General features: G+C 42.0%; 1 protein-coding gene across 2 annotated transcripts; it reads right to left on the minus strand.

Moving 5' to 3' along the window:
• Positions 1-44,595: 44,595 nt before the first annotated feature.
• GOSR1 (golgi SNAP receptor complex member 1) lies at positions 44,596-121,171 on the minus strand. 2 transcript variants are annotated; one of them, XM_077294275.1, is made up of 9 exons: positions 121,017-121,171; positions 111,450-111,570; positions 108,155-108,242; positions 106,334-106,441; positions 99,096-99,187; positions 94,353-94,427; positions 54,846-54,875; positions 50,752-50,834; positions 44,596-45,588 (listed from the first exon to the last, which is right to left on the minus strand). In XM_077294275.1, the coding sequence occupies exons 1-9, from the start codon at positions 121,045-121,047 to the stop codon at positions 45,464-45,466; spliced, it is 753 nt and encodes a 250-aa protein (XP_077150390.1). In that variant the 5' UTR covers positions 121,048-121,171; the 3' UTR covers positions 44,596-45,463. The 2 variants fall into 2 exon arrangements, with proteins under 2 accessions (XP_077150390.1, XP_077150392.1); XM_077294277.1 differs by having other exon boundaries at positions 44,844-45,588; positions 111,456-111,570.
• Positions 121,172-121,896: the final 725 nt, after the last annotated feature.

Genomic DNA, 121,896 nt, shown 5'->3' on the forward strand with positions numbered 1-121,896 from the left:
CGGCCTAAGAGAGCGCAACAGGTATTATTACGTCACTACATCACGACAGCTTTGCCTCAGTACACAGCTCAGATAGAAGCAGCAGTGGCGTGGGGTTAGGTGAGTATTTTTTTTTTTTAAATCAACAGTAAATTGTAGGAACTTTGGGGACATAATTGTGTGCAAGGGGGCTGTGTAGGGCCATCATGCTGCATGGGGGCTGTGTGAGAATATAATAATATATAAAGGGTCTGTGTAAGGACAGAATACTGTGCAAGGGGCTGTGTGGGGACATAAAACTATAAAAAGGGGCTGTGTGGGGACATAATTCTGTGCAAACGGGAATGGATGGGGACAAAATACTGTGCAAGGGGGCTGTAAGGAGACAAGAAACTGCAAGATGGCTGTTTGGCGATGTAATACTATGTAAGGGGACTGTGTAGGAACATCACACTGCTCTGCTTGGGGGGCTCTGTGGGGACATGCTGTGTGAGGGGCTTTGTGGGAACATCATACTGTCTGTGGGGACTTTGCAGGCCACCATTCTGTGGGAGGCCTTGTGGGTACAACATATTGTGTGAGGAGCTTTGTGGAGACATCATGAGGCTATGAGGCTATGTGCGCACGTTGCGGATTTGCCTGCGGATCCGTAGAGGAATGGTCGCTGTGGATTCGCAGCAGTTTTCCATCAGGTTTACAGTACCATGTAAACCTATGGAAAAGCAAATCCGCAGTGCCCATGGTGCTGAAAATACCGCGCAGAAACGCTGCGTTGTATTTTCCGCATCATGTCAATTCTTTGCGCAGATTTCGCAGCGTTTTACACCTGCTCCTGTATAGGAATCCACAGGTGGTAAAACGCAGGTGAAATCCGCAGGAAAAAAAAATGCTGGAAATCCGCAGTAAATCCGCAGGTAAAAGCTTGTGCATTTTACCTGCGGATTTTTCAAAAACGGTGTGGAAAAATCCGTACATGAATCCACAACGTGTGCACATAGCCTGAGGGAGCTTTTTCAGGACATACTGTGCAGGGAGGCTTTGTGGAGACATCATACTGTTAAAGGGGGCAGTGTGGGGACATCATACTGAATGGGTGCTCTTTCTTGACATACTCTGTGAGGAGGAGACATCATAGTGCTTGAGTGATAAAAACTTATAGAAAACAATAAAAATGAGCAGAATTAAGTTTCGCTCGCTGGTTCCACCCTCCACAACAGTCACAGTCTCTTATGTAGCCCGTAGGGAAAATTGATTGCCCATATTTATATCATACTATACACACAGGTTATGACTTTGACATATATAACATAGCAAACTGAACTCCATATTCAAAGCGGTTGTCCATAGGGATGAGCGAACGTGCTCAGTGATACTCGGATATCACTCACTCGATTTCAAACTCAAATCCCCATCCCACATGGTTGACGCCTTTTACAAAGTCAATAAGCATGTGAGGATTGCTTGCACATCATTGTAATGCCGTAGCCATCTTTGTAGTGGCATCACTGTGATTGGCTGGCCTTGTGACATCATCAGATGTTATAAAAGAACAGATAGCGCCTGGCACGGCAAACTGACACCATAAAGCAGGGGTGGGGAATCTTTTTTCTGCCAAAGGCCATTTGGATACGTATACCATCCTTCGGGGGCCATACAATCTCTGCCCACAAAGTGCATCCTGACTCTGGCACTGGTTTCAGGACGTTATCTTTCATTGCATGCCCTTCAGTGTTCAGTAGTGAACACTGTGTATGTGTGCTAACAGAACGAGAAGAAATTAATGAGCTGGTTGTAATCAAAATACACCTCCCTGCCTAAGAATGCGGTCCTTGAGAATCTGCTCGGGGGCCTGATAAAAAGTCACAAAAGGTAACATAAGGTAACACAAGAACCATTTCCATTGAAATGTCCATGCTGGTTTATTGGTCCATTATAAACCGAGACACAAGCAAAGTAAAATGAAATGGTCTTTCAGTGCAGGCAAAACAAGGTAAACAGTTCTCAAAGTCACGTGAGAAACAGGCTGGATAGCATCCAGCATACCTGCTCAGTCTGGAGTCATCACACATTAGGTCTTCTCCCCTCCAGATACAGAGCATGTGTCAAACAAACAGACTCCATTTTACCCTGCAAACCACATCCAGGGGTAGGGTATGTAGTCAGCCAGATCGACCCATCTCTCAGGCTGCACATGAAACCTGGTCTAGATTCACCAAACTTCTTAGTACAATGTGCACTAGGGCAGTACTCCACGTTTATATCACAGATGATGATCACCTCTGTGATATATACATGCCATCAACTATATGTCCGGTAGCAACCTTACATACTTCCCTCTTTGCCTAAATCCGTGGGACTTGGAACATCCTACTACTAGACACAGGAATACCGAGAGGGCATCAGCATGGTAACACAAACCCCATTCAAACCCCAATAAATACACATGACACCAAAATTTGTTGGAAGAAAATGGCCGAGGCGTTTTATTTTGAGTTACGTATAAAATTATAATTTAATCCAATAACCAACAATAAACCAATTTTAATAAATAAATTAATGTTACTCCAATTCATTACCAAATCCACCCGCATTCAACGGGCGATTCTCCCAAACGCCTCTCCTTGAAAAGGTGAGGCCCCCCCAAAACGCCAGAGCCATTTTTCAATCATAGACTGAAAATCCAAGTTCAAAATGTCCAGGCCCACTTCTGACAAGTGAACCATATCCCCTCTGTACATGCCTGGAATTACTTCTTCTAGCTCTACGTGCCTTAAAGAAAAACTGTCGGTTAAAGACATAAATTTCTCCATGCTTCTGTTGAGTCTTTTACGAATTTTTTCAAGAAAAACCATGTTATTGGTAAACCATAAAAATCTCGGTACTATTTCTGAAAAAACGAGTAGAATTAAAAAATTCAGTTCTTAAAATGGAGATATCCCTCCTCATTGAAGCAATTAAATTAAGTGTACTAATTCTACCCAGATCATTACCGCCCAAGTGTAATATTATCAAATCAGGATTAGGCCAAATCTTCTTCAATCTTCTCATTTCATCTATCAGTTCCCTCCATTGCATTCCACGCCTGCTAAACCAGAAAACTTGAAGAAAAGAAGCATTAAAAGAAAGATTTTTCGAATATGATCTCACACTCGCCCTTTTTTCGGCCCAAAAGACAAACGAATGTCCGATAATCCAAACTGATAATAAACCTGAAAAGGAACCAAACATTAAGAAACATATAAATCAGGGCGAATATAAAGCTTAAACCTATTAGACTCCCATCTGCCTATACTCTTTATCTTGCTATCCTGAAGACCAACTCTGGCGGCTTCTGTTGCCGCCCCGATCCGAAAAGAATGAGAAGAAATTTTTTGGTCTGATAAATTCAACGCTTTCAGACATTTTTTGAGGATGAAATTGAATTGAAAAATAGTTGCAGGTTCTCCATTGAAGTGAATAAAAAATGGTCCATTGACTTTAGGACGTAATATAGCCCATCTCCTTACGTTGGAAACGGGGCATATGATTCTGTCTGATATAGCATTTAAACGAATAGAGGAGCCTCTGCCCATCTGGTCTGTCTTTGATTTTCTAATAGATAACATGACATGCGAATGAAATATCTTCACATCATCAAAGGACAAACCAGAAGGAAGAGACTTCTTTTGGGATACTATTTCGCTCACCCGTAGGGCCGCAAAAAAGGCTAGAGAGAAGGCTGTAGAGAAAAGACATGCTTCGAATTCATTAATACAAACCGAGGGGAGGGATGAGCAAAGGTCTTTTAATAATTGAAAAGAAATAGGGCGACGATCGTCTGGTTTAAAATGAGTCTTTTTAAACCCCTTTAAAAATTGCCGAACATGAAATATATCAGACATTGGCCTTACACCTAGCAATTTGAGAAAAAATGATATTCCTGCAACATTTTTTGATAAAGCCGAAAAGGATAAGCCTTTCCGGACCAAATGTTCTAAGAAACTAAGCGCTATTTCCACGCTACAATTACCATGGGGGTGATTTTTAGCCAAACAGAAATCCGTCCAAAGCTTCCATGCTGCCGAATAATCGGCCCATGTTCTATCAGCCAAGGATTTGGCAATGAAGTGTGAAACTAATCCTGAATCACATTCCATATCCATTGCGGGCAGAAAGTTTTGTTCTCCTTCAATTTCAGGGATTCCTTCTTGAAAAGAAACAGCTGGCGGTGACAAACAGATGCTGTATTACTATTATAGTCATTAGAGGAAAAAGAGGCTTTAATCCAAATATTAAATTCCAAGCAAAGAAAAACAATATGTCTAATAATCTTAGCAGCCCATTTATTTTTGGATCAAAGAGTATTCAAAGCAAAAACTACGGCTTGGTTATTAGAAGAAAACAAGATTCTATTGTCCTTTAGAAAAGCTCCCCATAGCTTCAAACATAAGAATATCGAGAATAAATCCAAGACTGTCTGGTTATTCAAAACCCGAAGTTCCCGCCAAAAGGATGGCCAAGACTCTGATGCCCAACGTGAGGCTAGTGATATGACAAATCCAAACTCGCTGTCAGAATAGTAATGTAAACTGATATCTTCAGCTGATACGAAAGAATTCTGCCACATGGTCCTACCATTAAAACTAGATAAAAACTTTAACCATACTTTAACCCCTTCCCGACATGTGACGGTATAGTACGTCACATGTCGGGACCCCCGCTTTGATGTGCGCTCCGGCGGTGAGCGCACATCAAAGTCGCGACATGTCAGCTGTTTTTTACAGCTGACATGTGCGCGCAATAGCGGCGGGTGAAATCGCGATCACCCGCCGCTATTAACTAGTTAAATGCCGCTGTCAAACGCAGACAGCGGCATTTAACTACCGCATCCGGCCGTGCGGCCGGATATGAGCGCATCGCCGACCCCTGTCACATGATCGGGGGTCGGCGATGCTCCTCCATTGTAACCATAGAGGTCCTTGAGACCTCTATGGTTACTGATTGCCGGTGGCTGTGAGCGCCCCCCTGTGGTCGGCGCTCACAGCACACCTGCATTTTAGCTACATAACAGCGATCTGATGATCGCTGTTATGTAGCAGAGCCGATCGGGCTGTGCCTGCTTCTAGCCTCCCATGGAGGCTATAGAAGCATGGCAAAAGTAAAAAAAAAAAGTTTTTAAAAATGTGAAAAAAATAAAAAAAACATAAAAGTTTAAATCACCCCCCTTTCGCCCCAATCAAAATAAATCAATAAAAAAAAACAAAAACCTACACATATTTGGTATCGCCGCGTTCAGAATCGCCCGATCTATCAATTAAAAAAAAGCATTAACCTGATCGCTAAATGGCGTAATGAGAAAAAAATTCGAAACGCCAGATTTACGTTTTTTTGGTCGCCACGACATTGCATTAAAATGCAATAACGGGCGATCAAAAGAACGTATCTACACCAAAATGCTATCATTAAAAACGCCAGCTCGGCACGCAAAAAATAAGCCCTCACCCGACCCCAGATCACGAAAAATGGAGACGCTACGAGTATCGGAAAATGGCGCAATTTTGTTTTGTTTTGTTTTTTGCAAAGTTTGGAATTTTTTTTCACCACTTAGGTGAAAAATAACCTAGTCATGTTAGGTGTCTATGAACTCGTAGTGACCTGGAGAATCATAATGGCAGGTCAGTTTTAGCATTTAGTGAACCTAGCAAAATAGGCAAGCAAAAAACAAGTGTGGGATTGCACTTTTTTTGCAATTTCACTGCACTTGGAATTTTTTTCCCGTTTTCTAGTACACGACATGCTAAAACCAATGATGTCGTTCAAAAGTACAACTCGTCCCGCAAAAAATAAGCCCTCACATGGCCAAATTGACGGAAAAATAAAAAAGTTATGGCTCTGGGAAGGAGGGGAGCGAAAAACGAAAACGGAAAAACGGAAAAAGCTCCGGGGGTGAAGGGGTTAAGATCATCTTTCAAATCCTTCCCCAGGCGTATATGAGACTTAGAGGAAGAATGACCGGCTGTGGCATCGTATAGCCCCCTAGAAAACACCCTGCCAATGGGGATGATTCTTAATGCAAAATTTAAAAGTCCTAACAGAGACTGTAATTCTTTCAACGTCACTTTCTCTAGCATCAAACAGCGGGATATTGCAGATTGTAACTTAGACAATTTTTCAGGAGGCAAAGAGCAAGACATACTATGAGAATCAATTACAATACCTAAAAACTCAAGTGACGTACAAGGAAGTACCGTTTTTTCATTAGCAATGGGGACGCCAAACCGGTCACATACCTCCAAAAACCTATCCAACAAAGACTGGCATTCAACCGAATCTAACGGGCCAACAAACAAAAAATCATCAAGATAGTGTAACATGCCGCCTCCTGAAAAATCAAACTCCACTACCCATTGAATAAGCGTAGAAAAAGATTCAAAATAGAAACATGAAAGAGAAAATCCCATCGGGAGACATTTATCGAAAAAGAATTTATTTTTAAAAGAAAAACCCAGGGAGTTGAACCCTTCCGGGTTAACTGGTAGGATCCTAAAAGCAGATTTTATGTCCGATTTTGCCATAAGGGCATCGCGACCAAATTTCCGTAATAAGTCTAATGCTACATCAAAAGATGTGTATTGAACTGAACAATTATAACCACTCACTTCATCATTTAGCGATTCACCCTTAGGGTACGATAAATGATGAATAAGCCTAAAAGACCCGCTGTCTTTTTTAGGGACTACACCTAACGGTGAGATCCTGAAATTCTCAAAAGGGGGGGTATTAAACGGACCAGCCACCCTACCCGATTTTAATTCTGCTACAATTTTTTCCTCTACTACATGTGGAAATTCAAGCGCAGATGGAAGGTTAGAAACATTCTTGCAACCTGTGCCTGAAAATGGGGGTACGAAAAATCCTTTTAAAAATCCGTTAAAAAGAAGCGAACTACTCTCCTGATCTGGGTATATTTTTAACCATGGAACCATGCTTTCCAGGTTCACTGGCGTCGTTGCTTTTAGAAAAGGCTTCTCTATTGCCAGCATGCTGAATACCTTGCATCTGTTTTTTATAGCATTTGGACATTGGGTGAACGCCCCCGCAAAATGAGCATTCATGTCGAAACCTGCAATTCTGGGCCCATTTACATGCTGACTCATTAAATGCGAAACACGCGCCCTTTTTTATCGTGGGGTTAACGTTTTGTCTATGGGCTGGAAACCTCTGGGGTATCATTAGGTTAATCCATAGCCCTACATCCTTAGTACCCCAAGATAAGTTAGGGAACATTGATAATTTCTGCCTGAATGCCTCATCATATAGAAGCCAGGCCATACCTCCGAAATTACGGTATGCTTCTAAAATCGCATCTAAATGCTGAAATAGCCCAGAGCATAAATTTGGAAATTTTTCACCTAGGACAGCAGAATAGATTGAGAAAGCTTGGATCCGGTTATTAAATGATTTAACTGGACTAGATTTCCGTTTATCTTCTGGATCCTCCTTCCTCTCAAATCTACCCTGCTGTTCCCTACCAGAAGGCAAAAGGGAAAATATATCCACGAATGCCTTGCTCCATATCAATTCTTTCACTGCAGGGGTTAAATGAAAACCCAGCGGTGATATGTCACATGTAAGAGATTCCTTCACAAGAATCTCTGGCATACCTGGTTTAAGCACAGGGTTACAGCTACCAGGATTGCTATCATTGAAAGAGCATCTGGGGGGAAAGGCATTGGTGCCACCGCCCAGATATTCTTCCAACGCTTCCCTCACTAAATTCTTTACATTGAGAGGGTTCACAGAGAAGGGGACATTTAGGCTCTCACCACATCCGTGAAGCCTCCGATCCTGTGCGGTGCGGGTGTCAGCTCTCAAGCCTGCTCCAGCAGGCGAATGCGCTTGATGAGGAGGGTACATCATCTCCCTGCTGGGCACTGCAGGCTGATTGGTCCAGGACATGGCAGCTGAAGATGCGGCAGCCGGGGAGCTTGTGATGATGATTTCATCTCTAGGTGGCTCAGCGTCGCGCCTCGTTCCCTGGACCGCTGAGGCGCTTGTACGGCCAAAGCGGTTAGATGAGGGATCGAGTGGATAAACCGGCACCGGAGGTTCTTCCGGCTCTTCCATTCTTGACGCGCCGGGTACAGCTGCAGCATCCGGCGCTTGAAGATGTGACGACATCCGGCTCCCCTGAAGCTCTCGCGGCGGACTCCGGGACTTCCGCCGCGACGACTTCCTCTTACTGCTGCGCGCTGACAGGGCGGCTTCCGGCCTCTGGGAAGATGGTGGCAACGGGGAATAAGCCACTCTAGCCCTGCGGCTCCTCCCGGTACTCCTGCTTGACCTCGTCGGAGTTGAGGGATCTTCATCTTGCTGAGGGGAGGGCGACAGCCTAGGCGCTGGAGAAGCTGGCACCTCTATATCAGAGGTAGGTTTTACAGCTGGGCTGGCAGCCAAGCAACTCCGTAACCAGTCAGCTCCACCCTCAGCCTCCGCTCTCTGGATCAGCTGCTGCAGGAGGGAATCCATCAGCTGTCTTCTGTCTTCATCAGGTGACTGAGCGACAGCTGATGGAACAGCTGATTTTATAGGAAATATTCTTCCCGCACTTTTCCCGCAGACCAATCAAAATTCATAAAAAGTGCGGGAATAATACTAGATAAAACCGGTTAGAACCTGCTCACGCATAGCGCAGCTTACTTTGTAATTTAACCCTTTCTCATAAAAAACTCAAAGCCCATAAGGCCTATTGAATCTCAATGCCAGGCATTATATGAAAGAACCCCATTAGGGGAGAGGGGAATGAGATAAAGTAGGGGCTGTGTTATCATGCGACCCCCCATGTATTCTTCAATGGGGGGGGTGTCCATTACCATATAGCTTCCTGGCTATATGTTCCACATGGAAGCTTAAATCCTGCAGGGCTACAAACCAGTGGGTAACTAGAGCATTTTTCCTCTTTTTCTCTCTCATCCACCTGAATGGGGTATGGTCTGATACTAATTTAAATTTTCGCCCTAAGAAATAGTATCGCAATGTGTCCACCACCCACTTTATGGCCAAGCATTCCTTTTCTACGATTGAATAATTCTTCTCACATGCTGACAGCTTCTTACTCAGGTAGACCATGTAACTCCTGACAAAGGACTGCTCTGATACCGACTTCTGATACATCAGTCTGGAGTACAAATTCCTTCTTAAAGTAATGGGCAACAAGGACTGGCTGCTTACACAGAGCCACTTTCAGTTCCTGAAAGGCTGTCTCCACTTATGCAGTCCATTTGACCATAGATAATTTTGTCCCCATAAGGAGGTCAGTCAGGGGTGCAGCCATCATGGCAAAGTTTGGGATGAATATCCTGTAGTACCCCACAATTCACAGAAATAGAAAGCCTCTAACTTATTAGATAGTGGTCTCAGCCAGTTTTGAATTGCATCCACTTTACAGATATGGGGTTTGATCTCACCTCCACCTGCTACATATTCTAGGTATTTGGCCTCTTCTTTCCCCATGGCACATTTTTTGGGATTTATTGAAAACCCCATCTTCCTAAGAGCATCAAACACCACCTGGAACTTTCGCAGATGACTTCCCAAATCCGGGCTGAAGAGGATGCGAGGATCCAGTCCATGGCCCTCTGGAAGTTGGCAGAGGCTCCTTGCAGTTCAAACTCCAACCGGACGTATTGGAAGCATCAATCAGATGTATCAGGTCTTCTCCTTGGCTTCTGGTGACATGGGGATTTGTCATTAACCCTCCATTAAATCTAAGGTGGATAAGTAACTATTGATCAGCTCATTGACACACGGCTTCGAATATTCGTCAAATTTGGAGACTTCATCTTCCTATAATCGTTGCAGAATCTCCATTCACCATTTGTTTTAGAACCAGGACAATCGAGCTCGACAACCCGCTCTTGGATTCATCAATCACTCCAAGATTCAACATACTTCTTGCTTCTTGTAGATCAGCTCTTGCCAGGCCTCAGGAATTCGATAGGACTTCAAGTTCTTCCGCACATGGGGTTCCGTCAGAACCTCATGTTCTATGACCTTTGTACACCCTGACAAATCTGAGAACAGGTCCCAAGTACATGGCAAATCATTCAAACGGAACTTCTATGATGGATAATGGCACAAGAGGACTTTGAAAGTGAGAGAAGGGGGCGGTTATCTGCCAAGTGGGACAGGACTTGCAATACCTTAAGATTTCCAGGTTACCTCTGGGCCAGTAGAAACTCCACATAACTCATTCTTGAGTTTTGTTCACGTCCAGATGGCCGCCCATGACATGTGAATGGGGTCACGTCCAACACCCTCCGCCTATAGGGTCCAAGTACCAACAATTGCTCCAATTGCGGCAGACGCTAACATTATTCTCAGAGATCAGCTGGAGAGGAAGTGTGGCCCTCAAGAGGGTCAACAAACTCCTTGAGTCTAGCAGTCCAATTACTTGCTGACCATTCAGCTTTATGGGACAGACTTGTGGCCACTTGCTGGGTGGACAGTACACTTTATGAGTTGTCCCAGGCCGAGTGTATAGATTGAGAAGAGTAAGGGTCCTAGGACAGAGCCTTGGGGGACTCCAACAGAGAGGGGGCGAGATGAAGAGGTAGTATGGGAGTAGGAAACGCTAAATGTGCGGTTGGCAAGGTATGAGGAGATCCAAGATAGGGCAAGGTCTTTGACCCCCAAAGGAAGAGAGGATCTGTAATAGGAGGCAGTGGTCAACTGTGTTAACGGTGGTCAACTCCCTAACAAAAAAAAAATTTGGGTTCCAAAATTGTGCTGATGTAAAGTAGACATGTGGGAAATGATACCTATTAAGTATTTTGTGTGACATATTTCTGTGATTTAAGGGCATAAAAATTCAAAGTTGGAAAATTGCAACATTTTCACAATTTTTGCCAAATTTCCGTATTTTTTTCACAAATAAACACAGGTAATATCAAAGAAATTTTACCACTATCATGAAGTACAATATGTCACGAGAATCAGTGGGATACGTTGAAGCGTTCCAGAGTTATATCCTCATAAAGGGACAGTGGTCAGAATTGTAAAAATTGTCCCGGTCATTAACGTGCAAACCACCCTTGGGGGTTAAGGTATTGATCAGTTTCCTCTAGTGTCATTTTTATGATTGTTAGGGGAGTGTTAGGAAAATTAGTAATTGAATGATTGTACTTAGAGGGTGCCTGTACAGCATAAAGAATTCCTAATAGTGTGGCGTACACATTATAGTCGCTTCAGCCTCTGAGGAAGTCACACAATGTGATGAAACATGTTGGGGGGCTATTTGTCTAAATTACCATATTTATATCAGAGACCATACAGCTTCTGGCACACTACAGACAACATTTGTCTCCATCCCGGAGTGCTGCTATCTGTGGGGTACATCACACTTACTTCGGGCCTCACTTCGGGCCTCCATTGGCTTCAGCTTTTCATCTTGTGGAACTTCAACATCACTCAATTCTAGGGACACAAGATTTGTAAAAACAGTCCAACTCTTACTTAATGGTTTACAGGATAAGACCCAATGGGTTGTTGTCTTTCTCACAGGTCCCGGAGACAACTTTGGCCCTGATTCTCGATGCGAGTGGAGTGTCCCTCTTGCTATCTTCTCTAGCAGAAGAAATTCTTCTCAACCACTAGTAGTGCACCTGGATTGCAATACTTTCTGCCCAATGTAGTCTGAGTCCATCTTTTCCTGTAGCTTCACAAGCCCCCAACGTCCATCTCAAGGTTTCCCCAGGCTGGTAGACAGAATCACACAATCCACTGCCCCGAGTATTAGGCCTACTTTCTCCCTAGCAACCCAGTGCTGGAGACTGCTGCTGCCACTTCACACTATTGTCCCTCAACTGTCTAACACTAACACTCAGATCCCCCTCCCAAACTGGGCCGGCCATTACAGTTAACCCTGCCTAGGCTAGACTGCAGCCTCAGTGAGTGTTACTCTTTTATAATATGCATGCATATAAAACACATTTAACCCTTTAGAGTGTCAAGGAGCAAACCATCATCTCCACCACTCCCATACTTGCAGGCATTGCCCGTTGCGTACATAAATAGCCAAACTCCTGGGACTCGCAATCATGTATATTTACATATAACCGTGCCTGGCACTGTAGATCAGCCCCATGTACAACCCCAATTTCAAAAAAGGTTCAGACGTTGTGTAAAATATTCAGGTAAAAAGTTTGGAAATCTATTACACTCATATTTTATTCACAAGATGACATAGAACACATATCAGAAGAGACAAATTAGACATTTTTCTGTTTCATTTTAAAAATGTTCATTTAGAAATTGATAGCAGCAACACATCTCTAAAATGTTAGAGCAAGGTTAGCAAAAGGCCGGAAAAGTACTAATGAAAAAGGCTCAATTTTCAACCAAGTAACATGACCGTGTATAAAAGAGCATGTTAGAGACACAGGGTCTCTCAGAAGCAAAGATGGTCAAAGATGAACCAATCTGTGAACAGCGGTGTCTAAAATTGTGAAACAATTTCAGAAAAATGTTCTTCACCATAAAATTGCAAAGACTTTAAATATCTCATTATTTACAGTACATAAAATCAAAAGATTCAGAGATTGTGGAAAATCCATATGCAAAAGGGACAAAGTTAATGGACAATATTGAATGCTCAAGATCTGTGGGTCTTCAGGCAGTAATGCATTAATAACAGGAATGATTCTGTCATGCAAATCACTACATGGGCTTGCGAAACCTTCCTTTGTTTGCGATGCAATCCACAAATGCAAGTGAAAGCTCTATCATGCCAAGAAGGAGCCATAAATCAACACAATCCAAAAATGCTGCCATCATCTCTGGTCCAAAACTAATTAAAAATGGACTGAAGCAAAATGGAAATTGTTCTGAAGTCAGATGAATCAAAATTTTTACTTCTTTTTGGAAACCACTGACGCCATATTCTGCGGACTCAAGAGGAAAGGAACCGTTTGGTTTGTTATCAGTGAACAGTTCCTGCATCTATGATGGTATGGGGTTGCATTAGTGCCTATTTTATGGGCAACTTACACATCTTGAATGGCACTGTAAAGGCTTAGCATTACATAGAGATTTTAGAAGAACATTTGACCCAGTTAGACAAAGTCTATTTCAGGGAAAGTGTTGCATATTTCATCAAGACAACGCTAGACCACATACTGCATCCATCACAACAGCATAGCTTTACAGAAGAAGAGTTTGGGTGATGAACTGGCAGCCTGCAGTCCAGACCTTTGACCAATAAAAAACATTTGACGCATTTTAAAATTCAGCAAAGAAGATCCAGGACTGTTGAGTAAGAATCCCAGGCAAGAATGGGACAACATTCCTCTCCCAAAACTCAGCAATTGTCTCCTCACTTCTCAATTGTTTACAGACTGTTCTAAAAAGAAGATTGGATGCTACCCAATGGTAGACACGGCACTGTTCAATCTTTTTTAGATGTCTTACTGCCATCAATTTCTAAATTAACTTTTTTTTTTTTTATTAAATTGAAAAATGTCCAACGTTCACCTGCTGATCTGATCTACAGTTGAAACTAGAAGTTTACATACACTATATAAAAAGACAAATATGCATGTTTTTTCTTACTCTCTGACATGAAATCAGAATAAACCTTTTCCATTTTAGGTCAATTAGGATTACCATAATCATTAAAAACGTCATCTCGGCACGCGAAAAATAAGCCTTCACCCAACCCGAGATTACAAAAAATGGAGACGCTACAGGTATCAGAAAATGCCACTTTTTTTTTTTGTACAAAGTTTGGAATGTTTGGTGTCTATGAACTCGTAATGACCTGGAGAATCATAATGGCAGGTCAGTTTTAGCATTTAGTGAATCTAGTAAAAAAGCCAAACACAAAAAACAAGTGTGGGATTGCACTTTTTTTTTTGCAATTTCACCGCACTTGGATTTTTTTCCCCATTTTCTAGTACACGACATGGTAAAACCAATGGTGTTGTTGTTCAAAAGTACAACTCGTCCCGCAAAAAAAAAAAGCCCTCACATGGCCCTATTGATGGAAAGATATATAGAAAAGTTATGGTTCTGGGAAGGAGGGGAGCGAAAAAAACAAAAAAACTAAAAAAGCTCCGGGGGTTAAGGGGTTAAAGGCATAGTAATCTTAGTGTATGTAAACTTTTGATTTTGCAGTAAGTAATAGAAATGCTTAAAACATTCACTCTCTCATTATACTGGCACTTGGCAAATATTAATAATTATGGAAATCCTAATTGACCTAAAATGGGTTTATTCTGATTTCATTTCAGATGTTGAGAAAAAACAGCATGTGTCTTTTTATATGGTGTATGGAAACTTCTAGTTTCAACTTTTCTTCAACATGCTGTTGTGAATAAAATATGGATGTAACAGATTTCCAAATGATTGCATTCTTGTTTTTTTAACATTTTCTACAGCATCCCATCACTATTTGGAATTGGGATTGTACTTTACAGCAAATCACCCTGATCCTCGCTATAAATAAAGAGTAGCAACAATTTACACATAGATTAATCATTTTTAATTCAGATGGATTACAATCTAAATTATAGTCCAGAAGTGCATTCATATCTGCAATTCTCACAGCTGAAATATCCCAGTGTTTCGCTATATCATCATCTACTCAGGAGATTTGCATTCCGGGAAGTAGCCTTTACACCAGGCACATATCTCTCAGATATTCATGCTATGGTTGATTTAAAGGAATTTTCTAAATGTTAATCTTAAGGAACGCACTACTCCCATCTCCATGTATGCTCCTGAGTGATGGATAGATTGAACTAGCCGCATAATGATGCCACTAACCCAATCTGTGTCCAATTGCCAAAAGCAGAGGCAGTGTTGGGGCACTGAATTAGGCCGGACCATTGATCTAGCCAACTTCAGAGCTGTCCTAGTCTAAGGGTGTGGACTGTTGCTCTGTTCCTGTCTCTGAAGACAACAATCGCGTAATGTGAATTGTGTCACGTATCTCTAAGCGTCTAGATTGTAATATGATATTGTGCAGACAGTATAAGTATTGTTAATATGGTAATGTGAAGTCAGGTACAGACTGGAGCTGAAATTCGGCCCTGGTATTTGAAATCACACAGGCCCACGCTGTTCCCGTCCCCAAGCACCAGATTGGAATATATTACTAATATTATTCTGGATGGAGGAAAGCAAGATTTACTACAAGACCAATATTTCTAATGATACCCGTGGCATGGTGGGGTAAGTGACAGAGTTAGCAACTTTGTGCTCCGTCACAACTCTTAACAGTATGGGCGTCTTGAGAACACAGATTCTGCTAACAACATAGCAGACAAAGCAGTCCACAACCAGACAGGCCCTTCTGACTTTTGCCAGAATTGCCAGTCTGGCCCTGTGTGAAATAATAATATGCATGATGTGTAGCAATGTATAATGTTGGTAGTGTACAGCATAGGGTAAGACATATATTAGGACCTGGCAAAAAACATAAGGATGATAAGTTTAGTATGTACTGGTACAGGATCAGATACAGTTAATGTTTGGGGCTAGCTCACAGTGGGAGGAGGATAATGCTAGTTCAAAGAGTGCACTACATGGTAGTAACTCAGATAGGGAGGTACAGTGATAAGGTTAAGTTGAGTTGCAGTGGGCTGCTAGGGCCAGCATGTACCGGTCATCAAGGGAGTGGAAAGCCGTAATAATATCCCTTGCGGACATTTCGGCACTGTCAGGAGTCCAAAGCTCAGGGTGGGAGCTGATGGGCACCTCATGTCCTCTGGCACACAGGGGAAGATTGACACGGAACCATGTGAAGGACAGGTGGCTGATCCCGGGTGCACTACGCAACTGGACGGGAAATCCCTGGGGATAACAGAGTCAGTGGTTTTAGAGATAGTCCAGGAAGAACAAATGGTAGGGCTGACGATGTATTGTGCTAAGGAAGTAAAGAATACAAAGTGTAGTGTCCTATCCCACATGTTACAACTTAACGAACTTGAACTGACAAGTAAACGTTTGTTTGTTGCAATGAACTTGGTGTCCCATGAGTTGTGTGTGGCAGCTTGAGAGTGGAGGCCTGGAGACAATGGAGGCCCGCGGCCTACACGTGAGTGTGATGTTCTCCACACCTGACAGCACTCTGGGACTGGGACACTGATTAAAGCCTTGGAGACCAGCCACATCTGATATGCTGCAGTAGTAACCAGCAAACTAGGTTATCAGCAGTAAACAATAAAACTAAAAATCCCTCCCTTCTTGAATGAGGAGAATATATTTAAGAACAAGTAAGCTGCAAAAATGTTTGACCCCGAAGTGAAGCTGGGGCTGTCACATGCACATTACAGGACTTTGCTCTGCTTTCAGCAGGGCAGAGTAAAGCAAGATGGGTTTTAAGGCTCGCTCACACTGGTGAGTGGCATCCGATGAATCACTTATACTAGAGAATCGGATGCTATATGCAAATGCCCTTGGCTGAAACTCTACTGCGACCGTGAGCCAAGTGTCATTATACTGTGATCGGATTCTCTCACGAGACAATGCCATGGGATAATTATAAGGTATTTTCTTTGATCTGCGGGGGAGCTGGGGGTTTATGCACATGTTGGTAGACCGCTATGCAAGAAGGCTTAAAGGTGGTACTTTTAGTTTACATTGGGAAAATCTGGTGACAGACTACCTGTCTTTGGCTAGAGTTGAGCAAAAACACTCCTAGGACACTGGTCCGACATCCATATTAGTACCTCCATGGCAGCTGGAAAAGGTCAGTGCACCTTTCTACGGCAGGCTCTTAAATGCCGGAATCCGGAGCACCTCTTATGATGACTAGGCTCCTGCTATGTCAATTCGCAATCTTCTTCCTCAAGTCTACCACTAACCCAATTTTTACTTGGTTCATACCCAGACATCCTGAGAGCTTAGTCCAATTTTTTTTCAAACAGCCAATGAGTGGTCCCTAACCAGACACCTCTGTAATTTATAAGAACTGACGTTACAGTATATAGTATATCGTATCTTCTAGCCTGGAATGTAAAATAAAAGAACACAAAATGCCCAATGGGTAAATGACTTAGATAGCAGTAGCTAGTAAAGGTTCAGGATCAGATGAGCTGAGGCTTAAAAGCTCCAGAAGTCTTTCTTTGGGACAAGGCTTGGCATAACTCATCACATTTAATTGTACAGTGAACCTGCAGCTGCTGGTAATATCCCCATTAGAATTATTGATATTGACTGTTTTTAAGTACAGTCATTTGACAGAGTTGCTAAAAGATAAGCTGATTTTTATCCTAATTGTCTTTACAATGCAACAATCAGATCAGGTTAGCCGAGAGAAAGCTCTGATACAATCTCTGGAGAGCAAGCAGCTGTGTCCAGTCATTTTATGAGAAGATGTAAACTCTCTTCTACACACTTAAAGGGACAATTGCTAAATCATACAGAATAGCACACAGGTCTCCACCAGTTCAATAACATGTGTGATAGAATATTGATGATCCTTTGAAAGTCTCACAATGAAAAACAGTATCACGATAACACAGTGTCAATCATAACTGTAATTACCGTAATTAAAAATTGCGCAATTACGTTTCTTCTGCATCTAACCCAGTTCAAATTAATGAGGCAATTATGTCTCTACTAGATGGTGGCCCGATTCTAATGCATCAGGTAATCTAGAATATGTATAGTAGTATATAGCACAGCCCACGCAGTATATAACACAGCCCACGTAGTATATAGCACAGCCACGTAGTATATTGCACAGCTCATGCAGTATATAGCAGAGATGTAGTATATAACACAGGAAACGCAGTATATAACACAGCCCACGTAGTATCTAACACAGCCCACGTAGTATATAGCAATGTGGGCACCACATCCCCGTTAAAAAAAGAATTATAATAAAAAATAGTTATATACTCACCTTCCGGCGGCACCCCCAAATCCAGCCCAGGCATTTAGTGATGCTCCTCGCGACGCTCCGGTCCCAAGAATGCATTGCGGCAATAACACGTGATGATGTAGCGGTCTCACGAGACCGCTACGTCTTGTCCGGTCATTGCCGCAATGCATTCTTGGGACCGGAGCGTCGTGAGGAGCGGGAAAGGCACCGGTAGGTGAGAATATATTGATTTTTTATTATTTTTAACATTAGTTAACACAGGGTTAATAGCAGCATTAACGGACTGCATTACACCGCGTTATGCTGCGTTGTAATGCAGTCCGTTTAATCTCTCTCTCACTTCACTTGCCTCAATTAGTTTTTTCCCTTCCTAAGTTATAATTAGTTTTCTCTCTTTTCCATATGTGTAATCTGAGGGGGACATGCACTCTCTCCCTGGAGATGTCTGTATGGATTTTAATTTTTCTCTATGACAATCCGTAAAATCAGATGCTGTACTGTTGATTCGATTTTCTTTTGCATACCTATAGACATGAATGGGTTAGTCTCATCTGAAATACAGAAGAGAATAGTGTGTCCTATGATTTGTTCACGCAGACATTCAGTTTGTCATCTGAATTACATTGGTCCAGTTGCTGTTCGTTTTTTTTCACACAGTGTTCACACGATCATGTGAACTTAGCATAAGGCTTATCTCGCTGGAGAACAAAAGGATTGGACATCTGAATTAAATTGGACATTTGTGGCGCAGATTCCACAGTGCAAAACACCAGCAATTCAGTCTTGGACAAAAGATCTTTAGATCTTTTAGCCAGATATTTCAATGGTTCCTGATGTACAATTAGAAACATTTCATAAGTTTTTAAACTTTTATTTACAAATACATCAAGTTTATGTAAAGACTCAATATTTACAGTGTTGTCCCTTATTTTTCAAGACTTTTGCAATTCTCTCTGGCAGCTGGATATCAGCATCTGGGCCAAATCCTAACTGAAGGGCAACCTATTCTTGCTGTATCATTGCTTGGAGTTTATCACCATTTTTGTGTGCCCACCCCCTTTTTGAAGATTGACCACAGGTTATCAATGAGATTGAAATCTCATGTTAATGTTTCGTTCACCAAGCCACTTAGTTATCACTTTTGCCTTATGACATGGTTTTGATAATTTTGTTTTACTCATTTATTTAGCGCCATTAATTCCACAACGCTTTACAGACACTATCATCACTGTCCCATTGGGGTTTACAATCTAGATTCTCTATCGATAAGTCTTTGGAGTGTGGCAGGAAAAAGGAGTACCTAGAGGAAACCCATGCAAATACAGGGAGAACATACAAACTCCTTACAGATGTTTTCCTTGGTGGGATTTGAACCCAGTACCCCAGCAATGCAAAACAACAGTGCTAACCACTGAGCCACAGTGCTGCCCCATTATGCTGGAAAAAGCATTTTCATCACAAAATTACTCCTGGATCGTTGGGAGAAGTTGGTCTTGGAGCATATTTAGATCCCATTATTTATTCATGGCCATGTTATGTGAGTGAGCCCATTCTCTTGTTCTTAGAATGCTTTCCTGTTGGCATGACTCAGGACTCATGGGAGTGGTCACCATTTCTTCTTCAGAAAATCATTCTTCCAGATGTCTTAGACAGTCTGAAGGGGGCTTCATCAGAGATAACATCTTTAACCCAAGTCCTCTGCAGTCCAATTCCTGTACTTCACGCCAAATTATTTTCACTGATGAAGTCTCCTTCAGACTGTCTGGAAGAATGATTATTCAGAGAAGAATAGGTGAGCACTACTGTGAGTCTTGTGTCTACTGACCCAGAATCCCATTAACTTCCAGCATCCTCAAGACCATATAAATAAGTCAAAGCAATTTTGGGATTCTGTTCTGTAGGGCGATAAAAACAAAATTGGAACTTTTCAGATCTATGCATCATCGCTAAATTAATGAAAAAGAATGGAGAAAATGCTGAAAAATATTCCCTGCCTACCATAAAGCATGGTGGTGGCTCAGGGATGCTCTATGGTGTCTATGCTTTCTCTTAGGGCACAGTCATACGGACATATAATGTGTCCGACGATCGCATTGCAGTGCAAAGAGTTGCTGGCACCTCTCCTGACCTGAGTGTGACAGCATCATATACAGTGGGGAAAATAAGTATTTGATACACTGCCCATTTTGCAAATTTTCCCACTACAAAAAAATGGAGAGGTCTGTAATTTTTATTATAGGTACATTTCAACTGTGAGAGACAGAATCTAAAAAATAATAACCAGAATTAAAAGATTGTATGATCTTTAAGTAATTAAATTGCATTTTATTGCATGAACTAAGTATTTGATCACCTACCAACCAGCAAGAAATCTGGCTCTCACAGACCTGTTAGTTTTTCTTTAAGAAGCCCTTCTACTCTGCATTCATTACCTGTATTAATTGCACCTGTCTGAACTCATTACCTGTATAAAATACATCTGTGCACACACTCAATCACACTCCAACCTCTCCACCGTGGCCAAGACCAAAGAGCTGTCTAAGGACACCAGAGAAAAAAATTGTAGACCTGCACATGGCTGGGATGGGCTACAGGACAAGCAGTTTGGTGAGAAGACAACTGTTGGCACAATTATTAGGAAATGGAAGAAACACAAGATGACTGTAAATCTTCCTCGGTCTGGGGCTTCAAGGAGGTTCTTGCCTCGTGCAGTAAAGATGATTCTGAGAAAGATCAGGAATCAGCCTGGAACCACATGGGATAACCTGGTAACCTGAAGAGAGCTGAGACCACAGTCTCAAACATTACCATTAGTAACACACTACGCCATCATGGATTAAAATCCTGCAGGGAACGCAAGGTCCCCTGCTCATGCCAGCACATGTCCAGACCTGACTGTAGTTCGCAATGGCTATCTGGATGATCCATAGGAGGCATGAGAGAAGGTCATGTGGTCAGATGAGACCAAAATAGAACTTTTTGGAATCAACTACAGTCGTCATGTTTGGAGGAAAAAGAAGGATTAGTACAAGCCCAAGAACACTGTCGCAACCGTGAAGCATGGTGAAGGAACCATCATACACTTTTTGGCCAACAACCTCCTTACCTCAGTGAGAGCATTTAAGATGGGTCATGGCTGGGTTTTCTAACTTGACAATGACTCGAAACACACAGCCAGGGCAACCTGGAGTGGCCTAGCCAGTCTCCAGACCTGAACCCAATAGAAAATCTTTGGCAGGAGATGAAGCTCAATGTTGTCCAGTGACAGCCCCGAAACCTGAAAGATCTGGAGAAGATATGTATGGAGGAGTGGGTCAAAATCCCTGCTGCATTGTGTGCAAACTTGGTCAAGAACTACAGGAAATGTCTGACCTCTGTAATTGCAAACAAAGGTTTCTGTAGTAAATATTAAGTTTTGTTTTTCTATTGTATCAAATACTTATTTCATGCAATAAAATGCTAATTATGTAAAAATCAAGCCATATGATTTTCTGGAATTTTTTTTAGATTCTGTCTCTCATAGTTGAAGTGTGTCTCCCATAAAAATTACAGACCTCTCTATTCTTTGTAGATGGAAAAACTTGCAATATCAGCAGTGTATGAAATACTTATTTTCCCCACTGTATTTCTATGCAGCTGTCACACTTGAGTCCGTCTGACTGCGCCCTGACACTGGAAACCTGCTGTGTGGAGCTCAAGTTGATTCAATCAAATTTTTAGGAGACAACTTATTGCTTTCTGTGAGGAACCTGAAGCACCAATGGACCTTTTAAAAGGACAATGATCCAAATTATACCTCAAAGTCCACAAAGTCCTAAAAAGGCTTGACTAAAAAAGTAGTCCTGGAAGATTCTAGTGTGGCCGTCACAGTAACCTGACTTGAACCCAATAGAAAAGCTTTTGTGAAATTTTAAGAAGTTACTTCAACTACCCTGAAATAGATTGGGGAATGGAAATCTGCAGTTCCAGCAAAGGTAATCGGTTTTTGACAACTATGAGAGACAATTACCTTTCACAACTGGTTCAGGACCCAACAAGAAGGGGGGCACTGCTAGACCTAATATTATCCAACAGGCCAGACTGCATAGCAAATATAAGGGTTGGGGGTCACTTGGGGAATAGTGATCACAAAATAATAAGTTTTCATGTATCCTTTAATAAGATGTATAGTAGAGGGGTGACAAGGACACTAAACTTCAGGAGGGCAAATTGCCAATGGATAAGAGAGGATCTTGGTGCAATTAACTGGGACGATATCCTGAGACATAAAAATACACAAAGATGGGAAATGTTTATTAGCATCCTGGATAGGACCTGTGCACAGTATATACCGTATGGGAATAAACATACTAGAAATAGGAGGAAACCAATATGGCTAAATAAAGCTGTAAGGGGCGCAATAAGGGACAAAAAGAAAGCATTTAGAGAATTAAAGGAAGTAGGTAGTGAGGAGGCATTAAATAAATACAAAAAATTAAATAAATTCTGTAAAAAGCAAATCAAGGCAGCAAAGATTGAGACAGAGGGACTCATTGCCAGAGAGATTAAAAATAATCCCAAAATATTCTTTAACTAAGTAAATAGTAAGAAACTAAAAAATTATACTATTAGCCCCCTTAAAAATAGTCTGGGTGAAATGGTGGAAGAGGATCAGGAAAAAGCCAATATGCTAAATGACTTTTTTTCATCAGTATTTACACAAGAATATCCCATTGCAGACAATATGATCAGTGATAACAAAAATTCCCCATTAAGTGTCACCTGCTTAACCCAGCAGGAAGTACGGCGGAGTCTAAAAATCACTAAAATTGACAAATCTCCGGGCCCAGATGAGATACACCTCCGAGTACTGCAGGAATTAAGTACAGTCATTGATAGACCATTATTTTTAATCTTTAAAGAGTCCATAATAACAGGGTTTGTACCACAGGACTGGCGTATAGCAAATGTGGTGCCAATATTCAAAAAAGGGGCAAAAACTGAACTCGGTAATTATAGGCCAGTAAGTTTAACCTCTACTGTGGGTAAAATCCTGGAGGGCATTCTAAAGGTACCTTCACACGAAGCGACGCTGCAGCGATAGCGACAACGATGCCGATCGCTGCAGCGTCGCTGTTTGATCGCTGGGGAGCTGTCACACAGTCAGCTCTCCAGCGACCAACGATGCCGAGGTCCCCGGGTAACCAGGGTAAACATCGGGTTGCTAAGCGCAGGGCCGCGCTTAGTAACCCGATGTTTACCCTGGTTACCAGCGTAAAAGTAAAAAAAACAAACAGTACATACTCACCTGCGCGTCCCCCAGCGTCTGCTTCCTGACACTGACTGAGCTCCGGCCCTAACAGCACAACGGTGACGTCACTGCTGTGCTTTCACTTTCACTTTAGGGCCGGCGCTCAGTAAGTGTCAGGAAGCAGACGCTGGGGGACGCGCAGGTGAGTATGTACTGTTTGTTTTTTTTACTTTTACGCTGGTAACCAGGGTAAACATCGGGTTACTAAGCGCGGCCCTGCGCTTGGTAACCCGATGTTTACCCTGGTTACCAGTGTAAAATATCGCTGGTATCGTTGCTTTTGCTTTCAAACACAACGATACACGGCGATCGGACGACCAAATAAAGTTCTGGACTTTATTCAGCGACATCACAGCAGGATCCTGATCGCTGCTGCGTGTCAAACGAAACGATATCGCTAGCGAGGACGCTGCAACGTCACGGATCGCTAGCGATATCGTTACAAAGTCGTTTCGTGTGAAGGTACCTTAAGGGATGCTATACTGGAGTATCTGAAGAGGAATAACCTCATGACCCAGTATCAGCACGGGTTTACTAGGGACCGTTCCTGTCTGACTAATCTCATCAATTTCTATGAAGAGGTAAGTTCCAGACTGGACCAAGGGAACCCAGTAGATGTAGTGTATATGGACTTTTCAAAAGCTTTTGATACGGTGCCACACAAAAAGGTTGATACATAAAATGAGAATAATGGGGATAGGGGAAAATATGTGTAAGTGGGTTAAGAGCTGGCTCAGGGATAGGAAACAAAGGGTGGTTATTAATGGAGCACACTCGGACTGGGTCGCGGTTAGCAGTGGGGTACCACAGGGGTCACTATTGGGCCCTCTTCTTTTTAACATATTTATTAACGACCTTGTAGGGGGCATACAGAGTGGAATTTCAATATTTGCAGATGACACTAAACTATGCAGGGTAATCAATACAGAGGAGGACAATTTCATATTACAGGATGATTTATGTAAACTAGAAGCTTGGGCTGATAAATGACAAATGAGCTTTAATGGGGATAAATGTAAGGTCATGCACTTGGTTAGACGTAATAAGATGCATAACTATGCGCTTAATTCTAAATCTCTGGGCAAAACCGTCAATGAAAAAGACCTGGGAGTATGGGTGGATTACAAACTCATATTCAGTGGCCAGTGTCAGGCAGCTGCTACAAAGGCAAATAAAATAATGGGATGCATTAAAAGAGGCATAGATGCTCATGAGGAGAACATAATTTTACCTCTATACAAGTCACTAGTTCGACCACACTTAGAATACTGTGCACAGGTCTGGTCTCTGGTGTATAAGAAAGATGTAGCTGAACTGGAGCGGGTGCAGAGAAGAGCGACCAAGGTTATCAGAGGACTGGGGGGTCTGCAATACCAAGATAGGTTATTACACTTGGGGCTATTTAGTTTGGAAAAACGAAGACTAAGGGGTGATCTTATTTTAATGTATAAATATATGAGGGGACAGTACAAAGACCTTTCTGATGATCTTTTTAATCATAGACCGGTGACAGGGACAAGGGGGCATCCTCTACGTATGGAGGAAAGAAGGTTTAACCCTAGAACGCATACCCATAGAAATCTACACATTCACGCACCTGGGGCCTTTTAGGCCTGTTTACAATTATCATGGAATAACTCAAATAAAAATACTTTTCAAAGTTTATTGCAAAGTAAGGATGCATTCCCACTAGCGCTGGGGTCCGCCAGGACGGGATTCCGTAATGGATCTGACCTCCTGGTGACCCCAGCTAAGGCTGGCGGATGCATACCTGGGGCCTCGCAGGCCTGCCAGGTTACTTGTTTTCTATTTTCTGTAAAATTACTTTAGTTAGAATTTTGAAACTCTAGGTATTCCTCAGGTATATAGTTGTTAGTAATTTCCAGTTGTTCATATATTTTTATGTTATAGGCATTTCGGTATAACAACCTTTTTTTGGGACTACCCCATATTCACGCACCTGGGGCCTTTTAGGCCTGTGTGCAAATAACACGGAATAACTCAAATAAAAATACTTTTCAAAATTTATTTTACAATTGCAAGGTAAGGATGCCTTCCAACTAGCGCTGGGGTCCGCCAGGAGGGGATCCGTAATGAATCTGACCTCCTGGTGACCCAGCTAAGGCTGGCGGAATCCCGCCATTCCGGTAGCCTTAGCTGGAGTTACCAGGAGGTCAGATCCATTATGGATCCCCTTCTGGCGAACCCCAGCGCTACTGGGAACACAGCCTAAGATGTGTATATTTCAAAACATAATTATGTGCATAAAACAACAAAAAAGTAAGTAAACGGGCACGCCAAATATAGGCATTCTATATGCAATTTTTTTATGAAAACATTTTTTGGTTGTAGCAAATTTGGTGCAGGAATATTTCTTTGTAACTTTACATATTCCCCCGACAATTCTCGCATATTATTTTTTTCGGCTGAATGTGCCTTGCATACATTTTGTCCGCAAGTAGAACAGAAACGCTCCGATTTTCTTTCCTTCTTTGCTGGACAAATATAGCAGCGCTTTCTTTTTTTTTCTCTTTGCTCTGGATGTTCCAGAAAGCGTATTCCACATCGGATCATTGCCTCCGTAATTTGCCTTGATAAGCATATCATGCTGCTTCTCTCCATCATAGTAGGCATCAAAAGTTCATATAGTTCTGTCAAAAATAGACGTCTCTTGTCTTTCCTGTTGCCATGGAATTCTGGATTAGTTTGACAATAAACAATGTAGCTATTGAGGGCTGACACATCAAGGATATTGGAAAAAAGGGCAGCAGGCCAACGTTTAGTCTGCCTTTTACACGAATACTCTGCAATCATTTCGTCCATCTTTTCGACACCTCCTTTTGTCTTATTATAATGCAGTATGATTTCAGTTTTTTTTTTCCTGTCATTGGTGTCAATACTTCCATCATGATGCATTGTACTCAGTAATATCACGGATTTTTCTTTCTTGGCTTTATAAGACACCATTGTTGCTTGATTGCAGAAACCGAATACACTCTCGTAGATTGTTCGCTGTGCATTGTGCTTCATGATTGGAGGAATTTCGTGGCGGTTTGGCCTCATAGTACTAACAAGTGTAAGTTGCTTTTGAAGCAAAAGGTTGGCCATTTCAAAATTGGTAAAGTAATTATCCATTGTAATATATTTTTTTTTTCTTATTTTTATTATTTTTATGTTGTCATGCAGAATCCACACTCTTCCCAGCAATAGCAGAGTCATAAAAGTTCTTCCCCAGCAACAATACAGACAAAAAGACTGAGTATCACATGTAAACCTAGTACAGGCCTAAAAGGCCCCAGGTGCCTGAATATGGGGTAGTCCCAAAAAAAGGTTGTTATACTGAAATGTCTGTAACATAAAAATATATGAATGACTGGAAATTACTAACAACTATATACCTGAGGATTACCTAGATTTTCAAAATTCTATCTAAAGTACTTTTACAGAAAATACAAAACAAGTAACCTGGCAGGCCTGCGAGGCCCCAGGTATGCGTTCTAGGGTTAAGCATAATAACAGACGCGGATTCTTTACTGTAAGAGCAGTGAGACTATGGAACTCTCTGCGGTATGAGGTTGTAATGAGTGATTCATTACTTAAATTTAAGAGGGGACTGGATGCCTTTCTGGAAAAGTATAATGTTACAGATTATATATACTAGATTCCTTGTTAGGGTGTTGATCCAGGGAACTAGTCTGACTGCCGTATGTGGAGTCGGGAAGGAATTTTTTTCCCCAAGGTGGAGCTTACTCTTTGCCACATGGGTTTTTTTTGCCTTCCTCTGTATCAACATGTTAGGGCATGTTAGGTTAGGCTATGGGTTGAACTAGATGGACTTAAAGTCTTCCTTCAACCCTAATAACTATGTTACCATGTTACTATTTGTTGTACAAAAACCCAAGATTAGTGACCTGGAGGCCATTGTTGCCAGCAGCTTACCAAAGAGGCTCTTCTGAGAAATAAAGCCGCTCATCGTGAAGGGTTTAAATAATTCAGTAGCCATTAAAAGTGACATTTTGAGGCACTTGCTATATTAATTTTGTTGAGCTATTTAAAGTGGTTATGTGGGACTATTTCATTTTTTTGTACTATGGCCCTAAGTACTAACAGACAGGTGGTTGCCAACTGCCCGGCGCCGACATCTTCCAGCACAGAGCAGTACAGACTGCTCCTGCCGGCGATTCTTCAGCTTCCGCTGACATCACGCCGACAGAGCACCAGCTTCTCTTCCACTCTGTTGACAGGATGGGACTACCGACGTCATGCTGATTCAGAGCTGGCTCCCCACTGCCTAATTGTGGGGAGTCGGCTGTCAATCAGCATGACGTTGGCAGTACCACCGCATTGACAGAGCAGCCCTGAAGAAGAGCTGCTCTGTTGACGTGCAGCAGCTGAATCACCAGGTAGAATAGGCAGGTGGTTGGCTCTGTTAGCTGCCTGTCAGTTTTTAGGCCCATAGTAAAACAAAAAAAAAAGTCCTGAACAACTCCTTCAATTGTTCTACTTTCTTTGACTTATTTCAAGTTTGTAAATTCTGTTAACCTAATTTACAGTGGAGATTGAATGATTTTGATTGTAACAATATATCCTGCCCCTTGACGTATGCTATTGTGATGAGATAATCAATGTTATTCATTAAACTACTCTTAACTATGGCTGGATAAAGTCCACACTACAAAACAATACAAGCCTGCGGCACAACAATCGTTTTGGATGAAGCATTATGTAGCAAGCATGAAACATAAGATGACGATTGCAAAGATTTCAGTGCGAATAATATTTTTTACTATGTAATAAACTAGGGAAAGTTTGGTGTCATTATATAAATTCTAAATATATTCTAAAAATATTTATTGATGTGTAACTATTTACAATTTTTACTCAGGAAATAATTATGTTCACAACTGGACTGTAAAATACTGACGTCACCCATTATTCTGCTGAATCCTGATTTTATATTGCAAAATCAGCAGCAGAAAATGTAAAATATAACAATATAACAACATAGGAAAAGGCAGAAAAAAACTAAAAAAAATAAAGGTTTCCCCTCCGCATTTCACATTCACAAGTGCTTTAGTCCCTTTATTTCAGGAGGAGGAGGATACTGATGAGAATACAAACTCCAGGCTTCCTTGTCACCCCTCTGCAATCACATGATGACTACAAATATACAGTACTTAAGTTGCAGCTGATAGTTTTCCTAAACGAAAACTGACACACTGTGCAAAAAAAAGGAGATAACATGTTCTTTGACTTTTTCCATCAGCTGCTGGCTGGGATGAATTAATTTTAAAGAGATTTGATCACATTATTGTAAAAGACAACATGTTAAACATAAAAGCTCTCAAATCATCACAGTATTAAAGGTAATTTGTCACCAGGTTTTTGCTACCTATCCTAGAAGCAGCATAATGTGTAGAGAAAGACATCCTGATTCCAGTGATGTGTCGCTTACTGGGCTGCTTGCTGTAGTTTTGATACAATCAGTGTTTTATCATCAGCAGATTATTACTAGAGGACTAGTAAACCTGCTGCCATGTAGTCCTCCATATTCATAAGTTCTATGTAACATTGGCCCCACCCCTAATTGGAAGCTTTCTGCCTATGCACAGTGTAAACAGAAAGCTGCCAATCAGTGGTGTGGGCGGGGTTATACAGACATCAGCATTTAGAGAACTGCTAGCTCTGCAGCAGAGAAAACTGTGATTTTATCAAAACTGCAGCAAGAGCCAAGCAAGTCTGTGCCCCTACACCAGGATGCTCTCAGATGGGGTGGAAAAATCCTGGTGACATATTTTCCATTAATAATGATTGTAGTTCTGGAAAATATCAGAATTTAAATATTACAGGAGACTGAAATAGTTCATCACTATTGCCCTAAATGTTTTATTTTTCTACACTGTCCATTTTCCAACTTAAATGGTTATTTAGTTAATAAAATTGTATTAGGAGTGCAGCAGATACTCAAAGGCATCTTGAAAGGCTGCAATGGGTATAGATCAGACCCGGGCATACTGCGGCCCTCGGGCCACATCCGCCCTTGTAGCTGTTCCGGTCAGACCTGCAGGCTGAGACAGCCAAAGGGCTGAAGCAGTGGCCCACGGGTCACACCCATGCCCTCTAGGGTTGTGGAGTCAGGGTCAGTGTCCATTTTGGTGGAGTTGGTATAAAATGGACCAACTCCTAAAATATATAATAAATTAGGTACACTAGTTCAGTGCAGGATGTGCTGCAATTTTTGTCATAATTTATGAAAGTTATGAAATGTCCTATAAATGTATACTCTGTTCCTGATCTAAGCATCTCGACTTTTAGTTGTTTTTTTTTTTTTTTTCATGTGCATGGGATAGTTGTATGTACATAGAAGCCTGGGTGGGGCTTATGCTGTGTATATGGGTTATGTGGGGCTCACACTTTATATATGGAGGCTATATGGGGCTCACACTCTATATGGAGGCTATGTGAGGCTCACACTATATATCGATGTTATGTGGGAGGAAGATAATGTATTTTGGAGTCTATGTAGGAGCTCATACTGCTACTACATAGTGAGACTATCTAGGGCACATGCTGTATGTCAGAGGCTATGTGGGGCACACGCTGTATGTCAGAGGCTATGTGGGGCACACGCTGTATGTCAGAGGCTATGTGGGGCACACGCTGTATGTCAGAGGCTATGTGGGGCGCACACGGTATTTAGTGAGACTATGTGAAGGGTTCAGGCTGTATGTATGGAGGCTAAGTGGTGCTCATGCTGTATATAGCAGTTTGTGTGGGCTCACGCTGTATATAGGAGGCTATGTGGAGGTTCACGCTGTGTATAGAAGGCTGTGTGGTGCTAACGCTGTATATAGCAGTTTATGTGTGGGCTCACGCTGTATATAGGAGGCTATGTGGGGCACATGCTGTATATCAGAGGTTTCATAGGGCACACACTGTATGTAAGAGGAAATGTGGGTCTCACTATATATATATATATATGTAAATAGACTCCTATGTGGGGGCTCATACTGAATTTATGAGGCTCACGCTACACAGGAGGCTCACACTGTATATAGTGCGGCTATGTGGGGGCTCATGCTGCATATAAAGAGGCTATGTTGGGGTTCACACTGTATATATGGAGGCCATGTGGGGCGGACTCTGCATATAGGAGGGTATGTGGGGGCTCACACTGTATATAGGAGGCTATGTGGGGGCTCATACTGCATGTTGAAGGTTATGTCGGGGCTCATAATATATATAAAAGGCTATGTGAGGGCTCATATTGTAAATAGAGAGGCTGTGTGTGTGGTCATACTGTATATAGGGGGCTATGTGTGTGCTCATATGGTGTATATGATGTATGTCAGCATACTTAATTCTGCTGAATATTAAGTGATACCATTAAGATTAATATAAATAATAATAAATATGTTAATATTAATATTAAGCAGAATTAGTTTCAGCCTATTGGTTCGGTCTCCAGAACTGCCAGGGTCTCTTATGTGGCCCCTTGGGAAAATTAATTGCCCAACCCGAATATAAACCATGGTGACGTTTTGCTTTTTCATGTGTTCCAAACAGATGATATGAAGGAACAGCTTGGCACCTTGTGCCGTCTTCGCAACTGGTGTAAGAAAATTGATGTCTTAAGTCAAAGGTCCTGAACAGGGCTCTGATAATTGTATAGCAGGAGCTCCTTACATCTATTAGATTTCCATTTTTTGTGCATCTTCTAGACGTGAATGAATAAAAATAACTTGTCCTAAGGAAATCGTTTCATGAACACTTCACTAAAGCATGGATATAGTAAGACCTCTGCAACGAGGACACCGATTGATCAACAGTGTGGTGCACTGTAGTCTGTGCCGTGTAAAATATTGCCCTGCATTGCAGTCCTAAAATGTTATTGTCGATCGAGTACTGACTCGAGCTGAACTTCCACTATTCCAGCAATGCTTTATCTTTATTCACATCTTTGCCCACTTGCATTGCTGGAGCAGCTTTAAATCAAATATTTCACAACAGCAGTGAGAAGATTTCCCTAATAAATGTATGATATTAAAGTTGCTCCATTTTCTGCCTTGAGATATTTGGGTAAAGCTGCTCTTCAGGTGTCACCAGAATTCAGCATCCAGCAGGGAAACCTCGAATAATACATGAAATCTCACCCGCCAGCCTCTAACACAGGCCACATTATGATAATGTTCTTTTATAAAATCACTAAATTGCTTTTAACGCCTTTCCGACATTGGGCGTAATAGTATGCCGATGTCCAATTCCCCGTTTGGTGTGGGCTCCGGCGCTGAGCCCGCACCTGACATATACCTGACCTGATATATACAGCTGACATGTGCCCGCAACAGCCGTGGGTGGAATCACAATCCACCTGCGGCTGTTAACTAGTTAAATGCTGCTATCAATCTCTGATAGCACTTCCAGCAAGCACGCCGGAAATCCTGCCCATCGGTGACCCAGTCATGTGATCGTGGGTCACCGATGGGATGGCATGACAACCAGAAGTCTCCAGCAGACCTCCATGGTTGTCATAGCCAAATTGCTATGTGCACGGCTCGGTGGTCAGCACTCATAGCAAGAGGGCATTTCTGCTACATACAGGCTATCTGATCATCGCCTGTATGAAGCAGAGTCGATCAGACAACTGCAGCTTCTAGTCTCCCATAGAAACTATTGAAGCATGCAAAAAGTAAAAAAAATGTTAAAAATATCTATATATATATATATAATTGTCTAAGGTCCACTTCCGTCTGTAGCTTCCATCTGTAACGGAAATCCCGCGTCGCTGATTGGTCATGCCCGGCCGGCCGCGACCAATCAGCAATATTGGGGCGGGATTTAAACACCGCTTCACTTTTTACTATTGATGCTGCCTATGCAGCATCAATAGTAAAAACACATAATATTAAAAATAATAATAAAAAAAACATTATATTCACACCGTCCAGCGTTCTCGCCAACCTTTCCCGCTTCGGTCCCAAGAATGCATTGCGGCAATGACCACAGATCATGTAGCGGTCTCGCGAGACCACTACATCATCACGGGCTATTGCCGCAAGGCATTACTGGGAACGGAGCGTCTTCCGTGTTGCTGATTGGTCATGCCCAGCCGGCTGCGACCAATCAGCGATTTCAACCACGCTTCGCTGATTGGTCGCGCCCGGCCGGCCATGACCAATCAGCGACATTGGCGCAGGATTTAAACACAGTGCGCGACAAATCAGTGAAGTGTGGTTCAAATCGCGTGCCAATTTACGGCCGGACTGCGTCTGTCTCTGATTGGTCGCGGCAGGCCCGCCACGACCAATAAGCGATATTGGGGCTGGATTTAAACACTGCTTCACTTTTTACTATTGATGATGCCTATGCATCATCAATAGTAAAAACATATAATGTTAACAAAAATTAAAAAAACCCCATTATATTCTCACCTTCCGGCGTCCGCGCCAGCCTTTCCCGCTCCTCGCGACGCTCCGGTCCCAATAATGCATTGCAGGAATGACCCAAGATGATGTAGCGGTCTCGCGAGACCGCTACATCATCACGGGTTATCGCCGCAAGGCATTACTGGGAACGGAGCGTCACGAGGAGCAGCACTAAAGGCCTGGTCTGGATTTGGGGGCTGCCGGAAGGTGAGTATATAACTAATTTTTATTTTAATTCTTTTTTTCAGAGATATGGTGCCCACATTGCTATATACTACGTGGGCTGTTATATACTGCGTGGCCTGTGTTATACACTGTGTGGCCTGTTTTTTGTTATATACTACATGGGCTGTGCTATATACTACGTGGGCTGTGTTATATACTGCGTGGCCCGTGTTATATACTGCGTGGCCCGTGTTATATACTGCGTGGCCCGTGTTATATACTGCGTGGCCTGTGTTATATACTGCGTGGCCTGTGTTATATACTGCGTGGCCTGTGTTATATACTGCGTGGCCTGTGTTATATACTGCGTGGCCTGTGTTATATACTGCGTGGCCTGTGTTATATACTGCGTGGCCTGTGTTATATACTGCGTGGCCTGTGTTATATACTGCGTGGCCTGTGTTATATACTGCGTGGCCTGTGTTATATACTACCTCGCTGTGCTATATACTACGTGGGCTGTGCTATATACTACGTGGGCTGTGCTATATACTACATGGCTGTTATATACTACGTGGCCTGTGTTATATACTGCATGGGCTGTGCTCTATACTACGTGGGCTGTGTTATATACTGTGTAGGCTGTGTTATATACTGTGTGGGCTGTGCTATATACTACGTGGGCTGTGTTATATACTGTGTGGGCTGTTATATACTATGTGGGCTGTTATATACTATGTGGGCTGTTATATACTACGTGGGCTGTGCTATATACTACGTGGCTGTGCTATATACTACGTGGCTGTGCTATATACTACGTGGCTGTGCTATATACTACGTGGCTGTGCTATATACTACATGGCTATGCTATATACTGCGTGGGCTGTGTTATATGCTACGTGGGCTATCAGACTCTTTTGCCCGGGGCACTCATAAACCTGGAGCTGGCCATGGCTTCACTAATTAGTCGCGCCTGGCCGGCCGCGAACAATCAGCCACAGACGCAGTTTGGCCGTGAATTGGCACGGGATTTGAACCACGCTTCGCTGATTGGTCACGCCCGGCCGGCCGAATCCTGTGTATTCATTGCATTAGTCTGAAATCTTCATAAATAAACTACATACATATTCTAGAATACCTGATGCGTTAGAATCGGGCCACCATCTAGTTTTATATATAAGTTCAAATTACCCCCCTTTCACTCCATTCAAAATAAAAAAAATCAAACATGAACATATTTGGTATCGCCACATTCAGAATCGTCCGATCAATATAAAAAAAAATTAACCAGAGCGTTAAACAGTTAGAATGCCAGAAATAAGGTTTTTTGGCAGCCGCAACATTGCATTAAAATGCAATAATGGGCAATAAAAAGTTCGTATTTGCACCAAAATGGTATCATTAAAAACGTCAGCTTGGCACACAAAAAAATAAGTCCTCACCCGACCCCAGATCACGAAAAATGGAGACACTACGGGTATTGCAAAATGGCACTTTATAAAAAAAAAAACAACAAACAAACATTGGAATTTTTATTCACCACTTAAATAGAAAAAAAACCTACACATGTTTGGTGTCTATGAACTCATAATGACCTGGAGAATCATAATGGCAGGTCAGTTATAGCATTTAATGAACATAAAAAACAAAAAAACAAAACAAAAGCTGTAGGATTGTACTTTTTTTGCAATTTCACCGCACTTGGAATTTGTTTCACATTTTCTAGTACAAGATATGTAAAATCAATGATGTTGTTCAAAAGTATAACTCATCCAGCAAAAAAACAAGCCCTCTCATGGCCATTTTGAACAAAAAATAAAAAAGTTATGGCTCTGGGAAAGGGAGCAAAAAATGAAAATGCAAAAACAAAAATACCTCTGATCATAAAGGGGTTAAAGAGAACCTGTCAAACTAAACCCCCAAACCATTATTGTCTGTGGAGCCCTTTAAAAGATAAGCAAGTTGATCCCTTAACACAAAAAGCAATGCTACAAAAAACGATAAATCACTTTTTGAAGTTCTGTATGTATATGAATTGTAAGTGCATTGGGGCGAGATGGCGCCCGTCTGGTTGATTGACAGGTTGTTGGCTGCAATACACAACAGGCATTGCAGTGTAAAGCTGAGGAGCTGTTAGTGCAATGTCTTATCCCACACCTGGCTGTGGGCAGGTACTATAGCAATGGTGCTATAGCAGAAGGCCATTTTGGAAAATATGTTGAAAAAATTCCCATGAGACGATGCTAGCGGAATAGGGCAAGCTTCCTTGTCCAACTGAGGAGCAGAGGCGAGGGAGACACACACCAGGTACAGCAGAAGTAAAGGTACACTGTCAAAGGCCTAGACCAATTTTCTGTCACACTCCTAGCGTCCATGCCCTGATGAACGGGTATTTTTTACAAGGAGGGAAACGTTTTTAAAGATGGTCAAGCAATACCTGGCCGACCAAACCAGCGTACTCCCTAATTCCTCTGCATCCTTCAACTATTTGGTCTCAAAGTTGGAAACCTGGCATGAGCTGTCCCTCTATGCCTTCGAGGTGTTGCGCTGCCCTGCTGCTAGTGTCTTGTCTGAGCGGGTTTTTAGTGCCATCATAACAGACAGGTGCTTTTGCCTAACTCTGATAAAAATGAACAAAGCCTAGACTAGCCTCGACTTTTCCACAGCACCAGATGACGGGAGCACAAAGTGTTTTTAATCTTCAATATTTGAATGAGGCCCTCCAATCGTTACCTTCAATGGTCTACGGATGACTGTATTACCCTCCTTATTATTATTTCATGACTTAGCACTTTGTTCAGAGCATTTATGGGTGTAGGAGCACATCAGCTACACTTTCTTAATATTTTAACGAGGCCCTCCAGTTGTTGCCAAATACTAATATCTCTGCAATGGACAGGCAAAATTAAACAAAAACATTTTATTTTGTTCTGTGTCCAGTTCATCATGAAAATGTGGTGAAAGGTTCTCTTTAAAGAGTAACCTTGCTAGACCTGGTCAGGTATGATTGCCACTGCTGCAGCCATCTGCTCCTACTTTACCTGACCATCCTTAGCCAACATCCTTGGGCATGCGCTGCCTGCCTTTAAAAATGTTTGAGAAGTTGGGACTAATGATTGATTTAAACAGCCATGGGCATTTGGCTTACTGCTCTTGGATCTACGTATGCATATATTAGTCTACAAATATAATTAGGGACTGTATACAGGGCAGTGGTATACCTTTTTTGTATAGTTTTTAGTATTTTTATCCAGTTTTTATTTGAGCCAAAGATTTTTTTATTTTTAAAAGTCTTACTTTAATTTGTTTAATTATACATGATGTTATTCTTCCAGAATTTGAGGCTCTGACAGCAATGTGAACAGTTATTTTGTTAACATTAACAGATGATTGTTTCATTGGTGGAACTCAGTTGCATTTTCATATTGCAATACTTAATTTAAAAATGTTATAAAACAATGACACAAAGCAACCAAATTATGAGCACTGAGCTAGAGAGCCAGATTCAGATCAAAAGGCCCAGGAGATGCTGCAGACTGCGCTCTTTGCAGCAGCATGGACATCACACATGCAGTAGGCATGCTACAGTTCACTGCATGGAGAAGTAAAAGGAAAAAAAAAAACGGTTGGCAATAGCTTTATGTAATCTCTGGTATTATGGGAGATTCGGTGACAATAGTAGAAAACACAAGCCTAAAATTATTTACAGTTCTCACCCAGCATTCCCAGATTTTTGTTATGTAAGATTTTTCTGCCTCATCCATAATTTAAAAACTTAGACGAGACAGCAAAGAGATCAGTCATAACTACACGAAACACCGTGTCTGCGAATTGAGATACTGATTTGGCTTTTATCCTAAGTCATATTGCACGACTCGTTAAAGGGTTGATTGTGACTTGTAGGATCGCTACTTCCAACAGGTGGCGCTATAGAGTAAAATCCTCTTTTTCTCTGATATGAAGAGGCAATTTGAATACATAACTACATGTGAGAATTCACATTGGAAGTTGGTTTTCACCAATCTTTTTCTCTAAAATCTAAGCACAAGGCTTTACATAGTAACATAGTTATTAAGGTTGAAGGAAGACTAAGTCCATCTAGTTCAAACCCATAGCCTAACCTAACATGCCCTAACATGTTGATCCAGAGGAAGGCAAAAAAAAAACAATGTTGCAAAGAGTAAGCTCCACATTCGGGAAAAAAATTCCTTCCCGACCCCACATACGGCAATCAGACTAGTTCCCTGGATCAACGCCCTATCAAGGAATCTAATATACATACCCTGTAACATTATACTTTTCTAGAAAGGCATCCAGTCCCCTTAAATTTAAGTAATGAATCATTCATTACAACATCATACGACAGAGAGTTCCATAGTCTCACTGCTCTTACAGTAAAGAATCCGCGTCTGTTATTATGCTTAAACCTTCTTTCCTCCAGACGTAGAGGATGCCCCCTTGTCCCTGTCTCAGGTCTATGATTAAAAAGATCATCAGAAAGGTCTTTGTACTGTCCCCTCATATATTTATACATTAAAATAAGATCACCCCTTAGTCTTCGTTTTTCCAAACTAAATAGCCCCAAGTGTAATAATCTATCTTGGTATTGCAGACCCCCCCAGTCCTCTAATAACCTTGGTCGCTCTTCTCTGCACTCGCTCCAGTTCAGCTACGTCTTTCTTATACACCGGAGACCAGAACTGTGCACAGTATTCTAAGTGTGGTCGAACTAGTGACTTGTATAGAGGTAAAATTATGTTCTCCTCATGAGCATCTATGCCTCTTTTAATGCATCCCATTATTTTACTTGCCTTTGTAGCATCTGCCTGACACTGGCCACTGAATATGAGTTTGTCATCCACCCATACACCCAGGTCCTTTTCATTGACAGTTTTGCCCAGAGTTTTAGAATTAAGCACATAGTTATACATCTTATTACTTCTACCCAAGTGCATGACCTTACATTTATCCCCATTAAAGCTAATTTGCCATTTATCAGGGCAAGCTTCTATTTTACATAAATCATCCTGTAATATTAAATTGTCCTCCTCTGTATTGATTACCCTGCAGAGTTTAGTGTCATCTGCAAATATTGAAATTCTACTCTGCAAGCCCCCTACAAGGTCATTAATAAATATGTTAAAAAGATGAGGGCCCAATACTGACCCCTGTGGTACCCCACTGCTAACCGCGACCCAGTCCGAGCGTGCTCCATTAATAACCACCCTTTGTTTCCTATTCCTGAGCCAGCTCTTAACCCACTTACACATATTTTCCCCTATCCCCATTATTCTCATTGTATGTATCAACCTTTTGTGTGGCACCGTATCAAAAGCCTTTGAAAAATCCATATACACTACGTCCACTGGATTCCCTTGGTCCAGTCCGGAACTTACCAAGTGTACAAAAAAAAGTGAATATTTTTTGGCAGATGTCATATAGCCATGGTATGTGGCCCATTTGCTACATGCAGTCAAAACAAAATTGCCAGTTAAGTCCCCTAAAAGAGACCAACTCTTCCAATCAATATATGATGCCTGTCCCCACCATCAGAAAGTTTGAACCTAAGTTTCCTTTTCATATCAAATGTGAATATACAATTTGACGTTTAGTCAATATAACTAAAGGCGTTCATGTTGTGCTTCTCCTTCAGTCTAAGCTCCCCATTATTCTTAGTGCCAAATTGGCCAGTGCAAAGGCATGGGGTGAAGAATAGTACTGTAAGTCTGAACTATGCCTCTCCTGCTTTTCTCTTCTCTGGATGCAACACCGTCACAATCCTCGCTGGCCCATAACTCACCAATGTAAAGGGGTGGTGGTGGTGGTGGGGGGAGACGTGGTTCAGACTTCCCGTGCATCTGCAGCGGCTATTTTAGACATGTGGGAAACAGGGCACCGATCTCCCAAATAGAAATCGCTAAATCATTGCAGAGCAAAGTCCATTAAGTGTAGTGACCATGCATTGGAAAGGGGTCCCTTTAACAACAACCACGCAATTCCAGAACTTGCATTTGCTTTTAATACTTTGTATGATGACAGAACGCCAAGATATCCGCCAAATACATTTAACGGAAAAAAAACAACATACAGAAACATGTATAACTCTAATTTATTATTAAATTACATAACAAAGCTTTTTTTTCTTTATTACAGACAGGATTTGCACATAAGGTGCAGAAATGGGAAAATAATTACAAGAGCAATAAAATATAATTAGCTTCAATGAGCAATTTGTAAAGCAAAATAAGAAAGTGCTATTAGATGGGGAAGGTTATATACAGGTGGATACTTTGGATTCAGACATCCTTCTTAATGCCAACTTTACATGAGGTTTGGAGAATAAATTAGCTGTCACAGTCTACAGGAGAGCAGGCATTCACGTGGCAGGTAGGTCAGTAAGAACAGACTTCGTACATCTGCGCCTGGCTACACCCTAAAATTTCACTTGGAACCATAGAATTATAAGTTACATTTTGTATCCATTGGCGACTTTTTTTTTTTTTTTTAGGCCAGGTTCACATCTTGTATTTCAATTGTGGTTTCCTACCAGGAAAAGTGGGAGTTATACTGCTAGAAGGGATAAAAAGTTCCTTTTACTCTTCTTAAAGACCGTTAAACAAAATTTTCAGTTATTGATAAGTGAACTGATTCACAACTTATCAAATATTTGGATGCATTTTGTAACTCTACTTGTTTTTCTTAAGCGTGAAATAATGAAAGGGGCGGTCTGGGATTAGAAAAACATTGCCTTCTGCCTTAAACAGTGCCACACCTGTCTGCAGGTTGTATGAGGTATTACATCTCTGCTCCATATAAATGAACAGGGCTGAGCTGTAACTCAATACATGTCCCACAAACTGTTATTGGCAATGGTTTTTGGAAGAAAGCAGCCATTTTTTACTACTTCTGGACACACCTTTTAACCTAAATGCTGCTTCAGGCAGCCATATTGTTGACCTCCTCTGGTTCTATGAACTTAGAGCACCCAATGAGTTCAATGGTAAGCCGAGTTTGCTTCAGAAGAACCATAAGGGTATGTGCACACGTTGCGGATTTTGCTGCGGATCCGCAGCGGATTGGAAAAAAAGCGTGGAAACGTAGCATTGTTTATTCCGCAGCATGTCAATTCTTTGTGCGGGTTCCACAGTGGTTTACGCCTGCTCCATAATAGGAATCCGTAGGTGTAAAACCGCCGGTGGAATCCGCACAAAAATCTAGGTAAACCCGCAGGAAATCCGCAGTGCGGTTTACCTGCGGATTTACCAAAATCAGTCCGGAAAAATTAGAAGAGTAATCCGCAGCGTGTGCACATAGCCTAAAATACCCTAAAAGGTCTAAACTCTGCTGGAACGTGGAAACTGGATTCATGAAAGCTTCAGAGTTTGTGGCCTTATGAGAATGTAAAGTCATCCTCCTATCTTTCCTTTTTAGGGCTTATTTGTAGTATTAAAGTCTTATCCTTCATCCCCGTGACTTGACATATTAAATAGATTTCATACACAGCAGTAATATGTTGAATATCTGAATACTTCCTTAAATTGTACTGGTGAAACATCGTATTAACAAATCGTACAAAAAAAAAAAGCATATAAACCTGCGGCTCCACCACGATAAAGTGTTCCCAATGATAATGACAATGCTAGGATGTCACCTCTTCGAGAGAATGAAATGGAAATGTATTGGTAGAATTTGCAGGTATTTGACACAATTCTGAATAAATATTTTAACATTGGTTAAATGTGGTTTCTTTCAGGAGATCAACAAAAATGGGGATGGGACCTAGTACAATGTTTCCCCCATTTCTTTACTGTAGGGCGCTTTAGCATTCTTGATGAACAGAAAACATACTGGAGAAAAGATTTACCGATCACAGAGGGAAGGAAGCGTTTCTCAGTTCTCTGGTACAATGTTCTGACCAAAAGCGAATGGAGATTAAAATTCTTGAATTGCAGCTCCATATACTTATAAACAAATGAAAAAGTTGAAAAGGTTACAGTCTTTATGCAAAAATTGTAATCCTGCAAAAATGAAAAAAAAAAACCTTGGAAAATCCATTAATCTGTAGACTACTTAAAGAGAATCTGTAAGCAGGTTTTGTTATGTAATCTGAGAGCAGCATGAGACCCTGATTCCAGCGACGTGTCACTTACCGGGCTGTGTTGTTTCAATAAAGTCAGTGTTTTATCACCAGGATTATCACTACGGGACTAGGTGTCTCATGCCTCCTAGTCAATAATTCCATGTAACTCCACCCCCAACACAGATTGGATGCTTTCTGCAGATGTGCAGTGTACACAGAGCTGCCAATCGGTAGTGTGGGCGGGTTTATACAGAGCTCAACATTCTGAGCACTGCTGGATCTGTAGCAGAGAAAAGAGTGATTGTATCAAAATGACAATACAGCCAAGTGACATCTCTGGAATCAGGGTCTCCGCTCATACATCATGCTGCTCTCGGATTACATAGCAAACCTGCTGACAGATTCCTTTCACACTAGACTAACAATATTGGTCACATGCTAACGGACATCCCTAGAAAAAGTCAAAGCAGAGTTGATGGGATGACAATTATTACGTGGCAGCAGCCGTGTTAATGCCTGAACAATCTACCACTAGAAAAAAAATATTATGGAAGCAATTGTTGCATTGAGGCTCGGGCTGCACAGAGACTTTGGCAGAGAAGCAGGTCACTTGACCAAAGATTGCTGTATGCTACATCACAGAATAATGTGTTCTGTATGGCAGCCAAAGTCACCCATAGACTTCCCATAAATTGTGTCAAGCTAAAGTTGCAGCTAACTGCAGCATCTGGTGGTAGATGTATTCCAGGGGCTTGCACACAGCCAGCGTTACCATGCAGCATAACGCATATGTACTGTAGCAGAAAATATCTGATGTCGGAGAGACAGGAGAATAGAGCGTCTTTGGCTTTTATCAGTTTCCCAAGGCCTGGATACAGGCAGTTTCCGCTCATCTAGTAAGGCTGCATGTATGCAATGGCAGTTTTGTTCTGTCCTTTTATTAATTACCAAATATATGAATTAAACCCCTCTCAGGGAAGAAGGGGAAAATAACCAGGGGAAGTTTTTAGAAATCACCTTTTTATTTCCAGGAGAAAGGTTTCACTCCCATTTCCAGATTAACGTCTCAAATCTAAGGCTGGAGATACACAGCGACCCTGAGGGTAGAAACTCAAGAAATCTAACCGCATCCTATCTTTTTGTGACTTCCTTGACGCCGTATCCTTGGGGTGGAAATGTGACCCCACTTGTATTGAGCTGCGATGTAGCATCGACACCGAGCAAACTTTGGTCGCACAACACACGTAGTCCCATCGTAAACATCACAAAAGCTTATTAACTTAATTCTAGAGAATGGAGATTACCAACATTCCAGACATTTCCTCTAACTGGAGAGAAGACGCAAGGCGTGTGCACACATTGTCTTTTCTGCTCCAAAACCTGCCTGAAAAAAAATGCTGAAAAGAATGAACATATGTAAAATGACTTGTGCATATAATCAGTATTTTTGAGCTTCTTTAACCACATTGGGCATCGGAAGCCATATAGCAGAAAAAAGAAGTGACCTTCAGGAGGTACTGTAATACATGGTGTGAGAGAAAAAGGTCAGCAGGCAATGCTACCACAAAAGGCGCCAAAAAAAAAAACACTTTTTGGGGAAAAAAAGATGCCAGTGTTTTCCTGAAGCATCTTTCTCCTGAAAAACCCAGCGGGTATGCCGGCACCTAAAGCCCTTTGTGTGTACATACCAGTTATCCGGTGAGATACAGAACCAGGCCCTTACGCAAGGGAAGTGAGCGGTGCCGATGTTATGACCCACACACCTGCTGAGCTACATGGTCGTGTCCTGTCACCAGATAACCCCTCTAGGTTTTAGCTTTCTTGATCTTTAAGGTGCACAGTCATTCCTAAAGGTTCCCCATGCATCTTAGCCAGCTGTTGGCTAAACGCTCATCTGTCAGCCATCTCTCCCAACTCCCACATAAATACTCCGATAAAGCGAGGATGCGTCTATTTTCAATAGGGAGAATGGAGTAAGCTCGGAACAATTCCCTAATGCCCAAAGAAACGGACCTCTTCAGCATTAGATTTAATTTTGTGTCGCCCTTTAAACTACCAAAAATAGTTTGTTATGTGTGCTTGGTATTTGGGTGCAATTAGCCAGCGTACACAAGACACATAGGATATGGACTCTCTGGAACGCATCTCAAGCACTACGGTTCCAGCTTGACGATCAATATAAATTTGAGGGAAAGATATAATTTAATATTGTTACGCAGCTTCTATGTATGCAGTAACAATCTTTAGGCATGCTGGAGGCGCAGGGGCTGATACATTAAATTACTTCTTATTCTAGGCCTGACAGATGGAGAATATTCCTAGTCACTGCCAATGTGGTTCTGTTTGTTTGCTTTTAGCATACGTTTTACTTTAACCAAACTTAGATAACCATAGGGTCCTATAGAGACCTAAATTAGAATGGTGGGCGGTACAAGTAGGAGGGTGACCCACACTTGTACATAAAGAAAATGCATAAAAATAAATATTCTGTAAAATACTTTAATGGGGACTTCTCATCTCATACATGTATGGTATACCCCACAGGATGTGCCATACATGTATAGTAGATGTCAACCCCACCAATGAAAATTGCATCTCCCCATAAAACGGGCCCTGATACAGCACAATATCAGTGGAGAGGTGGTCAAAATTCCCATTCATTTGGATGGGCGTTCCCATTGCCTCTCTACTGAAAGCAGCTCGCAACGAGGCCATGGTTCCATTGGTGAGACCTGAATCTACTAAACATTTCTGCATATCCAGTGAACATAACAAATGTAAGAGATGGGAATACCCCCTCTAGCTGGGGAGAGTAGAAGTCATTAGCGCATACAGATGTAGAACATCTATGTTCCCGCCAAAAACAGAAATATATCCTAGAAAGAAGAAGAAAAACCTTTCCCTTTCTGGGATCCATTCCCGGGGTTTGTTTCTCTTATTCTCTCCCCCCCACCCCCCACCCCCCCAGCGCCCCCACCCCCGAAAAAAAAAATAGAAAACCCAGATTGGACTGCGGAGTCCAAAAAATAAAACAGTCGGCCATAAATAGCACCTGAATTTGGCTGACAGTTAAGAGGAAAGTGGAAAGAAGTTTGATTTGCAACATTCCATTAAAATCTCAATGTTACCTGGTTTATGGATTGATGATGATGATTAGAATCTTTAATTAAAGGGGACCTTTCACCAGTTTTAGTAGTTTTAATAGTGGCGACAGAGCTGAATAAAATCTACTTTTTATTTTTAATTTCTCATCACATTTGCGGAGAGATTAGCTAGTAACGCTCAGATCCTAATTTCCACACAGACCAAGGGTCGTGTTAGCTCAGATTCATTTCTGGGAGTGTTGAATTTTTCCCTTGCATGAAGCTGACCAATCATAAGCAAGAGGTGTCATGAAAATAAAAAAAAAGCCCCCAGAGAGCGTCACGCCCGGCTTTCTCTAGAGTGAGACATGAAATAACAGACAGCCCTGCTCTCCTCACTGTTCTCCCTGCAACAATCTTCTACAATTACAACAAAGGGAGGGGGTAGAGTGTGTCATTACAAACACATTTTGTATCTGCAGCACTGCTCTACTCCCCCTCCCCTTACACTGACAGTGCTGTGACATGAGAGCTGCAGCTGTGTTTGTATAATGGCAAAAAACCTCTGCTTTACTCCCCTCCTTTGCTTGTAATCAAAGTAGATGCTGGCAGAGAGACCAGTAAGGGATGCAGGACTGTGCGTCATTACATAAAAAAAAAGAAGCAGAGTCTGACATTTCTAGGGGCGTGTTTTTTTGTTTTTTTTTACCCCTGTATGACATCTCCCACTTAAGATTGGTTAACATCATGCAGGGGAAAAAATCAATGCTACTACCATTCCATGATGTGACCAGTTTAACATAATAAAACTGTTGAAAATCCCCCCTATAGATTATACACTGTACATGTTTCCTCTGTAAAGTCTTGTCAAATACAGACTGTATGGTTACAGAATAAATAACTGATCCCTGCTACCTCCTGACAAAAGCCATTAAAGGAACACTAAACCAAAGCAGTGGTGCCAATACCATTATACTATGCCTCTTCCATCCCGGCAAACACTTATACATTAAGTTTTCACAAATATTATCATTTTTGATTTATAGATATTGGAAATTGCTTTATTTTGTGCAGCCTTCCTTAGCAGTTTAGAAGTACCTAGTAAGTTAGCGTTTGGTGACATATCTTTATATAACTGATTAAGAACTATATGCAGTAGTAATATTGGCGATTAATGGCTACCTACGGAGCCTTATTGATCTGCAGTGCTTGCCATACAGCACATTATAAGGCAAGTTTCCCTAGAATAACTGGCGAATGCCCACACCATAACTTTTACGTTGGATTAGTGCTCCTTTTTAAGGTGAACATTTCCTATCACAGATATCAATCAGGCTTTCAAAAATCTTAATGCAATGTGTATGTAGAAGGTTAAATGACAAAGACTATGTACAGCTACTGGTCCACAACATGGAAGCTGTCAGTACTATAGCCTGTCGATATAAAATGTTAAGTATTCCTGTAATATCCCCACTCCCGTATGTACAGTTGGTGTGTGCAGAACTGCAACTTCCACGTCTTTTTCCATTTTGATGTTGGTGCTCCTCTGGTTTGTGGCAGAGTCTGTGTCAGTTATCAATGGAAAGCATAAAGTAGCAGCAAAATAGTGCAAATGCCGATAATAGAGCCCAAGATGAGAGAATCCCGGCGCTTCCGGAGGTTAATCCTCTGGATCAGACTATTCACTGCAGGAAAACGATCTGTAGAGCTGTAGTTAAGGACAGGAACGTAAAGCATGGATCAGGAAAGAGACAATAGTGTCCACAATAGATCATAATACATACATGCACGGATACAACAAATTTCAGTGACTTGACCACTAAGGTGAGGAGACACACAGACCTGAATCTAAAGGATCTGTCTTCAAAATAAGGTACTGTTATGTCTACGTCTTTTATTGCAGGTCAGTGCTATCTAAGGGCAAGGTATTGAGCCGAGCAGAATGAAGCACAGCCATAACAGTACGTGCGGAGATGTGTCCGAGTAAAAACCGAAGAACCTCATCTTCCAGCATTTGTGCCCTATCTGGTGATGCTGCAGCAGCCTTTGATCAGCTTTAAATAGGGGTCGTGACTGCCATCACCCCACCAGGTGAGCCCACTCTGATCTGCTCTATTCTTGGTTTACCGGGTAAGGCCTCTTTCACACTTCCGTCTACTGGCGGGCGTCGTATTGCGTTGTTGTGACGTATCGACGGACGTCGTGCAAATAGTGAAAAACGTGTGTAACACATCCAGTGTTTTTACGGATGCGTTACACACGTTGTTGCTGAAATTTCGAGAGAGAGACACTTTTCCCCGGGTTGGAATATGCTTCCAGGCATGCTCAGAAGTAAAAACTGCATCCGTCACTGGATTCCTGCGTTTCACAGTGTGCGCAGGATCCAGTGTCCATAGGCTCCCATTCTGTGGAACCACGTATGCAGCAGGAGGCGTCAGGGGAATGTTTTTCCACTGCAGACAAAAATGTTTCATGGAACGTTTTTTGGAAAAGACGGCCCGTCAAATTCCGCAGGATCCAGTGCACGACGGACGAAACGTGTGGCCACCCGTCGCTAATACAAGTCTATGAGAAAATGCAGGATTCGGTTTTCTCAAAAAACGACGTATCTCGACGGGACTACAAAGACGGAAGTGTGAAAGAGGCCTAAGACCCTACTGCGCTTTTGGTCTTTCCTGTTTTCATTTATTCTTGACTAGACAGAGATGCACTTTGCTTTCTAAGTCTCAGGACTAATTTTCACACTGCATACATTTAGATATAAAGTAGTTTTCACAAAATTTGGCTACAAATACATATGATCTGTGCCAATCCCTCCACTGGGAATCCTACCAGTGGTGCTTGCTCCAGCTCAGTGAGGTTGCAATGACGTCACATCTATCAGATACCTGACCCGACAGCAAATCAGTGGCCAAGTCACTGAATAGATAAGGTCACTTTCAGTCCCAACAGAGACTACTTGAGCAATAGGCGATTAGAATCAAAACACTTGTTTCTTTATTTTATAATGCTCCCTTCTCCAGATGAGCAAGAAGATTTGTAGGACCCCGAGACCAGTGAACATGTCAATAGTCCATGGTCCAAAGACTAGAGTTGAGCGAATTTGTTCGGGTTCCCTCTTATTTGGCAAGCTATAGCACTCACCGAATAAGCTGCAGAGGGAACCCGGCTTCCTGGATCGTGCCGGACGATCAGCACTGCAGCTGCATGTGTCGCGGCTGTGTGACAGTCATGACACATGCATGGAGGGCTTGTTTGTTGGGCTTTCCATACAGCCGCAACACATGCAGCTGCAGCGCTGATCAGCTGATCGGCCGGCACGATCCAGGAAGCCGGGTTCCCTCTGCAGCTTATTCGGTGAGCGCTATAGCTTGCCGAATAAGAGGGAACCTGGACAAATTTGCTCAAGTCTACCAAGGACCAGAGCTCTGTGAACCTCCTACCAGTCACATCCCCTGCGCCCCTTCTGATCACTACACATGGCACAACATCATGTGTCAATGATAAGGCACAGTGTCTACTAATTAGAAGAGGAGCTGGCAGGTAGAAGGTTTGCAGGGCTCTAGTCCGGCGGCCACAGACTAGCAGCATGTAAGCTGCACCAGGGTCGTGCAAATCTTTTTGCTCAATTCTAGTCTCTTTTCTCTGGTAAAGCTTGAAATGCTGTGAATGTTGGTATCATTTTTTACACAATCAGTTCTTGACTGGAGGGGCTCTTTAATGTCCCCTTTTCTGGGTCACGATTGTTTTTTATGTACAATATATGTTATATTTAATTTGTTGTAGCGGACAATGCAGACTTTCCCATCTATACAGCTGCACACAAACAACAAATGGAAACAAATACATTTTTACCCCTCATTAAACACACAAATGAAAAAAATGCAACTATGCTCATGTTCTGCTCCAGCGTTGCTTATCAGCCCACTACATCCCCCTAATAGCGATGTCAGGGAACTAAAAGGGAACAACGGCGTAGTGGGAAAAAACCCTCGCTGGTTACTGTTCAGTACACTTTCCCATTACCAGCCCAGGAGAGGTGTCAGCGAGACAGCTGCTGAAACATTAAGACTTTTCCTGGATCTACTCTCATTACCATATTCTGTAGTAATTAAACCTATGACTCCTAAAGTCTCAATGGATCAGTCCGCTCATCTGTCACCAAGGAGAAAAAAAAAATAGTGACAGCACCTCTGATGGGAACATCTGAAATAATATTCTTATAATAAGCTCAAGTCCGTATTTAGCAGGGCACGGGTCTGAGGATAAATCTCTACGCTTGGACATATGTACACTAAGTTTAGTTACACATTCTTAATTGGATTAAGGTTTGGCTTGGATTCTGGACATTGGAAAGCGTTACAACCCACTGCAGTCTACTTACTTTGGCTTTATGTTTGGGGTAATGTCCTCTTTAAAAAACAAATCTCTAAATTCTCTTGTGGACTGCAGAATGTTTTTACATCCAGAAGATGTAAAGTTCCACTATAATGACACAAGCAAATATTTCTGTGGACCTCAGTACTTCTGACCTGTAGTACACTAATATCTATTGCAATATTTTTTTCCATTCTGATCCTGAAATTATATACAATATGATATACACCATTTTCTATAAAATCTATTTAAGGGTATGTGCACACGTTGCGGATTCTCTGCGGATCCACAGCGTTTTTTGAGGTGCAGAAACGCTGCAGATCCGCAATTGATTTACAGTACAATGTAAATCAATGAGAAAAAAATGCTGTGCACACTTTGCGGAAAATCCGCTGCGGAAACGCTGCGGTTTAAAAGAAGTAGCATGTCACTTCTTTTTGGTGAATCTGCAGCGTTTTTGTACCCACTCCATTAAAGAAAACCGCAGGGGTAAAAACCGCAGCAAATCCGCAGCAAAAAAACGCTGCAGAACCGCACAAAAAACCGCAGGTGTGTTTTCTGCCAGGAGAGGCAGAATCCGCACCAGAAATTCCTAAGCCTAATCCGCAACGTGTGCACATAGCCTAAGGCTATATGCACACGTTGCAGATTTGACTGTGGAATTTTCTGTGCAGATTCTGCATTTTTTGGCAGAAAACGCAGGTCAGAATCTGCGCCTTTTTTTTAAATGTGCACACGTTGCAGATTTTTTGTGCTGATTTCTTCCTTTTTTTACCCCTGCAGATTTCTATTATGGAATGGGTGCAGAAACGCAGCAGATCTGCAAAAAGAAGTGACATTGTCCTTTTTTGAATCTGCTGCGTTTTCTGCACCATTAGCACAGCATTTTTTTTTGCCATTGATTTACATTGTACTGCAAATCACTTGCGGATCTGCAGTGTTTCTGCGCGGAAAAAAAAGCTGCAGATCTGCAGGAAATCTGCAACGTGTGCACATACCCTAAAGGGTATGTGCACACGTTGCTGATTGGCCTGTGGAATTTTCTGCACAGAATCTGCATCTCTTTGCAGAAAACGCAGGCCAAAATGCTTGCGGATTTAATGCGGAATTGATGCGGCTTTCTTGCAGATTACTTGCGAATTTGTTGTGGATTGTCATGTGTTTTTTGATGTGTGGATTTGCCTTACTCAATGTATAGTCAATGGGTGCAGAAACGCTCTGTTTCCACGCAAAGAATTGACATGCTGCAGAAAAAACCGCAGCGAATCCGCGCAGATTTTTCTGCAGCATGTGCACAGCAATTCTCAAATTCCCATTGACTATCATTGTTATTGTACTACACTGTGGATTTGATGCAATTCCGCACGTTAAAAAAACGCTGTGGAAAGGCATCAAAATCTGCAACGTGTGCACATAGCCAAATTGTTACAATTTTTCTTGTTCTGCATACCCAATCATCTCTGCAATCAAAACAGCAGCATACCCGACTATAACAACACTTATAAGAAGAGAACTCTCTCATTAATGATTATTAATGTCTGCGGTTACCATTTAGTCAAAATAATTGTTATTTATATGGCAGAATATTGTAAAATTGTATACGACACCCACGGAATACGATCTAGTAGAGAAGCACAGCAAATAGTGAGAAACGGACGTGAAGTGTAACGATACATAATGTATATTACTTTCTACAGGGCGGATAACCTTTATATAGATATGTTATAGTTGTGGTCAATAACATTCCCGCTGACAATGCAATTTGTCAAACTGCTTACTAACACTTTAAAGGAAAACAACCCCCTGAGGACTGATTTTCCTTCCATCATACGGGAGGGACTAAGCGAGCAATAGAAAAGAGAAAGACTGCAGAAAGTTTTCATAGAAGAGCGTCTATATCTAAACTAGGTAAAAGTAAGATATATATTAACAGCAGGCATGAATTTTACTAAATATTTGACTTTTTTTCAGACTATAAAGTTCTCTGTCTTAAAATGAGACTAGAAATTAACATCTTCAAATTTCATGTGCCAATTTTGTAGGAAAAGTGATTCGGTCAACTGTGACCAACTAGCAGGAGAAGAGCTCGAGTGTGACCCCCGATTACACCCATGATTCAGTCAGCGGTGCTATTAAATATGGATTACATGGCAGTACTGACACAAGGGAATGAGCAGGAGTGACTGCAGTTACCTAATGCTCAGAAAATGAATGTACAATGGGAAGTGTCCCAAACAACCAAGAGCATTGAGTCCCCAAAAGCAAACCCTACCAAAACCCAAAGTGTGCGGCCTTTGGACTGTTGAGTAGACATATCATGACATGAAGCTAGAAACGAAAACCCGCAGAAGCTGTGTATCATTGCTGGTGGATAAGACACTAGTAATCAAGTATATAACTCGCACTTAGAGTTCTACTTTAACATGGTTGTTAGTCAGCTGTAAAAATCTGCATATTTATAGCTATAACCAAGCTGTTAAGGATACTCGCCAAGGTGTTCACCCGGCTTTGTATGGATTTCAGCATTCCTCTCTGAGATGTCATGTTTTCTTTCGTAGCCATTGCAATGCTGCAAAGGTTTAAAAAAAAAAAAAAAAGTTTAGATTTCATAATGGAATTATTAACACAGCAGGAAAGAGGCAATCATGTGAAAACATTTCACTTTTCAGACAGATTTTTGCAATATGTAATAGTATTATTTGAGGAGGAGTAACATATGCCAGGTTTTGCCTTTTGGCAGACATAGTCTTGCACATATATAGATGATTGGGGTTAGGGTGCTTACATTACGCCACATTTACATGTTCAATATTTGCTCAGTATTTTACATCAGTATTTGTAGCCAAAACCAGGAGTGGGTGATAAATACAGAAGTGGTGACGAGTTTCTATTATACTTTTCCTCTGATTGTTCCACTCATGATTTTGGCTTACAAATACTGATGTAAAATACTGACCAAGTACTGAACATCCCCTAACCGGTCTGCAACAGAATTGGGATAGTAGTGCACAAGCATGGAGGCCTCACAACCCTTCCCCTGGAGGTGGAAGCCTCCTCGTCCACAGACCACAAAAAAATCCATGGACACTTGAACAGTCCCATAGGCTATAATGGGTACCTACGATCTCTGAGAAAACAGAGGTCTGAAGGAGGCCCAAGTAGAATTGTGATTTTTTTTTTTTGTTGCAGGCATTTTCAGCTGGTCAGTGGCAAAGCAGTAAAGGGAAGGGCCTGTGAAAAATCTGCATTGGCACGTAGAGGAGTTGCTATAGACTAAGGATCAGACACACAAACACTAGCTATACTGCTCAGGTAAGATCAGTAGTAGTCTTACTCATTTTCTAACAATACCAGGGGATAATTGAGTTTTATTGTGCACTGTATCAATACAATAACATGAATATTACAAAATAAAAATAAACTGACATTGTGTCAAATTGTTAGTACATTTTATCACGGTTTCTACATTTGTCATTCTATTAAAGGAAATCTGTCAGTGGTTTTTCCTATGTAATATGAGAGCGGCAGGATAGAGGTGCAGAGACCCTTATTCCAGTGATGTGTCACTTGCTGTAGTTTTGATGAAAGTTTTCTCCTCTGCAGATCCAGCAGTTCTCTGAATGCTGATCTCTGTATAACCGCTGCCCACACTGCTGATTGGCAGCTTTCTGTGTACGCTGTGCATAGGCAGAAAGCTGACATGGTGAAGGCAGGGTTCCACAGAGCAGGGATGGACTACAAGGCAACTAGTCCTCTAGTGAATCTCCTGCTGTTAAAACACTGATTTTATTGAAACTGCAGCAAGTAGCCTAAAAAGCAACACATTGCTAGAATCAGGTTGACGGCCTTTACATCATGCTGCTCTCAGATTACATAGCAAAAACCTGATATCAGATTGCCTTTAACGTCTCATAAAGGAATAAGCATAAAGTTATTTAGAAAATACTTTATTTTGTACTAGTAAGCCAGCGTTTTAGTTACTTGTGCTCCTTTGCTTCAAGGTAATTACTGGGTTTAGCTCTCTTAGCATATCACAGTACAACCATGTATAACAAATGGTCTACATATAGGTATAATTTCTCTTGTACAAGCGCTGCTTAATTACCACTCCAGGGAATATTTAGTGCTATGCATGTTGCTAGCAGGCTGCATGTACTTCAATTACATGCCAGGACAAGTTGCCATGTCTAAGACTGGCCATATTTGCAGCCACGCTCTTCCAGTATAATAAATGACCTAAATCCAATGTGTTCCTGACTTCTTCCACTGGCCAGCAGTAATTCTGGCAGCGAATCTCCGCAGTGTCCCCAGACTCATTACAGCAGTTATCATTGTAGCTGCACAGGTCGGCCGGCTTGGATGCAGAGAGCTGCTGGCTGCTGTAAAGAGCACCCCAGGGACACAATTATAAAACCTCATTAGGAATATATCCTGGGAGTGAGTGCTTTTAACATCTGAAAAAGCAGAGCTCAATAAGTAAAGCAGGCAAATGCGTGAAGCTTTCAAGCCTGTACATTGTGAAGAGGATAGCTTTACGTTCTGCAAGAAAAAAAAAAGTGCAACTTTTCATCAAAAAGGAATTACTGAAGAAAGGGATGTGTTGGGAGCGGAGCAGTATTGTGCAGAATCACTAATCAGCTATCAGAATTCCTGCCCGTATGTCATGCTGCACAACGCGCACACATTTTCCCTGGCCACTTAGTCTCCTCACTGTCTACACATTGGGGAATCACATTTTTAAAGTGTATTACTCCTCAGCCTGAATGCCGCAGACTGACAGGTGTTGCCACTCAATGGTTCTTCCCAATATGCTTTTCAGGTGTATATCCGGCAACTAAAATGGGCAAATACAGCTCTGGCAAAAATTATAAGACCACTGCAAAATGTTCCGGTTGTCAGATTTTTCTCTTTATAGGAATATTTTTGAGAACAATGTAAATTGTTCTTGTATTCTATAAACTACTGACAACATGTCTCCGAAGTTCCAACCAATAAATTTTGTATTTATTTTCTGAAAATGAGAAATAGTCAAAACAACAAAAAATTACATTGCTTGCAGACCTCAAATAATGCAAAGAAAACAAGTTCATAATCATTTAGAGACAACAATACTAATGTTTTAACTCAGGAAGAGTACAGAAATCAATATTTTGTGGAATAACCATGATTATTAATCACAGCTTTGATGCGTCTTGGCATGCTTTCCACCAGTCTTTCACACTGCTTCTGGGTGACCTTATGCCACTCCTGGTACAAAAATGTAAGCAGTTCTTCTTTGTTGATGGCCTGCGACTATCCATCTTCCTCTTGATTACATTCCAGAGGTTTTCAATGGGGTTCAGGTCTGGAGATTGGGCTGGCCATGACAGGGATTTGATGTGGTGGTCCTTCATCTACACCTTGATTGACCTAGCTGTGTAGCATGGCGCATTGTCCTGTTGGAAAAACCAGTCCTCAGAGTTGAGGAACATTGCCTGAGCAGAAGGAATCAACTGTTTTTCCAGGATAACCTTGTATGCGGCTTGATTCATACGTCCTTCACAAAGAACAACCCGCCCAATTCCAGCCTTGCTGAAGCATCCTTCATTCACTTCCTTCAGACAGACCCAGGACGTCCAGGGAAGATGTGAGCCCTGCAGCCCATTAGCCATAGTCAGTAGCGCAGCTATTGAAGGGGGTCACCCCGGGCTACTGTAGACTGCAGGAGAATGCATTATCTCCCTGCGCTGCTACCCGGCTGATATGGGGCACCTGCAAGTTCAACTATATCGGCTGGAAGCCTACACAGTAGAAAGCACTGATGAGACCGGGAGAGTCACACTAGCCTTCTCCCATCATTCCCCCTGTGCGTCTGACGTCACTGACGCAGACACTAACAGCAGGTGAAGTGCTGTAGATAAGCCCTCAAAGATGGTAGCCGTAACTCGTATCGGCCAAACCTGGTGACAGATTCCCTTTAAAAAGAGTTGATACTGACTTTTAGGATTGCTACTTCTAGTAGGTGGCACTAGAGATCAAGACCTCTGTTATTTGCATATTTAATTTTCCAGAAAAGCACTGTACGGCATATAAGCCTCCTTACCCTGGCATGTCAGGCATTTCTCTCTCCATAAGGAGAAATGATTGTTAATAGATCACTGTGCACATACGCTGCCATTGTTTTCGGCAGCACATTTACTGTTTACAAAGAACAATGTGCTTCCAAGAACAATGGTTTTCAAGCAATCTTAATCATTTTACGAGAGGCACGATGCTTGTTGGGTGATTGGAAGCCTGTTTATTGCAATGGTGAATTCTTGATAATCAGCTGGTGTAAATGCAACCTTACTTTTCAGTTTATGAAGCTCATTCAGACACGATACATTTTTGGAGAATTTGTTTATGCCGATTCAGAAGCCAATTCCTATATAGTAGTTGATAGACACATCCTATTCATTTAAATGGGAGATGTACAACTTTTATGCTCTACCACTTAAAAATACGATATATGAAAGTGAAAAAGACAAGACCCTGTGGAATGTCAGTTCCATATTGAACCCTAACCCAAAAGCCACAAACAAACGCATATCATGAATCTTACCTTATAGTTTCTTCTATAAGACGATCAGAACTGCAAAATAAAACAAAAAATTATTAATCATCATTATTATTCATTTAGACAATTAGCTTGATCCCTTCCTTTAACCTCTCAGACGGGCTCCAGACAGGTCTTATTAGGGCTCGTTTACACGACAGAGCGAAGTCCGTGGAAAAAAAAACTGATCGCACTTACAACAATGTTATTCAATGGGGCTGTGCTGATCAGAGATTTTTTTTTCACTGACAATCTGATTGTGAAAAAAAATCCTAGTATGCACTAGTGTCTTCCATAACTCGCCCATTCAAGTCTATGGGTGCATGAAAAAAAAAAATCAGATGAACTACGGAGCCACAGTATACCATCCAATTTTTATGCATACAAGGCAATTCTGTAACAGGAGACTGTAAATGGTTTAAAATGATTAATAGCTGCTGTAAAAAAGAAAAACGGACTGTACGAGAACTGCACACGGATGAGTTAGGAAAAAGTGTCCCACTTTTCTGGATGAAACACAATTTTTTTTATACGCTCGTGTGAACCTACTCTCGTAGAAAGCTGTAAATGCAGCCCAAGGGAGCACGCAGAGGTATGACAGAGACAGTAATTATGTGAGACACTTGTGACACCTAAGTATGTCATATGGTAACTTAAGGGGGATAGTAATGGCAATCTAGACAGTCAGTAAAAAATGCAGAAAAGGCAAGAAGAAGAGAACTGATCAAAGGTCCAGGACCGAAGTAATATTAAAAATATTGTTTTACTACAAAAAACACTTTGTAAATATTTTTCCCAGCAATATACGCTCCTGAAGGATGATGATGGAACTCGATATTCTGATTCAAGGATGATTTTTATTTTAAACCTGAATACAACCGGTTTCGACTTCTTAGAGTCTTCCTCAGGTATAATGTCATGCATGTGAGAAAAGAATCAGGTCCTTGTATAAAAGCTAATAGGGTCGGCCATTATTACCTCTTGTGGTCGGGCATTCCAAAGTCTGACTGCTCTAACTGTAAAGAACCCTTTCCTATTTACCTGCCTGAATCGCCTCCACCACTAGTAATGAAATGGCCACTGATGCTTTGTAAGGTAATTGGGAAGAATAAGGCATGTATTTATACTGACCACACATGTACTTATACATAATAATTAGATAATAATTAGATTGCGTCTGAGACATCTTTTTCTAAGCTAAACATTTATTTATGAATGCCTTGTCAATGTGGTGTGTCCATTCACACGGACAGAATTATGTAGGGGCAGAGACAAAGGTTTCTAGGAATTGTCACTTGCTCAGCAGATCACTGTAGTTTAAATACAAACAGTGTTATATCAGCAGGAGATTATTACTACAGGACTAGGTGTTGTGTGCCACACAGTCCAGCTATTTGATGGCATGTTGACAATATACATTGCACATTGTGAGCGGGGTTATGCACAGCTCAGCATTCAGAGCACTGCTACATCTACAGCAGAGAAAACAGGGTTTTTATGAAAACTGCAGAGTAGCCCAGTAAGTGACACATCGCTGTAATCAGGCTCTCTGCCCCTACATCACGCTAGTCTCAGATTACATAGCAAAAACCTGCTGACACATTCCCTTTAATATCCATGCATATTTCAAGCAGCAGGGACAAGTCTAGATGTATTTTTGACCTTTACACGGATCCTGAGGGGGCCCTAAAGGCTGATGTCTTTTATATTGCTTGATCATCATATTGGCATTCAGATGCAGCAGTATGAACTTTGCCATTAAGTGGAAATATTGGCAGCCAGTAAAAAGGAAATATAGATTTAACTGCTTTTTACAAAGCTGAATTACACGAATGTAACAAAAATGTTTGTGCGTTATTATGAGCATCAATTACACCAGCGAACATGTGTAGTGAAGAAATGTAACTTCAGAGATATTGATGAGATTTGTTTTATGGCCTCTCCTAGCACCAAGGCTGCTGACAGCAAATAATCAAAGTGAGCAGAAACAATATGATGGCTCCCTACCGCACGAGTGTATTTAAGCCTCCTCCTTGTCAGGCCAGCAGTAGGTAAGCCTTTCCTATGTCATTTGCTATTCAGGAGCCCAGTGCAAAGCGATGAAAGTATGCAGGCAAGAGGCATTACTGAAAGTCATTACCATTAACCGCAATGGTTCCAGCCATGCCAGGAACAAATCTAATGGATTTGCTTACTCCTCTAAAGTAAAGGAATTAACATATGCAGCTGCAACAATAGGAACGCCATGCCTCTCACAACCTGCACTTAACCTTTGGGTGATGAGGAATTTTCCGAAACAATCCACCTAGGAACTAAATCATTAGATGTGTCCACAATAAATAATGCAATCTGGTAAGAAACCAAAATACACTGCTACAAGTTCTTCTCACTTTCCTAAAAATATGCTGAAGATTGCAAAAAATCTAGAAACTAAATGAATAAAGGAGACCTTTTTATGCATGCTCGTCCTGTCCAACTTTGCGTCACTCTAAGTGACTCCTTAAAGGGAACCTGTCACCCCCAAAATCGAAGGTGAGCTGCGGTTCTGGTCCGATGGGCTTCGCGGTCCGGTCTGGGGCCTCCCCTGGGTGAGTATAATATAACCTCTTTTTCTCATCGTTCAGGATACATCGGGGGCTTATCTACAGCATTACAGAATGCCTTATCTAGGTGCATATGGCCGATAATGATGCACGATAGAGCACAGTGATGCATCACTACGGTCAATGGCTCCATCAGTGCATACGTCCAAATCCATTTGGTGGGGGGTCAGACGTAAGCTCCAACTGACCCACTGAATGTAGGAGAAAATGCTATGTGAATTCACCCTAAGTTGTTGATATTTATTATTATAGAGCCATTTATTCCATGGCGCTTTAAATGTCAGGAGGGGTATACAAAATAAAATAAAAAAAAGTACAGTAATCTTAAACAATACAAGTCACGACTTTTTTTTTACAGGAGCAGAGAGGACCCTGCCTGCGAAGACACACAATCTACAAAGTTCATAATTATTTTATACCTGAGTTTTCGGCCTTGGCAAAAAGCAAATGAGCGTCCAGTGTTAACATGGGGGTCACTATTTGTGCAATTCTCGATTACTTGAAGATCATCTACAGTCATCTCTATAAAACAGTGCTCTATAACCGCTCTTGCACTACTACAACTCCCAGCATGCCCTAACAGCAGAAAGCTCAACTTTTTTATTTACATTATTGGACTAAATTGTAAGTGTAAGGAAAGTTAATAAACTTTGTCAAAGGGAATCTGTCACCAAATTAGAACTATCTAAACTATTAGGGTATGTGCACACGTTGCGGATTTTGCTGCGGATCCGCAGCGGGTTTGACGCTGTGGATTCGCAGCAGTTTTCCATGAGTTTACAGTACCATGTAAACCTATGGAAAACAAAATCCGCAGTGCACATGCTGCGGAAAAAAACGGGCGGAAACACTGCATTGTTTATTCCACAGCATGTTCATTCTTTGTGCGGATTCAGCAGCGGTTTACACCTGCTCCATAATAGGAATCCGCAGGTGTAAAACCGCAAGTGGAATCCACACAAAAACCGCATAAAATCCGCGGTAAATCCGCAGGTAAAATGCAGTGATTTTTACCTGCGGATTTCTCAAAACAGCTGCAGAAAAATCCGCAGAGATCCCATCTACATGTGCACATACCCTTAATATGGGCATACAGGTTATAGATTGCTGATAAAGTCATACCTGTATGTCTCATATCAGATACCTTGCTACTGAGAAATCATCTTTTATCCCTTTATATGACATTTTTCAGGCTCTGGTGCCAAGAAGATAACTGGTTCCAGAGCATGTTTTAAATGTAAGGGGCGTTACCAGTGTGACGTGACATGCTGCATGTCCACGATCAGAAACAGCAGCGTTTTGGAAGCAGCAAATTTTCACTGCGCCCAAAATGCTGCATTCTACATTGCAAGCACAGTGGATGGGATTTATAGCAATCTCATTGCCCAATGTGCTTCTATTTAATGCTGCGTACTCACCCAGGGTGCGGGTTTACAAGCCACCGCAGATCAATTTATGTAGCGGAAACTAGCATCTCAGCTGTGCATTTTCAACACTAGAATGTCATTACATGCGGTAAAGTTGCATGTACCTAAACATAAGTGTGGCAATTAGAAAGCAGCTTTTGGATACAGCGAAAATATGCTGCATCCAAAACTCTACTAATCCTAATCGTAGACACATAGCCTAATGGCTACCAGTGTGATGTGTAATGGTTACCAGTGTTATCTGCTCTCCTGATCCCACTGCAGAGCTGAGTGTAATTATACCCGACATGCAGGTTTCACTCAGCTTCTAGCTCACAGGCAGACAGTGTAGTAATATTGGTGCAATACAGCAGAATGTGCTTGGAAAAAGACCAATTTAATTTCTCCTGTTCTGTGTTAGTTACTTGTCTCACACTGGTAACTTCCCCTTCATGTAAACACACTCTGGAGGCAGAGTTATCCTCCAGGCAGCGTCCTCCCCATAGACTGGAAGATATATAAAGTGATAAAAGATGATTTCTCAGCAACAATCCATCTGATATGAGACACACAGGGAGAGGTTTTTTCAGCAGTCTATAACCTGTATGCCCATATTAATAGTTTAGATAGGTGAAAAGTGGTGACAGATTCTTCCCTTTAAAGCAAAATGTGTCTTCCACCATTTATCAAATGCATCACACTAGGATTTGCATTATCTGCAACTGCTCAATCTCTGCACTCACTGAAAAACAAAAGGGACAATGAAAGGAATGGTATCACACGCATCAGAAAAACTGTGGAAGGAGGAAGGGAAGTGCATGGATGCCTGTACAGACATGGATACAGAACATCTAAAGTGCTAGTAAATACTTTATTATACAATGTCGTTCTAGGGCTTGATTGAGAACAAGACTGCTCAGTTCCTTCAGTGCAAAATGTTAGTTATATTGCTCTAAATATTTTACTATGTAGAGTGAAGCTTGTATACATGATCTGAAAGGATCAGGCATGTAGACATTCAGCACATCTCACTCTCACCCCCACCTTCAAACATCTGCTGTAAAGGGATTGTTGAGAAACACCCACATTTATTAGATGGTTGTCCCAGGTCAAAGGAATGGAAAGCTACAAGATAAGCAATACTTACCCAATGAAGTTCAGCAGTTTGGTGGCAAAAGGCATCTTGTCTACATCATGTGACCTCTGCAGCGTTGTGCCATCTACCTTGGCATGACTGATGAGATCGCTGATTAGCAGCAGAGGTAAATGATGTAGACAGATCCCCTTTGCTACAGCTCTTTCAACAAAGACCTAAAAGGAGTAGTGTAAAGGTGGCATTGGGGTGGCATGGGATTCAACAAGAATACTTATTTTGTTTTTTAGAACAGTCACCATCAACCAAAGAAAAAGGAAATACAGTGGGGGAAATTAGTCTTTTATAAAGGTGACTATGCAAGACAGCTGTCTAATGCAGGTAACGAGTTAATTAGGAGCATCTAACTGGTCTGTAGGAGACAGAACTCATAATGGTTGGTAGGGGATCAAATACTTATTTCTCACTGCAAAATGCAAATAAATTTATGTAATTTATACAATGTGATTTTTTTAATTTTATTTTTGATATTCTATCTCTCAATTTTAAAATTAAGCTACACTTAAAATTATAGACTGTTCATGTCTTTGTCAGTGGGCAAACTTACAAAATAAGCAAGGCATCAAATACTTATTTCTTTCCCCCACTGTATATATGGAAGGAATACCGTAAGTATTATTCAGTTCTATTGTGATTCTATAATGAGAGGTCATTGATTCTCCAAATTTCCATGGCTAGCTAACCATGGCTGCCTCAGATTGCTACTACCAGTTACTAGGTAGGAGAAAGCTCAGGAGCAATACTGACTGACGAGAGAAAAATACAGCCCAGTGATGAAATAGCTTCTACAATAGATACGGTAAGTTTCTATTTTTGAAGAAAGATCAAAACTGAGTGATGCGCCTTTTGCATAGACATAGTCCGTCACCTGATCTTAATGAGACCGGCAAAACCATCAGTAATCATCTAATATTTATAGGCATCTAACACACTGACAGCACCATTATATAACCACTCTGTTTCTACTCACTAAAGTAGCCATCCACAGATGCAATGATTTAAAAGGCAAAATTCCTACGTGAATCCCTTCCAAGCACAATTAACACTTTATATAATCTGCAGTGACACCTCTGGAGCAAGATGATCTAACAATGTCAGACTCGCATACACTACGGCTGGGTAGTTTAATTGTACACCCCATTGCTCAAGACCGCTAAGGGTATGTGCACACGCTGCGGATTTTGCTGCAGATCTGCAGCTGTTTTCCAAGAGTTTACAGTACCATGTAAACCTATAGAAAACAAAAACCGCAGTGCACATGCTGCGGAAAAAACGCGCGGAAACGCAGCGGTTTACATTCTGCAGCATGTCAATTCTTTGTGCGGATTCCGCTGCGGTTTACACCTGCTCCTTAACAGGAATCCGCAGGTGTAAAACTGCAGCAAATCCGCAAGTAATCCGCAGTGCGGTTTACCTGCGGATTCACATAAACAGGTGCGAAAAAATCCACAGACATCCCACCTACGTGTGCACATACCCTTAATGGAACCATAACAACATGTGCATTCACTAATCCATGTATTCTCTCTGCCCAGCTGAGGACAGAGTAAAGTACTATAGTGTGCATGCGCTGGCGCTTTTTGGCCTTTCCCAGCTCATGTGCAGAACAATTTTGCTCTGTCCTCGGTAGGGCTGTACGCCCGTGAAGGAGCGCGATGGGGGACACTGCGGATAATCTAGGAAGCATCATCCACATGAAGCAGAGAAGGATGACGGCATCGCAAGAGAGGAGGCACTAAATTAAGACCAGCGCCGCTCATTGGACTGGACGGTCCCATAGGTGAGTATATTAAAACCTTTAGTTATTTTTTTTTACAGGTTCCTCGACTTGCAAGTTAGAATTACAGGTAACCTCTCAATGAAAGAAAAAAAGGAAGAATTTTATGGAAGACAGATAAATATTTTAAAAAGAAGGGCAGAATTGTAATCAAATATACAGTGGGTACAGAAAGTATTCAGACCCCTTTAAATTTTTCACTCTTTCATTGCAGCCATTAGGTACATTCAAAAAAGTTCATTTTTTTCATTAATGTACACTCTGCATCCTATCTTGACTGAAAAAAAAACAGAAAATGTAGAAATTTTTGCAAATTTAATAAAAAATATAAACTGAAATATAACCTGGTCATAAGTATTCAGACCCTTTGCTCAGTATTGAGGAGAAGCACCTTTTGAGCTAGTACAGCCATGAGTCTTCTTGGGAATGATGCAACAAGTTTTTTACACCTGGATCTGGGGATCCTCTGCCATTCTTCCTTGCAGATCCTCTCCAGTTCCGTCAGGTTGGATGGTGAACAGCCATTTTCAGTCTCTCCAGAGATGCTCAATTGGGTTTAGGTCAGTGCTCTGGCTGGGCCAGTAAAGAATGGTCACAGAGTTGTTCTGAAGCCACTCCTTTGTTATTTTAGCTGTGTGCTTAGGGTCATTGTCTTGTTGGAAGGTGAACCTTCAGCCAAGTCTGAGGTCCAGAGCACTCTAGAAAAGGTTTTCATCCAGGATATCTCTGTATTTGGCCGCATTCATGTTTCCTTCAATGGCAACCAGTCGTCCTGTCCCTGCAGCTGAAAAACACCCCCATAGCATGATGCTGCCACCACCATGTTTCACTGTTGGGATTGTATTAGGCAGGTGATGAGCAGTGCCTGGTTTTCTCCACACATACCACTTAGAATTATCCCCAAAAAGGTCTATCTTCATCTCATCAGACCAGAAAATCTTATTTCTCACAGTCTTCATGTGTTTTTAAGCAAACTCTATGTTGGCTTCAGTATGTCTTGCACTGAGGAAAGGCTTCCGTTGGGTCACTCTGCCATAAAGGCCAGACTGGGGGAGGGCTGCAGTGATAGTTGACTTTGTGGAACTTTCTACCATCTCCCTACTGCATCTCTAGAGCTCAGCCACAGTGATATTGGGGTTCTTCTTTACCTCTCTCACCAAGGCTCTTCTCCCACGATTGCTCAAAGTGTCTGGACGGTCAGGTCTAGGAAGACTTCTGGTGGTCCCAAACTTCTTCCATTTAAGGATTATGGAGGCCACTGTGCTCTTAGGAACCTTGAGTACTGCAGAAATTCTGATGTAACCTTGGCCAGATCTGTGCCTTGCCACAATTCGGTCTCTGAGCTCCTTGGCCAGATCCTTTGACCTCATGATTCTCATTTGGTCTGACATGCACTGTGAGCTGTAAGGTCTTATATAGACAGGTGTGCGCCTTTCCAAATCAAGTCCTATCAGTTTAACTAAACACAGCTGGACTCCAATGAAGGAGTAGAACCATCTCAAGGAGGATCACAAGGAAATGGACAGCATGTGACTTAAATATGAGTGTCTGAGCAGAGGGTCTGAATACTTATGACCATGTGATATTTCAGTTTTTCTTTTTTATTAAATTTGCAAAAATTTCTACATTTGTTTTTTTTTTTTTTTTCAGTCAAGATGGGGTGCAGAGTGTACATTAATGAGAAAAAATGAACTTTTTTTAATTTACCAAATGGCTGCAATGAAACAGAGTGAAAAATTTAAAGGGGTCTGAATACTTTCCGTACCCACTGTATGTTACAGCTTTGTTTTATGTAATACAAACATCTACAAAAATGTAAATATGTAAGAAAAAGAGCCTGTGTGATTGATAGCAGCAGCAATATTGATGCCATATTTAGATATTTATTAATTGTGCTTGCAAATATAATGTCAACGTATTCCACAGCACTATGCAGATATTGTCCCCATTGGGGATCACAATCTAAATTCCTGATCAATATATCTTTTGAGGAAATGAAAATCGCCGCAAACAAGGGAAGAACATACGAACTCCTTACAGGTCTTTGGTGGAAATTGAACCAAGGACCTCAGCGCTATAAGGTGCTAACCTCTGAGCCACCGTGATATTTACCATAATAGTACTGCTTGATTATAAGAATTCATTATTTTGATATGACAAAATTGTGAGGGTATGTGCACACATAGGAAAAGAGGTGTAGAATTTTCTGCACAAAATCCTTATCTCCTGGCAGAATCCGCAGCCGCGGATTTTGTGCGGTTTTTATGCGGAATTGCTGCGGATTTTTTGCAGATTTTGGCACTGTGGATTTTTAACATGGAGGAGTGCAAAAACGCTGCAGATGAGCACAAAAGAAGTGACATGCACTTCTTTGAAATCCGCAGCAATTCCGCACTGATTTTTCCGCACCGTCTGCACACCTGGTTTTTTTCCCCCATTAAATAACATTATACTGTGCATCACAGTGTGGATCTGCAGCGTTTCTGAGCGGAAAAATCCGCTGCGGATCCGCAGCAAATCCGCATCGTGTGCACATACCCTGAAGATGTGTAGTTAAAAAAAACACATGGTATGATCGTTCTAATACAGGCTAATAATTACTGGTCGATGTGTTTGGGTAAGCATTGCTGTTCTTACGCACAGGACAATTTTATATAATAATATCTATGTCCCAGTGCATGCGTCTCTGATGCAGGTAGGTTTGGCATAGTCCTCAGTCATCAAAGTTTGTGCTTTAGTTTTTATCAGCTGTCAGTGCTGTGTTCTTCACTGATGAAGCTGCATTATCACAGTGAAACTTGTCGGGTGAGCTAAGCTAATGTTTGTGCATTTTAGGTGTAAAGTTTTTCCTTGTGGAGAGCACCAAGTTCGCATATAGACTCTGTAAAGAGACAAACCAGACTCCTGTCAAAGTCCTCTCACTTGGCCAAGCAATTCTTCTGCTTTGCACTAATGAGGGACAAAATAGAGTTTCTGGTTCTGCTTACTATTCTTCCTACAACCCCTTGAAATGTCTTAACTGCTCATCCTGGAATATTCTGCTGCTGGGTATATGACTTCATTAACTCATTTTCACACTCTGCCCAATTTTTCATGACAGTATGACAAGTTACCTATTCATTCCGACTATACCTGCAGTTTCAATGCACTTTTCCTACTGCTCTGTTATCAGCTTTAAAGACAATTTGCACTCCTCTTCTGCATCTTAGAAAGCGGTTGTCACTTTATATTACCGGAGTCTATTTCCAGCTTCCCCTTAATACATTCTCCTTATAATCGGACAAGCCAATATGCATGATTTATCGAAGAGGGCCATTTGTAATGAAGAAAAATGATCGCAACATCTAAATCTTGTTTGCCATAAACTATTGTGCAGTTTCCAGAGCTGACACTTTAAAATGTACTGCAGCGTGTAAGGCTATGTGCATGTTGAGTATTTGCTTGCAGAAATTTCTGCAAGGTTTCTGCATCTCTGGGCAGGAAAACCGTATGTTTTTGGTGCATTTTTGCTGTGTTTTTTGTATGCGTTCTTGTATTCATTTTTGTACAGCAATGAATGCTTTTTTGAGCTAAATAAAGATATTAAAAAAAAGTTACCGTATGTGATGTAATTAATTGGTTTAACACCACCTTTTTCATGCTGATGCAGTGTGGCATCAGGGTCATGGGATTATGCTTGGTGTCAACAGCTGTCACTGACACCTAGCTCTAGGCTTAGTAATGAAAAGGTGAAAAAAAACACACCAGTATACAGGCAGAGATGCTTACCTGTTCAAGGCCTCCAACAATTGCACTAACCAAGGTACAGCGGTTCTGGTGTGTTTTTTTTTTGTTTAGAATAGTGGAGGCTTTTCCTCTTATGGTGTTTTTTTAATGAAAAGGTGTCAGCCCGACACCTTCATCACTAAGCCAATAAGAAAACACAAACACACACATTGTCATCAGCCTATATAGGAGTCTTAACAGAAGGAACGTACATAAGCTGTAACCAGAGAGCAACGGTTAATTTTAAAGAAAAAAAAAATTGTGTGGGCTCCCGTGTAATTTGAATAACAAGCAAAGGGAAAACCATCGGCTGAGGGCTGATGTTATATTCCTGGAAGGAGCTGATAGCCATAAAGGTTCACAGGCTATTTAATATCAGCTCACATCTGTTTTGCTTAGCTGCAGGCTCATGTTAATAGCCTAGGAAGGGGCCATGGATATTGGCCCCTCCCAGACGAAAAACATCAGCTCTTAGCTGCCCCAGAAAAGGAGCATCTATAAGATGCACCAAATCTGTCGCTTAGCCTCGCTCTTCCCACTTTGCCCTGTAGCGGTGGCATATAGGGTTCATATTTGTGGGGTTGATGTCACCTTTGTATTGTCAAGTGACATCAAGCCCATAGGTTAGTAATGGAGAGGCGTCTATAAGACACCTATCCATTAATTAATCCCATAGTGATATTGTATAAAAACACACACACCCAGAATAAAGTCCTTTTTTTGAAATAATGACAGACTCCTTTAATGAATCTTGATTAAACCATACTTATCGAAAGCCTAATCCACCGAAGCCAATGTCTCTGGCAACAAAAATAAAATAATAAACCACAATATACCTCACCTGTCCGCAGAGAAGGTAATCTATAATGTTCCACGACAATCCTGATTACTTTGAGAGCAGTCACTGATGTGACTGTTCTCAAAGACATCCGGTGATACACTGACACAGGAGGTAACCGCTCCTGCAGTGTATCACTGAGCTGCCTTGAGAGAGTTCACCGGAGTTCATCAGCTTCCGTGATCTCCCTTAAGGCACCACTGCTGTGTGAGAAAGTTCTACCACCGGGACTGTCGGTCATCTGACAGCATGATCCCACAGCTCTCTGACCGACTGTCTTACCGGAGCTCGTGTTACCGTCGATAAGAACCACTGCACCGGTGTTTCCCACGTGGTCACACAGATGACCGTGTGGGAAACTCCATAGGAAGCTGGTAAAACGCAAAACAAAAACTCAGCAAATCTGCAAACATTTTTACATCTGTGTTTTTTGCTGCGGATTCTGCTGACTGACTCAATTGAAATCAGTGTGTGAAAAACGCTTCAGAAACACACAAAGAATTGACATGCTGCAGAAAAAACACACTGCAAATACTTAAGGAAATGTACTGATCATGTGTACACACTTCAGGATTAGCTCGCATAAGGATTCCAGAGCGTACTGTACTGCATGACTTTATGATGCACAGAAAATGCACTTTATGACGTATGGATGTGAGATCTGACTGATCTTTTTGTAGGCTTTAGATGATTTTTTTCGTGTCAAACAGATTTGCCCATAAGGAGTATTTTGCCAAAATGTTTCACTGAAATATATAATATATAAACATATAATATATACACGCACTTTTCTTTTTTTTTTTCTCTCTACTTTTTTTTGTTTTGTTTGGCAGTGCACAGCAATTTTGGTGGATCAGCCAATCATCTTATGTGTATGGGTGGGGGGCCCTCCAAAGCCTCTCCTGACAGATAATGTTGGGGTGAGTAGTAGTCATCCTGCTGTATTTTCAGCATCCGATCCTTTTGTTAAGCCGCTGTAAGACGTGTGGCAGTGCCTCTGTGATAGAGACCACAGTAGCGCGTGGCCAAGCCGAGTGTTTCTGTTGGGAGTCAAGAAAGAGCTGTTAACCGAATAATTGTTTGGGGTCAGCATTACAGCTACATTGTGGGCCAACAGCTATCTAATGTGTTTGGGAGACTTTAGCTACTGTAAACATTCTACAATTACACAGCTAGGGTCGGCTAAACTTATCGATAGAGGCCACTTCCTCTGTCGAACACCTTGCATGCCGGGAATGCTGTTGTCCGTGTAGCACCGAATAGTGCTGTACGGAGATGCTACTAGACAGCCAAACAGTGCATTCAGTAATTCAGGTGTTTTACCAGTGAAATACCCATAACCCCATGAATGTTGTTTCAAGTTATACAGTTCGGTCCAGAGATATTTGGATAGTGACTGAATCTCCATGATTTCAGCTCTGCAGGCCACTATTTTTTATTTAAAATGAACCAAATGAGGTGCAATTGAAGTGGAGACTTTCAGGATTAATTAAAGGAGTTGAACAACAATATCCTGTGAAACGTTTAGGAATTGCAACAATTTTTCTACAAAGACTTCTCATTTCAGGGTCTCTTAACCTTACCACATATAAAATGTTAATTTGTAATACTTTGTAGAGAATCCTTTGCAGGCAATGACTGCCCAAGTCTGGAAGCCATGGACGTCGCCAAACGCTGGGTTTCCTCCTTTATGATGCTTTGTCGGCCTTTACTGCAGCTGACTTCAGTTGTTGCTTCTTTGTGTTTCTGCCTTAAGTTTTGTCTTAAGCATGTGAAATGCTGCTCGATGGGGCGAGATCTGGTGATTGACTTGGCCATTGCAGAATGTTCCACTTCTTAGCCTTAAACTTTTCTTTTGCAGTATTTTTTATGTCGTTTGACGGATCTTCACAGTACAGATGGACAATCAGCCTTGCTGTATTTGGTTGAATCTGAGCTGAAAGTATCGCCCTGTACATTTCAGAATTCATCCGGCTGCTTCTGTCTTCAGTCACATCATCAATAAACACTAGTGATGCAGCGCCATTGGAAGCCCTGCATGCCCGTGCCATCACACTACCTCTACCATGTTTTAAAGATAATGTGGAGTGCTTTGGATCATGATCCGTTCCAAATCTTCTCCCTACTTTCTTCTTCCAGTCATTCTGGTACAGGTTGATCTTAATTTCATCTGTTCAAAAAATACTTTTCCATTACTGGGCGGCTTCTTTAGATTTTTTTTTTTTTGCAAAGTCTAATCTGGTCTTTCCATTTTTAATAGAACCCTCTGTATTTTCTCTCATGAAATCTTCTCTTTATGGTAGACTTGGATATTGAAACACCTACTTCCTGGAGAGTGTTCTTCACTTGGGTGGATATTGTGAGGGTTTTTTCATCACCATGGAAAGGATTCTGCGATCATCCACGACTGCAGTCTTCCGTGGACGTTCATGCCTTTTTGAGTTCCCAAGCTCACCAGTGCGCTCTTTTTACTGAACTGTTGATTGGGCCACTCCTAACATATCTGCTATCTCTCTGATGGATTTCTTCTTTTTTTTTCAACCTAATGGTGGTCTGTTTCACTTCCATTGAGAGCTCCTTTGATTGCATGTTGTGAGTTTACATCAACAGCTTCCAAATGCAAATGCCACACTTGGAATCGGGTCTAGACCTTTTACCTGCTTAATTAATGATGAATTAACGAGGGAATAGCCCACTAAAGGGCTTTTGAGATAATTGCCCAATTCCCTTTGGTCCCTTGAAAAAGAGGCAGCTAAATATTAAAGAGCTGTCTTGTTTACTCTAATTAGGATGTGAATAGCCGAGAGTCTGCGCTTTAAGCCCATATTGATTATATATCTGTATTGAATGTTTTGGTGAACAGCTAGAATGCCAAAACTAGTCACCGTCCAAATATTTCTGGACCTAACTGTAATTATCCATACAACTCCATTGTTATAAGCCAAGGAAATGATTAAACCAAGAGAGATGTAAGAGCATATTGTTTCATAGACTTTGTCTTATTTTCTGCCTGAATTCGTGAGAACACCTTACTTCAAATACCCAACGTTAAGAGGGTCAGTTTCCTTAAAGATCACTTTTTCCACATTGTTCTAACCATTTGCTTTCAAAAGATATATTAATTGTCATTCTTTATGTAATTGTCTAGCAGATTTATTTGTAGTACTATGTGTGTCCAGCATAAAGTGCTGCTTTAGACGTCAGTGGTTTTTCTCATATGTGAAAAACATCTGAGTTAATTTAGTTTGGTCAGTGTCTGTTTTTACCATCAGCGTTTGGTCCGAGTTTCACTAGTTTTTCTCAGTTGTAAATATGAAAAAATGGAGGTTTCTGAAGTTTCTAATATCAAACAGCCAGTAAAAACATACAGCGCAAGGATGGCATCTGAGTGCTGTCTGATTTTTTTTTTTTTTTTATTATGTTTCTTAGACTTGTGTTGGCGATATTGATACAAGACTCATATCAAAATGTGACATATCTCTGTGATCTTGTGCAGACCGCCCAGGCTGCAAAAACACCCGGGCTGCAAAAATGCACAGACATGTGAACAGCTCCATAGACTATAATGGGTTCTATCCGTGAAAAACTGACGTCTGATTGAGCCATTCAAGTTGTTCAGAGACACCTCTAGTAAAAACAGATCCATTAAAAATAAACCAAAAACGGATAAAAGATAGAAGCATGAAACGAATCATTTCAAAGCTGAAATCTTAGTTTTCGTTCGGTAACTGTTTTCACTTACGGTATGTTGTTTAATTGTCTTTTTCCCCCAACTTTATCTATTACTAACAAAATCGCTTTAATCATATCAATATATGGTAAATATTTACCAATCTGCTTCATTTTGTATAAACAAAATAAGTTTTTGGTAACTTGGCTGGGAGAAGTTTATTAAAGAAAAAGACTTAAAACTTACTAGAACTGTGAATTGTCTCCAAACCCAGGAGCTGTGTACTAATGAAGCCGAAAACTCAAGGGAACGAGAGCTTCCACCTAATTATAAACATTTTTACTTAATCCAGATGTGGATCGGCTCAGTCCTTTCATCTCTCTGGAGCGTTTCTTTTATCCTGGAAGATTCCCAGAACTGCAGACAAATGAGCGCTCGCATGATTTCTTTAGGCTTCAATCTTTTCTGCCTTTCTTAGAAATTACCCATTTGATGTAAGTTGAAGCAATTTCCCCATCACTGCGTGCGCTTTGACCTATTCACCCTAAGGTTTTGCTGCACAAAGAATCAAATCTTGTTTTAGAAAGAAGACCAATCTCCTATAATGTTTTCAGAGTGATCAGAAATTGAGACTGTTTTAATTAGATTATGACCCCAATTGAGACACCAATAATTACTCCTCTGTCGCCACATTTGGATTTTGTCTGCCTTGTTAACACTGTCATGTACTTTACAATGTGAAATTGTGATCATTGTTTTGTTTGAGAGAATATTGTTTTACACCAGTGGGCCCCATCTCCGGTCCTCAAGAGCCACCAACAGGTCATGTACTCAGGATTTCCTTAGTATTGCACAGGTGATGGAATTATTGCCTGTGCAGGTGATGCAATTGTGTGTGTGTATAATATATATATATATATATATATATATATATATATATATATATATATATATATATATATATATATATATATATATATATATATATATATATATATATATATATATATATATATATATATATCTACTATATAATTGTCTAAGGGTCACTTCCGTCTGTCTGTCTGTCACGGATATTCATTGGTCGCGGCCTCTGTGTCATGGAATCCAAGTCGCTGATTGGTCTCGCCAGCTGCCTGTCATGGCTGCCGCGACCAATCAGCGACGGCCACAGTCTGATTAGTCCCTCCCTACTCCCCGCTCCATACTCCCCTCCAGTCACCGCTCACACAGGGTTAATGCCAGCGTTAACGGACCGCGTTATGCCGCCGCAATTAGCCCTGTGTGACCAAGTTTTTACAATTGATGCTGCCTATGCAATATACTCTGTGGCTGGGCAATATACTCCGTGGCTGGGCAAAATACTCCGTCACTGGGCAACATACTCCGTTGCTGGGCAATATACTACAGCACCGGGCAATATACTACAGCACTGGGCAATATACTACGTGACATGGCAATATACTGCGTGGGCTGTGCAATATACTGCGTGGGCTGTGCAGTATACTACGTGGACATGCATATTCTAGAATACCCGATGCGTTAGAATCGAGCCACCATCTAGTATATACATATATGTGTGTGTATATATATCTATCTATATATATAATTGTCTAAGGGTTTTTCCGTCTGTCTGTCTGTCTGTCTGTCCTGGAAATCCCGCCGCCGCCAGGCCTCGACCAATCAGCGACGGGCACAGTATCGACGATGATGTCATAATGGTTGCCATGGCGACGATGATGTCATAAAGGTTGCCTCGACCAATCAGCGACGGGCACAGTCTGCCGCGAATTCTGGAATCATCATTGTCCATATACTACGGGGACATGCATATTCTAGAATACCCGATGCGTTAGAATCGGGCCACAGTCTAGTATATATATAATTGTCTAAGGGTTTTTCTGTCTGTCTGTCTGTCTTGGAAATCCCACGTCTCTGATTGGTCGAGGCCGCCTGGGCCTCGACCAATCAGCGACGGGCACAGCATGGCGACGATGTCATAAAGGTTACCTCGACCAATCAGCGAAGGGCACAGTCTGCCGTGAATTCGCCTCGACCAATCAAGGACGGGCACAGTATCGACGTAGATGTCATAATGGTTGCCATGGTGACGATGATGTCATAAAGGTTGCCTCGACCAATCAGTGACGGGCACAGTCTGCCGCGAATTCTGGAATCATCATTGTCCATATACTACGGGGACATGCATATTCTAGAATACCCGATGCATTAGAATCGGGCCACAGTCTAGTATATATATAATTGTCTAAGGGGTACTTCCGTCTGTCTGTCCCGGATATTCATTGGTCAAGGCCTCTGTCCGTCATGGAATCCAAGTCGCTGATTGGTCTCGCCAGCTGCCTGTCATGGCTGCCGCGACCAATCAGCGACGGCCACAGTACTATTAGTCCCTCCCCTAGTAACCAGCAATCACTGCCCGGCGCCCGCTCCATAATCCCCTTCCCCTCCAGTCACCGCTCACACAGGGTTAATGGCAGCGGTAACGGGCCGCGGTGTAACGCACTCCATTACTGCTGCTATTAACCCTGTGTGTCCCCAACTATTTACTATTGACGCTGCCTATGCAGAATCAATAGTAAAAATATCTCATGTTAAAAATAATTAAAAAAAAAAAACCTGCTATACTTACCATCCGCTGCCTTTCGCGCTCCTAGCGTCGCTACGGTGACCGCTCCATGCAAGCGGCAGCTTCCGGTCCCAGGATGGTATGCCAGAAGGACCTTCCATGACGTCGCTGTCACATGACCGTGACGTCATGGAAGGTCCTTCTCGCAGGGCCTGTGATCACGTCGCGGTCACATGACCTTGACGTCATGGAATGTTCTTCTAGCATACCATCCTGGGACCAGAAGCTGCCGCCTGTGGTCGTCACAGGCATGTGACCGCAACGTCATCACAGGTCCTGCGCGAGAAGGACCTGCCATGACGTCACGGTCATGTGACTGCGACGTCATCACACCCTGGGACCGGAAGCGGACGCCTGCACCGCGCACAGGACCAAGACTTCAACAGGCCTACGGAGGGTGAGTATATGTTTATTTTTTATTTTAACTCTGTATACTAAGTGGCTCTGTGCTGTATACTCCGTCGCTGTGCAATATACTACGTGACTGGGCAATATACTACGTGACTGGGCAATATACTACGTAGCTGCGCAATATACTATGTGGGCTGCGCAATATACTATGTGGCTGGGCAATATACTATGTGACTGGCACTGCCCGCCGCCCGCATACTCCCCTCCGGTCTCCCCCCGCAGACCCTGGCAGTGCCAGTCTCCTGCCCGCAAACGGCTCAGGTGGTGGGCTCCACACTCCCACCAGCCTGGCACACCGCCTTCAGCCTCCCAGGACCGTCCCCTGCTTACCATCACCCCGTACTTGAGAGCGATGCCCTGCACGGTGTCCCTGGGGCAGACCGGGTGCTCTATGTACCTCTCGGCCCAGGGCGCCGTCACGCTGGCCGCAGCTGTAGCACCAGCCACAGTCCCGCCATCTTCTGCGGAAGAATACACGCTCCAGTAACGGTAAGCACTACATGTGCTGAACTGGAGCCTCCACTGCCAGCAGCCGCCGGCAGGGGGCGCTCCTCTCATCCAACACGGGGAAGCGCGGCCGTGTTATCCCGGGACCCCCGGTGTGGAGCACGTGTCCGGGAATGCTCCGCCCCTGGCGGCATCTCCAGGCTGCACGGTAGACATGCTGCGACCTCAGGACACAGTAGCATTCATCTTATTTACTCTATCAGTGCTGTTAGTATTTTATGGGCAGTATACGTGTGTGTGTGCTGTATACTACGTGACTGGGCAATATACTATGTGGCTGGGCAATATACTACGTGGCTGGGCAATATACTACGTGGCTGGGCAATATACTACGCGGACATGCATATTCTAGAATACCCGATGCGTTAGAATCGGGCCACCATCTAATATATATATATATATATATATATATATATATATTAGATGGTGGCCCGATTCTAACGCATCGGGTATTCTAGAATCTGTATGTAGTTTATTTATGAAGTTTTCAGAATAATGCAATTTATACACAGGATTCGGCCGGCCGCGACCAATTAGCGAACCGTGGTTCAAATTCCGCGCCAATTCGCGGGCGGACTGCGACTGTCGCTGATTGTTCGTGGCCAGGCGTGACCAATCAGTGTAGCCAGGGCCGGCTCCTGGTTTTTGAGGGCCCCGGGCGAAAGAGTCTCAGTGGGCCCCCCTCTTTAACACATACCACGATTCATGATGCACAGATACAACAGAGAAATATAGCACAGCCAAGTAGCATATAACACAGCCTACGTAGTATATAGCACAGCCACGTAGTATATAGCACAGCCCACATAGTATATTGCCCAGACACGTAGCATATTGCCCAGACACGTAGCATATTGCCCAGACACGTAGCATATTGCCCAGACACGTAGCATATTGCCCAGACACGTAGCATATTGCCCAGACACGTAGCATATTGCCCAGACACGTAGCATATTGCCCAGCCACGTAGCATATTGCCCAGCCACGTAGCATATTGCCCAGCCACGTAGCATATTGCCCAGCCACGTAGCATATTGCCCAGCCACGTAGCATATTGCCCAGCCACGTAGCATATTGCCCAGCCACGTAGCATATTGCCCAGACACGTAGCATATTGCCCAGACACGTAGCATATTGCCCAGCCACGTAGTATATTGCCCAGCCACGTAGTATATTGCCCAGCCACATAGTATATTGCCCAGCCACATAGTATATTGCCCAGCCACGTAGTATATTGCCCAGCCACGTAGTATATTGCCCAGCTACGTAATATATTGCACAGCCACGTAATATATTGCACAGCCACGTAATATATTGCACAGCCACGTAATATATTGCACAGCCACGTAGTATATAGCACAGAGACATAGTATATAACACTGCCCATGCAGTATATTACCCAGGCCACGCAGTATAGAGCACAGCAACGTAGTATATTGCGACTGTCGCTGATTGTTCGTGGCCAGGCGTGACCAATCAGTGTAGCCAGGGCCGGCTCCTGGTTTTTGAGGGCCCCGGGCGAAAGAGTCTCAGTGGGCCCCCCTCTTTAACACATACCACGATTCATGATGCACAGATACAACAGAGAAATATAGCACAGCCAAGTAGCATATAACACAGCCTACGTAGTATATAGCACAGCCACGCAGTATATAGCACAGCCCACATAGTATATAGCCCAGACACGTAGCATATTGCCCAGACACGTAGCATATTGCCCAGACACGTAGCATATTGCCCAGCCACGTAATATATTGCACAGCCACGTAGTATATAGCACAGAGACATAGTATATAACACTGCCCATGCAGTATATTACCCAGGCCACGCAGTATAGAGCACAGCAACGTAGTATATTGCGACTGTCGCTGATTGTTCGTGGCCAGGCGTGACCAATCAGTGTAGCCAGGGCCGGCTCCTGGTTTTTGAGGGCCCCGGGCGAAAGAGTCTCAGTGGGCCCCCCTCTTTAACACATACCACGATTCATGATGCACAGATACAACAGAGAAATATAGCACAGCCAAGTAGCATATAACACAGCCTACGTAGTATATAGCACAGCCACGTAGTATATAGCCCAGACACGTAGCATATTGCCCAGACACGTAGCATATTGCCCAGACACGTAGCATATTGCCCAGACACGTAGCATATTGCCCAGACACGTAGCATATTGCCCAGACACGTAGCATATTGCCCAGACACGTAGCATATTGCCCAGACACGTAGCATATTGCCCAGACACGTAGCATATTGCCCAGACACGTAGCATATTGCCCAGACACGTAGCATATTGCCCAGACACGTAGCATATTGCCCAGACACGTAGCATATTGCCCAGACACGTAGCATATTGCCCAGACACGTAGCATATTGCCCAGACACGTAGCATATTGCCCAGACACGTAGCATATTGCCCAGACACGTAGCATATTGCCCAGACACGTAGCATATTGCCCAGACACGTAGCATATTGCCCAGACACGTAGCATATTGCCCAGACACGTAGCATATTGCCCAGACACGTAGCATATTGCCCAGACACGTAGCATATTGCCCAGACACGTAGCATATTGCCCAGACACGTAGCATATTGCCCAGACACGTAGCATATTGCCCAGACACGTAGCATATTGCCCAGACACGTAGCATATTGCCCAGACACGTAGCATATTGCCCAGACACGTAGCATATTGCCCAGACACGTAGCATATTGCCCAGCCCCGTAGCATATTGCCCAGCCCCGTAGCATATTGCCCAGCCCCGTAGCATATTGCCCAGCCACGTAGCATATTGCCCAGCCACGTAGCATATTGCCCAGCCACGTAGTATATTGCCCAGCCACGTAGTATATTGCCCAGCCACGTAGTATATTGCCCAGCCACGTAGTATATTGCCCAGCCACGTAGTATATTGCCCAGCCACGTAATATATTGCACAGCCACGTAATATATTGCACAGCCACGTAATATATTGCACAGCCACGTAGTATATAGCACAGAGACATAGTATATAACACTGCCCATGCAGTATATAACCCAGGCCACGCAGTATAGAGCACAGCAACGTAGTATATTGCCCAGTCACATAATATATACCACAGCCAATTAGTATATAGCACAGCCCACATAGTATATAGCACAGAGATGTAGTATATTACTCAGCCACGTAATATATACCACAGCCACGTAGGTTATAGCACAAAGATGTAGTATCTAACACAGCCCACGTAGTATATAGCAATGTGGGCACCATATCCCTGTTAAAAAAAAGAATTAAAATAAAAAATAGTTATATACTCACCTTCAGTCGGCCCCCGGATAAAGCCCAGGCGTTTAGCGATGCTCCTCGCGACGCTCCGGTCCCAAGAGTGCATTGCGGTCTCGCGAGATGAGGACGTAGAAGTCTCGCAAGACCGCTACATCATCATCTCGTGAGACCGCAATGCATGGACCGGACCGTCGCGAGGAGCGGGAAAGGCGCCAGAAGGTGAGTATATAATGATTTTTTATTTATTCTTTTATTATTTTTAATATTAGATCTTTTTACTATTGATGCTGCACAGGCAGCATCAATAGTAAAAAGTTGGTCACACAGGGTTAATAGCAGTGTTAACGGAGTGCGTTACACCGCGGCATAATGTGGTCTGTTAACGCTGCCATTAACCCTGTGTGAGCGCTGACTGGAGGGGGCACCGACGGCATTGGAGTAGGGAACGTACTGTGCCCGTCGCTGATTGGTCGTGGCCGTTTGCCCGCGAACCATCAGCGACTTGGGATTTCCGTGACAGACAGAAAAACAGACAGCAAGAAAGACAACGACAGACAGACGGAAGGGACCCTTAGACAATTATATAGTAGATATATATCTATATATATAATTGTCTAAGGGTTTTTCTGTCTGTCTGTCTGTCCTGGAAATCCCGCGTCTCTGATTGGTCGAGGCCGCCAGGCCTCGACCAATCAGCGACGGGCACAGCATGGCGACGATGATGTCATAAAGGTTGCCTCGACCAATCAGCGACGGGCACAGTCTGCCGCGAATTCGCCTCGACCAATCAGCGACGGGCACAGTATCGACGTAGATGTCATAATGGTTGCCATGGCGACGATGATGTCATAAAGGTTGCCTCGACCAATCAGCGACGGGCACAGTCTGCCGCGAATTCTGGAATCATCATTGTCCATATACTACGGGGACATGCATATTCTAGAATACCCGATGCGTTAGAATCGGGCAACAATCTAGTATATATATATATACATACATACATACATACACACACACACACACACACACACACACACACACAGTACAGACCAATGGACACACTTTCTCAATTGAATGTATGAAAATACAGAAAAATCTTTAAATGAGAAGCAGTGTCCAAACTTTCGGTCTGTACTGTATACTTTTTTTTTAGTTATATGAAATGAGAAAATTGGCTAAGTATCTGACTCTCAATAGTTCATGGTTTAGTACTTGGATTCCTTTGGCAAGCTTTTGGATTACTAGTCCATAGAAATACCATATCCAAATTTGTTCACCATTATGATGAAAACGGTCACCTCTAGGTAGCTTCCCTGTAAGTCACTATCCAACCCATTAAATATATTTTCACTGCTGACCATGCTAGATTGGAGAGGTATTTAAACCTCTCTCATTGTGCCATTTGTGCAGCAGTATGAACACAAAAATAAAGTTTTAATTTATTGCTTTGAAAAGTTCCCAAAGCGTTTTCTGTGCCATACATTAAGGGCTCCAGAAGCGCTCCCTTCACTTCTGCATCAAGATGTGGGCAGGGTAAGTGACGTGCTCCTGTCCCAATCAATAGAACTGCCCAAGCAGTAATCTGTAAACATGCTGTCTCCACTCAATGTGGAAAAGAGGGGAACAGGACTAACTCTTTAATGCGGGGAGCACTTCAGCCTTAAAGGGAACCTGTCACCCCGTTTTTTCCGTATGAGATAAAAATACCGTTAAATAGGGCCTGAGCTGTGCATTACAATAGTGTATTTTGTGGACCCCGATTCCCCACCTATGCTGCCGAAATACGTTACCAAAGTAGCCGTTTTCGCCTGTCAATCAGGCTGGTCTGGTCAGATGGGCGTGGTGTCTTCCCCCAGATCTTGCTTAGTTTTCCGTTGGTGGCGTAGTGGTGTGCGCATGCCCAAGTGCCGAATCCACTGCACAGGGGAGGGAAAATAGCGCGATCTGCGCTATTCCCCTGGTGATCGGTGGGGGCGGCCATCTTCCTGTGGCCGCGCGTGCGCAGATGGAGCACTCTGCTGCCCGGGGCTTCAGGAAAATGGCCGCGGGATGCCGCGCGTGCGCAGATGGAGATCGCGGCGGCCATTTTCCTGAAGCCGAAATGCGAACTCTGCTTCAGGAAAATGGCCGCCGCAATCTCCATCTGCGCACGCGCGGCATCCCGCAGCCATTTTCCTGAAGCCCCGGGCAGCAGAGCGCTCCATCTGCTCACGCACGGCCACAGAAAGATGGCCGCCCCCACCGATCACCAGGGGAATAGCGCAGATCGCGCTCTTTTTCCACACCTATGCAGTGGATTCGGCACTTGGGCATGCGCAAACCACTACGCCACCAACGGAAAAATAAGCAAGATCTGGGGGTAAGAAACAGCGATGTCACCACGCCCATCCGACCAGACCAGCCTGATTGACAGGCGAAAACGGCTACTTTGGTAACGTATTTCGGCAGCATAGGTGGGGAATCAGGGTCCACAAAATACACTATTGTAATGCACAGCTCAGGCCCTATTTAACAGTACTTTTATCTCATACGGAAAAAACGGGGTGACAGGTTCCCTTTAAGGACCCCGTTTGGGACACTTGCCAGAAGAAAACGTATATTTTGCACTCATGTTGCTGATAAAACTGCAGAAAGATACATATGAACACCTATACACCATTCCTGCACCCATCCTATCCAATTTTCTGTCCAATATCAGCAGTAACACTTAAGTATAGCTCCATCAATGGCACTGGAAGGGACTGCCAGTATTACTCCAGACTACCTACAGCAATGTGATTGATTAAAGTCTTACAATTGTTCCAACATGTAGTACATTTTACTGTGGATCGCATAATATATTTTCACATTTATAAGCAATTTTTCTAATACCAAGTACAATTATTATTTCAACTTGTTATTTCAATTTTAGTAGATACTTGGAACTTTCTTACAACTCTGTGCTATTATCCTTCTAGAAAGGTATAGCTTATTTTAGCTCTACACTTTATCAGCTGGGAGTGGGGCACTAAATACTCCCTAGACTAAAGGTCCCCAACCTTTCTTACTTTGAGAGCTATATTCAACTATGGGAATCTATGTAAACTGCAGCAAGCAGCCCAGTAAGTGACACACCACTAGAATCAGGGTCTCTGTCCCTACATTATTATGCCCTCAGGTTCCATAGCAAAAACCCGCCGATAGATTCTCGTTTAGGATTGGGTTCACCTCTAGCACCTTTTCTCAGGATTCCATGTTGTTTTTGATGTGTATGTAGGAACTGTTGCAAAGAACTGGTTTTGTTGGGGTTTCAGTCTTGTAAATTTGGTGATCAAAATCTCTTCTACCCAAACTTGGAATTATATTTTTTTCATATAATTTGAGTTTTTGCAATTACAAATTTTCTAAGACTTTTTGTAGTTGATCTTTCTCCATCATTACAAAACCAAGGCCAATGATTTCTCCTTTTTATAGATTAAAAAAAATGTAAAAAACATACTTGCTTCTTTTAATTCATTACTGTTTAGCCAGGTGTCCAAGCTTGTATATCACATTTATTACTGAGTCAATGCTGCATTGATGATCTGCAGGTCAACGGCTCACAGATGCCAAGCTGTGGCCATCTGCTTCATCTTGGACCTTGTGAATGCTCTGACCTGTCAGCACTTATATTTTCTATTCTTTCTCTTCTCATCTTCTTTCATAACTGGCCATGTTCCATGGCACTACGGTGCTGCTAGCAGGTTACAATCTGTGCTGAATTTTACCAGAAATCAAATTAGCTGAGGCTCACTCTTAAGTGTTTGTCTATTTAAGTGTCAACGGTGGAAATGAGGGTTAAAAGTACGGTACGCCTTCCATTAAAGTTTAAAACAGACTGGCTTTCCATGCAGAGCAATAATTGCTAAATTGCTTTATTGCAATATACAAAAGATAAAGGCAGAGGTAACGTTTCAGTGAGAATCGATTCTCACGTCTCAGTCAGTCGGCCACGACAGTGGTTTGTGGCTGCCGCATGGGCGAGGTTAGCTACTTATGTCAGCGGCTCTTTTTTAATGATTGGGCGGACTGGCGCAATGACATAATTGCAGAGTATTGCACATAGGACGTCGCACCAGGCCGGCCAATCACAGGTATAACCCTGTACTCACCTCATGTATCAGCTACAGACCAAAGTCATGGCGGAGGGAATAAGACATGAGAATAAATTTGTACCATATATCAAATATCTTCTCTATCTCTGTATGTTGACATCCCCTAACATACTGGCGCAAGTGTGACCAGGTACAATCTGCTACCACTGCAATGAATGCATTCCAAAAAGTGTAGCAGCACGCTGTGTATGGCAAGATATGTGTAAACATTGAATATATGAAGCCTTAAGCTTCATTACTGCCATATAGAATCTATTTAAATAAAATTAGGGGACTGTTTAATTAAACTGATAGGACTTGATTTGGAAAGGCACACGCCTGTCTATATAAGACCTCACAGCGCATGTCAGACCAAATGAGAATCATGAGGTCAAAGGAACTGGCCAAGGAGCTCAGAGACAGAATTGTGGCAAGGCACAGATCCGGCCAAGGTTACAGTAGAATTTCTGCAGTAGTCAAGGTTCCTAAGAGCACAGTGGCCTCCATAATCCTTAAATGGAAGAAGTTTGGGACCACCAGAAGTCTTCCTAGACCTGGCCGTCCAGTCAAACTGAGCAATCGTGGGAGAAGAGCCTTGGTGAGAGAGGTAAAGAAGAACCCCAATATCACTGTGGCTGAGCTCCAGAGATGCAGTAGGGAGATGGGAGAAAGTTCCACAAAGTCAACTATCACTGCAGTCCTCCACCAGTTGGGCCTTTATGGTGAGTGGCCTGACGGAAGCCTCTCCTCAGTGCAAGACAAATGAAAGCCGGCATAGAGTTTGCTTAAAAAAAAAAAAAAGCACATGAAGGACTCCCAGACTATGAGAAAATAAGATTCTCTGGTCTGATGAGACGAAGATTGACCTTTTTGGTAATAATTCTAAGCGGTATGTGTGGAGAAAACTAGGAACTGCTCATTAACTGCCCAATACAATCCCAACAGTGAAACATGGTAGTGGCAGCATCATGCTATGGGGGTGTTTTTCAGCTACAGGGACAGGACTGGTTGTTATTGAAGGAAACATGAATGCGGCCAAGTACAGGGATATCCTAGATAAAAACCTCTTCCAGAGTGCTCTAGACCTCAGACGTGGCCAAAGGTTCACCTTCTAACAAGACAATGACCCTAATTACACAGCTAATATAACGAAGGAGTGGTTTCAGAACAACTCTGTGTGTGACCATTCTTGACTGCCCCAGCCAGAGCCCTGACCTATACCCAATTGAGCATCTCTGAAGAGACCTGAAAATAGCTGTCCACCAATGTTTACCATCCAACCTGACGGAGCTGGAGAGGATCTGCAAGGAAGAATGGCAGAGGTTCCCCAAATCCAGGTGTGAAAAACTTGTTGCTTCATTCCCAAGACGACTCATGGCTGTACTACCGTGTTTCCCCGAAAATAAGCCACCCCCGATAATAAGCCGTAGTGGGGGGTAGAGAAGGGGCGGCTAATATAAGCCATACCCCGAAAATAAGCCGTAGTGGGAAACACGTGGAAAATATAAGCCATGGTACCTTTTGACTGCCTCGGTCCCCTCTGTCCTCTCTCTAGTGGCCCCGAGTGCAGGGTTAACTTTCTGTGTGCCCCGGCCGGAGCTCTGATTGGTCCAGCGGCTCCCCAGCATCTCGAGCGCTGATTGGCTCAGCAGCTCTTCCCCTGTTCAGCGGTCACGTGGGACCGCTCATTAGAGAAATGAATAGGCTGCTCCACCTCCCATAGGGGCGGAGCCGCATAATTCATTTCTCTAATCAGCGGTGCCGGTGACCGCTGACAGAGGAAGAGGCTGCGGCACCGAAGACCAGCTGTCCGGGGGAAGGAGCGGGACGCCGGGAGCAGGTAAGTATGACATATTCACCTGTCCTCGTTCCACACGCCGGGCGTCGCGCCATCTTCCCGGCGTCTCTCCTCACTGACTGTGCAGGTCAGAGGGCGCGATGACGCATATAGTGTGCGCGGCGCCCTCTGCCTGATCAGTCAGTGCGGAGAGACGCCGGGAAGATGGCGCCGAGGAGCTGCAAGCAAGAGAGGTGAGTATGTGTTTTATTATTTTTATTGCAGAAGCAGCAGCAGCACAGCTATGGGGCAATAATGGACGGTGCAGAGCACTATATGGCACAGCTATGGGGCAATAATGGACGGTGCAGAGCACTGTATGGCACAGCTATGGGGCAATAATGGTGCAGAGCACTGTATGGCACAGCTATGGGGCAATAATGAACGGTGCAGAGCACTATATGGCACAGCTACTTTTTGGTTAAAAAAAAAAAACGTCGCCTTTTTTTTGGCTAATATAAGCCATACCCCGAAAATAAGCCATAGTGGGACTTTTGGGGGTAAAAAGAATATAAGACACTGGCTTATATTCGGGGAAACACGGTAGCTCAAAAGGTGCTTCTCCTCAATACTGAGCAAAGGGTCTGAATACTTATGACCATGTGATATTTCAGTTTTTCTTTTTTAATAAATTTGGTTTTATTTTGGGAAACTTGAATTCGTAGTTCTTGTACGGTCGTACTTATGTACCGTTTTAGATATGTATATTTTATGACACAGACAATCCCCTTTGTTTGGAAATTATTAAAATGCCTAATAGTTCAGTTTCTGATGCGAGAAGGAGCTTTTACTACAGGAATACAAGGAGTTTGTTAGCCATTTCTCTGATGAAAAGGACACTGACTTCTTGGTTATTAACTAAAATATTGTGCAGACTACATCGTCTACAATAGGTTATGCCTGGTTGGTTGCTCCAAATTTTTCCCAAATCAGAACCTATTGTTTAATATACATATTTATGCCAAATATTGTAAACTGTTGAATGTGTATCAAAGGTACTGATACAGCTAAAAGGAAAAAAGAAATGAAGAGCACTCACCATCCGTAAAAATCCAGTCTTTTATTGTGACATATAAGTCAATGGCAGGACCTGTGGAAGTGCGAAACGGCCGTCGTCCGTTTGCAGTTCATGTTCTCCCCTGTTGCCCTGCCGTTGACTTATGTCACAATAAAAGACTGGATTTTCACGGATGGTGAGTGCTCTTCATTTCTTTTTTCCTTTTGCTTGGACTTAGGCTGTGTGCACACGATCTCAACAAGAAGCGGACTTAGATCCCATTAACCGCACGAAGAGAACCATTATATAAAATCAAGATATCTTTATTAAATAAATTTAACAAAAAACAAAACAAACAAATAAGACCTGATATATGATGACAGAGGGGCGCACGTGAAGGAAGGGACCTGCTTTACCAATACACTACCCGGGTCTGTATGTGTATATATATATATATATATATATATATATATATATATATATATATATATATATATATATATATATATATATATATATATATATATATATATATATATATATATATATATATACTTCATACCTATGCATGTCAAACAAGCTGGTGGGTGTTTATGGGATTGGTGGAGTATGTGAGCGGTGTGGACGGGGCTACTACCTTAATTGAAAGGAGAATTCTTACTTTTCCCTGTATTTCCACAGTATATTTTACACTTTTCACCATCATATATTATAATAACCCATCTAGCTTCTCTGTTCAGCATATTAGATTGTTATATGAATATTATCAGCTACATTGTTATTGTGGATAGTTTGCAGGTCCTTTTATCCTTCAGGACACTCTGTCATCATATATCAGGTCTTATTTGTTTGTTTTGTTTTTTGTTAAATTTATTTAATAAAGATATCTTGATTTTATATAATGGTTCTCTTCGTGCGGTTAATGGGATCTAAGTCCGCTTCTTGTTGAGATTGCTATTGGAAGTGCCATTAATTGTATATCATGTGACGTATTGGTTAGTAATGTGTGCACACGATGCGGATTTAGTGCGGATAGGCAGCGTTTTTTTCCGCGCAGAAACACTGCAGATCCGCACTGTGATGTACAGTATAATGTTAGTCTATGGGAAAAAAAAAAAAGCTGTGCACAAGGTGCAGAAAAATCAGTGCGGAATTGCTGCGGATTTCAATCTAGTGCACGTCACTTCTTTTGTGCGGATCTGCAGCGTTTCTGCACCCCTCCATAATAGAAATCCGCATTGGGAAAAACTGCAGAAAATCCGCACAAAATCCGCATCAATTCCGCACAAAAGCCGCACAAAATCCGCATAAAAACCGCAGCAAATCCGCAGCTGCGGATTCTGCTAGGAGATGCGGATTTTGTGCAGAAAATTCTGCACCTCTTTTCTTATGTGTGCACATAACATCTTTTTTCCTGAATGAGCACCCGGATTCCGTTTGGGTGATAAGTAGCAACTTACCAGCTGTTATTGTGTGTGTTTGTGGCCCTATTTGTGCAGGAGGTACGGATTACTTTTTTCTTTGAAGCTACTGATACAGCTAAAACTTGCCTTTAAGTTTAGTATCAAAAAGATTTTTCTCGAACTGTCATCTTGGCAGTGAAATAAGTCCTATGTAAGGTATTTTTTGGATGTTCTCTTGCTAGGAACCTAAGATACAGAAACTACTTTTTTGTCTCAAAATCTGTATCAGCTGAAGAATTTCTTTTGGCATGTAAATCGGCTCCACCAGAATTCTTCTTTTAAGGCTGAGGCGTTTGTAACCATACCAGTCTAGGAAGCTATTGCTAGATGTGCTCTGACGATAAAGTTCAGTTTTCAATCCTGACATTCGTCAGTGCTCAGTGAATATGCTTGCCCTATTATGTTTGTCATAACAAGAAGCCTTCAGGATACCTCCTTTTCCAATAAGACATCACAACAAGTTCCTATCAGAAATGACAAAAAGGGCCTATTGCTCTGGAATTCTTTGCCCCAACACTTCCGACTATCAACCACATTCGGATCCTTCAGACGGAACCTGAAAACCCACCTCTTCAGGAAAGCCTACAGCCTACAATAACCGAGCCGCCGCCTCACCACTACCGAAGCTACCGCCTCACCAACACCGGAGCTCCTGCAACCCTCAACCTTCTGTCTTCTTCCCCACCATCCTGTAGAATGAAAGCCCGCAAGGGCAGGGTCCTCGCCCCTCTATATCAGTCTGTAATTGTTAGTTTGTTTTCTGTAAGTGATATCTGTAATTTGTATGTAGCCCCTTCTCATGTACAGCACCATGGAATCAATGGTGCTATATAAGTAAATAATAATAATTATTATTATTATACATTTTTATAGCGCCATTTATTCCATGGCGCTTTACATGCGAACGGGGCAAATAATAATAATTGCTAACTTTGCGGTATGACATCAGGAGACAGACAAGTGACAATTACGAAATCATGTTCACAAAGGAGAGTTCACAAATGACAGTGGTGATCAGAGAGCTCCCATAATACTGACAGTCACTGTGTATAGCAGCTATAAGTGTAGAGCCCTAACAACCAAAATGGCGGAAAGAATTGGGTTCAGCTTATAGGAGCGCTAAGAGATGAGTGGACTCAGTTATGTATATTTATGGAGAGCGACTTTCAGGGAAGGGACAAACAGGCTGCTGTGCATGCACATATACAGAGCAACATGTCATTCATCGCAATTAGGGGTGGGTTGAGCACTTTTCATCATAAATGCATTTGCATGGGGATAGGTCATCAATATGAAATGGCTCCTATATACTACGTGGCCTGTGCTACATACTATGTGGCTGCTATACACATACATACATACATACATACATATTCTAGAATACCCGATGCGTTAGAATCGGGCCACCATCTAGTATGAAATAAGTGGGGATCCAACACCCGAGACCCCCACCGATCAGCTGTTATTTGCTCCGCCTGGATGAGAACACATGAAATGGAGGTGTAGAGGACGATGTGATGGCCGCTGCAGGATCTGCAGAACAGCTCCTATTCAATAGCTACACCACAGATATACACTATGCAGTTCTGTTCCACGTCTTTACATCTGGACGCCACCAAAGCTGTTTTTAGCAGATCGGTGGCGGTGCCAGGTGTTAGACCCCCCACCGATTTCATACGGATGACCCATCACAGGAAATTTCATAAATATTGTGCGACTCAACAACCCCTTTAACTATTAGTCCGCTGTGCTCTTTCATTGATCCTGTTAGCCATTTTGGCTACTATAAGTATGGACCAGTAGCTGTAATATGCTGCCAGTACAGAAGGCAAGATCTTACTCTGACAGACCTGCTTTAAAGAGAAGTTGTCATTTACGGATACAGTACGTCTATTGATAAAGCAATTACCCTCTATTACTTAACCTTCAACTGAAAAAAAAATAATGACAAAGAATTCGGGCCCCAGGCAAAGACTCAGCAAGAAAGTACACCCTTGCTCATGATCCATTTTATCTACTTCAAATTAACAATCTACATTTTAATTACTTGGAAATGCTTCTAGAGCGTTCCTGGATGAATTGGAAAGTGCTGAATCCATGTTGTCTATACGAATCGCTGGATCATTAACACATACACAGTGCCTCCTAATGGCAAAAACGGGAACTTATCCAGCAGGGGAACATATATTTATAATAAGTTATAACAGAAGGAAGGAGAAAACGTATAAGTCAGAGAACTAGAGATGTATGCATTGATTGGCAGGACTCCGGTCCATAGGCCAGGGAAGTAGTCTCTGACCATTGCACAGGAGGCTCCTGAATCTCTGACCTTCGGGGAGGCCTGGGGCGGCTTTTGATTAGTTGGGTTGGAGCAACATCATTTGTGCAATATGTTGCAATGGTGACATCGCACCAGCCCAACTTATCAAAACCCGCGCCACCGGGGATTTTGGGAGGCTAGAGATTCGCAAATATCCCTTGTAGCGGCCAGAGACTTCTCAACCAGCCTATGGACCAGACTCCCACAAATCAATCCACCCAACGCTATACAGAACCCATTACAATTACACTTAACAGTACAGGTGACATAATTATAAAAAAAATAAATAAAACAAACATTTTATCATACTGTAAAAACATTAAATTAACAGTTTTTTCTGATCACAAATGAGTAATCTTGCATAATGTTTATAAAATTCAAGGTAAATAGGGATTTTTAATCCTATTGTTTCTTGATTGTTGGGTTCAAATCCCACCAAGGAAACATCTGCGAGGAGCTTGTATGTTCTCCCCGTGTTTGCAGCAGTCACAAACGTGTGCGGCCTTCATTTTCAATGAGACTGACAGAAGCAGCCGAGCACAGCACAAATAATAAATGGAACATCAGTGCATGGCAACCATCCAATGTCGACCTGTGCACTGAAATGTTTTTCAAAGGAAAACCCTTTTAAGTTTTCAAATGAGACTCCTATTCTGAAGCCATGTTAATTATTGTATGAGGACATCATTGTGTTTTAACAATTTGGGGTGAAGAAGGGAATAGAATTACCATGTTACTAAATTAAATATACCACCTTATTTATAGGCGAATTATAAATTTATACAAAAATTTTATTCTCTGTGTGTATATTTTATATTCGGTTTTCTGTACAAATATAGGTGTCTAGCCATCTCAAGAGTTGCTGCTCTGAGCTGTGACTGTAATTTAGAGTTTTACTTCTAGCTGGCACATAGCTGGAGGCATGCCCTGTGACCTGGGCAGAGAGAACCATGCAGGAAGAGAAGTAGGAGAACATAACTACCTGCTACTGTGAATGGGGTCATCCAACGTTACGTACCCTTAGTGGCCACCAGGTAAGAGACGCCCATCTAGCATCATGTTGGACCTCCTTTGGCCTCAGCTCAGAAACAATTCTTCCATTCCACTAGATGTTGAAATCATTTTGTGACAATATCTGCCCATCGGCTTCTCACACTTGTCACAACCCTGAAGGTACTGAAGAGGTTGGACCCTGAAGAGGACATCCTCTGGACAGCCTGTTCTACCTCATCTCAGAGATGTTCTATTCTAGGATTAATATCAGGGGACTATGCAAACCTGGAAAACTTGCTGTCATGCTCCAATTGCAAAACGTGACATGGAAAAATGGCTTTCCTATTGAAGGAAGATGATGGACGGGTCTGGTTACATGCTTCTCCATCATCAGGAATCTTATAAACAGAAGGTCTGGTTAGTTTGTGAGAGATAGTGGCTAACCCCTTTAAACTATAGGTCATTTTTTTGAAGGCACATTCAGGCACGTCAGTGATCAGGTCACCATAGCACAGCACGTCATCACCTCCTGACTCAGTGGGAGATTTAACTAAACTTAACGCTAGATTCAATCAACTGGACCTGTGCGAGGAGAAGCTGAGCAGGAACCGCACCTAACTAGTGAGATCTCTCTCTGTAGTCCCCAAAGGGATCTTTAAACAGTCACCATAATTTTTTCCCCCGCAAATCAATAGTACCAGTGAAAATAAGAAACTTGGTAATATATCTATTTAGAGAAATCTTCTTCTTTCTCTTCCCAGACTGATCTTTCATTCTCAAAATTCTCAATCCGTGGGCAATATCCCTCTTCAGTGAATATACATTCTCCCATCACTGAAATTGAAGATGACAGTTTGTGCTCATAACGTCTTATGGAGAAACGTGACTGTGATTTTAGGAGAACGTGCAGCGGGGGTGGCTTCTAGCTACTCCCTCCCCATCCATAACAACATTCTGAAAGCACCAACTGCAATCTCCAATCTCAGTCATGGGAAATCGCTCTTCACTGAATACAGATTGTACCTGTGAATCGAAAGGGATATAGATCAATCCAGAAAGAGGAAAAAGCTGATTTCTCTGATAAGATATTTTAAAAAGCTGCTTATTTTCATGCGTGCTATTGATTTATGAAATAAAAATTAAAACGTTAGTGACTCTTTAAACTGTGAAAGTAAAATATACCTGGCTGTGATCACAGAACCAGACTGATGCATGCTGTACTGAATCTGGTGAATGGAACAGCACTGTTAGAGCAAAGGGCTTGAGTATGGCTTCTTTCATTATTTTAGAAGGTTGAAAATAATGAAATCAAGCAGTTAGTCAACCTAACATTATTAAATAAAGTCACTATTATAATGCTCAATTGTGATATTGAGACTGTGACCTGCAATGGCTGCGATTAGTGTCCTTTATGTCCTAAGTAGACTATGTACAGATCTTCACAACCTGTTAGGAGCTGTAGTGATCTTTAAAGCTGGGAAGCTATAGACTGGATTACCCCTTTTTTGCCCTTAACATAATCTGTCATCGCTTGCGGGTTGTTCCAGCTATCCGCCATGCTTTTACGTCACAACAATCGTGGAGGCACCATGACTTGCTGGTGGCAGCTGTCTGATGCACCAAGTGATTGGATCAGTGGGAAAAATCATCCATGCTATATAACCCCTCAAGTGCCGCTGGATGGTATTGTGCGGCTGGTATTCAGGGTCGCTACTATAAGGATATGGGGATGGGTGTTTGTAAGGGACTACCCTTATCGCTATTATGGTGGTTTGGTGATTACAAGGGTTTGATGCTGCCATCCTGAGCCATAGCTTGAACGGGATGTCCAGCTACAAGTCTGCAGTGCTCATCACATCCTCAACTGCCTCCGCGCCGTGGATTTTCTGGTGCCAATGCACAACCGCAAGTATGGAAATCGCATACTGGCGGTAACATACCGACTAGCCGTGCGTGGCCTCGCTCAATGCAAGGAATCGAGCGAGGCTGGCCCACATCTAGTCAAAATGTAGCCGGAAGTGTGCGGTGCGCACACTAGAGATCACATGACCGGCCGCTTCCCAGCACCAGAGACTCCTCACAGCGCCCAAACTTTAGTTTCATTCACATCAGTAATTTTGCACTAGACCACAACCCCAAACCACACCAACCTAGTCCTCCTTGGCAAAATGCTAAGAGGAGGATTTTTACCCTGCTGTGAAACACGTTGTGGGTCCCCAGGTGATCTCTCAAGTTACAGGATTCATTAGTTATGCGGCAACAAATGTAAGTTAAAAAGAATTAATAATTAACTATATAGAAACCTGGTAATTAGTTTTGAAGACTTCAAAATGTAATTGTAAAATAATACAAAATAAAGGATGAATAATACTAAGCAGAAATCTAACACAGATAAAGCAAGTGCTTACATAGAAATGACAGAAATGGCAGCTGGTCATAGTAAATCAGTTTCTATATGGAAGACAGTGCATAGTGCACTATAACAAGGCCGCCCTCACTTGGGGTCTGTTCTGGCACAGGTAAATAGCAGCATAGCCCGGACTGTGGTTTCCAGTTATGTTAGTCCAGGAGAGGGCATTGTATGCTAACAATATTGTAACGAGAAGGGAACAATATGATGAAGCAAGAAAAAGTATTGTCTCACCATGTCTGCAAAAAGCGCTCTTCTGGGTGCACGGCAGCGTGTAGTCACTAGTCCAAGATATTAGAAGAAAATCCAACATGACCAGAAAGACCTTAAAAGGAATCTGTCAGCAGGTTTTGCTATGTAATCTGACAGCACCATGAGGTAGAGACAGAGACCCTGATTCCAGCGATGTGTCACTTAGTTTACTAGGTGCAGCAGTTATAATAGAGTTAGTTTTCTCTGCTGCAGATATATCAGATTTTGATGTTATTCGGTGTATAATCCTGTCCACACCACAGCTTTCTGTGTACATTGTATAGTGACATAAAGCTACTAATCAGTGTGTGGTTGGACTAGTAGGCGTGAGGTCAGTTGTCCTGTAGTGATAATCTCCTGCTGATAAAACACTGTATTTAAACAGAAAAACACAGCCCAGTAAGTGACACCTCCTACATTATGGTGCTCTTAGATTACTTAGCAAAACATGCTGACGGAGTCCCTTTAAAAACCTCAAAGCTTTATTCCAAGTCCAGCACACAGTTAAAAACACATTCCCCTACAAGATCTCTGCCCATGACTTGGTTTGAAGTTTTTTTTACAGTCAGTCTGGTTGTGATGTATTTTCATATAATATCTTGGGGGGGACGGGACAATTGTAGAATTCTGTAAGTGTCTCCAGATAGCATTAAATCATTGGCCAATGTTCCAAGTACCAGATATCAGTTATAATAAGATATCACACCAGCCTCCAAAATGACGCAGAAAGGACTTGAATTGAAAGTGATTTACTTATTCCTTTATAGTTTACTTCTGAGTGATAAATAATCAATGTTGGCCACATCAGAGTACCGTATATACTCGAGTATAAGCCGAGATTTTCAGCCCAAATTTTTGGGCTGAAAGTGCCCCTCTCGGCTTATACTCGAGTCATGATCGGTGGTGGGGTCGGCGGGTGAGCACTGTAATATACTTACCTAGTCCCGGCGCTCCTGGCGCTCCCCCTGCCCGTCACACTGTCTTCGGGTGCCGCAGCTCTTCCCCTGTTCAGCGGTCACGTGGGACCGCTCATTAGAGAAATGATTATGGACTCCACTCCCATAGGGGCGGAGCCGCCTATTCATTTCTCTAATGAAGCGGTGACGGTGACCGCTGACAGAGAAAGAGGCTGCGCCGGGAGCAGGTAAGTATGACATATTCACCTATCCTCGTTCCACACGCCGGGTGTCGCGCCATCTTCCCGGCGTCTCTCCGCTCTGACTGTTCAGGCAGAGGGCGCGATGACGCATATAGTGTGCGCGCCGCCCTCTGCCTGATCAGTCAGTGCGGAGAGACGCCGGGAAGATGGCGCCGAGGAGCTGCAAGCAAGACAGGTGAGTATGTGTTTTGTTTTTTTTTTATTGCAGCAGCAGCAACAGCTATGGGGCAATAATGGACGGTGCAGAGCACTATATGGCACAGCTATGGGGCAACGGTGCAGAGCACTATATGGCACAGCTATGGGGCAACGGCGCAGAGCACTATATGGCACAGCTATGGGGCAACGGTGCAGAGCACTATATGGCACAGCTATGCGGCAATGGTGCAGAGCACTATATGGCACAGCTATGGGGCAACGGTGCAGAGCACTATATGGCACAGCTATGGGGCAACGGTGCAGAGCACTATATGGCACAGCTATGCGGCAATGGTGCAGAGCACTATATGGCACAGCTATGGGGCAACGGTGCAGAGCACTATATGGCACAGCTATGGGGCAATGGTGCAGAGCACTATATGGCACAGCTATGGGGCAATGGTGCAGAGCACTATATGGCACAGCTATGGGGCAATAATGGACGGTGCAGAGCACTATATGGCACAGCTATGGGGCAACGGTGCAGAGCGCTATGGGGCAATAATGGACGGTGCAGAGCACTATATGGCACAGCTATGGGGCAATGGTGCAGAGCACTATATGGCACAGCTATGGGGCAACGGTGCAGAGCACTATATGGCACAGCTATGGGGCAATGGTGCAGAGCACTATATGGCACAGCTATGGGGCAATGGTGCAGAGCACTATATGGCACAGCTATGGGGCAACGGTGCAGAGCACTATATATATGGCACAGCTATGGGGCAACGGTGCACAGCACTGTATGGCACAGCTATGGGGCAATAATGGACGGTGCAGAGCACTATATGGCACAGCTATGGGGCAATGGTGCAGAGCACTATATGGCACAGCTATGGGGCAACGGTGCAGAGCATTATATATATGGCACAGCTATGGGGCAACGGTGCAGAGCATTGTATATATGGCACAGCTTTATGTGCTTTATGTGGAGTATCTATGGGGCAATGGTGCAGAGCATTGTATATATGGCACAGCTTTATGTGGAGCATCTATGGGGCCATAATGAACGGTGCAGAGCATTATATGTGGCACAGCTTTATGTGGAGCATCTATGGGGCCATAATGAACGGTGCAGAGCATTATATATGGCACAGCTTTATGTGGAGCATCTATGGGGCCATAATGAACGGTGCAGAGTATTATATGTGGCACAGCTTTATGTGGAGCATCTATGGGGCCATAATGAACGGTATGGAGTATCTATTTTTAATTTTGAAATTCACCGGTACCTGCTGCATTTTCCACCCTAGGCTTATACTCGAGTCAATAAGTTTTCCCAGTTTTTTGTGGCAAAATTAGGGGGGTCGGCTTATACTCGGGTCGGCTTATACTCGAGTATATACGGTAAATTATGGAAGACACATAGTAAAACCAGGAAGAATAAATAACATTTTACAGAATATGCCGTTTCTTCAATACCAGAGCATGGGGTCCACTGCACAGATACAGGTTTCTAGTAGGTAAGTTATTTGGAAACAAAGAGCCTGCACAATTGTGATGACCTATTACTTTCGAGGAAGTCCCCAGTCTTGTAATGAGGTCTATTCTTAAACTTGCTGATTGTGTGTTTTGCTGCTCTGCATGCATAGCTGCTGGATCAGCCTATTGACTATTAGATCTTTGTGCAGGGCAATTAGGCCGCAGAAAGCTAAAATCTATACTGCACACATTAACTCCAAAGGTAACAGGACGGACAGAATGGAGGCAGATCTTTCATCTTACCTTCTAAGGTGCTCATGTTCTTTCAGGAACAGCTCCGTTCTCCTGTTGTTAACACCAGAGCCTGTTTTATAAGATCTGTAAAAGAAGGAAACACCCAATTATTTGACTTATTATACCGCTCTGCATCCAGCCTGTGATAGATATGTGACGATGACACCACATGGAAAACAATCTTCATACTGAGGTGTTCTAAGCGCTACTCTAGTATTAGCATATATTAAAGGGTAACCCTAATTTCAAGTAACTTTTCAGACGGAGACTCCCGTGTGTGTGTACATGAGGAGTAACTCCATATCTGGCAATTATATGATTTGCAGCCTGAATTTTTACCTGTTTTACCCCTATGTATGATCTATCTTTATCTGTCTTGTCAGCAGGCTTTAGCTTCCCCATCTGAGAGCAGCACGATGTAAGGGCAAAGACACAGATTCCAGCAATTTATCACTTACTGGGCTGCTTTCTGCAATTTTGATAAAATTCTTGTTTTCTGTGCTGCAGATCTAGCAGTTCTGTGAATGCTGAGCTCTGTATAACCTCACCCACATCACTGATTGGCAGCTTTTTGTGTACACTGTGCATAGGCAGAAAGCGTCAAATCAGTGATGGGGCGGGGTTATACACAGCTCATGAATAATGACGACAAGATGGCAGCAGGTTTACTAGTCATCTAGAGATAATCTTCTGCTGATAAAAAAAAAGTGATCTTATACAAACTACATTTCTATCTCTACATTATGCTGGTCTCAGATTAGGTGCCAAAAACCTGGTGCCAAATTGCATTTAATTTGTGATTCAGTGCAGTGGCGGGAGAATAGCTGATAGGTCATCTCCCATACACAACACAGTACACAGAGAAGGATTCTTGCTCTTCTTTTTTTAGCGCAAAGAGACAAGAAACATGGAAATTATACAGCAGAGCTAAGCTGCCTGGATGTGAAACAGCTCAGGTGCGAGGTAAAAGACTTGTTAGAAAGTTCACCATTATCCTTCCATTTCTTCCTCTGCCGATTTCCTCTCCCTGCTCTTCTTCAATCCTCCTGTCTACCCCTCTCCAGAGCTGTGTCTTGTCTGAGCAGCACAGATTTGAGATTTTTGTTTGTAAGTGGATGACAAGTTCATAAGGCATGTGGGGAAAACAAGAAGTGTCTGATAGGCAAGGTAGAGGGTTCTACGTAACAATAGTACAACAATACGTCTTATAAGACATATTACAACGTTTCTTATATCAGCCTGAACTACTGATGATGCAAAGTTTGTTGAAACTACATCTTCATTTTAAATAATTGTGGCCAGAGTAAGAAATAAACCAAGGTAGTGGTTGGAAATGCAGTGGCTTATGATTGTGCTGCTTAATAGTCAAGTCATATCCAGCAAGGACATCAGCTAATGCCTAGAAAAAGACAACAAAGAATATCAGGAAAAATTTAAATGAAGGCCTCATTCTTGCAGAACTGAAGGCATACAGAGCTGTACAGCAATCTGTGTGGCATAATACAATGCCCCGGCAGATGCCACATTTGATGGTAACATTAAAGCCCCATGTAGTTACTTTGGGGTTTGCGCCATTTTTGTTCAGCTGTGATACACTAGATAGGAGTCTGTACGTGTCAACAACAGTAGTTTGACAATAAATGGCTTCACCCAACCACTAACCGTGAGTGGAGAAAAAGTTTTGGTGTTATCATTCATATTCTCTGAAAAAAAGGCCAAGAACGCAAAAATTCGGCCGGGGTAGGTAAACTTTTGAGCAAAACGGTATATTTTAACCATTAACTAGTGATAAGCGAACGTGCTCAGATAACTTGTTATCCGAGTATCTTGTGCTCAGATAATATGTTACTCCCTGACGCTACATGTTTTGAGGCTGTTCGACAGCCGCAACAGATACGGGGATTGCCTAACAAACAAGTAAACCCTGCATGGGTTGCGGCTGTCGAACAGCTGCGAATTACACAGCTGTGGGAACTCAAACATATTATCCAAGCATGCCGAACATACTCATAACACGTTCCCAGAGTAGTTTCGCTCATAACTACCATTACCGTTTAGGACTATGCCATGGTATAGGTTTGAAAACATTTTTTGACCATTCAAAAATATGCACACAAAAACACGATAAACTTTAAAAGGAGATGAATTATCTGTCTAAACGGTTAAAATTGCAATGCACTTGTAAAAACAAACAGCTTTGCAATCCACTTGCTATTAAAGAGTTATCATATTATATAGTCCTGTTTACTTACAACTGCTAATTTTGCCTTTCTACCCAGTAAATTCCTCTCTTTCCTCTATCTAGAAACAGTAAGTATTTACTCCCTTAATTTATCATTCCCCTTTTCAACTCCTGACTGCTCCCCTCGTCCCCCCTGCCAGGGACTTTTGCAGTGACCTATGAGCCATGCAGGGAAAATTGACCAACTGTTTCTTCATGGAGTTTAGGATTCACCTAGTCAGTTTCTAATCACGTGATGTCATAGATCTAATGGAGATTAAAATTAACTGCGTAAAGGCAAAATGAGCAATTGTAAGTAAACAGTGCTATATAACACGATGCTTGCAATATATTAACCCCTTAGTTATCTGAGAACATTTTACCCTTAATGACTAGCCCAAATTTTTTAAATCTGACGTATCTCAGTGATTGAGACTTTTTTATTTTTTAACACATTGTACATTATGTTAGTGGTAAATTGAGGTTGATATGTTTTGCGTTTATTTGGGAGAATATTGAAGTTTTGGCCAAAATTTTGTAAAATTCACAACTTTCAATCTTTGTATCCATAACCAGTTAATCATAGTGGACAAAGTAATTAATTAATAACATTTCCCATATGACTATATCAACGTAATTTTATTTTGTTAGGAGGTCAGAAGGGTTAAAAGTTTAGCAACAATTTTTAATTTGTTCAAGAAACCTGTTTCTATAGGGACCTATTCGGATTTAAATTTTAAATGGTCGTTGCGGGGTGGTCTATATATATTGGAAACTCCCCAAAAGTGCATCCCTCAAATACTTAAACTGTTGTCAGGAAATGTTTTAAACCTTCAAATGCTACACAAGAGTTAATGCAAAAGCAAATGAAAAAAAAAAATAAAAATTTGTACATTTTCCTTCTATAATGTAGCTTTAGCCCCAATTTTTTCTGATTTACAAGGAATAGCATGAGAAAATGGACCCCACAATGTTAGAATATAGCTTGGAGGATATCCCAATAATAAAACATAACTTTTAATACAAAATTTAAAACCTGGACACCCAACAAAAAAAGGCCATGTTCACACTTCCGCGGCGATTTTGATGCTGCGGGTCCGCAGCAGTTTCCATAGCGTTTACATTTACATGTAAACCCTATGGAAACCGCAATCTGCTGTGCACATGCTGCGGGAAAAAACGCGCATGTCGCTGCGATTCTGCACACATAGGAATGCATTGATCCGCTAACTTCCCGCATGGGGCTGTGCCCACGATGCGGGAAGTAAGCGGATCATGTGCAAATGGTACCCGGGGTGGAGGAGAGGAGACTCTCCTCCAGGCCCTGGGAACCATATTAGTGTAAAAAAAAAATAATACAAATAAAAAATAATGATATACTCACCTCTCAGCGCTGCAATCGGCCGTCCGGTCGCAGGGTTGCTGTGCGAGCAGGACCTGCGGTGACGTCGCGGTCACATGACCGTGACGTCACGAAGGTCCTTCTCGCACAGCATCTTTGGAACCGGACTGCCGCGTGCAGCGCCGAGGAGATCGGGGCGTCAGAGGGTGAGTATATAACCATTTTTTATTATTTTTAACATTACTATTGATGCTGCATACTGCTGCATATGCAGCATCAATAGTATAGGAGTAAACCCGCAGCGGAAACCGCAAAACAAACCGCGATAAATCTGCAGGGATAACCGCAGCGGTTTTGCCCTGCAGATTTATCAAATCCGCTGCGGGAGAACCCGCAGAGGACCCCGCAAAGTGTGCACATAGCCAAACACAAGCAATAACAGAACGATAAAGTTCTTCTGAGCGGGCGGATACCCCACATGTGGTTAGCAATCTCTATTTGGACAAACGGCAGGGCTCGGAAAGGAAGGATCACCATTTGAATGTCGCATTTGCAGAGCCCCTAAAGTGCCAAAACAGCAGAACCCCCCCCAAGTGACCACATTTTGAAAACTACCACCCCTCAAGCATTTCATACAGGGGTATAGAGAGCATTTTTAGCTCACAGGTATTACACAGAATCCTGGGGTCTTCATAATGAAAATGTTTATTTTATTTTTATTTTTTAAATGTTGCTTTAAAGAGGGACCTAGCGAACATCTGTGTTATTAGAGGGTTCACTGTATTTGGATAACTAACCCCATGAAAAGAAATTGTGCACCGAGACTTCAGTACACGGAGATGTTAGGCCTCCTATGGCTTATGGTTCATTTCTTATTTTCCTGTATTTTCACTACAGCTTATAATCCGCTATCACAAGTAAATCTTCAATTCCTCTAAATGCAGATGGAGTAACTGTAGATACTGAATTCCCTCTTCAATTACGACATACGGTCTAAAAATAATAAACTAGAGACTTCTTCAGATGCTGAATAGCAGATCGCTGTGTAGAAAGCAGCACTGAAATAACATTAAAGGAAAGCAGGAATGTGCTGTAATATCAGAACTATAAATCTTTGCCAAGAAAGCAGCACTCAGCACTGACCACTCCAGCCATCGGCTCCGACGCGCTGACATCATTTGTGACTTACTCAATATCCTTCCGCACTGATCCCAGGAGGTCTTCTCTTTCTCGAATTGCCTGGAAATTAGCTTTTGTTTTGTGGAATTCATGTGTGTAATCCTGTAAAACAACAATCTCATCTATTAATAACTGGGCTGCATTATTTGTTACAAGCACGCAGATTAATATGTAATAAGGAAGAAATCAGAACGAGGAAGCCAAGCATTTTGCTAGAAACAGACACATGTAGACATTTTTCATTTGTTTCTTCTTCTACTTTTTGTTTTCCATGCAGGACAGGTATGAGATACTTCCTGGAGTAATGGAAACCCAATGACCCAAAGCATGTGATGATACCAACTAAACTTACAGATCTATGGGGGGCTGACTGCCGAGACCTGTAGAATGAGGGGAAAACTGGATTTTTTTACCTTTTTTCCTGCACAGTGCCTTCCTTACGCATTTGTGTGCTCTGCAAGGAACTGGACTGTCAGACCAAGTCCTATTAATTTAGAGCAGAGTTAGGAAAGGTACCGAGTAGGAAAGTATACAAAGTTGATCCACTAGCACTGCACCCCTTCATTCTGATTGTGGGGGTCCCACAATGAAATCACCAAAACAAGCCTCGTCAGGATATGGAATGCTGGAGGGTGGGATAATATAATGCATGTACACAGTTTCTGCATTATTTATGAAGATTATCTCTGCTTATAAAACCGCATTCAGATATGAACACTAATCACTGCTCCTTTTTACATCTAGATAATATCTAGATCAAGGCTGGGCAAATCTAAAGGAAAATTTACACTGAAATATCATAGTAAAATTAATTTTCCTAGTGCCCATTTAACAATAATCTTGCAGTGTAAACAGGCTGTCAAATCACCCGATCACTTGAGAAAACTGCTCACTTATCGGGAAAATGTTTATGCTTTTTAAAGTGGCCTGCCTGAGTAAACAGCCTACTAAATTAGGTTTAGTGCGGCCGGGCAAGTCTTCTAAATGGAGCCTTTGCTAGGTCTAGGACATGGGACATAAAAGTAGGAACCAAAAAGGACACGCTCTTAACAACCCTAAAGAACCATTAAGGTGAAAGCACCTATACATTGATTCCCTACAGCTCTTATTGGTACTTTCACCTTAATGACTCTTTAGTTACTTCATTACAATTTTGCCTATAGGCTACCACCCCTTCATTCATAGGCTATCATACCTGGGGCTGTTTATCACCCTGCCCTTATACACATATGCGACTTTTATACATATATTGTATGCCTGTCTCTATGTCCTAACAGTTTATGGGGGTTTTGTTGGGCCCAACTATGTACATGTCTTTGGGGAGGCCCACTTTCCGTCTTATATGCTATTTTTTACTTTGCAAATTATATGGCTTTCAAATTTTGATTCCACTATAAAATTTTGCATATTGATGTCTGCCTTGTTATGTCAGAGTTGTATAAACGGAGACAGTCCCATTTATCGTCTACTTATATTATAGTCTTTATTGACTTTTCTATGGATTAATCCCAGGGATGTGGTTGTGCTGTTTTTGTTTTGTATTGTTTTTAAATGTTTTTAATCATTTTTGGGTGTTTCTGTATGTCACCGAGTTAATAAATTTATACCTTTTGGCAAAAAATATTTTTTTCTGGAGTGCACCATTTCCATGCATTGACCTTTTTCATTTTTTTTCTGGCACATTTGTTGTAATAGAGGCAGGCTTATATGGAATTGTTTCAACTATAGAATGTTCCTTTGAAAAAAAATGCTTTTTAACAGTCATAAATCTAGTAAATCTGCTGGCATCCCCAACGGTGTTGAAAAGATCAAAATTGCAGGTGGGAACGTAATTTAAACATTTAGCAAGGATATCAAAATGTTCAGATGATAGAATGGTAGGGGTTAGAACAATGAAGCTCTGTAAATTCTCATTCAGCGGTAATATTTCCGTTTTCTCCCCTTCCTGGGATATCTTTCTCTTGCTTTCCTACCCACTACTCCTACTGCGTTTTTTGAGCAGACACTTCTGAGCAAGAAGTGTCTGATTCTCCATGTAATGTAATCGTAGGAAGAAAAGGATACAGACTTGCATGAATCATCTCTCCGCCAAAATGTGCGGTTTCTTATAATGGGTTTTGGAGTATTTTCTCTGCGCTTGTTATTCCATGTATATATTTTGCTATTTTTATAATAGGCGTCCCTATTGAACTTGGATTTTTTTGCTTTAATTACGGTATCTATCATATGCTCCGCAGAACTCAAGTGGTCAGACATCTTTTTGGAAAGATTGTCATATTCTGGAGAATTTGCTAAGGTCATTTTTTATTTTATCAATGTCAGTTTTTAAATGGTTCAGCCGGATTTCTTCATAAGAAATTATTAAGCTCATGAGAGAGAATGGCGTTCCAATTCCTGTGAAAAACTGTGGAAGAAAGATATGTTGGTAGCTTTTTCATCCGTAAACCCCTGGGGATCATTTCTTTTCCACAAATCTTTTTAATGTGTTATGGTCCCACCTGGTACGGGGTGGATAACAGTTCCATTATCAGCCAAAGATTACTGGATAGAGCAGGGGTGGGCAATTAATTTTACCGAGGGGCCAAATGAGAGACTGTGACTGTTGTGGAGGGCAGAACCAATAGGCCAAAATTAATTCTGCTCAATATTAATATCGATATAATTATTATAATATTGATAATTTTACTAATATTAATTGTTTCACTTAATATTGATCAGAATTACGTATGATGACATCACCTATATATCGTTTGAACCCAAGTACAGCCCCATCTGTATATCGCATGAGACCCCCAACACATATGTGGCACGAGCCTCCCTGTATACACTGCATGTCACCCCCATAGCCTCCCTATGTGCAGCACCATGTCACCCCCCATGTGCTGCACCATGTCACCCCCCATGTGCAGCACCATGTCACCCCCCATGTGCTGCACCATGTCACCCCCCATGTGCTGCACCATGTCACCCCCCATGTGCTGCACCATGTCACCCCCCATGTGCTGCACCATGTCACCCCCCATGTGCAGCACCATGTCACCCCCCATGTGCTGCACCATGTCACCCCCCATGTGCTGCACCATGTCACCCCCCATGTGCTGCACCATGTCACCCCCCATGTGCTGCACCATGTCACCCCCCATGTGCTGCACCATGTCACCCCCCATGTGCTGCACCATGTCACCCCCCATGTGCTGCACCATGTCACCCCTCATGTGCTGCACCATGTCACCCCCCATGTGCAGCACCATGTCACCCCCCCATGTGCTGCACCATGTCACCCCCCATGTTCTGCACCATGTCACCCCCCATGTGCAGCACCATGTCACCCCCCATGTGCAGCACCATGTCACCCCCCCATGTGCAGCACCATGTCACCCCCCCATGTGCAGCACCATGTCACCCCCCATGTGCAGCACCATGTCACCCCCCCATGTGCAGCACCATGTCACCCCCCATGTGCAGCACCATGTCACCCCCCATATGCAGCACCATGTCACCCCCCATGTGAGCACCATGTCCACCAAAGGAGTCAGCAGCGCAGTGCAGATGGAGACAGCGGGCGGGCGGGCACAGTGTGGCCCGTGGACCTCTGGTTGCCAGCCCCACAGGCCGCACTTTGCCCAGGTCTGGGATAGAGGCTATAAAAGCACACATGTTAAATAGGCTTGCACACAGGTTGCTGGCCTATCACGCTCTAGATCACTACAAGAGAAACAACTGGTAATGATGCTTTTGAATCTACAACGCCAGTTACATTTTCAACATCTTACAGCCCCCAATAGAAGGATATAAAAAAATCATCCTTAAATATCTCCCTATTGTGAACCAAGACAATACCTCACGAACCATTATTAAAGGGGGCTGCAGATGTGTAGCCAAAAGGGGTTGTACAATAGGCAATATGCTATTTCCCAGCCAATCACGCCAACCTCGATCTGCCCTGTCTGTGAAAGGGTGTTACAGATGCTGTGGGAACAGATGCACTATGTGTAATTGTGCCGTAAACAAAAAATTTTTCAAGACAGAATAAAAAACAATACATCAAGTCACTCATTAATCGTCAATCAGATCATATAGTCTACTGCATTGAATGTCAAGTTATAACCTATGTGGCAAATGTTACACCACTAGAAAACTCGAAAAGAATATCGGTACACACAGGGAATATTATTGGGAACAATCGGGGCTATTCAGGAGCAGCAAAACATGTTTATAGCCATGCATAAAAGTGATCTAACTTTTCCTTTTTTGGCATTGAAAAAGTAACTTGTCCTGTCAGGGGTGGCAACTGGCAGAAACAATAGGTGCTATGCGTAGCGTACTGGATCCTGACACTGGATACTACATATCCCAATGGGATGATTTATAAAAACAGCTTATTTTACATTTATTAAACTTCAATTTTCCTTTTTCTAAATATATGAAACCGGTGTCACAATTCAATCTGCAGGTACCACTTGCTGCTTTTAACTACATTAGCATGAACAAGCAAAATTTAGCCTTGTTTTTCCACATTTAGGTTGGGGGGGGGGGGGGGTTGTATTTGCTTGTTAATATATTGGAAATGTTGCGGTTTGCTATTACCTATATGAACAGACACACACAGCATTAATGGGGTTAACTACATTGGAAACCAGTTTCTTTTGAAGCAAATGCATCTGATGGGTATAATAATTACTAATACACACAATTGTATATATCTTGTGATTACCTATTATCCTATGACTAAGGGGATTCCAGTACTACAGAAACGCGTTAGGCCATGAGGTTTCTTCTTTTTTTAACTATGTTTTAACTTTTTTCAATAAAACAATTTGATTTTTACCTGGATGGTTGTGCTGAAAAACTACCTACAACCCCTGGCAAAAAAAGTAACCATTACTGACTACCACATTTTTTGTTCTTGATTTCTTTTAGTGTTTATTAAAGCCAGGAAGTTGCCATTTGAAATGACTTTCGTTTTGTGCCATGATGTCTGTGACCTTTTTTTCTACTAAATTAAACAACTGAATGAACATCCTCCAAGGCCGGTGATTCCATAATTTTTCCCAGGGGTTGTACTAATTTCTCCAAGTCCTTTGAGCTGAAATCAACAGCAGGTACGGCACCCACCAGAGGCTATTTTCACTGCAATGGATTCTCGCACATGTGCAGTGTAACCAGCTCCCAACAACCCCCCTTTCCTTTAGGGTACGTGCACACGCTGCAGATTACTCTGCGGATTTTTCCTGACTGATTTTGGTAAATCCGCAGGTAAACCACACTGTGGATTTCCTGCGGAATTACCGCAGTTTTTTTGCAGATTTTGTGTGGATTCCTTTTATGGAGAAGGTATAAACCGCTGCGGAATCCGCACAAAGAATTGACATACTGCGAAATAAACAACGCTACGTTTCCGCGTGTTTTTTTCCCGCAGCATGTGCACTACGGATTTTGTTTTCCAGTCAGACACAGCCATTACACAGCACACAGCAGGGGCACATTTATTAGATTATGTCAGTCAGAACAGGAACATTTTATGAAAACACATCCAATTATAGAACTTACTATTCTTCTAAGATCTATTAATTGAAATGAGCTTTTGTTCATGGGAAAATCCCCTTTAATGGCATTTTTCATTTTACACCAAATTAATGAACCATACATGCCATTTTGAAGAATTTGGCACAAAAATAGTCAGCAAATATCACAAAGTAAATAAAGATTAGCGAATTCAATAAACCACAGGTGATTAGTTGGGCTCCGAGTCTTTATACATATCTGAACTGTATTTAGGATTGTGTTGCTGTCACCCAATGCTGACTCCAGCAGACTATTTTGGTTGAGTTCCCAAAGTATGCCATAATGCTGTTTTTTACACCAACCGATAGGAATGATTTTTGTGCATAAGTAGAACTAAAAAATAATGATCTAGCTTCTATTCCTTACTTTATCGGTAATAATAGTGCAATACAGTCATAAACACTAGAAAACTTTCAGACTCCATTAAATTCTATGTGGTCCATTGGAGACTGTTTTGATCCATCCCAGCCGTCATTATAAACAGCAGCCAGGAGATGTTACAGTGAAGAGAGCCTTATATAGATGTAATCAGCAAAATAATGTTCAAATGTGAGTTTATAACAAGGCAGGGTTCACGTAGTGACAAACGCAATGCTTTGTATCTACATTGTGCCTTATATGCGAACCGCCACAAAACGGGATTCGGGCATATGTGCTGACTGGGCCATTGACTATAATAATTCAGACGGAGGCACTGTGTGCTTTGTTGTGCATTATTTTCAGCCGCATTACAACTATTGGTGGCGGGTACAAGACATAGGCAATTGCTGCTCTCCTACTCAAATAGGTGTATACGCCCAAAAATGAGCACGACAAAGCACACAGTGCCTCAGTCTATCATTTTACTCAATGGCCCAGTCGGCGCAAACGCACAAATCCAGTTTGCAGAGCTCCGGACATGAGCCCCAACAGAGCCACTGAACACAGTAGCAAACACTATAGGAATAAAGCCTACGGCACGACCAAAGATCTCTGGATGCCGTTGCTACATTGCAGCAAGTAAACAGAGTCGCATTGCATCTCACAAAGGTATCATGACAAGCAAGTTGCAAAAAGTTGGAACCAGTTGGATTTTTTGCTTCTTGCTGGTCAGAATGTGACCCTATTCACTTGTACTATACTGCAATATAGCAGCCAAATAAAACGGCCACACATTGTGTGTTGTGACAGAAGTCGTAGCCCCAGCTTTATAACGTCCTCATATCCTTGCTTATTTTCTTTTATAAATATTTTTACTACATTTATTGGTACAAATACAAAAGCATATCATACAGAAGTTAACTATTTAACTAGTTAACTGACAAACAAATAAAGTAACTATCAATATGCCCACAGATGTTTTGTCACTTTTGCAAAAAAAAATTGGCACTTATGTTTTGCATAGAAATGCTTCACTTGGCTTTTTCTGTACTGTCCCCAGCTTTGTATAGGTCAGTCCACTGCACATTAATGGTGTTGTGCAGAATTAGAAAAGTGGCTACTTTCTTCTACAAACAGCAACACATATGACCGCAGGTTGAGTAGTATTGCAGCTTAGGCCCATTTACTACAATTGTACAGACACTAGATAAAGCCTATGGACAAGTGAGGTGGTGTTGTAGGAAGAAAGCAGCCATGTTTCTATAATTGTGTAATCTTAAGAATAATAGTATTGGTAGTTGCCAGCGTTCTCCTGTAACTTACCTGCAGTATATCTCGGTGTCTCTGCAATGTGTGCATTAAGGCTGCATTTATCGACGTCACTCCAGCTGTACTGCTATACTCAGCCATTTTATCATTCACCCCAGTAAGCTGAAATAAGAAGATATGAAAAGTTTTATAATTAACAGAAAATCAGCTCCAAAAACACTAAACATGAATTAACTTAATTTCCCCATATCGGCAAGCTGGACTTTCGATCTATTATTGTATTACATTCTCCTGCTCAGTGCCTTTATACAGCCATACAATAAAACTCACAAATACCCATGAGCTGCTGTCCAGTTTAACCTCTTTAACCACATACAGTAAAGATCTGTCATGGTCGCAGGTGAAGTATGGAGTGGGCTCAGGAACCATACCCAGCAAACATGTGCCTGCAACAGCAGTGGCAAGAGCCAGCTCCTCTTAAAGGGAACCTGTCAGCAGGATTGTGCACAGTAACCTACAGACAGTGTCAGGTTGGCGTTGTTATACTGATTAAAATGATACCGACCACCATAGGCCACCCCGGGGCATGGGCATATCATTAACGCAAAACTACAAATAAAGATTAAACAACAACCACAAGACGGATTTCATCACCAGGTATCATTGTAATCAGTGTAACGGAGACGCCCTGACACTGTCTGTAGGTTACTGTGCACAATCCAGCTGACAGGTTCCCTTTAACCATTAATGACAGTGGCACTTGAATGGCCCACTTGCCAATAAGTCCATCCATAAATTATATAGAGATAACAAAATATAACATTATTTATATCATAAGTCAAAAGCAGAATAAAAAATAAGAATCAAAATGGCAGAATTGCAGAATTTTGGTGGCCTCACTCTCTACAAAAAATGCAATAAAAAGCCAATGAAGCATCATATATACTGCAAAATAGTATCAAGAAAACCATGCAAATAAAGACCTTCAACAACTCATTTGACAGGGGAAAAAAACTTGAAGAATCATATTGTTGTGTCATTTTTACTGCACTGTGAAAGCCGTAAAAACAAAACCCAAAAAACATCTGCGGAATTGAGAGGTCTTTTTTTTCTCACCATTTTGCCGCACTTGGAATTCTTCCTGCTTTTCAGTGCATTATATAGTAAAGTGCATAGAGTCATTCAAGACTACAACTCCACTCACAAGAAAACAAGCCCTCTTAGCAGGCATTTGAAAATGAATGGCCAAACCTCCTTTGGAATAGCCCTATAAATCAACCAGCAACCCCAATAACTGGTAAGTGGATTTTCTGTGCAGTGTCCTGAAACTTATGTAATCTCCTTATGCCCAGGCTACCATCTTAATCACTTAAAGGGAATCTATCAGCAGGTTTTTGCTCTCTAATCGGAGAACAGTATGAGGTAGGGGTAGAGACCCTGATTCGAGTGATGTGCCATTTACTGGACTGCTTGATGTAGTTTTGATAAAATCCCTGTTTTCTCTGCTGTAGATGTAGCAGTGCTCAGAATGCTGAGCTGTGTGTAACCCCGTCCACACCCCTGACTGGCAGGTTTCTGTGTACACTGTATATTGTCAGCAAGCTGCTGGTTATTTTGGGAGCTGGGCTACACAGATTAGTCTGACTGGCTTTGCAAGTGACACCTACTCCAGCAGTGATAATTTCCTGATGTTAAAAAACTAATTGTATTGAAACTACAACAAGCTGTGAGCAATTGACATTCCTGGATTCAGGCTCTCTGCCCCTACGGTCCTCTGCTTGACAGAGCAAAGTGTCTCCTGTCTTGGCATGAGACTACAGCGATCGCTATACGTTTGACGACTAAACAGAACAAGCAAGTTGTGCATAAAAATACCTTTGTCAGCAGCTGTTCAATTTCAACGGCCATGGTCTCAAACATATGATCCTGATTTGAGCCATTTAGGAGTGGAGTCGTATCAGAACTGTGGATTTAAAAAAAATAAAAATAAAAAATAAATCACATTTTCACCCATAAATTACGGTAATAATTTTCAGAAAGGCTTAGACAAATAAAACAACATTGTGGGAGTGATTCATGAGTTTTTAACTGGTGTAAAACACTTTGAAAACTTGTAAAATGTTTGCGCACTGTGGAGTTGTGCAAAAATGTGACTTTTGGTTTTTTTGACAATTAAAGCAACACCACCGAGCTGGAGAGAATCCAGGCAAGGACGGGGCACGGCTCAAACTGAGCAAATGTGCCTGCATTTTTTTTTTTTTTTTTTTTTACACACACCACCAAAATCGTTAAGTGTTGTGTGCCTGTTAATGTATTTGGCGCATCATACTCCAGTGAGCGCCTTAATTAATCATCCCTTTAACTATGGAAGGGGATCCATTCACATTTCATCCTATCAAACTGTCTGACTAACTTCTGTAGATGACGGGGGAAAAAATGGTCGGGCATTGAAAACACATTTAACTTCATGTGTATGGGGAAGTTGGGAATGATAGTTGTTCAACTGACTAACCAGGGCTGTGGAGTCGGTAAGCCAAACCTCAGACTCCTCAATTTCCATCACACCAACTCCACAGGCCTGTGACTAACCTACGAATGTGCACAGGATATCTCCCCATTCAAGACCAGCTTAAACACTATAGGCTCCATGTGGTCAAGCCAGGAAAGCTTTTCAAGCGGTTAAGACATACAGTAATATTGGAACAGGCTTTTTGCAAAGCACTAGCATCAGGAATTTTGTGAAAATTGCCAGTAAGTGATAGTCCTGAATGAAATAAAATAAAAAAAAATTACATTACGCTAAATAAACTTATGAATAAATAACTAGTAAATGATGTCATAGTGTATATAGGGAATTGCTAAGCCTTAGATTGATTCATTTAAAATGCAGGTTAATGCAAGTAATGTTAATAACCTGTGGAAGTCCGGGAGCTCTTCCATGCTCAGAGTAAATATTCCAAAACTAGCAACAAAGTTCATTCAGATTTTGCCTTACAGACATGACAGAATTGATTTTATGTATATAGTGATCAGTAATGAATAGTGGGAGAAGAGAAAAAAAAATGAATGCAAATAATGAAAAGCTAAATCACGTTTCCTCCTAGTACTGGCAGCTGTGAAGAAAAAAAAAAATAAAAAAATCACAGAAGCTCAAAAAGATCAGCTGTGTAAATGTTGCCACTAGTGTAAGTGTTGCAAGTGTTGGATTAAAGGACTATTTCCAGCTCCAAGATCATATCCCAATATGTAGTAGGTGTCATAATAATAATAATAATAATAATAAAAATGTAGTATAGTTCTTCTGATTCGCTATGTCACTTACACCATGCGCAGGGTATTGCAGTAGCTTAGGTATCGCTCTGCAGCACATCTGTGCAAGAGCAAGCTGCCAAATTTCATGGTCATGCTTACAGCCACCATTCACAATGCCGTCAGCGATGACTTTAGCCGCTCCGTGCACCACATCTATGACTGAAAGCTCCCAGGAGAAATAAACATAATTTTCTACTGGCCGTGCTTTTAATAAGGTGGCCGTATAGAAATGTAACACTATTAACCCGCAGACTGACCCTATATCTGCAGGTTAATAGTGTTTGCGGACATTGCAGATGCCCTTTAAAATTTTGTTTATGGTGTTAGGAGACCACACACAAGTAAAACAAAAAAATAGAAAAATGTTCTGCATCCTCAATGCTAAAACGAGCATCATCCTAAAGGTAACCCCTTTCCCTTGTGTAGACGGTGTGAAGTCATTTGTGTGATCTGCAATATGTCATGAAGGTGAAGTCTCTGGATGATGGAATCACTGACTGGGTGGATCAGGGAATTGCAGAAAATATAGTATATCTCGACTTTAGCAAAGCATTTGATAAAGTATCTCATACTATGCTTATTGAAAAAATGACCAAGTATGGGATTAACACGGCTACTGTTAGGTGAATTCATAACTGGCTCAGTGATCAAAAGAGTGGTAATAAATGGTTGTCCATCCAATTGGAAAAATGTTTCAAGTGGGGTCCACAAAGTGTCCGTCCTGGCCCCAGTGTTGTTCAACATTTTTATACATTTCCAGGGAATTGAAGGTAAACTAATAAAATTTGCAGATGATGCAAAGCTAGGAGGGATAGCTAATACTAGCAAAGACAGAGAAAGGATTCAGAAGGATCTAGATAAGCTTGAACAATGGGCAACGACTAATAGAATGGTATTTAACAGGGAGAAATGCAAGATTCTACATTTGGGCAAGAAAACTACATCTATATAATGGGAGGAATATAACTAAGCAACAGCACATGTGAAAAAGACTTGGGTATACTAATAGATCACAGACTGAACATGAATCAACAGTGTGATGCAGCAGCAAACAGGAAAAACACAGTTCTAGGATGTATTAAGAGAAGCATAGAGTCTAGATCATGTGAAGTAATTATCCTCCTCTATTCCTCCTTGGTCAGGCCGCATCGGGAATACTGTGTCCAGTTCTGGGCACCACATTTTAAAAAAAGACACTGAAAAACTGGAGCAAGTTCAGAGAAGAGCTACTAGGATGGTGAGCGGACTGCAAAGTATGTCCTACGAGGAGCGATTAAAGGATCTGGGAATGTTTAGCTTGCAAAATAGAAGGCTAAAAGGAGAATTAATACCAGTCTACAAATATCTGAAGGCATGTCACAGTGTAGAGGGATCATCATTATTCTCATTTGCACATGGAAACACGAGAAGCAATGGAATGAAACTGAAAGGGAGAAGATACAGATTAGATATTAGAAAAAAGTTTCTGACAGTGAGGGTGATCAGTGAGTGGAACAGGCTGCCACGAGAGGTGGTGAGTTCTCCTTCAATGGAAGTCTTCAAACAGAGGCTGGACAGACATCTGTCTTGAGATTGAGCATGGGTTGGAAACAATGACCCTTGAGGTCCCTTCCAACGGTAACTATGGTTCTATGACACAGATAATTCTTTGGACATTTTCTAGAACTTTCTTCAACTATTCAGATCAACAATAGTTTTATTATAGCAGTTTCCTCGCAGTTATTACAAAGGTTCAGAAAACAAACTGTGATGAGAATTACCCATTAGAGTTTTAACGTGAACGCAAACAGTAATAGGAAAAATTGACCCAAAGAACAGAAAAACAAATGAATTAATAAAAAAAAAAATCAGGTAGTACCTATACCTGTCGCGTCTTCCCTCTCTTGAGTTACTATGGGAGTAGCTTGTACACAGTTTGCTAAAGGAAACTAATTTGAGATCTAGTTCATTTTCCAGTTGTCTGGCCTGCTTCCTCAGATCTGTGAATTAAAAAAGTACACAAAGTTACGTCATCACATACATAAAGTTCTGTTGCTTTTTTTTTTTATCCAGCATACGGTTTCAGAGATAGAGATTTTTATTTAGCGATGCTTTTTATGGTGTTTACAAAAGGAAGTGTCTCACAGCACAATTAAGCAGAGCAGAACTAAAGACATGCCCCATTGTAGACACACTAAAAATTAGCACTAAATAAAAAAGGCCCATATCTCCGGAGCCATACGGCAGATTTGCACAAAAAAAAAAAAAAAAATTGGAAAACTCAAAAGAGAGCAGCAAGAATAAAATATGTACAAAAAAATGTCGACTTCTGACTTGGTGACAAATTTTTAAATTTGCCCAAGAACACAGGTTGTATACGCAGTGGATTTCCTGGGCAAAAAAATTGGCTATGAATTACAATAGCAGCCTTGTGGATTACAATTTTTTCAAACAACATTTGGCAGTAAAGATGCAGTGTTAATTGAAGAGCACTGCAGATATAAGATCCACAGCTTGCCAATTTATGTGGCAGATTTCTCTTTTGCAGTGATCCGAGTGACATGCGTTGCAAAACTGCAGCATTTCTGCAATTACCGTAAATCAGTAGCATTTTACCCCTATGGAACCTACACTTTTTCAGACACACAAGTTTTTTGTTTTTTTTTTTAAATCAGATCCAGGCCGTCAATACACTAAGAAACTGTCCAATAACTTTACATTTTTTTTCTTCTTTTTGAAGGTTTTTCAGTATAAAATACACTGAAATGACACAATATTCCATTGCTTAAACCCTCCACACCTATACATATAAGATAACAATAGGCCAATTTCTAGCATTTCATGGCCTGGTTTCTCAGTTGTTATTTGCACAAAAACTTGTTCTGAAAGATCTCAAGTATCCTGGACGCTTTCTCCATCATCAGTGCAATTAGAAATAAGAAAAGCCACCATAGACAGTTTCCAGGTGAACAACCTCAAATATTGGATATATCAGAGCAGAAATCATCATTTAACCAAAGGAAAAATTTGCTGAAGAAAGCAGGATCCAGTGGAGAAGTGAGGCTACTCATGGCCATCTGTGTGGCCTCAGGTCATGCTCATAGGAGGACACAGGTCACTATTACATGGCAGAAAGTCCTGCCATTGGAACAAGACTTCAAATAAAGAAATGTACTCACTGGTGGTAGGGGGAACAGAAAACAATCTGGTAGATAAGTGTGCTGAGGTTACTTTGTTCTGTAAGACTGATGGCCTACACATAGGATAGGCCTTCAATATTACATAGTTTGGGGTCTAAAGATCTCCAACATTGGTTCAAAATCTACCAAACCTCCGATTTCAGCAAGACCAGATGACCATTTGATGAGTATGGATACATCCTAACTCTTAAAGGTCGCCCTCCTGCTTGCTTCTGGTGGATGATGTGACCCTGTATCGTCCACACAGGCTCCCCGTCATTGCGCTCCTGCACAGGAGCACTTATCTGTCCTGTTGAAGGCAGAGCAAAGTACTGCAGTGCGCAGGTTCCGGAAAAGGTCAAAGAGCCCCGGCACCTGTGCACTGCAGTACTTTGATCTACCCTCAACAGGGCAAAGCAAAGTACGCCTGCGCAGGAGCACAATGCCAGGGAGCCTGTGTGGATGATGCAGGGTCACGTCATCCACAAGAAACAAATAAGGCGGCGGCGATCAGAAGATGGGAGGCACCGGACCAGGACCAGCGACACCCCACAGACCGGACCGCCCCGCCTGTGAGTATAAGTTATTTTTCAGTTTTTCCAGGTCGGGTTGGGGACTTATATACAGCATTATAGAATGCTGTGTATAAGCCCTGAAAGGTGATGGCCGCATCTTATATCGGCCAAAATTGCTGACAGGTTCCCTTTAAGCACCGGGTAGATGGCAATTCAATGCTTAATCCTTTGGATTTCAGAGATCAGTCACTGCCAGAAGTGTCCAGCCGCATGCTTGCTCCTCTTTACCCATAGAGAACACACGAAAGCTCAGCAGAGCCGCAGAGCCAAATGCTCATTTGAATGGCAGAGAGATCTGCTGCCCAATGAGTGTTCACACCCTGTTCTCAGCTAAGGCAAGAGCTGCCATACCAGCTACAACCATTACTAAATGTATTTGTACACACAGTTTTATTTTAGTGTAAAGGGCAAATGTTTCTCCCCCCCCACCAATTAATTCAATGGGATAATATAGTGCATTCTGCATGCCAAAAAAACACCAAGAATTGACATGATGTCTTAATTTTTGTGAAAAACACATGGAAAAGAAATGTGCGATATGCACTTTGGGCAAATTCTCCCACTGAAATCAATTACGGTAGATTATTTTTAAGAATAACTAAACTTTCAATGTGTTGTTTCAAATTTATCAATGGCAGTCAGGTTTGTGGGGAACTAAGACCCGAGACCCCTCTTTTCCTCACATCACTCAACAGACTTACTTCAATGTGTCCAGAAAAACAGTACCGGTATATTGTGAAGCACTTCAAAATTAATCAAACATTATAGTCCATAATGACAGAGTCCATCGGACATGAAGAGATCCCAAACTTGAAAGTTAAAACCATAATATTTTATTAAATTATATTGTAAAAAAAAACCAAAACAATACTTTTTAGTAAAATATTATGGCTTTAACTTTCAAGTTTGGGATTTCTTCATGTCCGATGGCCACTGTCATTATGGACTATAATGTTGAATCACTCAACAGAACCCTGAACAATGTACAGTTCCTATCTGACACACAGAGCAGGCAGAGATTCAATGGAAGCATAGACTAGTATTAGCCATGTGCAGAGGATCAACATAACTAGTGAGACTGTTACACCTTGGGAAGAAAATAAGTGACCCCACAATATATTAGCGGATTTAGTAGGCACAGGCAGCTTTTGCATCTGATTAGTAAATTTTTTTTTATTTTTTTTTTTTTTTAGACTTTAAGAAAACAGAAACCCCTTTCGATTTACATATACAGAGCACTCATTTCTAAACTTTTGTTAGTAAAGACAAGAGCTTGTAAATTCTTTAAATTCTTTAAAAATGCTGAGAGAAACAAAAATTCTGACTTCAGGTCACCAGGACGTACAGGTTAAGATGTTTTTGCTGCAAATCTAACATTTGTTAGATTTTGAAATGTTCTGAAAAAATCCAGACAACTGAATCTTTACATTGCTTCACATGGGGTATTGTCCTTATATTATATGTGACAAGTAAGCAGAAGGGCCCTGTGCAATCACAATATTGGGAGCATCCAATTCTGTAATGGTCCATTTAGTTGCCAATCTAGAGCAACTAATGAGCGACGTTGATCGGCACTCTTTTACTGGTCTGTTTACACTTATTGATAAAAACCGATGGGAATTTATTCACGCTCATTGTGTCCCCTTACAGCCTACGTTACCGCCAGCATATCACCTATTTATGATGTGCTGCTGATAAAGATGACTTATGTCGACATGAATGATCTACTCGTGTGATGAAGAATTTTGCTCCTTTGTTGGCAAGTTTATACGGGCCAATAACTCGTAACAAGTATTCCTCCGGAAAACATGTCCACTCATTATCTGCTAGTCTAAATGTTGCATTATTCTCGGGTACACAGAAGATTTGTGCAACTCAAACATTGTGATGTTTCATAGCACTGACAATCTAATGTGACTATCAACCATCACAAAAAAAGTGAAACCTGTTGAAAGCTCAATTGTGATTTGCATGAATACTGTCTGTAATTTGGCGCCTTTTTTTTTTTATAGTCAGACAACTGCCCTAAAATAAATGCAAAAGAGAAAGTCACAGACGAGTCACACTAACAGTTTTGGTTTAGTGATATAGTCTTATTTAGCAGAAACAGCAGCTCATTTATAAAGGACAGTTTCACATGTTTGTGAAATACAGTCATGAAATGGAGCTAAGGTTAATATGCTTAGCGAATCATGAAGACCACATTGAAAGAACCTCGTATAGACATCAATGAAAATCGCATTTCAATATTTTTGGTTGTACAATTGTGAGACTATCTGCCACACAGAACAACATCATTTATCCCTAGCCCAAAGTGTTTCCCTCTTGACACTATGACTGACTCACCCTAAACATGCCGGTCATCAGCGCTGTTACTTTGAACACAGTTTCTCATTCTTATGTAAATAAATCTTTAAGTAAACAATATATTGATCTTGCCGTCAGTGAATAACTTTCTGTTTACACCCATAAGTTAAAAGTCTGTTCAAACCATGTCCTGTTCACCTAAGCTCATGACAAAAGACCGCTCAGAATAATCAACCAACATAGCTGAGTCAGCAAAACATGATCAGGACAGGTCACCATGGAGCATGTAAGAAAGCTTTCATTCATTGAAAGCAGGCAGAGATCTTAAAATAATGTGGACTTTAAACATATTTAATAAGCTTTATTTACATAGAAATAATAAAACATGGTGGTGTGCTTCCCTGGTTGAATGCCACAAAATTAACTACTCACTGTATATGAGTCACATTTACTGAACCATGAAATGCACAGAGACACCACAAATATGTGAACTGCTGTGTATCTAAGGCAGGGGTGGGGAATCTTTTTTCTGCCACGAGCCATTTGGATATTTATACCATCCTTCGAGGGCCGTACAAACTCGACACCCAAAGTACATCCTGACTCTGGCACTGGTTTCAGGACGTAATCTTTCATTGCATGCCCTTCACTGTTCAGTAGTGAACGCTGCATGTGTGTTAACAGAGCAAGAAGAAAATAACGAGCTGGTGGTAATCAAAATACACCTCCTTGCCCAAGAATGCGGTCTCTGAGAATCTGCCTGGGGGCAGTAAATGGCCCTGGGGCCTCAGGTTCCCCACCCCTGATCTAAGGAGTTGTGAGATGATCAGCACTATAACGTACTGTACATCCCATAATATCAGACAATGTTGTATATCCAGTTAATAGCCGAGATCAGCAGAGAGCAAACCTGGGCCCATTGAACCCTGTGTGAACTGCATGTATGGAGCATGATCCATATAGACAGAGCAGGCACAGGCTGTGTTGTACAGCAGGCACTTAAGGCCACGGTTTCACTTTCAGTATCTGAGTGTTTTTTTAACTTCAGCATCTGTAAACCAAAACCAGGAGTGGAACAATCAGAGGAAAAGTATAATAGAAACATGTCACCACTTCTGTATTTATCACCCACTCATGGATTTGGCTTATAAATACTGAGGAAAAATACTGATCAAATACTGAACGTGTGCACGTGGCCTAAGTCTAAAAGCTGCAATCGGTGCTAGGACCAATTGCAACAGTTTAACCCCTTAGATGCGGCTGTCAATTGCAAAAGCAACATTAAAGAGGTTGGAACCAAAGTGCCTATTATGTTGTCATGGCAAACAGTGGCCCACTTGAAGCACTCCCATGAAAATTTGTATCCTCTTAATATGTTGCATCATCATATTGTGCAGCACTGTTTTTTACAATTGCTCATTTTGCGCTTATACCCAGCTAATTCTTCTTTTCTCTGCTCTGTGTCTCTAGTCTTTTTTTTTCCCTGCAGAAATCATCCCCCTCCCTCTTCAACCCCTCACCCAGCTGTTCCCTCCTGCCATTTACTTTTGCAGTGACTGATGAGTCATACAGGGAAAATTGACCTCCTGCTGTTTCTACATAGAGCTTAAGGTACCTTCACACTAAACGATATCGCTAGCGATCCGTGACGTTGCAGCGTCCTGGCTAGCAATATCGTTTAGTTTGACAGGCAGCAGCGATCAGGATCCTGCTGTGATATCGCTGGTCGTTGAAGAAAGTTCAGAACTTTATTTGGTCATCAGACCGGCGTATATCGTCGTGTTTGACACCAAAAGCAATGATGCCAGCGATGTTTTACACTAGTAACCAGGGTAAACATCGGGTTGCTAAGCGCAGGGCCGCGCTTAGTAACCCGATGTTTACCCTGGTTACCAGTGTAAAATGTAAAAAAAACAAACAGTACATACTCACCTTCGCGTCCCCCGGCGTCCGCTTCCCACACTGACTGAGCGCCGGCCGTAAAGTGAAAGCACAGCGGTGACGTCACCGCTCTGCTGTTAGGGGCGGCGCTCAGTCAGTGCAGGAAGCGGACGCTGGGGGATGCGAAGGTAAGTATGTAGTGTTTGGTTTTTTTACATTTTACACTGGTAACCAGGGTAAACATCGGGTTACTAAGCGCGGCTCTGCGCTTAGCAACCCGCTGTTTACCCTTGTTACCCGGGGACCTCGGCATCGTTGGTCGCTGGAGAGCGGTCTGTGTGACAGCTCTCCAGCGACCAAACAGCGATCGGCATCGTTGTCGATATCGCTGCAGCGTCGCTTAATGTGACGGTACCTTTAGGGTGCTTTTACATTGTGTTTGGTGGCTACGTCAGGGCTTACGTCCAAAACTCCAGAAAAACGGGATTTGGATGTATGCGCCGAGGGTGCCATAGACTGTAATGGTGCCGACAGAGCGAACATGAGCACTAATGTGCATCATTTTCGGAAGTGCACACCTACTGGAGGAGGACACCCAGACGTAATAGGCGTATACGCTCACCCTACCTTTCTCAGAACAGTATTGCAATATTAAAAGAAATAACACGTGTTGGCTTGCCAGGGGTGCAACTGTGCGAATTAATATTATTTATCCCATAAGATAAATGCCAGGACAAAAACAAATCTAAACGGGAGAATGACGATTTATGGTCATTTTCCCGCTCAAATTTTATTTTGAGAAATACAGATCAGCAACTCTTTAGGATCCAGAGCTCGTATCAAAAAAATACAAGCCCTGATACAAACCACCAAAACAATTCATCTGTAAATAAAACAACTATGATCCTCTTCACAATCAAACAACTAGTACCAATAGAGAGAGTGAAGTCGCAACACGATCAAAATGTATAAAACATATAAATCCACCTCTCGTGTCCCCCCTTTTCCTCATAGTTTGTAAGCTTGCGAGCAGGGCCCTCATTCCTCCTGGTATCTACTTTGAACTGTGATTTCTGTTATGCTGTAATGTCTATTGTCTGTACAAGTCCCCTCTATAATTTGTAAAGCGCTGCGGAATATGTTGGAGCTATATAAATAAAATTATTATAAATTATTATAAATAGCTTTATTGTAATATTAATCAGGACAATTCCATAAATAACGCAAATAGAGCATAAATATATCTCACTATAAATAACCACATATAAAGTATGCAGCAGGGGTGAAAACAACCCTGTTGCTCATGGACAATAATGACTGGTAACAGAGAAAACAGAGAGTATGACTCATATATCCTGACACTGCTATTGTACAGAACTACTAATCAGCATAAATGTATTTAGATGTTATATCAAATAGCAAATGTCCCATAAGATGTCAATCTACAAAGCCGCTGAAAACCACATATCTTAAATATGCATGAAAAATTAATCAACCATAAATCTTGCCCAAAATAAGGCTATGGAGTTAATATATTAAGCCAAATGGCTCAGTCTGGTAATCATGCTAAGTTACAGAGATGTATCAATTACCTGCGGCCATCTCAGTATCAGGATAATGATCAAAAGGCTTCACCTCGACGCACGTTTCGCTGACCTCTTGACGAAGCTGTGAGGACAGCGAAACGCGCGTCGAGGTGCAGCCTTTTGATCATTATCCTGATACTGAGATGGCCACAGGTAATTGATACATCTATGCAACTTATGATAACCAAAGAAAATGAAGTATAGCGACTTATAAGATTAGTATAAAAAGATATATTTTTTATTAATAAAAATTACAAACTATGATCCAATAATATTTCCAAAGAGATATAACATACAGAGTTATTTGAGTATCAAATATGGGTGCACCAAAAACAATCAGTGTTGCACCATGAATACAGAGAGGGGCATAAACTGTAACAACAATGAGATCCAGTAGTCACCTACTGTAACATGATAAAGTGCCCCAGTGCTCACTAAGTCCCTAAGCAACCACAAAGATCAACTACTGAACAGATATATTGCCCGAGGAAGCTGTGGGCGAAACGCGCGTATTGACACTAACGGAGAAAGAGAAGGGTAAGATTACAGCATGGGACCACTAGTCCCTTTTTCATTTGTGATATTTTGGGTCACTGGACCATAGGGTATAACCCTTTTATATCTGTGCAATAGCTGAGCTTTGTGGTTGCTTAGGAACTTAGTGAGCACTGGCACTTTATCATGTTACAGTAGGTGACTACTGGATTTCATTATTGTTACAGTTTATGCTCCTCTCTGTATTCATGGTGCAACACTGATTGTTTTTGGTGCACCCATATTTGATACTCAAATAACTCTGTATGTTATATCTCTTTGGAAATATTATTGGATCATAGTTTGTAATTTTTATTAATAAAAAATATATCTTTTTATACTAATCTTATGAGTCGCTATACTTCATTTTCTTTGGTTATCATATAATAGGAAGTATCTCAGGGTATTATTCCAATGAGTCCTGGATGATCCTGACAGGACTAGTTTCATGATTATGGTATCTGTATCTGAGTTCCTGTTTCTATCTATGATACAGGAAAGATATATATCTTGGTACCGTGTTAGCCAGTAGAAAGAAAATATTTTGTTTCTATCTATGTAACTTAGCATGATTAACAGACTGAGCCATTTGGCTTAATATATTAACTCCATAGCCTTATTTTGGGCAAGATTTATGGTTGATTAATTTTTCATGCATATTTATGATATGTGGTTTTCAGCGGCTTTGTAGATTGACATCTTATGGGACATTTGATATAACATCTAAATACATTTATGCTGATTAGTAGTTCTGTACAGTAGCAGTGTCAGGATATACGAGTCATACTCTCTATTTCCAGTCATTATTGTCCGTGAGCATCAGGGCTGTTTTCACCCCTGCTGCATACTTTATATGTGGTTATTTATAGTGAGATATATTTATGCTATATTTGCGTTATTTATGGAATTGTCCTGATTAATATTACAATACAGCTATTTATATGTTTTAAGCCCTGATACAAGTCTATCGACAGAAGAATAAAAGTAAATCAGAAGCAAAGATGAGCGGACTGGGACCCTGTGACCCCGCATAGCCCTGACATTCCTGCAGCAATATTACATGTGGTGCTGGTACAATGACATAGTCCTGGGCCTGGACATTATGGGCTGTGGAGGGCAGACTTCAGGTTGTCATGGTAACAGTCAGGCCTCTAACTCACAGGCTACACTGCTGTTATCACTTGTCTGGACGCCTCCACTGCTGGCCAGCCTCATTACAGCTCTGTGATAGGAAAGTCTTCCCTGCCGAGTCTATTCCACTACACTGCAGGCTGATATCACTGCTCCACAGGTAACACCGCGCAACCAGCAGCCTGCTCACAGTCCCCACACACACATTCCCCGGTGTCTCCGGTACTGCCCGCCTCTAGGATCCGTTTCTCACCTTCCCAGTAGTTACTGCTTCCCGCCGCCATCTTTGTTGTCCAACGTCACCCAGTCCGGCGAGTGACTGATAGAGGTGAGAGAAATTGGCTAGAAAGCCGCCCTGACGAGCCAAAGAGGTTCCCAGCCGGCGGCTGCGAGACAGCGACACCTGCTGCCAGGAGATGGAAACGCTGCTGTTTTGTTCCCAGGGTGATGGAGCAGTTATTACTCTCTGGCCTGACATTGTGGCGTTTTATCATTTCTGCTCCATGTGTCAGAGACCAGAGTAATAAGTTATTTTCTATGGTGGCACAGCAATCAGTTCTACCAGAAATGGCTTTTATTTATATAGCGCCAACATATTTCACAGCACTTTACACTATAGCAGGGATGTGTACAGACAATCTTTATGTCTTTCCAGTCTTTAGGTTACCTGTTTAAAGGGGTTTTCCACATTTAGAAAACCAACTCCTCCGGCTGCAGTTTGTATTACAATAAACCAACCGTGCTTTACTCACCCTCCCCAGGTCCAGCACTGAGTCTCCTGCTCCCGGGGTCAGTATTGTCTGCAGCGCTGACGTCACGTGGGTATTACTGCAGCCCATCGGTGACCTCAGAGGTTCCTGCCGTCTACTCAGAGCTCACTGATTAGCTGCAGCACTATCAACGTGACGTCAGCGCTGCAGACAATAAGGCTATGTGCACATGTAGGAAAAGTGGTGCAGAATTTTCTGCACAAAATCCGCATCTCCTGGCAGAATCCGCAGCTGCGGTTTTTATACGGTTTTTATGCGGATTTTGCCACTGCGGATTTCTATCATGGAGGAGTGCAGAAACGCTGCAGATCCGCACAAAAGAAGTGACATGCACTTCTTTGAAATCCGCAGCAATTCCGCACT

Source organism: Ranitomeya variabilis, chromosome 3 (genome assembly GCF_051348905.1).
Source record: "Ranitomeya variabilis isolate aRanVar5 chromosome 3, aRanVar5.hap1, whole genome shotgun sequence".
NCBI classification, from domain to species: Eukaryota; Metazoa; Chordata; class Amphibia; order Anura; family Dendrobatidae; genus Ranitomeya; species Ranitomeya variabilis.

What these genes read in the sequence shown, in the direction of transcription:
- GOSR1 (XM_077294275.1), bottom strand. Translation starts at nt 121,047, where the DNA reads ATGGCGGCGGGAAGCAGTAACTACTGGGAAG. An exon ending in GACACCGAGATATACTGCAG is followed by an intron (nt 99,188 to 106,333) that starts GTAAGTTACAGG and finishes GTTGTTTTACAG; the next exon opens with GATTACACACATGAATTCCA. An exon ending in TCAGTGCGGAAGGATATTGA is followed by an intron (nt 94,428 to 99,095) that starts GTAAGTCACAAA and finishes CTTCTTTTACAG; the next exon opens with ATCTTATAAAACAGGCTCTG.